Source organism: Protopterus annectens, chromosome 2.part1 (assembly GCF_019279795.1).
Source record: "Protopterus annectens isolate FY-2018-M chromosome 2.part1, PAN1.0, whole genome shotgun sequence".
Classification (NCBI taxonomy): Eukaryota; Metazoa; Chordata; order Ceratodontiformes; family Protopteridae; genus Protopterus; species Protopterus annectens.
This window is the reverse complement of record NC_056729.1, coordinates 1,679,291,893-1,679,431,057: the sequence shown is the minus strand read 5'-3', so window position 1 is coordinate 1,679,431,057 and position 139,165 is coordinate 1,679,291,893. Positions and strand designations below refer to the sequence as shown.

The window sequence follows — 139,165 nt, the reverse complement described above, 5'->3', positions numbered from 1 at the left end:
TTATAAATATAGGTTCTAGCAGAGATAAATCCACGATGGTTTAAAGTTACCAATGCTTTAAAATTAGTTGAAAGTTTTAGAATCTTAAACTAAAATTAGTTTAAGATTTTTTTCCAAACAATTTCCAGTTATGCAAAGTTATAAATAGTGGCCACTTTGGGAATCAGGAATGGAAATAATTACATTCACAGAGAGACTTTTCATTAAATGACAGTTTTCCAATTGTGTGGGGCATCATACTTGACTGAACATAACTTTCAAATTTCTAGTTACAACCTCAATGCCTTGTCTACTCAGACACTGAGCACCTTCTCCACAAAGTCGAATATGCCCAAAGTTTCCTAGACATAAGAAATCCTAAATCCCTCATACAAATAATTAACAAATCCAACTGAGGTCAAAATCTTCCTAACTTCTCCCTCAACAACATTGTACTTTCTTGCAATACTCGTGCAGTATCCTCATTGTATCCTCGTTTCTGGTCATATCTGATCACAAAACAATGATCTCCACATTTAGGGCATCCAAACACACAACAATGAACATCTCTGAATTAAAGGAGTTTAAAGACAAACACATTAAAACTATATTGGGGTTTTGCATAATGGTTAAGGTATTTACCTCAGAGACTCAAGGTACAGGATTTGATTCTCACATTTGAGGAAAATGGGTAGGCTTAAAATGGTCCACAAGGGCAGGTAGCCTAGTTCTTACCTATGATGAGCTATCAAAATTCAATTACAAGATTTCCAAATCTCGTGTAGCCTCAGCTGTCACTTATGCAGATGGAATTTTACTCCCATCAAACAAATAGTATAAGCCAAGTAGCCCCAAACAGAGCCAATTATATTGGGGAACATAAAAATAAATGATGTTCATGGAATGCTAGCTTTAATGGACTCTATATCACCAGAGGAAAAAAAGCTAAATAAGGCCTATAATTAATCAAAATCTACTCATATTAAAGACTAATAAAACTCAACAAAGATCAAGGCAAAACACAAATTAAAATTAGCATCCAAAGCCAAGGATAATCTTAAATCTTTCTTTAACAACATCAGATGTTTAAGAAATAACACACAGCAATGTTGTCATAATGGTAATACCCACTCTGACCCTAAATATATAGGTAATATTAGTTGATCTCAGAGATTTTGAAAGTGTATACTCAAATGTGTATATAACTAGGCATATCATGGTCCATATGAGTATTTACCTTGTATTACTCCTATGTTCCTAATATACTTCCAGATAAATTTACAGCTAACTTCACACCAGAAACACTGACTGAAGTTCTACAAATTCCTGAGTCTCTTTCTACTCCTAAAATTATTAGGGATCATATCCTAAATGCACTAAAACTGAAACGATCACTTCTATAGGCCCCAGCAATATACCGGGTTGTTTAGTAAACCATTGTGCTCTTTCTGAATCTCTTCTAAAACTGTTTAACTTAAGCATAGCCAAGGGATTATAGGTTCATAGGTTGGTACTAGGCTATCAGCCCTAGGGCCTATACAAGCCAAGCCATAACAATTCCCTGGCTATTTCTTCCCACATTATTTACTTTCCTGGACCCCTGTCTAGCAGGGCGACTGACGTGATCCCTGGGGTGAATTTCCTTTCTCCCATCCAATCGTCAAGGTTCCTCTTGAAGAGGTCCAAAGAGGCACTCTGCCATGTATGAGCAATCTATTCCAGAGTCTGGGGAGTCTCTGGGTCAGGAACCTATCCCTCCAGCATGTTTTGTTTATTGTGATGACAAGGTTTAGATCCCTGGAGCGTGTAGCTCTGAGGGATTGGGATTTCTTTAAGTGTAGCATGTCCAACAGCTCTGGGTTTGACATGGCCTTGTATGTTAAGCAGAGATCGCCTCTGAGTAGACGATATGCGACAGAGTATAGCTGGAGTTTTTTAAGGCGGTCAGCGAAGGGCATCTGCTTTAGGCCTGTGATTCTTTTAGTGAGGTATTTCTGAGGCCTTTCCAGTTGTTGCAGATGTCTTGAGAGGTACATACCAAATGGGGCGTTGTATTCTATAATGGGTCTAATGACGGATGAGTACAGTGGGACAATGACCTCCTTTTTTCTGGATGAAAAGCCCTTCGTGATGAGGTGTGCCACATAGAAGGATTTCCTGACTGTTGTGGCGATGTGGTTATCGAAGGTGAGACCACTGTCCACCTGTGTCCCTAAGTCTCTTATCACACTTTCTGTGTTTAGTGTACTGCCACCTATATGGTAATTCATGGATACATGTTTTTTTCCAAAGGGGATAACAATACATTTCTTGGCATTGAGCTTGAGCCCATGGCTCTGGCACCAAGCATCTGTTTCTGTAAGGCCCTTTTGTAGAGTATCCACATCATTTGGGGATTCAATAATGGCTCCCAGTTTGCAGTCATCTGCAAACTTTGTTAGCCAGAGTCCCTTAATGTTGACCTGTACTTCAGAGAAGTAGATGCCAAACAAGAGCGGCCCCAGGACTGAACCTTGAGGTACTCCACTTGTCTGGAGCTGGATTTGGAGTCGGCTACTTTTACAGTGTGGGTTCTATCAGTAAGCCATTTAGCAACCCATTGGGTGACATAGTGATTAATGCCCAACTTAGTAAGTTTATCTATGATTCCAGAGTGGGGGATGGTGTCAAACGCCTTGGCAAGGTCTAGATAGGCTGTGTGGACCACCTTACCCTTGTCCATGGCTCTGGAGACTGATTCAAAGAAGTCAATCAGGTTCAGGAGACAAGATCGGCCCTTCACAAACCCAAACTGGGTGGGGTCCAGTGTTTGAAGGTTGCCAATGTCTTTGTTTATATGTTCCATGATAATACGCTCCATGGCCTTGCAGATAAGGCTTGTCAGACTGATGGGACGGTAGTTTTCGGGATCCAAGGTGGATCCCCCCTTGTGGATTGGGATAACTGTAGCTCTGCGCCACTCATTAGGCACGAAACCTGAGGTGAGGCTATGATTAAACATGCCACTTAGGTGAGGTGCCAGTTCATATTCAGGATAGATTCCTGAGGCATGAGAAATGGCTATTCTTACACTATTCCATAAAGGCAGACCCATATCAGATCTTAGGAACTATAGACCCATCTGCTTAACAAGCCTAGTTTTCAAAGCCATGGAACATTTTATTCCTGATTTATAAACTCTGATACAAAAATATGTTACAGCCCTAGACCTGCAACAATAAGTTTTTGTCACAGGGAGATTGTTTATTTTATTTATTTATTGGCATTTGTTTGCCGGGAAAGTCCACTGGGCCAAGATAGCACATTTTTAGTGGAGGCCCGGGGAGGAAAGCTCCAGCACAGAAATCGGTACATATTAGAACAAATTTTAAGAAAATCACACTAAATAATACAAAAATTGGGTTAATGCTTAAACCAGTAAATAATATAATATAAATTCTTACTAGAAAGAGTCTACATAGCAAAAATAAAAATACATGGAATACATGTGAATTATATTAAAATCAGGAAATATAAAGAGTCAGGAGAGGGCAGGATTAAGGAATGGAGTAATAGAAATACCAGGAAGGAGCTAGTCATAGACAGACATGGAAAGAGAAACTGAGAAGACTTGGTGGATAGTGTAGAATAGGGAATGGAGGAAAGAGGGGGAAGAAGTATTAGAGAAGAAAGGGAGATAGGAGATTAATGGGACCAGTGACAAGAGGGGGGGGTGAGATGGTGAGGAAAGAAGGGGGAGGATGGTTTGGCAGTTAGAGAAGTAGACAGAAGAAAGGGAGATAAGGGAAGGGAAATGGAGATGGGGGAGAAGAGAAGGAAGTTTAGGTCTAGGGTGGGAAGAGGTTAGGTGATGGCAGTCTCTGTAACACCACAGTTACATAACCACTTGGAGAGAAGGTGGTTATGTAAAGTGCTTTTAAAGTTGGTGGGGGACTGCTGTAGCTGTACAGAGGGAAGAAGGTTGTTCCAGGTTTTGACAACATTCCATGAGTACAAGAATTTGCCTGCTGATAGTTTTGGTTTATCAGTTTGGAGAAGCAACTGGTGTTCAGATTGTAGAGTTCTAAGTGGGTTGTATAGGGTGAGGAGAGAGCGCTAAGGGCAGTCTTGGGGCTTGTAAATCAGTTTATGTGTGATAGTGAGCTGTAGGAGAAGTAGATAGTGAGGGAGTTCTAGTCACTCTAGTTCTTTTAGGGCTAGACAGTGGTGAGAAGAGTGACGGCTGTTAGTTGCGAATTTAGCAATTTTGTTATAGCAAGACTCTAGTTTTGATAACAGAGATGAATGTAGGTTGGTTAGGATAGGAGCACTGTAAATGAGAGATGGCAAGAGGTAGGCGAGAGCTAGGGTACATTTGGAGGAGACAGAGGGGACCTTGTTATGCCTGTAGAGAACCCCAACTTTTTTATGTATTTCGTTGATATTGTTTTGAATGTGAAGGTCGAATTTGAGGTTTTCACTGATTATTATGGCCAACAGTCTGGTATTTGTAACTAACTCAGTCCTGATTGAGTTGAGAGATAAAATATCAAAGGTGTCTTTATTAATTGGTGAATTTTTATTGGGGGTAAATATCATGAGTTTAGTTTTGGGGGGATTTAAGGAGAGGTGATTTTCAGGAAGCCATTTTTCCACAATGAGAAAGGCTGTTTGGGAGGAATGCCTGAGAGCATTTGTGTTTGGGGCTTAACAGACAATAGTAGAGTCCTCTGCGTACTGGACAAGTGAGCCCTGTTTTATTCCTTGGTGGACGTTATTAATAAAAATATTGAATACAACAGGGCCTAAAATAGAGCCTTGTGGCACACCTGTGGGGTTATGTATAAAGGCTGAAATTGAATTTTGCCATCTAACGGCATGCTCCCTTTTGGAAAAATAGCTTTTGAACCAGTTAATGGAGTGGGGAGATAGACCTATTTTAGAGAGCTGAGACAGGAGTAATGGGTGAGAGATAGTATCAAAAGCTTTTGATACGTCCAAATAAAGGGCAGAGACAAAATGTCATGAGTCGCGGGCCTTATTTACTGTGCCTAGGAAGGAAAGTAATGCAGAAATAGTACTATGACCAGGGTGGAACCCATGCTGTGTAGGAGAAAGAATGTTGTGTTGAAGCGGGTAGTCTAATAGTTGTTTTTGCACACATTTTTCAAGAATTTTGGAGATAGAGAAAAGTATAGCAACAGGATGGAAACTAGAGATATCATTAGAGGAGCCACCTTTGTGAAGTGGTAGAATGATAGCTTTTTTCCAAAGGTCCGGGACATGAGATTCTTGTATAGATCTGTTAATAAGGATGATAATAGGATATGCCACTGAGTCTGATCATGCCTACTTAATTCAGCGAAACAAAAAAAGTTCCAAATGACAAGAAGAGGAATGCCAGCAAGTAGACCTGAACGCTTACTTTTAATAAAAAACACAAGTACAATCAGCGTTTTCGCCACCATCAACAGGAAGCTTCATCAGAGGTACAAAAAAGCGCGAGAATGCGCTTTAAATAACAGCTTTGAAATCAATTAAGATAATGGATCATTATAAAACATGCTAAGCCATAATTTAAACATATAATAGAAACAAATAGTTATACAGTAGAAATTACATCTGTACAAATAACAGGCAATACATTAACAAGGCAAAGAAACACATTCATTTAAGAATTCTTCAGATGTTAAAGGTATAAACACAACAAACCGCTGGAAATTCCAAGAAAGCGGTTTGGACCTTTTATAACACACAACTGAAAAAGGTAACCTCTTATATAGTTAAAATTGTGTTTCTTAACTATATGTTTATTAATTGTGTACACTTACATAGGTGTTTTTACTATAAATATATTAAGGTAAGCTCCCAGCTTACGTATACATTCGATTTAAGTTCTGTTCTTATTAGGTCTATTTTAGTTTAGGTAGCTTTTTACTAATTTTATTGTGACTGCCTAATTAGGTAGATAAATTACACCAACCTTTTTCAGTTGTGTGTTATAAAAGGTCCAAACCGCTTTCTTGGAATTTCCAGCGGTTTGTTGTGTTTATACCTTTAACATCTGAAGAATTCTTAAATGAATGTGTTTCTTTGCCTTGTTAATGTATTGCCTGTTATTTGTACAGATGTAATTTCTACTGTATAACTATTTGTTTCTATTATATGTTTAAATTATGTACGTTTAGCACATGTTTTATAATGATCCATTATCTTAATTGATTTCAAAGCTGTTATTTAAAGCGCATTCTCGCGCTTTTTTGTACCTCTGATGAAGCTTCCTGTTTATGGTGGCGAAAACGCTGATTGTACTTGTGTCTTTTATTAAAAGTAAGCGTTCAGGTCTATTTGCTGGCATTCCTCTTCTTGTCATTTGGAACTTTTTTTGTTTCGCTGGTTTGTCTTTCGCATTACTGTACGAGTGATGCCTACTTAATTCAATAAACTTCTTTGGGAAAGTCAAAGTAAGTTATAAATAGTGACCATGCAGTTCAGAGACGACATGTGGATCTGGCCAAGGCATTTGGCACCACTCTCCATTCTGAAACTGTAAATAAGCTTAAATGTGTAAATGTAGACCCTTACATGTTACAATAAATAAAGTGCCAGTGACACAATCGGTAGCACACTCACCTTTGGTACAGAAGGCTGTGGGTTCTATTCACACACCAGATAGATGGACGGATTTCTGACACTGCATTGCACTGCACTGCAAAATAAGAGGGTGCTGCACTCCTGAGTGTGTCAACTTTAGGATGAGATGTTAAATCAAGTTTCCATCAACTTATGTTGGTGGCAGCACAGGTGGATGCAAAAGATCCCATGCCACTGATCAAAAAGAATAGGGAACAGTTCTACAGTGCTTTGGCCAAATTTCTCCTAGTAGTATAAATTCTACCTTGCGTCTCTCCTGGAAAGAGGCTACTAGCCTAGTGAAACTAATCTGATCAACAAAGGATAAATAAATAAGTAGACAGCAAAATGGCTGACATATAGAACTCATGCAGTTAAAGTAGGAGGTGCCACCTCCAAACCAAAATGGTGACTAATTGCATCCCTCAGGGCTCAGTGCTAGGACCACTTCTGTTAGGTATCTACTTCTCAGCTCTTCAAATGACTAATCCAGATAGATGGCTTACTAAATTTGTTGATGACTGCAAGCTGGGTATTGTCATTCACAAGGCATCTGATACCATGTTGCTACAGAGAAGGCTAAACCATACAGATTAATGGTATATTAGAAACAGAGTCAAATTAAATGCAAAAAAGTGTGGTATTGTCACCTTTGGTAAAACAAATCTTTATAGCACCTTATAGTATAGCAAAAGCCTCACTGCAGACTGAAACGGTTATGAGAGAGATCAGCACCTTCACAGACAGCTCCCTATACTTTTATTTATAGCACAACAGTAATCAGGAAATCCTTTCATTAGCACAATTAATAACTAAGAGTATTTCATCCAAGTCAAAAGACATTATCATTCCTCTAGACCATGCCCTGATCAGACCACTTAGAGAGTATAATTCCCCTTTTAGTATGTAATTACATCCAAACACATCACATAGCTAAGAAGACGGGTTCCTATCAGCATCTCGAACGTTGACAATATCGAATGCGATATTGTCGATGCGAGAATGCCGATAGTGCAGAACATCGAACGGGTAAACGGAAATCTCCATAAGGGGAGATTTCCATTTACTACAATGTAGTGCGGTCTCGGAGTTGGTATATTTAAGTAGCGGGGGGTCCCCCTGCCTACACCCTTTAGGATTTTTTTTGTTTTTTGTTTTTTTTATATCGGCATTCAAAAATGTAATAGTTCGATCATTTCAGTTCAATATTTTGTGATTCGAACTATTAAATTTTCAAAATGCTGATATAGACCCTAGGAAGACCCCCCCCCCCAAAAAAAAATTAATAACTAAAAGATAGCTGTGAGTCTTCAGTCCAGTTATCAAGTTTGAAATAGTGGCTACACACTATGCTGATTGCAAGACTAAAAACTTATATTTTGCCTTTTGTACAGCATGCAATGCCTACTATGTAGGCAAGACGAATCGCATGCTTAAGGAGCGCATTCAAGAACACTATAGAGATATTAATAATTGTAAAACTACTAGTGCTCTTTATAAGCATATAGTTTACACATTTTTGAATTTTTTGTTTTAGATATCTTGTTAGAAGGGAAGAGGGGTGGTGATATTAAGAATTGCACTGAAGCTTTGGAACAAAAGTGGATCCTTAAATTAAATGCATATACACCACCTGGCATTAATGAAATGGTTTCTTTGAAGCTGTTTCTTAAAGCAAGAAGTTTAAAACACTAATGAGATATATATATATATATATATATATATATATATATATATATATATATATATATATATATGTATTTATATATATTTATATATATATATATATATATATATATATATATATATATATATATATATATATATATATATATATATATATATATATATATATATATATATATATATATATATATATATATATATACATGTATATACGATATATTTGAAGGCAGCTATTAGCTATTTAATATGTTTTATACATTTTTATATAATGGTATTTCTATATATGGTTTATTATATATTGTTTTTATGTACTGTCTTTTTAATGACTTGATTAATATATATGGTGTTAACTGACACATGCATTTAAGCAGAGAAATTGTTGGTTTTGATGCAGTCTGATGAAGTGATCACAGAGGTCGTGAAAGAGCTTACTTTGAGCTCTTCATTAAAGATTCTTTCTATTTTACTGGAGTACTATTGTGGTCATCCTGCATAGTCGTGGTGGTCTGGCTCTGCTTCTTTGTTGCTGTACTGTTGTTTGCTTTGAGCCTTTCCTTTGCAGTTTGTTGGTATATACTTTTTTGTCTTTGGATTCACAGCTATCAAGACAGGCTTTAAAATGTATCCACATTCCCAGTCTCTTAAAGACTTCTGCGTAGTGATTTATATATTACATTCCATATTAAGGACCCAAACACCCTTGATCTTAGACACCTCCATAGAACAAATGGCTTTGCAAACACGCAAAGTAAGGGCTCGAGTCTCCATCAACAAATAAATAGGACATACTGGAGGGATAGATTTATTACTCATCTCTTCTCCCATTCCTGGAATAATCTTCAGTTACATATAAAACAGGGTGATACTTTCTTCCTTTAAGGCAGACCCTAATGATAGGATGGCTACCTGTAAATTAATCTTGGGCCTGATGTGTTTTATCCTCCTGGAGGCAGGAGGTACCCTGTGAGGAGGGATACATGCAAGATAATTCTGGTCCTTCGACTGACTCTGCCTTGTAAACTCTATGAATCTAAGAATTTATGAATTCATTTCAATAGTTTTTTGTTTGTTTGTTTTAATTTATAACTTTATCCTTTAGGGTCCTGCCTTTCTCCAAACTTGCCACTCTTTACACCTCCTAACCAGCTTGCATTATCAGATGAGGGACTAATTCTGTTACTAGTCTGAAGTAATTTATTTGAATACCTAGTACTTGTACCTGTCCTGTGGCAGCAACTACCTTGCTTGATACAAATTATAGGTTCATTGGTTATTACTTGGTTGTTGATTGGATAGATCATATGTTGCCTAAAACTGTTGCCTAGCCAAAAAGGATTAGAGGGCCAGTCCTAAGGTGAATTTACAGTTACCTATTCACTCATAGAGGTTGTGTCTGAAAAGAGCCAGCAAGCTATTTTGCTTAATATAAAGGGGAAACTATGTTCCAGAGAAGAGGAATTCTTTGAGAGAAGTATCTATATTGCCAGCAGGTTCTGTTTATGTTATTATGGAGGTTTAGATCTTCTGAGTGGGTATTCATGAAGCTTCTGGTTTTAAAAATGTGCAAGAGTAGGATTGAGTTACACAATATCCTGCAAGCAAGACAGAAGTCACACTTTACGAATCTGTACAAGATGAAGAAAACAGATGATACATTAAGGTGCTCTGTACAGGTCATGGAAAGCATACCCTTGATTCTGTTTCTGAGGAAGTATTGGATTTTGTTAAACTAGATCATTTGGTTGGACAGATAAATATCAAAGAGAGCATTATATTCTATTGGTATCTAGATTTCTTAAGAACTAGCTGTGTAACGTATCTTGCAAAAAATTTTTCTTGTCATAATTATCTTAAATATATCTGTTGGAGCTTTTCTTCTCATGCCTCAGATGAAATGGGCTTATTTTTTCAGACTTTCCAGGTCAACAAATACAAATAAATAAATAGATATTTTGCTATGGGTCTAGTAATGGAGGAGTATAGAGACAGACAATAAGTTTCTTGCCCTAGAACATATACCACTGGAGATCAGTTGGGCTAGGTGGAAGTACTTTCTAACAATAGAAGATATATGGTAGTCAAAGGAAAGGTCATTGTCTGCAGGAGTGCCCAGGTCCCTAATGACTGCATCAGTCTTGGGGGGGGGGGGGCATTTATGTGGTATGCACATAAGTGCCCATATTTCCCAAAGGACACAGTTCTACACTTTTTTAGCCTTTGCTTTAGACTGTGGTCCTGGCACCATAGCTTTGTATGTGTTAGACCATCTTGTTGTGGTGATTGTATAAATTTGATATAGGGTGATACTGGAGAAGGTTGTGTCATGCCGATGTTGAACATTAAACGTGTAGCTGAACTTCTCCCTAGAATGGAGGAAATGGGACTAATTTTCACTTCCTTCCATCCCATACCTGTCCCTGGGCTGCTGTTCTATATGGATTAGTGCGGACATTTTCAAGTTGTCATTCCTGTATGCCACAAAACTGGATTGCATTTTCAAGCATGTAATTTACATAGGTTCCACTAGAACATATATGGAGACCTTTGACTTGAGATGAGACATCTTATTGGCAACATAAGATGTTCAATAGTTGATTAAAATTCTAGGCAGCACAAGTTTATAGACAGTTGGTAGGCATGAGGTTCAGATGACCATTTTTGGAGCCTAGCTCAATTTCTCAATTGTCTCAGATCACCCTCAGGTTAAGCGACTGGCACAAACTCACTCAGTAGGTAAATGAAGGTTAATGGAATCAAACTCTGTACCACAGGAAGCAACTTGTTAACAGCTCATAGCCTTAATACTCTGCACTACTGCCAAACTACTCAAATTCTTGCAGAGGTGAATAGTTGATTTTAAATTACAGAAATATCCACTGAGTGGAACTCTGTTTTCTGTTAGAGGTTGCTGACCAATAGAATATATACTGACCTATTTTGTAGAAGCCTATTCTACCAGATGCTAGCATATCACTTTCTCTGCAGTAACTTTCAGCCCACTCTCCTTTTGGTCTTGGCACCTAAAACATCCAACAGTGTAGTGTGATACCTAAAACATCCATCGGCGTAATGTGATGCATAAAACTTCCATCAGTGTAATGCTACTGACTGCAGTGGGTCAATGGGATCCATATCTAAATTGCCTTCTTAGGGGAGTGTTAGTGCTAATATAAGGTCAGGCAAGTGGTCAGAGGATGTGCATAAGTATTGCATTTCGTATCTTAGACATCCAGCAGTAAGGGCTGCAGAGTGGTTACTGGGATCCAGTTTTATAGCTCCCCACTGGGTCAAAGTACTCACATAAGGTCAGTTTTCGCATCTTGGCTAGAGTTATTGGACTGTACCATTGATAAATGATAAACATTAGGACCAGTTCCAAAGATATCTTAAATAGCATCCCTGCCTGCAGGGGTACTTCCAAATCTTCAGAATGTAAGCATTATTGTCTCACTTGATGCCTGAATTTTAGAAAATTGTTTTTTAACCATTTTTCTATTTTAATCTGTTTTTATTGCTCTTTCCATTAAATATTAATTGAATATTGTGGTCTCTCTGTCTCTCTGCAGTTTGCTTGCTAGAATTATAGCCACCTGGTTTCATTTGACATTCGGTGTTTAACTCTTAGCCTAGAGGGTTTCTCTTTGCCTTATAAGTGTTAGTCACATATCTGTGTATTCATTTCTGCTCAATATTGGAGATGTTTGGCTGGCTGCTATCTACCTGCAATCAATTGAAGTGCAAGCTGATTTAAGTATACTTTGTTCTGCACTTGCATTGTTACAGATAGTACTGAATTTTATTTATTTGTTTCATTGAATATTAATTGATTATTGTGGTCTCTCTGCAGTTAGTTTCCCACCCTCCCTTCCTGTTCTTGTTATGGTATTAATCTTGGTGGCTTTGGAATTGCCCACCCCTCCTGTAAATTTGTGTTTGGACACTCCTCTTGGGCTCATCTTATTTGCTCACTCAGCTTATTTACAGTGAGATCATATTTTAATTTTAGACACTCCTACTAGTCCCATCTCTTCAGCTCTATGCCTCTATCCACTGTGCACAGACAGAACATTTACAAAGACAACCCCTGTAGTCTCTTAATCTTGCTCTATTCCATCCCTCTCCTCTAACAAAAAAATGTATTTATACTTTATTCAGCTGCTCTTACTGTAACTGTCTTCTACCTTCTTTATTACCTTAGTTTGCTGCCCTGTGTTCTCTTAAGTATTCAAGTGCTCCTATTCTTCACTTATTACTGCTTGTTAGTAGCGAATAAATTATCATGCTATTCTAAGCATATTAGGTTTTCTTTTAGCACTTGTGCTTCAGGCCAGTTATTTTACATTCATGTTTTTTGCGGACAAACCCTCTTCAAACGCTGCTCTCCCTAAGTCCACCAAGTATTCAGAGCACTATGTCTGGACAATTCCCATTAGTTTCCCCTGCCAGTCTGGCTGACATGGGCATACTGAGACAGTGAAGCAACTGCCTCATATTCACAGACAATCCCATTCTCCTAGCACATAATTCTTCTACTTGCAAGTGATGCATCTACATCAGTAAGCTAGACTCCATGCTCTCTCACACTACAGTCAGTACTCCTGACAAAGAGGAGATTGCCAGCACAAACACCACACCACCCATATCACAGAGTCACACACCCACCTATGCAGGGGTTCTCAACAAAAACTTACCTAAACAACAGAGACCCCCAAAACACAGTCAAACATTCCACACACAATGCCAATCACATCGCACACAGTAGTCAACATACCAGTGTCTCACAAACACAGCCCATTAGGCATAACAATAAACCAAATATGCTAGTCATTGGCGACTCAATTGTGAGACACACTGATGTCCCCCTCACCAGGCTCAACAAGGAGAAGGTCATGGTCAGCTGTTTTTCAGGCTCTAGAATCCGCCACATCATGCACGCACTTAAGTCTCTCCACACCAGGTACAAGTATGGCTCTGTCATTGTCCATGTTGGTGTGAATGACTTGAGATGTACCTCTCTGGACTATATGAAGAGAGACATGATTGAGCTCTCAGAGTATGTGCTCCAGGCAGGTGTGACCCTAGCTCTGAGCAGCATCCTACTTTCACCAAGAATGATACCGCAATACCAACAAAAAATTATTGACTTCAACAATTGGCTTAGTTTCTGGTGTCTCTCCAAGGAGATCCAGTATCTGTCTGCCTGGGAAGACATGGTTGACAGGCCTAAATGCTTTGCCAGAGATAGCCTCCACCTGTCACCCCCCTAGGGTTCTGAATATTGGTGAAGGCTCTTGCCTCCCCCATTGTGCCTTTTTTAGGCTATGTCCTAAAGACAAATCTTCCAACATGAAGTATCTGTCAGAAAGCAAATAGAAGGTCATGCTGCTCAATCCTAGGAGTCTTAATCTGAAAATGCACTCACTGGAGGCTCTCCTCACACTGGAAGATGCCGATGTCTGGGCAGTCACAGAAACTTGGTTCAGGGCTGCAGAGAGCACCCCTGCATTACCAGGCTATACCTCATTCCACACTTTCTGACCCCAAAATGAGATCAGAAAGACTAAGTGTGGTAGAGTCTCTATCTTTATTAAAGACAGGCACACCTCCAGACTGGTTTACCAGCATAATGCACTCGAATTACTCCAGGTGCAACTGACAGTTGACAAGACACCCATCCAAGTTATAGCCAGCTATAATCCCCCCTCCATGTCTCAGTACACCCACTCCTCCTACCTGGACCTACTTGACTCCATCAAGGTACCCCCCAACACCCTGATCCTTGGTGACTTCAACTACCCCACCATAGACTGTGTGACTATTACTGCACTAATCTACTCACCCAATGATTCCTTGACTTCATCAACTCTAACTCACTAGACCAGCTGGTCTCATCCCCCACAAGGAGAGATAACAAACCGGACTTGGTTCTCACCAACATGGGTGGCCGGTGCACCACTCCCACAGTATGTTCTTTCCTGGTGATATCAGATCATCAATCTGTTTCATTCAAAGTTTCTAGCCCACCTAACCCCTCCCAGCCATAACCAGGCTAAACAACTTCTCAAATGCTGACTACACCCTCCTAAGGAAGGGTATTAGCAGCTTCACCCCCCCCCCAGAGGATGCAGACAACTATGCTGAACAGTGCGCCAGTGCAGTATACAAGAACCTGTACAACTGCATGGACTCAGCCATACCCAACAGAACTAAAACCTGCTCCTCAAGGAAACACAAACCAGTCTGGTGGACATCCTCCATCAACAGGCTTTACAACAAAAGAAAGAAACTGTTGTCCAAGGGTAAAAAGGAACAAATTTCAAATCGGAAAATCTCTCTTCTCTGCCTCAACAAGCAAATTAGAACCCTAGTAAAAAAGTCCATAGCCAATTATGAGTTGAAACTAGCCTCCAAAACAAAGGGAAACCACAAGTCCTTCTTCAGTTACCTTAGGAACTTCCATGGCAAAGCCAAAGTTTGTTCTGAATTAGTACTTAATGATACCACTTACACTGATCTTACCAACTTAGCCAACCTGCTAGCTGATAGGTTCAGTGCAAACTTCACCCCCTTATTGCCCCCAAAGGCCCAGTCAACATCCCAGATACTTGTCCCACACATCACATCTCTGTAGCTCAAGTGTTAAAAGCCCTCTCCAAGGCAAAGAACACAGCTTCCATGGGACCTGATAATATCCCAGGCTGTATTCTCCACCATCTCTGGCAAGAATTAGCTTCACCATTGAGCACCCTATTCAACCACAGCCTAATTGCAGGCTTCATTCCAGCAGAGTGAAGAACCGCCATTGTCATCCCCTTGCACAAAGGTGGTGCCACTACTGACTCAGGAAACTATCGCCCCATTAGCTTGATAAGTCTGATCTGTAAAGCCATGGATGGTATTACTATGGATCTCAAATAGGGACATAGGCAATCTCCAAACACTTGACCCCAACCAATTCGGATTAGTGAGGGGCAGATCTTTCCTACTGAACCTAGCTGACTAATTTGAGACTGTCACCAAGGCCCTAGATGAGGGAAAGTCAGTACATACAGCTTACCTTGACCTGGCCAAGGCCTTTGACACAATCCCCAACTCGGGCATCATCAAAAAGCTAACACAACTTGGTGTCAATCCCTATCTCGTTAGATGGGTGGCCAACTGGCTCACAGATAGGACACACAAGGTCAAAATAGGTGCCACCACCTCCGACAGCAGACCTGTCACTAGTGGTGTTCCCCAGGGATCTGTCCTGGGACCCCTACTGTTTGGCATCTACTTCTCAGAGGTCCAGGCAAAGACAAAGGGCCTGTGGCTGACCAAGTTTGCAGATGACTGTAAGTTGAGTGCTGTCATTGACTCCCCAAATGATGTTAACATACTGCAAGAGGGTCTCACAGCTAAAAATAACTGATGCCAATGTCATGGCCTTAAGTTAAACTCAAAAAAATGTATTATCATATCATTCGGCAAAAACACGGCCCCTACAGATTACCACATCAACGGCAACCCTCTAACCACACAACCCATGGTGAGAGACCTGGGTACTCAGGTTGACAACAATCTCACAATCAACCATCATGTGGCGGCAGTGGTCAGAAAAGCCTTTTGCTTGGTTCATCTCATAAGTAAAGGGATTGCATCCAGAAAAAAGGAGGTTATTACCTCTCTCTACATCTCCCTCATTAGACCTACAATTGTGTACAACACCCTGTTTGGCATGTACCTCTCCAAACACCTGCACCAAGTGGAAAGGCCACAGAAATACCTCACAAATAAAATCCATGGCCTCCAACATCTGCCCTATGTGGACAGACTCAAATCACTATCACTTTACTCGGTATCATACAGATTGCTCAGAGGTGATCTATGTCTCGCCTACAAGGCAATATTGGACCCTGCCCTACTAGAGATGCTCCATATCTGTAAGTCTAACTCCTTGGGCATTACCCTCTCGATAGGCCTAAATCTAATATGCGACATCAACAAAACCTGCTGGAGAGACAGGTTTGTCTCCCAGAGGCTGCTGCATCTCTGGAATAGACTTCCCATATGTGTCAAACAGAGTGCCTTGCTGACCCTCTTCAAGCTCAACCTTGATGAGTGGATGGGAAACCACAAATTTGTCCCAGGGGTTCCACCTTTATCCCTCATTGACAGGGGCAACGGGTGTTGACTGTTTTTTTGGGGGGATAAACTCTTGGCTAGGCTTGTAAGGGTCCCAGGGCCAATAGCCTAGTAACCTCCTATGATCCTATGATCACCTGGCCAGATTAAAGATTACCTTTCTCTGTTACTGTGGAATCAGACTATTGTTATCTCCTCCCACCCCACATTTTCCTGTATGGGCCCCACCACCAAAACATTACAAAATTTAAAAGGAGTAAAAATTTTACACTAAAGATGTTTTTTTGCTGAATATTCAGAAGATTTACATTTGACAGCAAAACCATGCAACCTTAGGCTATCAGGATGCAGCAACTCTACCCACAGCAACTATCACTGCTAGAATAAGGACCAGCCTTTGGTCAACTGGTGCCCTATGCAAAAGGACTCCACAGCACCCCCACCCCCACACACACCACCTGGTGCCCCATCCTGGTCTACCTACACCATCCAGATTACTGGAAAAGCACCAGTGGTAGACCAGTGCCCTAAGCAGCTGCCTAGTTGGTCTATGCCTAAGGCTGGCTATGGCAAGAATAATGCTCAACTGTCTGTATTTTGGAGGAATGTTCCTATTTTCAGGCCTGATTTAGCCCTGCATGTGGTGTTTTTATTTCTGGGGGGGGGTCCCCATTTTTCAAATTTGATTTACCCCTTCACACAATTTTCTGACCCCCACCTCCATACCTCTCAACTTCTTAGCACCAAAAATTTGGACAAAGCCTAAACTAATGGGTAGACAAAGGTCCAAAAATAGGGACAGATTTTAAATATTGCTCTTTTAAACTTAAAGTTACTAGAATAACAGGATTTGTGTTAGCATGCATTTTCTGAAGTATATGAAGTCTGAAACCCAAGTGTATGTTAGTAATTATTATACGACTCCCTATTACTATCGGAAAATGTGCATGCTGATTGGCCCAGCCCAACCAGCATGCCCGTTGTAAATCCCACAAAATAACAATGGATAAAGGTACAGTCGCCTGGACTTTTTCCTGTTGGTATAAAGTGCCCCAAAACCTTTTTTTTACAATTAAAAAAAAAAGAGAGAAAACTGAGCAACGGAGACTTTCTTTTCTCCATTGCTTCCGTTTCAAAGCATTGATGTACTGGGTATGCATGGGAACGCAAGTCCCATACGCATGTGCAGTACATGAAAACGAACAAGCAGTATACCACAACTGGCGGAAGAACAGTAATCCGCCATTATACAAAGACATTATTTAAGAAAAGTAAGTATCATTTTTTCTTAAATAATGCCATTGTATAATAGCAATAACCAGGCTTCACCCTTGTGATTAAACCACACTAACCGTGGGTAAATCTTCAATATACCACACCACGTCGTCGGTTATTGCTTTAATAACTTTAGTATTACGTGATTCGCCAAAAAATACAAAAGTATTAGGTAAAAATCTGGATATTCTGCAATAATCTGGACAGTTGACAGGTATGCCCCATCCCAAATTACACATGGTTTTCGAAGGCTCCTAGTGCACAGAAAACCATACATCAATAGAACACAACAGTGGCGAAAATAATTTAAAGAAAGGGGGCATACACTTTACATCTTTTCTTCAGAAACAAAAAATAAATTACTTGGGGGGTTGCAAAGCACTTCATTGAAGTCTTCAAATTTTATACTGCCTCTTTCATAAAATGTTTTTATTTTTGTCCATAATATTTATTGCTCCCTGCTTTTAAACGTGTTTCTGGTAGTATATCATACTAGAAGAATGCTGAATTAAGCATCATTTGGTATTCAAGAATGATTTTAACTATATAGTCGGATTTCAGGCATGATGCACGTAGTTATTTCAATTACGTTTCTTCCTATTTTCAATGTGTGTAGGTTGATAAATATTAAATGCAAATAAGGTACCGAAGCGAACATCTATAAAACCCCCCGGGAATACTTCCATTACGAGAACACTTTGACCACTCCCACGGCCAGTAAATTGATTCTTCTCACAGACCTTGTCCCAGCCTTCATCTCTCTACAGTATATGACGTAACAACTGCTGAACTTGGGAAATCCCATCAGGTGAGGAACCCAACCCACCCTACCACGCCTCCACATACCACTTCCTGGATACAAAGCATCAGAGCCTTGCTCTCTGCTCTTGACCTTGAATATTATAAAGGACAAAGTATCCATCTTCTACAAGCAACATGTTAACAATAATCACAATTAAATGGTTAAAAATGACCATTTAGTATCTTAACTCTAAGTAATAAACCCACTACCAACGAATTTACCATGTTTATAATATAAAGATGACAAGAAGAGAAAAGTGAGATACAACTCTCCTATGTGCTGCTGAGCACGTTCCTGCACACTGTGGACTCTGATTCATCTCGCGAGCACACGACTCATACAAGGAAGTTTATGGCTGGCCAATCAAAGCGTTACTTCTCTCCACCAAGCTTCCTGATAATAGACAGTACTGTAACTATTCTCTTCTTTCCTGCAGCACCTTCACCAGGGGAAGAGATTGTGTTGTCATCTCATCATTTTACAGTAGGAGCATCTAATAAGGTTAGCGGCACGTTGTAGTGTTTTTAGTACTTGCTTAGACGTTGCTAATGATTGTATTATACGCTTGTTTAGAAATGGTTAAAATTGTAGTTGTAAGCTAGTGATTTGTATTAACTTTATTTTTGTGGAAACTGTTTCTGTCAGCCTGTATTAAAAAGGAGAGTGGGGGCGGTGTGTTTTAAAGAGCGTATCTTGGAAATTTATGGTCGACTTGTTAATAAGAGGAAACCAAAATATAACTACTTTAGTAATTATGCACTCGAATTTGTTTAAAGCTACTTTCTATCCCGATCTCTGTCCTCAAATACACACCATTTGTATGTCTATATGTAAAACATTCTTCTGTTGCGCCCCCCACCCCCCTGTCTTTTAGGGCGTCTTCCTAATTTTGTGGTGTTTGCTTGTTTATACGTGTGTAAGCTTTATTTAATCCACTTAAATAGTGCCCAGTAAAGTCGCATTGATTTTTTAATGGGAGTGCTTTGCACGACACTAAGCTTTAATGGAACGCTTTGGGGTTGAATGAGTCATTTGTGCCTGTCTGGGTGGTGAGTCATTCGTGGGCACGGAAGTTGGCATTAAAGCGGTTAAGGCTAACAAACATTAGCATTCACTGTAGTGATGCCTTTCTAAGGAGCTTTAAATTGATATCAATATAACAGCCTTTTAGCTTGCGGAGTATCTAGTGATGGATGTGGAGCTTGACTTGGTGTGTGGGTGTGTACCTTTTTAAAGCGCGTCACGGGTGGCAACTATTCAGTGTCACCCTTCGGTACCTTTAAGGGTAAAGCAAAGGGACGATATTGAAGATCGCAAACCCACCAGATGCGCAGTAGCAAATGTTCAAAGGCGCAGCCCTCTAATAAATGTGTCAAAATTCTGTTGCATAAGCTGATCGGTAACTGAGTCAATGTGACTCCCGTTATGCAGTGTGAACATCCTGCCTTCCCAATTTGGGAGAGGTTTCATGCTTCAGGCACTTCCCATAATAGTTCACGTTTCTTGCATTGTAGTTAGCACCGCTTTACTGTCACTTATAGCTTACTGTTGGTAGTGCCTGTTCATAAAACGCTATCAAAAGGCCCACTTCCCAGTTTGTCTTTGAGCTGTGCTGGGCTTGCTAAGTTATAATTAATTTATGTGGGCTTATTAACTTGTTAATAACTTGGTACGTGCTCTAAACAAACTCGTAAATGGACGTTGCACCACGTGTTTGGTCTCTGATTAATGTAATTAAATAATGGCTTAACGGTGCAAGATGTGGAGCTTGTACGGGTGGCCAACTTTTTGGGTGCCTAAAATGTGCCGTTTTTATTAAGACATAGTTTTGCAAATGTATGAAAACCGTACCCGCAGGAAGTGCAGAGGAGTGGACTTTTTTTTTTTTTAATAAAATTTCAGTAGTTCTTGTCTTATTTCGTACTACGGTGTTTCTCGCACGCACAATAACAGCAGATAACTGCTTTATGCGGCAATAGTTAGAAACCACTTAAATAGTGCCCAGTAAAGTCGCCTTCATTTGTGCCAGGGCATTTTTAGCAGCACACAGTTGGCCAAAATGGGACTCTCCTATGGAAGGAGAGAGGTGGTACTCTAATACCTGTCTGAATGTTGTGTGGGGTAGTAACTTGGGAAATTGTATATTTTGAAATAAGATTTATTAATTGTATAAGTGTTTGTTTAGTGTTGTAGAAACATTCAGTCATTGAGCAAGGAAACAGTTCTATTATGCAGGAGAAATGTGTGATACAGTCATGGGGGCAGTGTCTAGTTGTATGTGCTAGGCCGGCTGAAAAGCATGGAGTCCTCCTAACTGCAAGGGATTAGCAACTCTGCAAAATACTTAACCTTTAGTATGCTCTATTTTCATTTAGTCCTAGATTTGAAGGTGGTGACTTGGAGCATTTCCAGGGTGCACTCAAGATAACCGTGCTCCTCAAGCTTTGAAAATGCAAGGCAAGAACGGTCACTTAAATATTGATAGTGAAAGTTGCTAGGGAAGCTAGATGGTGTTAAATGGAAGTGGTTAAGAATAGGGAGTAGTAAATTTAATGAGTGGGTAAAGTTTTTAGAGGAGTGCTGTGCAAACCCAGTCCTGCAGTTAAGTGAATTATTGAAATTGTAGTTATTATAAGGGGCTACTGGGTACAGAAGTGGGTGGCAGCTTGAGGGTGGGCAGATCTCAGTAGTAGGTGGTGTTACATACTTTAGGTGGCTTTGTTACAATGCTGTGCAAAGCTAAGTTCAAGTTAATAATGTAACTTCAGGGTTCATAACTTTGGGAATGCTGATGCCATCCAATTTCATAAAACATTCTCTGTCCTGTATGTATCTGGAGTACTGGTTAGTTGTGGTAGTCTGAAATCCAGGCTTAAAGAACCATTGTCAGATTCATGAGAAACAAACTGGAGTGGAAGGGCTTTGTATAGGCCTCACTCTGTATTAACATTTGTTTACCAGGAAAGTTGGACTTGAAAAAAAGCCAATTTTCAGTGGAGGCCCAGGAAGAAATGCTCCAGATGTAGTTTTGTAATGGAGGAAACAAGAGCACCTGGGGAAAACCCACACAAATGCAGGGGAGATGTGGAGACTCTCCATAGAAGGTACTCCAGCCGAGAAGCAAACCAGAGAACTTCTTGCTGAAAACAGTAATGGAGTATTAAGTAGTTTAGAGATGGCTTGCTGCTAGTGCATGGTGGGTGATGGACTTTCTAGTGGAGTGTGTGGCATAGATGAAATTATGGGCTTTCAGCATGTGAAAGACTGTTACAGGAAGGGCAGCTGCTTAGGTGGATGAGCTGTCAACACTTGGGTGTAGTACCTTGTGTGCTGTCTTGTATGTAAAAATCCTTCCAGTGAAATGGGGTTAAACTTTAATTTCCATTTTGGACAGTATGAAATAGGAATATTCAGGCATCCTGTAAAGCTACCTTTATAGTCTTCAATCTGTGGTATTGAAATGGGGCAGTGAGTTTCTGCATAGACTAGCTTTTTGATCCTGCAGTGAAAATACTTTCAGTAAAACCCTCCAAATAGGGATGTGTACAAAGACCAAAATATTGCAAGTAAGAGGTGTGTGCAAAGACCAAAATGTTGCAAGTAATGCAGGACTTCAATTCAAACTGACTTGCCACTTTTCTACTCGAGGTGGACTGGAGAGTTTCACTAAGTTGTTCAGGTTGAGTATTACTTGGGTGTTTATCAGTTGTGTATTCCTTCATGTGGTGTTTGACTAAGTCAAGTCAAACTGTCATTTAGAACTACACAGCAGTATAGCTGAATGAAATTACAACACTTCATTCTCAATGCAGGAAACAGTGGCACATATAGAAAAATTAATAAATCTCAGTAGAAATTTAATACTTAGCAATTTGTAAGACAGCAGTGACCCACATCCATCCAGAACAGGAGACTAGGAACAATATGAAGGTAATATTGTCATTGTAAAATTGAAACAATAGCAGCATATCTATGATTTAGACTGAATTACTGCACAGTTTGTTTATTGCACTTTATAGTCTTTTAGTGTGTAGGTGAGCCACCTTAGTATTGCACTTTATTTCACATAGGTTCATACTAGGCTATCTGCCCTGAGGCAATTATAAGCCTAGCCCGATTCTGCATGGCTTACGCCACCCCTTGATTTGAGTATACTGTGCCCTTTTTAAGGTTTAGTTTACTGTGTCTCTGTCTAATAGTGACACGGGAGTAATCCCTGGGACAAACCTACGATCCCCCATCCACCTATTGAGATTCTTCTTGAAGAGATTCAGTGAGGTGCTCTGCCTCACATGAACTGGAATTCTGTTCCAGAGCGAAGGGAGCCTCTGGGTTATGAACCTGTCCCTCCAGCAAGTTATTTATTTCTGTGCTGAGGTTCAAGTCCCTCGAGCGTGTGGCTCTTAAGGGATTTAGATTTACTGAGGTGGAGCATGTCAATTTTGGATTTGACATTGCTTTGTAGGTCAGGCATAGATCGTCTCGAAGTAGGCGGTATGCAACTGAGTAGAGCTGGAGTTTTTTTTTTTTAACCGAGCAGCATATGGCATCTGTTTGAGACCCTTGATCCTCTTGGTGAGATACTTTTGGGGTCTTTCTAATTGCTGCAGGTGTTTGGTAAGGTACATCCAAAAGGGGCATTGTATTCTATGATGGGCCTGATGAGGGATGAATAAAGGGGCACTATTACCTCTTGATCTAGATGTGAAACCCTTCGTGATGAGGTGGGCTATGTAGAAGGTCTTTCTAACCACTTTGGCAGTGTGGTTTTCAAAGGAGAGATTGCTATCAACTTTGGTCCCCAGGTCCCTAATAAATTTCTCTGTACTTAATGGGTTTCCGCCTGTGTGGTAATTTGTGGGTACATTGTTTTTGCCAAAGGGTATGGCTATACATTTTTTGGCATTTAGCCAAAGGGTATGACTATACATTTTTTGGCATTTAGCTTTAAACCATGGTGCTGGCACCAGTTATCTGTCTGAGACCTTTTTGAAGGATGTTTGTGTCAGCTGGAGAGTTGATTATGGCACCCAGTTTGCAGTAGTCTGCGAACTTGGTGAGCCATAGTCCTCCCACGTTTGCCTGCACCTTGGAAAATTATATACCGAACAAGAGTGGTCCCAGGACAGAACCCAGTGGGGTGCCACTTGTGACTGGTTTCGAGTCTAACATGGCTCCAGCAACTCTCACTCTGTGGGTTCTGTCTTTGTGCCAGTTTGCAACCCATCTTGTGACATAGGGGTTTATATAGCTTATCTATGATGTCAGAGTGGGGTATTGTCAAATGCCTTTGCAAGGTCCAGATTGGCTGTGTGGACTACCTTCCTTTCATCTATGGCTTTGGTGACTGTTTCGAAGAAGTCAACCAGGTTCAAAAGGCAGATCTGCCCTTGACAAAGCTGAACTGGGTAGGATCTAGTGTCTGTAGGTCCCCAATGTCTTTGTTTATGAGCTCCATGATGATCCTCTCCATAGCCTTGCATACTAAGCTAGTCAGGCTTATGGGCTGATATTTCCAGGGTCTGTAGAGGCTCCACCTTTGTGGAGTGGGACCACTGTTGCTGTACGCCATTCTGTGGGCACATATCCTGTAGTGAGGCTGAGATTGTATAGCTGTTTTATTTGAGGGAAAATAAGCCCCTTGATAGGCTAGTTATGTAACAGACATCATGGTTAGTTTTTCCAGAGTTCAGCAGTCTAAAGGAGAACAGAAATAAACTGGTGATCTTGCAATGCAGGCTTCTGTATCTCTTGCCAGAGGATAGGCGAGTGTACAGACCATGGCAGATGTGTTGGATCGCTGGAAAGCTTTGGCCCTGTCTGTGCACCCGCATTTGTGTAGATCTTCCAGAGGAGTAACTAAGAACTGGTATCCTCACTAAAGGTGTTGCAGCAGACCAGACTAAATTTATTATAATGGGGAAACGCTTCTCATTATGGAGAATGGTGTGATGCCCTCATGTGGAAGGGAATGGCTGCATATTAAAATGGAAAGACTCTGTTCCTTTGAAGTTAAGGAACTTCTAACATACTGAGGAAGTGGGCATTGATGTATGATTCAGCTTGTCATTTAATTCAGTTCCCTAGTCTTGGGGACGCTAGAGCCTTTCCTGTCACTCATAAGACAAAACTGCATTTGGATGAATTGCCAGCTCATTACGGTACATGCATGCTAACTACCCAAAAACCCAGCAGGTGGACATCCATACTGGAAAGAAGTGCTGTGAGTAGGCAGTGCTAATAGCTGCACCATTGTTGGACCCAAGGTCAGTGCAGTATTTGATTCTAAAATTCTTGAAAGCATAAACTATTTGACCTTTAGTTTTACTAGTTAAGTTATGCACAAGACAAGGTTGTGCTTAAGTGGAGGAAGTGTAATGCATCTGATCTGGCAAGCAAAATGGAGATTTGGATCTGGCACCGATCTCCTGTCTGTGGTTGGATACTTCCACAGTGGGTAAAGTGGAAGAACTCTTTAAATGTATGGAGATCTCCACTAGTAGGTGGACTGATCTCTAGGGGGTGTATATAGTCTGCAGGTCCAAGTGACTACATTTGATCTTTTGTCCATCCTGGACACTGGTCTTGCAGAAATCTGTAGTTTGCGTCACATGGGGTCATGGTCTGGAGGCTGAGGTCCTATAGGAAGCCTTTTGTTCTGTCCAAGCTGTGATCTCATCAAGCCTCCGTTATCTATCTGGTTGAGGGTCTGGTGTACAAGATATTCTGTCTTGAGTCTGTTCTTGGGGTGGTAAGACTCTATTCTTATGGCCTCTATGGTGGCAGTAGCCACAAGAGCACCATTAGTCCAGATACCCATTCTGTAGATAATTCATGGGCAGTAAATTCTTCTAGGGACTAGTATTTGTTTTTTTGCCAGCAGGGCACTAAACTACCTGGCACATGAGATGTACTTTGCTACATGGTAACTTCAGTGAGCATTTACTCTACAGATTGTATCTGTGCATAGCATGTCTTCACTGCCTACAAGGGTTTTGCGTAATGCAACTAATGGAACAGTGACTGTGGCCTGAGGCATACATTGCAATGATAGCAAGCCTGGCTAAAATTTTCCTGGAGAACCAAGTCTATCCATGTTTTAGTTTTGGACCCAAGGTGGCAGAACTACTTCCACCCTCACCTTTGGCCCCAAAACCTTTTTAGGACTTCAGAAGCAATGGCTGTTTACTAGTAGTTGCCTTGACAAAGGCTGCCGCTTAAACTACAACACAGGCTGTCCCCTAATGGAAAATCTGTGATCCAGCACATACTGACGTTTATTGCAAGTGGTGATGCACCTGCAAAGTTATGTTTTTATAAAGTCTTCCCAGTAGTGGCCATACAGTGTTTCAGCCCTTTTTTCAGCAGAGGGCCTGGGAGAAAAGCTCTAAAGTACACAATATAATGAATTTATTTTACATGCAATTCATGTTAATTACAGACCTACCTAGTTGAAGTCATAAGGTGCAGGTTTCTTTAATGTATGAAGACTACAATCACTGTTGGCATAGAAGGTCACAGGGGTGAATGAGGAAATATAAATGGGCAGGGAAAGGGTAGGGACTTTTCCCAATACCCAAAGGGAGCTTGTTTAATTCTTAATCTGAAACTCAGCAGCTGTCTGTAGACCAATATACCCAAAGGGAGCTTGTTTAATTCTTAATCTGAAACTCAAACTTGCCAATGGTTCCCCATGAATCAATGGTGAACTTGCCAGAGGCTTATTGGAAATTTTGTGCAAACTGATTGTGTACACAGGATTTATTTAAATCCAGGTCCTATTTCTAATCACATCACCACTAAATCCCCCTGCTTCCACCTCGCACATATAAAAAAATGAAAGGTTTCCATTAATATGCACAGCATCTGCAGTAAATTTGCAGAACGTTATGCTTGGATAGCCTGTTAACACAGCAAATACTCTACCAACACTTCAACATAGCCTAAAAGATGGATAACGTCCTATTAATAGGGTTGATCAGCCACTGAAAAAGCCGGAAGAATAAACATTCTGTGTACACATTTTTATGAACACTATTTCCTTGACAGCACAACTCCACAGTGAAGAAATGCTTTTATTAAGCGGTGTAATGTAAACTGTATCCACTGATGTGCTTACATTCACCACTGCAGTATCCCATTACAAATGGGATTCCCTGCCGTGAAGCCCACTGTCCAGCCAGTTTACCAAAGTCTGCCATTGCTTTAAGGTATGCTGAACATCACACTCCCTGCGTAGTGTAGGACATAAAGGTGACATTCAGGCTTACCATCCTCAGAACTTTGCCACAAGTCCGAATGCTGTTTTTAGTAGGTCTGTTACCTCTGTCTATTGTTTTTGGGCTTTCCAGTGATTACTCCTGTTTGCTGAAGCCCTTACCATTGCAGAAGTACCGAGTTGGGTTTTTGTTCTTTTGATTGTTTTGTGCTGTTTGGGGTTAATGTCATCCAGGAAGGGTAAATGCCAGTGTGGGAGACTTCTTGATTCCCCATAAAGACTGCCATGATTTGCCTACGGTGTTGCTCATGACCATACATCTTGCCTAGGTGCTGCTCACGACCATACATGTTAAGTTTGTCAGGTTTGTGTCCCCAAAACCCTTTGCTGTAGACTTTCTTCCCTTTCATTGTATCTTGAGAACCAGCATCTTAAGCTTCTTGCTAAAGATACTATGTATGGAACGTCTGCCCCAAGGGTCAGCCATTGGGTGAAGTAGGTGCATAAGGTAAAGACTGGAATCCTCTGCTGGAGTTTCTCCCGAGGTTAACTAACCTGAAAGTTTGCTCCGTTTTCAGGTTCATCTACTGCATCTGGGTTGGTAGCCAGTGAGGATCTGGTGGGCAGCACTGCTGATGACGCTTTGTCTGTTTGGGCATTCAGGGGGAACTACAGTTGACTTTTCAAGGGGTCTACAGGGAACTTTGCTTCTCTTTAGGGAAGATGTCACTACTACAGTTGTGAAATGCCATCCATCCTAGAAACCTGAAAAGGCCAAGACTCGGGATGTCCCACTTAAAAAGTAAATCTTGTTCTGCTTCTAGGGTATCCCCAGTGAGCAGCAGCCCTTTACTTAAGGGTTGTTTAGTGCTTTACTGTCATTAAGGCCTTAAAGGGCTTCAGTTCCTGCTTCTCTTTGGTCCTCTTTCCCCTAAAAGGCCCAGAGTATCAAATTCTTTTGAGGAAGAGGAGGATTCTGATCCCTTGCTTAATCTACTCAGATGCCTTCTTTAGACTACAGGTTGGAGGAGGAGCCTCTTACTCTGAGGAAATGTGCCCAGGTTTTGGATATCCATAAGATTGAGTTACTGTAGGTGGAATCTCCTAAACCTGTGGCCATTCCTCCTGTCTTGGCTGCTTTATTGGATGTTGTGTAGAATGTTACCATTACAGTAAACTTCCTTGCTTTCACTGCTGCCATATTCGCTCCTCCCATCCCCCTACTTTTGTTTTCCTTCCTGGATGTACAGGTACTCCTTGGTTTTCCTTGGACTGCTGTTTACTGGGGCAATCTGTTCTGAGGATGGTATGCTTGACTTTCTCCTTTATGCCCTACTCTATGCAAGGAGTGTATAGGTGATGTTCAGTGTACCTTAGTAATGGAAATGTTTTGACTAGCAAAAGTATTACCTTTAACTGCTTTAGTCTCACTTGGTCTGTCACAAAAACATTTGTGGTGTTGGGTATTCAAAATAAGCTATGCACTCCTGGAGTAAAATCCAACCATGCCCCCCTTGACTATAGAATAGCATTCTTTTTGCCATTCACTTTCTGTTTGTAATTGTAACTGAAGAGAGTGTGCCAAGCAGCACCAGAGAGACGGACAACCACACAGCATAGATACAATCCCAAGAAATTCTTGTCCTCTTAAACAAATTCTGATATTGGGAACAATCCTGTTTACTAAGACTAACAGCTGTGTTTCCTGCTTGCGGTATAGCAGTGATCACCAAGGACCCCTCTACTGTGACCCATAGGTTAGGTTCATACTAGGCTATCTGCCCTAGGGCATTTATAAGCCTAGCCAGAGTGTGTGTGGCTTTCACCACCCCTTAGGATGAGAATACTATACCCATTAGTTAGCTGTGCCTCTGTCCAACAGTGACACAGATGATTCCCGGGGTAAACCTACGATCTCCCATCCACTCGTCAAGATTTCTCTAACAAGAGTCAGTGAGGGGCTCTGTCTCACATGGACTGGGATTCTGTTCCATAGTGTAGGGAGTCTCTGGGTGATGAATCTGTCCCTCCAGCACGTCCTATTTATATCCGTGTTGAGGTTTAAGTCTCTTGCTCTCGTGGCTCTGGTGGATTTGGATTTTTTGAGGTGGAGCATGTCCATTAATTCCGGGTTGGACATGGCCTTGTATGTCGGGCACAGATCACCTCTGAGCAGACTGTATGCGACTGAATAGAGCTGGAGTTTCTTCAGTCGGGCAGCATATGACACATGTTTGAGCCCCTTTATCCTTTTGGTGAGGAACTTTTGGGGTCTTTCCAACTGCTGCAGATGTCGGGTAAGGTACATTCCGAATGGGGCATTGTACTCGATCGTTGGTCTGATAAGTGAAGAGTGCAGGGGTACAATGACCTCTCCTGATCTGGATGTGAATCCCTTCATGATCAGGTGGGCAATGTAGAAGGTCTTCCTAACCACTTTGGCAATGTGAGTGTCAAGAGAGGTTACTGTCAACTTGGGTCCCCAGGTCCCTGATAACTTCTTCCGTGTTTAATGGATTACCACCTATGTGGTAATTGGGGGTTGCCTTGTTTTTCCCAAAGGGTATGACTATACATTTTTTGGCATTTAGCTTAAGGCCATGGCTCTGACACCAGTTATCCATTTCTATGAGACCTCTCTGGAGAATGTCTGTGTCTGATGGAGTGTCAATTATGGTGCCCAGCTTGCATTCATCTGCAAATTTTGTCAGCCACAATCCCCCTATGTTTGCATGCACTTCAGAAAATAAATTCCGAACAAGAGGGGGCCCAGGACTGAGCCCTGTGGGACACTGCTCATGACCGGCTTAGTCTGACATGGCACCAGCAACTCTAACCCTGTGTGTTCTGTCCTTGAGCCAGTTTGCAACCCATCTTGTGACATATGGGTTTACATCTAAGCTGGTGAGCTTTTCTATGATGCCTGAGTGGGGTATTGTGTCTAATGCTTTTGCTAGGTCAAGGTAGGCTGTGTGAACTGCCTTACCCTCATCAGTGGCCTTAGTGACTGTTTCGAAAAAGTCGACCAAGTTCAAGAGGCATGATCTGCCCTTGACAAAGCCAAATTGGGTAGGATCCAGTGTCTGTAGGTCCCCGATGTCTTTGAGTTCCATTATGATCCTCTCCATAGCTTTGCAGACGAGGCTCGTCAAGCTTATGGGGTGGTAATTTCCAGGGTCTGTAGAAGCACCGCCTTTGTGGAGTGGGACCACAGTTGCCATACGCCATTCTTTGGGTACATAGCCTGTAGTAAGGCTAAGATTAAACCACAGCCTTATGTGTGGGTTTAGTTCCTCATTGAGTTTGTGTAGCACACAGCCGGGGACATGTCTGGTCCCATTGATGCTGTGTTGAGCAGCTCTCACCTGGGCATCTGAGATGTTTGGGTGGCTAGACTCTGGTGGGATAGATATTTCTCCTTTTGGGGGGGGGGGGAGAAATTTGCACTGAACCTGTCTGCCAGTATGTTGGCAATGTCTGTGGGTTCAGTGATTATTTTTTTTTTGTATCATTTTGGACCAATTCTGAGCATATCTGGGAGTTTCCACCCAGGTTTCTAATATAGCTAAAGAAGGCCTTATGATGGTCTTTTGTGTCATTAGCGACTTTTCTCTCAAAGTTGGCCTTGGATGATTTTGAGTGATCATAGTTTTTTGCTAGTATTGATCAGAGATGCCTTCCCTTTTAGGGATTTTGCTCTGTCATGTAGTAGCTTTCTCCTCTTGTTGTAGAGTTTGTTTGTGGCTGGGGTCCACCAGACCGGGCGCCTGCCTTTGGTGGAAAGGGTCTTGATTTTATTAGAGATTGCTTGATCCATACATTCCTGGAGGTGCTCGTAGAAGGCATTTGTAAGGGTTTCAGCAGCGTGGGTTGTGGTTTCCACTGGCTCGGGGGCCTTGAAGGATACCACTCCAGTCTTAAGTGTGAAGTTTGCTTTTGAGAAGTTCTTCACTGTGGTCTTTTTTGCTGGGGTTGGGGGAGGGATGTGGATCTCCAGTGAGATTAATTTATGGTCTGATCTCACCAATGAGGGATATACTTCCGGTGTGGAGCATTTTGTCCCCATGTTTGTGATCAGGTCTAGTATATTTTCTCCTCTTGTGGGAATGGTGACTAGTTCCATAGCATTTGAGTTTATGAACTCCAGGAACCTTTGGGCTAGGGTGTTGGGGCTTGAGTAATGTTCCCAGTCTATGTTTGGGTAGTTGAAGTCACCCAATATGATGGTGTTTGGAGAGACATTCATACTCTCCAGTGTCTTCAGGAAGACTGTGGGTTTCCAGAGTTTGAGAGGGTGGTTTGTAGCATGCTACAAACTGTAGGGCAGTTTTACCTATGGTTAATTGCACCTGGATGGTCTTCGATGCTTCGTGCATTGCCACTAACCTGGAGGTGTGGGTATCCTTTATGAATATGGATACTCCTTTTGTGGTTCGGTCTGGATTTTGGGGCCAGAACGCATGATATGAGGTATAACCTGATAGTGCTGGGGTGCGCTCAGGAGCCCTGAACTAGGTTCAGTCTACCTTACTCCTGCCTTTCCTTTACCTTAACTGTCACTGCTTCCTACATAACTTTTACTTTGCAAATTTAAACCATGCTTACCCCTTCTGATAAATTAAGGGATTCTGTTGGAAGTTATTCTGTTGAAGTTATTTGCCAATGCTGTAGACTACAAAGTCTTCGTACAAGTAAATGTCTGTCCAAGAATTTGACTTTATCCCATTCCACAGACTGCAACTTGACAGAATTATCTAGCTGTACCACATTGCTATGCAGTCTTTCAAAAAATACTGTGTGTTTTCAAAGGCAGCTTTAGTACCTCTTGCATGAACTCTTGACCCCTATACAACCAGTGTCTCAGATGTACCTAGAGATTCTCTTCCTAGTCCTAAGTTTCTCTAACAATCTTCATGACTCCCAACAAGCTTCCCTCCTACAATAGGCAGATTCTTCTCTTATGCTGTTCTACCTACTTAATACAGCTCTACACAGTTTTTAACCCTTACAAAAAAGCTCCAAAGTCTCAGTTTGCAATAAAGTTGCAAGATTTGCAGCCAGCAAACTTTGAGCCCTCCACTGTTCTGCACTCTGACAGGTAGATGGCTTGCATATCAGGAGATGAGTACTAAACTACTTCCTAAATGCAGCTCTGTGGCAAAACTTATCTGCTGGGCCCTACCTGTTACTGTGGCCAAAACCAGAAACTTGGTCCCAATAACAGAACACTTGGTATGTATAAGCCTCTGTCTAATTCTTGGAGACTGATCCTGCTCCACTTAAGACCTCTCCTTGTACAGTAAATGGGTTTAGTCCTATTCCTTACACCCTAGACTTCATAACATTTCTCCCCCATATTCCTGTCCATGTACCTCTATTTGCTCCCCCCACACTTTTACACCCTGTTGCTTGTTGCCTGTAGTACCTTGTTGCCTGTAGTACCTTGTTCTAATCTGCTTTCGTGCATTTCTTTTTATCACTACCACTGTTTTTTTTTTTCAAGCTGCCCAAACTGTACCTCCAACTTCTTGATGCATGAAATCTGGGCAAAGCCCATAGTTTGTGGGGGGGTAGTTTTGGAAACTTAATGTTTCATTTTATGAATTCTGTCTTCAAATTGCCAGCAAACTACAAATTTTATTAGGAACAGATAAAAAAATGAGGCGAAAGCCTAGACATTCTGTGAACCTCTGATCTCTTGAGAGGTAGGTACAAACAGAGGAGCATAACGCGTATAAGGGTAATTCATACTTTCAATTTCTTTTTATTGCACTTCAGTAAATTGACTTGCTCAACTGTTGAGGTAATATGAACAAAATGTTTACTCATGTAAATGGCTTTCTCATTGAGCCAGTGACTTTTTTCCAGTAAATGTCAAAGCTGTTAAGCTTGTCACTCCAAATGTCCTTTGTAAGGAACAGCATACTAAGCATGCAGTCGGTCGTGAGGGACTTGGTCACCCAGGTTGATAGCAACCTTACCATGTTGCTTCTGTACTGAAGGCTTTCTACATGGCCCACCTCATAAGGGTATTTCATCCAGGAGCAACAAGGAGCTCATAAACATTCCTGTACTCCCTTATCAGACCCATTATAGAGTACAATGTACCCTGACAAGCACATGTAGCAGTTGGAGACCACAGAGGTTCCTGACCAGGGTCACAAAGATCTGAATAGCCTTGTCCCCTCTTTTCAGTCTCATGCAGACTGCTCAGTGACCTGTCTGGCATACAAGGCCATTTCACACCTAGCCTTGATGGAGTTGCTGCATATCTGACCACTCGCTCAACCAGCACACAAGGCCTTAAGCTGGTCTGACATTAATAGAAACTTTTTGGTGGGATAGATTAGTGTCCCACAGACCCCCCTCCCTCTCCATGTCAGAGTACCTCGCTTGCCCTCTGAAGAGGAACCTGGACAACTGGATGGGAAACGGAAAATACACCCCTCGGATCCCACCTGTGTCCCTGCTGGATAGGGGGAACAGGTGCTAACTTTGAGGGACCATGGGTGAGATTCTTGGCTAGGCTTAAAAGGGCCTCCTGGCCTATAGCCTAGTATCCTATGAACAAATCTGAGCATGACATGAGGTCCACCAGTTCCCAGAGTCAACCTTGGAAGCAGTGTTGTGATGACACTCATGGCTGTGGGGGTTTCTCCTGAATAACACTGCCCTAGGGGCAGAGGAACCACCAAATGCAGTGGGCCCATCCCCTTCCCTGGGAAAGCAGCAGCACCCCTAAGGGGTTTTATAGCACTTCCCCATTGCAATTAAAAATGCGTCCAAAGTTCATAAGCTATTTTAATGGTAGGGTGCTTTTTCTCCCAGTATAGTGGGTATGGTACAGTTGTGTATCTACTTACCATGACAGTAGATGTACTCCCTGTCACTGTTGCAGTATTCATTAAAGAAGGGAGGGCTCAGCCAGTACAGTTGAGCTTGAGATCATGTTTGCACTGTTTGTCACATTTATGCTGCAGCTAAACTGACTTGCCAAACTGCTTATGCAGCATCAAAGATGCATCTGAGTAGAAGAGGCCATGAATCCCAGGGCCTGAAAAACCCTGGTTGGTACAGCAGTTGGGGGGGAGGGGGATTGAAATGCTGTCCATGACTACCTTTGAGGCCAACATTGGCACTGTCTGACTCCTGCAACCCAGATGCACATTATCCTGAGAGGGAGTCGGGATGTACGTTTTGAACTTTATCGTAAACTCTAGACTTTGAAGAAGAGATGGTGAATTGTAGATCCTGCAACAATCTATTGGGAGGAGGTGCCCTAAGCAACAAGTCATCTAGAGAAGAAATATCTGAATACCTTTAAGCCTACAGAAGGCAATCACTGAAGTTAGGCATTTTTCCAATATACTTGGGGGTGGTAGAGAGGCCAAAGGGCAAAGCAGAGAACAAAGTGCGAGGAAGATATAAACTTCCTGAAGAGAGGGTGAATGGTCTCTAGGTTCAGCAGGGAGCCTAGAACCTCCTCTGGGAAAAGGGTAAGTGGCACTGGAGGAGGTTGGGGATTCCCAGGAGGAGAGCAAGGTTTCCATACCATGAAGTAACCCTGACTAATGGAAAGAACCCACGTCTGAGGAATCACCAGAATCATAGCTACACTAGGCGAGCCGCATAGAACCTAAAAGATAACGCAGAGGATTTGTAATCGGAATCGTGGAAGGCCAGAACATAACTGGTCATGTGGGTTTGGTAATGGCCCTAAAGGCCAAAGTAGCAGTGTAAACATGTCAGTCCTCTCCATTGCCCTGATAGACTTATCATAGGGGTAAAAGTTTCAGACTGACACCACCAGGATCCGCAGGATGACATAAAATTTTATTTTAATAGAGGAAAATGTCATGTTGCTTAGAAGTAGGAGGTTGAGAATCTGGAGGCTTGGAAGCATCAGTGAAACTAGCTAAGGAAGCCAGCACAAGAGGAACAGCATGCTGGTGGTTGGGAGTGTCCGCCTGAAGCGACAATTATCTTCTCTGAATGTCTGACATTTGAAGAATCCCACTCCATCCTAGCAGTCCCCCCCAGTGGACAATTCTTTGAAAGACTCTGGGGTTCTGATTCCTCAGAACCATAGACATCCTATGAAGAATAAAGACCCCTCAACAGACAGCTGTCTGAGAAATATGGTTCCCTAAAGCATTCAGAAGAGGTAAAACTCCAAGGAACAGCAGGTACTGACAACTCTTAAGGAGGCTTTAGGGCCATTAAGGCAGAGAAGCCTTCAGTAAACCAGTGCCATTCCATTGAGGATTCATTTTTCTTGGAGGGGACATGAGCCCTAAAGAGTACCAGAGGTTCCAACCCTTGGTGAGAAGAGAACCTGGAACTTCCTCTGAGCAGTATGTGCAGAGTCCCTCTAGGACCCTCAGCTAATCAATTGAGGTTCCCCCTCTGTTGGGAGCAGATGGTTGCAAAGCCTATGAGGACATGTGAAGGTTGTCTATGCTGGCTTCTGGAGTTGTGGCAGAGGAATCTAAACACTGACTTGGAGAACATTACCTTCTTCTAGAGGAACATTGGTGGAGACGTATTGGCCAGCTAAAGAATCCAGCTGAGATGTATTGGCCACCTTACCTAGTGGGAGTGTCTTGGTTAAATGAATTCCGCCATGGTTCTCTGGCTAACTGTCTTATAGGTTCATAGCCTAGTACCAACCTGTACAAGCCTAGCCATAATAATTCCCTGGCTATTTCTTCCCACACTACTTCCCTGGACCCCTGTCTAGCAGGGTGACTTGACTTGATCCTCTGTCTAGCAGGGTGACTGACTTGATCCTCCGGGTGAATTTCCTTTCTCCCATCCAATCAAGGTCTCTTTTGAAGAGGTTTAAAAAGGCACTCTGACATATCTGGGGAGTCTCTGGGTCAGGAACCTATCCCTTCAGCATGTTTTGTTTGTTATGATGACAAGACTTAGATCCCTGGAGCATGTGGCTCTGAGGGATTGGGATTTCAAGTGTAGCATGTCCAACAGCTCTAGGCTTGACATGGCCTTGTATGTTGAGCAGAGATTGCCTCTGAGTAGACTATGACAAGAGTATAGCTGGAGTTTTTAAGGTGGTCAGCATAGGGCATCTGCTTTAGGCCTGTGATTCTTTTAGTGAGGTATTTCTACGGCCTTTCCAGTTGCAGATGTCTTGAGAGGTACATACCAAATGGGGCATTGTACTCTGGGTCTGAGGGATGAGTACAGTGGGACAATGACCTCCTCCTCTCTTATGGATGAAGCCCTTGAGGTGTGCCACATAGGATTTACTGACTGTAGTGATGTGGTTATTGAAGGTGACTACTGTCCACCTGTGTCCCCAAGTCTTAGTACACTTTCGGTGTTTAGTGTACTGCCGCCTATGTGATAAGTTCCGTAATATGTTCCATGGCCTTGCAGATGATGCTAGTCAGACTGATGGGGCAGTAGTTCTGGGATCCAAGGTGGATCCCCCCCTTGTGGAGTGGGCCAATTGTAGCTGTGTGCCACTCGGGCACAAAGCCTGAGGTGAGGGTATGATTAAACATGGCACTTAGGTGAGGTGCCAGTTCATTTTGTAGTTCATGTAGTACACAGCCCGGGATGTCATCTGGTCCCATGGATGCTGTATTCTTGGCTTTGGGGAGTGTGTTTTTTACCTGTGTGGCCGTTGCTGGAATGTGGCAGTCTTCCAGTATTTTGATTGGCCATTTAGGAGGTGAGGGGGATGAAGTTGGCACTGAATCTATGGCCATATCCGTGGGATCAGTATATTTAATGCCATTCTGTTGTAGCTCAGAGCAGATCTGAGCGTTGCCATTTAGATTCTTGACATAGTTATAGAATGCCTTGTGGTTGTCTTTGGAATCTTTGGCAATTTTTTATTTTTGTGACTAGTTTTGGAGGATTTTGAGGGATCTCTGCTTCTTACTAAGGCTGGTAAGGGAGTTTTCTGCATCCTGGGATTTTCCTCTTTTCTGCAACAGTTTGTTGCCAAGTTTATGGCAGGGGGCCACCAGATTGGCTTCATTTTTTTGAAGGAGAGCATCTTGGTTCTGTTTGGGATGGCACGATTCATGCATGAGTGGATGTGCTCGTACAGTGCCTTAGTGTAGGACTCTACAGTTGAACTTTCAGTTCCCGTCTGCATGGGTATCATGAAGTTTGTAACTTCTGACTTGAGTAGCATGAAGTTGGCTTTGGAGAAGTTTTCTATGGAGGTTTCCTTACTGGGGGGTGAGGGTGGGTTGTGGATGTTAAGGGTGATTAGCTTATGGTCTGACCTGACCAATGGGGGGGTGACCATAGGTGTGGAGCATCAGTTTCCCATGTTGGTAATGACCAGGTCTAAGATATTGGAGCCCCTGGTGGGGCTATGGATTAGTTTATCCAGGGCATTGGAATTTATGAATTCCAAGAACCATTTGGGCAAAGGTGTTGGTGCGTGAGTAGTTTTCCCAGCTAATGGCAGGGTAGTTGAAATCACCAGTATTAGGGTGTTTGGCTGTATATTAATATTTTCCAGTATGTTTAGGAAGGTGTAGTGAGAATCTTGGGGCATGGTGGGGGATCTGTAGCAAGCTAAAATTTGGATTTCAGTCTTACCTAGTGTTTGCACCTGGAGAATTTCGGATGCATTTTGTTGGGCAACTAACAACCTGGTGGTGTGAATATGGACACTCCCACATTTAGTGTTTAGATCCTGGTTTGGTAGCCGAAAAGTGTGGTAAGAGTTGTAGGCTGGTGTTGCAGGGGTTGCTCTCTGGAGGCCTGAACCAGGTTTCTGTTACTGCACAGATATCTATGCTCTCCATTTTTAGGAGTGTCTCTAGTGCATTTTGAGGTTGACTTCTAGCATGGAGTAGCATTACCTTCAGATTTTGCATGCTTGTACCTGTTAAGGTAAATGGCCATGGAAGAACTGCTGAGTGTCTTGATCAGATACCTTACAGATGTTACAAGATGTATGGTCGTGAAGTGCCTAAAAGACTTTTTTTTTTTTTTTTTTTTCGTGACTATATCCTTATGAGGAATCTACCTCCCACAAACTTTAGGTAGTAATAAAGAATATAAGACCAATTTAAAAAGGGGGCACTTATCTGTTGCTAAATGGTCAGTACAGCAACAATGTTCAAACCAACTGGCATTGGGTGGGGCATTTTAATAATACTGCATATGTCCTATATAACTGAAGTTATGCCTGTTCTGCTTGCTGTTTCACCTGAATGGGTCCCTGTTGAGGCTTGTCTTGATCCTATTGGAGTGGGAGGTTGGCATATAAAAGGTGCAGGGTTTGATTCTCATATGGGGTAATTGGTTAGGCTGAAAATGTCCCACTAGCAGTTGGCCTAATACTAATGTATGAACCTATTGTCTCTTACCTTTCACTTGAATATAGTTGTGTTTACATTGTTTGGGAATGTGGCATGTTCTGGTTACTTGTGATCTGTTGCTGACACTAGAAAACACACCTACCCACTACAAAATTTCTTTCTCTGCTGCATTACGAGAAGGTGGTGCTGGATGACCTGGAATTGCTGAGCATATAATAAACTGCAGTTTATTGGACACCAGCCCACTAGGGATACCATTGTAACAAGTCTGTGTATGTACAGTGAATAAGTGTACACATCCCTTTTAAAATGCCATTTTTTTGTGACGAGACCACTAAATCATTACAAAACTTTTCCCACCTTTAATGTGTCCTATAACCTGTACAATTCAATTGAGAAACAAATCTGTTGGAAAAAAAATACAATATGCTGGTTGCATAAATGTGCCTCCTTAAACTAGTACTTTGTTGAAGCACCTTCTGATTTAATTACAGCATTCAGTCTCCTTGGATAGGGGTCTATTAGCACGGCACATCTTGACTTGGCAGTCCAAATCTGACATTGTGAGGGCATCTCTTGTTCACAGCCAGGTCACCCCCACAGATTTTCTATTGGATTTAGGTCTGGGCTGTGGCTGGGCCATTCCAAAACTTTTCTGGTGAAGCTATTCTTGATTTGGATGTATGCTTGGGGTCATTGTCATGGTGAAATTCCTAATCTTCTGCTTTCCAGCAGATGCCTAAAGGTTTGGGGCCAAAAGTGACTATTTGGAATGGTTCATAATTCCCTCCACCTTGACTAGGCCCCAGTTCCAGCTGAAGAAAAGCAACCCCAAAGCATGATACTTGCTCCACCATGCTTTACTGTGGGGATGGTGTAAATTTGCTGAAGTGTTTTGCGCCAAATGTACCTTTTGGAATTGTGGCTGAAAAGTTCAACTTTGGTCTCCTCAGACCACAACAAAGTTTCCCACATGCTTTTGGAAGACTATTGCTTTTGCAAATTTAGCTGGGGTCTGGATGCTTTTCTGTGTAAGAAAAGGCTTCATTCTTGCAACCGTACCCCATAGTCCAGACATATGGAGAATGCGAGTGTCACATGTAGTACACAACCAGCACTTGCTAGAAATTCCTGCAGCTCCTTCAGTGTTGCTGTAAGTCTCTTGGCAGCCTCCCTGACTAGTTTTCATCTTGTCTTTTTATCAATTTGAGGGGCGTCCAGTTCTTTGCAACATCACTGTCCCATATTTTCTCCGACTTCACTGTGTTCCATGGTATATCAATTGCTGCGGAAATTCTTTTTGTACCCTTCTCCTGACTTCAACAATGAAATACCTTTTGCTTTGTAAGCTCTGTGAACCATGGCTTCAGCTGTAGCAGTCAGCTGAGTAAAGCTTACTAGGACAGCTGAAGTTTTGGGGGGGTTAATCCTAATGGCAGTGGGTACCCAGGAAGACTGCTTTAATTGAAGTACCTTTTGATTTAAAGTATTAAGGGTGTGCACACTTGATTATTGCAAGTCTTATTTTTTTATATTTTTTCTGTAACATTTGAATTGTACAGGCTATAGGCCACATTGAAAGTGGGGAAAATAGGACTAGTGTCAGAAAGGGAACTGTAATGCACAATGTTTTATATTTTCCTAGTGTCTCGCATACCTGGCATTTTCAGGAAAACTTCTAAAGAATATAATCTATGAACATATGTATAACGTTAGGAAGACTACAAATAGTGCCTTTTATAGGCACCTGATGAACAAAAAAAATTGTCACTTACTTTCTAGAAAAGCTAATTTATGTTAATCCTAGGGGTGATGACACTAGGCTTTTTTTTTTTTTTTTTTTAAGAGCAGTGGTCTGGCAGTTGAAGCTTAATGCCAGTAACTCCCCAGGTATTAACCATTATATCCCCCTCAAACTTAAAGCATACAGCACTTTTTTTGTACATATATTTTTAATGCACCTTTTTAAACTTGTGTACATATTTTTAATACACACCACATTTCAATGTGTATTTTAACATGCAATTGCAGGTTTCACTTTTATTGAAATATTATACTACTTTGAGGTTGTTCATGTTCCACTGTACCTATTTAAGTAGAGTTCATAATAAATTGAATCTGAAGTCCTGTTAAGCCAGATGAAAGCACTTATTACTTTTGTAGTACAAATAAGATTTTACTTTATTCTTTGTGGTATTTTAGGAGCCTTGATGGCCTAGGGACATCTGAGCCAGTTTTGCAGTGGTAGTGTGTGTATAAGGTAGGTATTTGAGAAGAGTAGTCTGGCCTTATTCAGCCTTCAAATGACTGAGGGTTTAAAAAGATACTTAATTGCAAGAATCTTCATGCACTGAAGTTCAGAAATACATTTCCTGTGGTGAATGTGATTGTACTTTCCTCTGGCAGCATTTTCTGTTCTGGGTGACCCCCTCCCCAGTATTATTCATACAGGCTTGTAAGGAATCCCCCCCCCTTGAGTAATTACCCAGTTCTGCATATGTAGCTTCACATCTTACAGTACCTTTTTTTTCTCTATAGCAGTAATCTGTGTTTGAGAAGTAAAACCTTGTGTGGTGTAATTCTGTTAGTCACCTATTTTATGCAGTACTTTGATGCTTCGTAGTACATTTTGCAATATTTTGACTTTGCATGTTACGTCAAAATAAGTCTTGCATAACTTTTACTTTTCAGTGGAAACATGTCCCAAATCCTAGACATCCGTTGCCGTGAAATCCTAGATTCTCGTGGGAACCCCACTGTTGAAGTAGACGTTGTTACAGCAAAAGGTGTGTAGACCTGCATTCATTGTTATACTTGCTTTGTATTTCTCTGCATTAGCTGATTCTGTTAAGTCTTGTAGGTAAGAGTTTTGTGAATGTCCTTTTATAGTGCCCTTGTACAACGTTGGCTAGAATGCTTAACACCCAGGTAGATTACTGCCAGGCTACCTTTAGAATGTGGTTGGTTTAACGTTTTGTTTAAACTTGATTCCCCCTTTAAATCATTAAGCTGTACCACTACTTTCTGTACAGCAAAACATAACAGGGCCACAGCTGGAAATTGGCGTTCTACTACAATATTGTATTTGGTGCTTAGTCTACATTTGTTTAATGCTAAAGCATGCCTGTGACCCTGCTCTGATCCTGGCCAGGAGTCTGTAGCCTGCTCCTTGATAGCAGTGAAATGACAAGACAATTGCCATCCTGTATAGTAAAATATTTGTGCACTAGGTGTTGCACCTTTAGCAGGTTCTCTTACTGGATAGTTAAATGTGTGCTTGACTAATACAGAACACAGATGTCTACAAAAGTGTCTTGGTATATTGGACTGATTGCAAGGATGGAAATGGGTCAGACTTGTGCAAGGGTATTGTATGAATGCATGCCTGAGGACCAAATAAAATAAGCCAGTGCAAGTGTCTGTATAGCCAGACAGCTTTGCTCAATCCTATGGGTGATGGGGGCTTGGCAGTTGGGTTGGGAAAACTACTCATTTTTGTGAGTAGGAGTACTGCTAAAGGGGTGCTTTCTTTAGGCTTGCGATGCTCTTTTGAGACCTTGTCACTATGAGCTGTTAAATAGTACAGCTGTAGGGAGTCACTACAATTTGTAGCAATAGATCCACAAGTCTAAATCATGGGGGTTGAGGGCTGGGAACAGTGGCCTTCTTAGTATCTTTCACAGTGTGGGGTGTAATCTGCGTCGTGTGCTTGGATCTCAAGTCTTCTGAAGTACTCTACATTCTAATGCCCTGCTTTCAGTTCCTCGTCTGAGCTGTGTAGTTTTTTTTTAAATCAAAGATGAGACACTCACCTTGGAATATTCCCTTTGAATTTTTATCCCTGGGACGATCTGTCCTTTATTGCTTAATTGCAAAGTGGTCTGCCACTGTTTCATGGTCACTGTAATGCATTTGATCAGTGTAGGGTGTGTCTTGTACATTTTTAAGTACTCTTTTAATCCATGAATGTGAGATACTATCAAATGCTTTTTTGTAGTCTGTCCATGCCATACTTGGGTTCTTCCCCCCCCCCTTTTTTTTTTTATATACAGTTCTCCACTAACCTTTTAACAAATAATCCTTTGTTTCATGTGACTCTTATTGCCCTTTTGTTCTGCCAAATGACTAAACTCAGTCTGTGCCAATTCTATAGTTTATACGTCTGCACAAGGCAAGTTATTGGTATAATTTTTAGGGTAGCTTGCAGGTGTTTTAAGAGCATTGTTTTGCCTGCTGGCTAGTGTGGTATCAGGGGGACCCATATAAATAGTTCTTACTTATGGCTAAATCCTTGTGCAAAAGATGTTTATGCTTTTAACCAAAAGTTAGGTACTGCATCTGGGCCTGGGGTTTTCCAGTTGGTCTTCTTTATTAACTTGGTTTCAATCTCTCTGGCTGTTTCATAGCTGTAAACATCTACTTCTGTCCACTTAGCATCTTTGTGTTCCACAGGATCCTCATAGATACTTGTCCAAAATGTGTCTACTTCCTCTTGGCATTCTTTCAATTCCTTTCTTATTTCTCAATTCTCAAACTTTTTTTGGGCCATCAATAAATTGCTTATTTTGTACTTTTCCCTTGTATTTATTTATACCTAATTACTGCAGTCATTTATCAGACTTCTTACTTTCGGGTTTTATTGACCTTCTGCAGTCTTTCATTAAGCTTAATATATCTTATCAATGCCCATTAAATCAAGCAACTCGTCTCTTAGCTCATTTCCTTCCAAACTTGAGGGCACATCCCTCTCCCTGTGAGCGTTCTATAGAAAGTTCTGTAGCATCTGTGGCACATTCTCTAGTTTCATCTTGTCATATGGGAACTCACTGGCCTGTCACTTCTCAACATTGATTGGATCGGAGTTTGTTCCTTTCCTTGCTGTCTAGCTTCCTGTGAAAGTTCCTACTGGTTTCCTGTGGAAGGCTCCAAAATATCTTTGATATGGCACCTGACAAATTGCTTCCTGTTCCAGTAGTTTCCCATTAATTTGGATATCCATTGCTCTATCCTGTTGTGCTTTCTGCATTAGATTTTCCATAGCGAATCCTCTTGCAGCTGCTCCATAACCTCAGTTTTATATTTTTTTTTACCATTACTAATCTTTTTCTACTTTTCCTCCTTAGTCTTTGTATTGTATTCCTTTGCCTGTATTTCTGCAAATATCTTTGCTGCTCTTTTTGTATTGGTTGGTTTTGCTTTCTTTGCATAAATAAATATTGCACCATTTTAAATCTCTTCCTTTCCATATTTCTTCATTCTGGGGACTCACTCCATGCTGTGATGTAGTCTTAGACCTTCTACCTTAAATGCTGTGATGTAGTCTTAGACCTTCTACCTTAAATCCTTCACAGGCACTACTTCAGCTTCTATGTGTAACTTCTGCTTTACTATATTTCCGTATTATATCCACATCTTTGTGGTATGCCTTTGCCTGTATTTCTCTTCGAATGTCTTTTGAGACTGCTTTCTCTATTTTGGTTAACTTGGCGTTCTTTGCATAGATATTGCACCATATCAAATCTTCATATTTGTTTTTCAAATCTCTAGGTTTTGTTTAGTTTTGGCACAAAATGCTGCTTTTTCCAAACAGATCTTTATCTAAAACTGTTCAAAAATCTGTATTAACGAATGCAAACTATTTGAACTTTCTGACTGTTCTTGCAGAAGTATTTTCTAACTTCTCCATATCTTTTGTGTTTCTAATACCATGACTGGAATGGACCCATTCCTAAGTAAAGTAGGATTAAAGTTAATGGACTTAGTAGGATTAATGGACTTAGTAGGATTAATGGACTTAGTAGGGTTAATGGACTTAGTAGGGTTAAAGTGCACGGACTTAGTAGGGTTAATGGACTTAGTAGGGTTAAAGTGCACGGACTTAGTAGGGTTAATGGACTCGGACTTAGTAGGGTTAAAGTGCACGGACTTAGTAGGGTTAAAGTGCACGGACTTAGTAGGGTTAAAGTGCACGGACTTAGTAGGGTTAATGGACTTAGTAGGGTTAAAGTGCACGGACTTAGTAGGGTTAATGGACTTAGTAGGGTTAAAGTGCACGGACTTAGTAGGGTTAATGGACTTAGTAGGGTTAAAGTGCACGGACTTAGTAGGGTTAATGGACTTAGTAGGGTTAAAGTGCACGGACTTAGTAGGGTTAAAGTGCACGGACTTAGTAGGGTTAAAGTGCACGGACTTAGTAGGGTTAAAGTGCACGGACTTAGTAGGGTTAATGGACTTAGTAGGGTTAAAGTGCACGGACTTAGTAGTAGGGTTAAAGTGCACGGACTTAGTAGTAGGGTTAAAGTGCACGGACTTAGTAGTAGGGTTAAAGTGCACGGACTTAGTAGTAGGGTTAAAGTGCACGGACTTAGTAGTAGGGTTAAAGTGCAATCTGTCACCCAGTAGTGCTCTTAGGAGAACCCACAATGTGCCCAGTAATGACTCCTGCAGTTTGTATGGGGTTACATGGATTGGTAACTTATCTAAATAAGATTTTTAACCCGTTGCTCCTAATATATATATATATCACTGGGTATGTAGACTTCATCAGTGCTACTCTTATTTTCTTGGACCACTATATCCAGTTTTCTAGCATTTATCTTTGGAACTGTTGGTAATTGGTGATCCCATGTGATATAAACATTTTCTATGATGCATTGTGGCTCATGTTTCCAGTGCTTCAGCCACTTTGATACCATAATGTTTGCACAATCCCCAGTGCAATAGTCTTGTCCTTCTGCCATTCGCAACCAGCAACATGTGACTGTTTCCAATTAGGTTTTACAAAACCTACATTTCTCTCCCACATGTTCAATGGACTTTGTAAACCAGTGTGTACATAGCCCATTTTTTGCTGCCAATATTAACCTTTAATTTCTTGGTTTGAATTTGCCTCATTGACCATTCCTGTTTCTTGACATGAGGCTAAGTTTTCTAGACTTGCAACTACTTTTCCACATTTCTTGCCTCCTCATCTGGTCCTTCACCTTGTTTTGTTTTTGGCACATTCAGTTGCTGCCTGGCTTATCTACTTCAGTTTGATTTCATTTCTGCTTTGTCAATATGCTTCTGCTAAATTAAGCAGAGAAGTCCCCTTAGATTTTTCTCATTTCTGTTGGGAGAAAGTTTGTGGGCTTTCTTAATATGCTTTTTTCTAGGGGGAATAAATTTAGGGGTGGGGATGTTTACAACTCTGCAGCAGATTAAGCTTGTGTGGGGTCATGGGTGCTGTTCACCATGTTTGTAGTACATTAGTGCTTTTGGGTTTTGTCTTCAAAATTTTATTCTGGCCCCGGCTGAAGGGTGTAGAAGCAAAACTAAGTTAAAATTTGTAAATATAAATTACTATAATGCATATTTGCGGAACTCTTGTAAGATGGACCCTAATCATTAACCCAAAAATTGGGATTTAAGGGACAGGACTGAAGCAATACCACAACACTTTGAAACATCACTCGCTTGGTTTGCCTGCCCCTTTGCAGTGCCTAATGTGTCTTGCATAAGTTCAGTCTTCCCTAGGCAGAGTTGGGTTATCCCCAAATGTGTGTGCATATTGTCCCTAAGAGCACTGTATGCTGGCTGAACATTGGGTGACTAACTTGTCTTTTTGTTTAGGTGTCTTTAGAGCAGCTGTGCCCAGTGGTGCTTCCACAGGTGTTTATGAAGCATTGGAACTGCGGGACAAGGACAACACACGCTATTTGGGAAAAGGTGGGTGTAATTTTTTAGTACATGTTTGTTTAAAATGAGTTTTGTGGACTTGTAGGGAAACTGTCAAGCTTCACTAGTTGTATTAGGTTCTTGCCAATACTTTCAGTATGGCTAGAATGAAATACTAGCTATTCTCCATTCTGTAAGTGCTTCTGCAGCCCCATTCTGGTCATCTTGGTAATGCAGTAAGAACTTTGACCACTCTCTCTAGAGCTGTGCAAACGTTGGCACATGTAGAACAAAAGAATCTTGTAAAATATAGGAAATCTTTGCTTCTGTGAAACACTGGTCATTGGACCCATGTCCTGGTTGTAAAAGGTCCATACTTTGTGTGGCAAGTTTCCACTAAGGATTTCTCCTGGCAGCTGTGAATATTGCTGGTCTAACAGTTTGTAGCTGTTGGACAGATGTTTGTTCAAATGCATTGGGTTTTTTTTTTTTCTTCTGCCCGTGGCAGTTGTATCTTTGGGCAGCACTTTGTCTGCTTTTAGTATTAAGCTGAAGGTGGAGGGTAGACTTTCCTTCCCATCTGGATTTTTCAAATTAAGCCTGTGTAGTACATTGTTACTGTTAACTCCCCATTATGCAGTGCAATGGAAAATAATTCCTCTGCATAGCTGCGCATGTTAAATTATGCTTTATGTGAATGAATATAATGTTGACTTGCTAGTAGGTGCACTGCTACAGTTAATACCAACTTGCATCGTTGGCTATAAGTCAGCAATTTAACCACAGTCAAAGTAAAACCCATCTTGTATAAATATAATTCATTTTCCATTTGAATGGTCCTGTTGTGCAGCAGTTTTATTTTTCTCTTCATTGCATGTTTCTCAGCTTACTGTCTTCACACTTTCTGCTTTTCACTTCTGTTAGGTGTTACCAGAGCTGTTAAGTATGTTAAGGAGTTCTTGGGACCTGCCTTGTGCAACCAGGTAACTTGGTGTCCAGCATGGATTTCATACCAGCATGTGCTTGCCCACTAACTGTTCATGCGGGCATTTTTAGACGAAATCTCATTTTAACCTTCCTGCCCATCCATGCACAATGGTTTTGTTTCCTCTGAATCGGTTTGTGATGGTTTGAACTGACAGCATAAGAATCGTCTAGTAATGCCTGCAAAGCATGAGAAATTTCAGTGATGAATTTGCTTGTTCCTTCTAGGTGTCACTCAGGCTGTTGGCCACGTCATTAACACAATTGCCCCTGCACTCATTAGTAAGGTAGGAGTATTTTTGTTACTAAGTGTCTTGGTGGGAGTAATGTTATGCATGAGTTTGGTAGTAAATTCTGTATTAGAAATGAAAGTTGTATTAATTTCTGCTGTTACTACTGTGTGTATAGGTGCTGTGATGAACAGTCACCTGTAATAGCTGCATGACTAGGGAACGAATAGTGGAATGCTGCAAGTCTAGCAGGAAGGCCTTTATGACTAATGGGAGTCTTAACTTACCTTGGTCAATATCCCACACTTTTTGTGTAGTGATGTGGTTAGGTTACTTAAACCATGAATACAACAGATGGCTGGAAATTTTTTTTCTGAGCGATCAGTAAATGGTTTCTATTTCAATAGCATATTTAAATTGCCCTTTGGCCTATGCTTTGACTGCATTGTTCCACATGTAAAGGCTGCAGATACAACTGACAAAGGCTGTCCTATGCATGCATGTGCTGAATAGTAATTGGCTGAAAAATAAACTTATTGTGGACTTAATCCCTGCATCTCTTGTATGCTAAAGTATGTAACTGAAGGGTTCCTTTCCATGGGAAACGTTTGGGGTTGTCCACTGCCACTCTTTTACAACATATTGCTAGAGTGGTGTTCCATTGGATATGAGTGAAAATAGTTTTGTGGCTTTTAAGGAGAGGGAGAATTATTAGGATAGAGCTTGTGTTACAGATTAGCAGACTTAAAATCTCCAACTTTTGCTTTCACAGAATGTAAATGTCCTGGAGCAGGCAAAAATTGACAAACTGATGCTGGAAATGGATGGCACAAAGAACAAGTGTAAGTTACCGTAATGTATTGCTTGTGAAATCCAATGCTGAATCGTACACTAAAGTGAATTGTCTAGTATAATTGTTTCACCAGTATCTTGGCTTGTTATGGCAAGGTGGCCATAAATGGGTATGGAGGTCTCTGTCCCTTTTTAAAGTATTAACTAGAAGAGAAACTAGTGTGAGCAGATTGGAAACTTGGGCTTCTAACAGAATACAAAGTGCTGAAGTTGTCTTTGAGAGATTTGAACAGAGTTAATATCCCTAAACATACAGTGCAGTCTTAAAGGAAGACCTATATATCTGATTAGTCCTTGTCAGATTTACAAAGCAGCTTTGTGGCATGGTTCCGCCCTTAATTTCCCCAAGTCTTTTGAGTTTCTAGTACCATGACAAGAATATGTACCCCATTCCCAAGTAAGTTCATTAATATTGACTCTTGGCCAGAAGTGCTCTTTGCAGCTTCCACAATGTGCCCAAGAATGCCTCCTGCAATTTGTACAATTGCATGAATCATGATTATCAAAAGTATGACTAAAATTTTTGCAAGACCTGTTCCTACTACTGAAACTGTTGGGCTATTTTCCACATTGCCCTAGTTTTGGACTGCAAATTGTGGTATAGTATGACTGAGCTCTATGCAACACTAGTCACTGGATGTGTATCCATTTTTAGCCCCCCCCCCCGAGGAACCTGGACGACTGGATGGGAAACGGAAAATACACCCCCTGGGATCCCACCTCTGTCCCTACCGGACAGGGGAAGACAGGTGCTTAATACTGAAAACATGGGCAAAATTCTTGGCTGGGCTAATAAGGGCATCTGGGCCAATAGCCTAGCATCGGCCTATAAAGTTCTAAGTGATCAGTGTTTCTTTTCTTAAACTGTCTGGTTTTCTAGCCTGTTTTTAAACTGTTGGTAATGGATGATCCCATGTGATAACATTTTGTGATGCTTTGTGGCTCTCTATTTTCAGCTGCTTCAATATTGTTTGCACAATCCCAATGCAATAGTCTTGCCACATGCCTTTCAGAATACAATCCTCCTGCCATTAGTATTGCAACCAGCAAAGATCTGGAACGGAATACAATCCTGCCATTAGTATTGCAACCAGCAAAGATCTGGAACAGAATACAATCCTCCTGGCATTAGTATTGCAACCTGCAAAGATCTGGAACAGAATACAATCCTGCCATTAGTATTGCAACCAGCAAAGATCTGTGACTCGTTTTACAAAACTTACATTTGTTTCCCCCACATGTTCAGTGGACTTGGTAAACGTGGACGTAGCCCGTTATCTTAAGCCGCTAATATTAACCTTTGTGTTGGTTTAAATTCACCTCTCCTTAACCATTCTTACTTTTTTCCACTTTTTTTGCCTTGTCTGTTCCTTCATCTTATTCAGTTGCTGCCTTATTTTATCTACTTCGAATTTGGTTTCCAGTCCTGCTTGTGCTATATTAAGCAGGGAAGTTATCTTAGAACTGTTCTCGTGTTTCAAAACTCCACTAAGTTTGGGTCTTGAGGTCAGCAGATGTGTGCAGTCCCACAGTTGCAGAGCTATACATATAATCAATTTTGAGGCCCATACCTCCTTCAGAAAAGGGAATATATAATCTTTGTATGCAGTGATTTTTTTTTTTTTTTTTAAAAACAAATCATTTGAGCATGAAGCACTCTCTCGTTTTCCTGTCAAAACACCTTTTACAGTCATTCAATCACTCCTTTAAGTTAGGACGAGCACAAATTGGTTTATAGCTTGGACTTGGCTCCTAGATGTCATTTACCAAGCTTTATTCACATTTGTTCATGTTTTTATTGCTTCAATTCCCAGATATTTATACACTCCCTCTTACTAAAGATCTTTTATATCCCATTCCTGTCTCTGGTTTCTTAAATCCCCTCCCCTCATCTGAGCTATACAGACTTAAATCTACAGAAAGAGGAGTCTTTATACTTTGCTTTCTGGCAGCCAAATTAAGTAGACTGCTTAAGCGAGCAGTGCCAAGTCGCCCTGAAATTTTTTTTTTTTTTTTTTTAAATCCCTGGAATTTAACTGCAAAGAAGTTTGCCACTGCTACATGGTCCCTGTAATCAGTTGTACATGTGTGTTTTTAAAGCAGTCTTATCCATGGATGTGGGATACTGTCAAATGCTGTTTTTTTTTTTTTTTTTTTCTGTCCATGCCATACATGGATTCTTCCCCTTTTAGTTCTCCATTATGACTTGTCCTTTGTTCAATTTGACATTACCCTTCTGTTCTATTGCTGTTTGAGTTTTCTTAACTTTAAAACTGCCTTCCAACAACACAAACTATGCACTGGAACTGATGCCAAGATAGCTTGCATGCTTTTTTTCATAGATCTTAAATGTCTGTCCATTTCTTGTAAAGACTGGTAAAACACAACAAAGGCTCCTCAGTAGTTCACTCGTAATAAATTTATTCACAATACACCGAGAAAATGACTTGCATAAAATAAAAGTACTTGGCGCTTTCACCCTGAAAAACATAAGGGCATCTTCAAAGTACTGAATAAATTATCCACTCAACCACAGTTAAATACATTATCCTAAAATACACAACACCTGTCATTGGTTGGTTAATTTTTAAAAATCATTTATACCTTAAATATAATACAATAGATTAAAAATAAAACACAATGTGATTTAACATCAAAGTGTACTTGATATATTACCTATATAAAATTAAATTGTCAAACACTAGTGGATACTGTAAATAGTTAATGTAAACATAATTTGATATTTATGAACTAATTTGTACTAAAAAGCACTAGTGTATCAAATACAATATGATCTTTGTTTTAAAATGCTTGAAATAGAAATATGTCCACTGCCAGGCATTGAGTCTTAACTGCCACAAACATTCTTTGGCTTCTAACATTGTCATAATCCCCTCCTTTCTCCCAATAATTGGGAATTCTATCAATTGCAAAGAATATAAATCTCTTAATTCTCACATTTACTACTATGTGCATATAGGACATTCATCATCTTTTTATTTTTGATGTCCCTATTGTGTTCAAGAATACGTTCCCTCAGTTTCCTGGTGGTTTTCCCTACATAGTATGCGGGACAAACACATGTAGCCAAATAAACCACCATTTTAGTGTTACAATTAGTGTTCTGGGCATTTTATAGATCTCCCATATCCTTGCACCATAGTGTATGGTCCATCATTCACAAATTTACAGCATTTACAAAACACACTTACTCATTTTTGACATGGTGTATATATCCAGCTCTTGTTCCATAATTTCTTTTAGATTGGTGCCCTGACTATACGTAACCTTGGGAAAATGCCCTATTTCGTTGTATTCTATTGGCAAAAACACAACCAAGTATTTAATATTTGGACTATAGTGTCAGAATTTTCATTAAATGGTAAAATAAACTTTTGTTAATGTTAGTCTTCTCTATAGACATAATATTTAGTCCATATTTTAATATTGTTTGTATAAAGTTTTTCATCAAAACTTCTTCCTTTGTTTGATATACTAAAATTTGATGGATAACCCCTATCTAAAAACATGTTGCATATTACTTAGTTCATAAATAAAATTGATATCTTCACTAATACGTGATGGTCTAACCATCTGCCCTTTTACAAGATTTCTTTTTTTGAAAATGTGGATGGCAGCTATCATAATGAAGGTAGGAATTTGAGTTTTTTTCCGAAAAATATTAGATTCAACCGTATCACTGTTAAAATGCATAGTAATACCCAAATATTCACACTTCTCCATGTACTTTGGTTGTAAAATTCAAAAAAGTCTAAGATTAATCTAAATGGCATACAAATTCACTTAATCTTCTTTGTCGCCCTTCCAAAAAATTAAAATGTCGTCCAGGTATCTGACGTTGATATTTTTGTCCAGAACCTGGATGAAAAGATACTTCTGGTCTCCCCCTGAGCTAACACTAAATTTGCGTAAATGGGAGCACATCTGGCCCCCATTGCTACCCCTGTACGCTGTCTAAAAATACTCTTTCCATATACATAAAATTATTATGCAGGACTATTTCCCATCATCTACTAATAACTTGCACTTAGGCAGTGCCTATCTGTCTATCTAATTGTCTCAAACATTTCCAGACCCAGCTTATGTGGTATAACAGAAAATAGATTTATCACATCTATAGTGACCATAATGTCATTAATATTGTTATCCATGTTGTATATTTATCTAGGCAATACCAAGAATCTTTAATAATGTGGGGGAATTGATTGAGTATCTTCACAATAATCAATGTACCTAGCTATAGCTTCTAATTTTGAGCCTTTGGCTGAAACAGTCGGCCTGAGGGGTGGATTGTTCACACATGTATGTGTTTTTGGAACTCCAAAAATTGAGTAACAGGATGCTCCACAATAAAATATTAATTTTCTTGTCTATCATTCCTTCTATCAGATATTCATACAGTAACCAGTCTATCTTTGTGTATGCCCTATTCATCTCAAATTTAGATACTTTTTCATAGGTTTCATCATCTTCTAACAGTCATTTTATTTAGTCTTTTAGTCATAATTACCACCCCACCACCTTTGTCAGGCTTCATGACTTTTTGTCCTTGGTTGTTAGTTCTTTTAAAACAGAATCTCTCTGTACTAGTAAGATTGTCTTCTTTAATCAAAGATGTTTTAACCACTCTACGCAGTTGTGATTCACATAGTGTCTCAAATATATAATAGGATTTTGTGGTGGTGTAAACATACTAGATCTTTTTAGGGCCAACCTATCTATCAGGTTCTATAGCTTTGTTCTGGTTGGCAAAAAACACTTAAATTTAACCATCTCGTGTATGTTTTTAAATTAATCTACCTATGTCATGTTTAAAGTAAAACCTTAAAGTGCAACAAATTCTGAACCAAGACTGGTACCAGTATAATTATACATACTGAAACCTCCATCTAAAATTGTACACGAAGGTTTTTCTTCTAAATCTCAATCACCACCCTGTGTACAATTTTCATCTTTGTCCCCATTTCCACACAGCCCACTGCTCTCTGAAACAACATTATTAAATAACAGTTCACAACCTTCACTTAGTACAGAATTGTTCGATAAAGTGGTTACTAAGGTGTTTCACATTCTTAGTAATTGTTTTTTCTGTAGGATGAAACTTCCCTGTATTGCATTTGTTGTGCAAGTAAAGACTTGTCTTGTGTTGACTTGTGTTGTCTTGTAAAGACTTCATGAACCACAAACACTAGCTGTAAAAAGAGAACACTCAACTGATTAAGTAATTAAGGAAATGGGGTGTGTACATTGGATATAAATAATGTGTTACAAATTCTGAAGAAATCTTACATTTGTAGACTAACGAGTGTTCGTTTTTACAGCTTGTGTTTTTGTTTATCCATTTCTGTCACATCAAGCAACTCTCCTAAGCTGAGGGCACATCATTTCCTGCAGGCATTCTATAGAAAGTTCGAGAATCTTCTGTGCCACATTCTGTTCAGGTTCATCCGGTCATCCATTGCTGTTTCATGTGGGAGCTTACTGGCCTATCAACTCCAACATGGACTCCGTTGCCACAGCTTCCTGTTCCTTTTCTTGCTGTGCAACTACTGAACATTTTTGTATTAGCCTATGAAAGGCTCGCTCCACTCTCCTTAATTTGGGGATCCATTGCTCTATCCTGCTGTGATATCAGAGTTAGATTTTTTACACTAAAGCCTTCACTTTGTGGATAAATCTGTTGGTTCTCCATTACTAATCCTGTTTTCTACTTTGCTTTCTTGTTTTTTGTATTGTAAACATTTTCCATGTCTGGATGCCTTTGCCTGTATTTCAGTCTTTGTTGCTCTTTTTTGCATTTATTAGCTTTGCTTTCTCCATTTCTAAATAGTCTAATATAAAATCTTTCATATGTCTGTATAGCTTCTTACTTTGGGGGACTCATTTCATCACTTTCTGCACCAAAGCCTTCAGTATTCTATAATTTCACTTTCTATAAATTCTGCGTATGTAATCTTCTGTTCTACATTCCCCCTTAAATCTTTTTTTTTTATTTTTCTATATCTGGATGCCTTTGCTTATATCTTTGAGACTGCCTTTATTTTTTTGCTTTCTCCTTTGCATAAATATTGTAAGATTTCAGATCTGTTCCACATCCACTTTTATACCTTTAAGTTTATATTTTCACTTAAGTCACTACTTTTTCCAAAACGGCCCAAGGTTCCTTGGTCTGTATAGTGTTTTGAATCTGCATTAACTAACACATTTATTCGAAGCTTCTGACATTTTTATTCAATTTTTGTATATATTCTACCTGGAAATGCTTATTGCATAATGGTAACGGTACATAATTTCTTGGTCCACACTTGTCTTTTATGGCCCTTCATCAGTTTGTGGTGCTCCTTTGTGTTTTTTTTTACGGGGGGGGGGGGTGATGGGCCATCCTCCCCTGGGCCTCTCCTAGCCCCATTGTAGAAGTGTTTTGTTTCGGCATCAGTGTGCCTAGTGGGATTGGGTGGTTTTTATCCTGGGTCTTGTGCACCCAGCTGTTTTAACCACCTGTTCATATGTGCTATGTAATGATTTTGAGATGCAGGATAACCCTTGTGAAGGTACTCGCCAAGACTTTAGGCTGAGTTCAGTTTTAGCAATACTCTCCTTTGCTTGCTTCCTGGTTTTCCAGGTAATGCCAATGCTATGCAACATGCAGCTCTAGTTTGAATGATCTAGTAGAGCAGGATGGTTGCCAGCACATTAGACTGACCACTTGGACTGGTTAGTGTGATCTGGAGCACATCTTACTAAAAGTAAACTGGCCATGCTGATTAGGAATGGCACTGATTTTTGCCATAGATCTGAAGTCTTGGCCCTGGCTGTAAGCTGATATTTGAAGACTTTTGCCACCTGACTCCACAGGCCCTGAAGATTTGGCAAGATTCCTTGTGTGCTGTACATAATTTATGAGCAGTGTTTAGCAGTAGCACAAGATTAAGGCTGAGACACTTCCTGTAGTGCAGGGTTAGTCTGTTTACTTCAGCCATGCAGTAAGTTGAATTTTCTGGGCAAAATCTGAGGAGCATGTGAATCAGTGCTGTACAGATGCGCACAAGCTGCAGAGTTGTCAGAATTCATGCAGTTTGGTGTCATAGGTGAGGTAGCTTGTACTTGTCAGCTTGTGATGTCTGCTAAATCAGCTGGAACAGCCAATGCAAGTTCAGGATGAAATGCTTCATTTGGTAATCCTCAGCGTCACCAAAGGGAAGCTTGTGGACACTAAGCTTTACTATGGAAGTGGGCTTAGTTGTACCACATGCGTTTTATTTGCTACCAAGGAATTTTGCCTAGTAAGGGGAACCCTTGAGTCTCATTACTTGGATGAGATTGTCTTGACACCTTTCCCTATACTCAGTGGGAAGATGTGCAGTCATCTGGGTCACTGCATCTAAGTGACCAAGCTTGCTTGCCAGTGCAGTGACAAAGCAAATGCATCCCGAAACTGTTTTGTATGCATCGCCTAAGTAAGGTAGGAAAGTGATGCCTTTTCTAGTTATTGGAATAAATGGACTAGTCTAACTCCACAAAGCATTTTGGAGATGACAAAATGTAGGTTTGTGTGGTGTCACTGTTTTGATACTGGAGATAATCTCAGTGTGCATGAAACCTAGGTATAACAAGTGTTTGTAAAGGCACTTTGAACATTTAAGTTAATGGTCATGAGTTTGCGTGTATGCAGTTGATTGGTAGCCATTAAATTGCACCTTTGCATTTGGGTTCTGCTTTAAAGATTTGAAATCTGGTTGAGTGGTTAGTGTGATCACAAGGGGGGGGGTGGCTGGGCTGACCTTCCTAGCCCTTTTGTTTGGAAGGGGTGTCTTCTACTTGGTCATAGTTCCCAGGGCAACAATAACTTGTAGCTGTGGCGCATCTTTTGGTCCATACTGGTTCATGCTCATTCCAGGAATGGGAAAGTAAGATGACAAGTTGAAAGGAGTCTTCCTAAAGGCACTACAGATTTTTTGGGAGGCTCCTGTATTCTGCATGTCCCCTATGAGATACTGAAGGTTCTGTTTCGTGCACTGAATGGGCTGCTGCATCTGGGTTTACTAGATTGCATCCTGGCAAAAGCTAATTTGCTAGTCTCAAAACAAAGAAATCAACTGTAAAGGTGGTAACTTTGACTGCTGTGCAGGTATCTACTTTAACATTTGTTGACCGGGAAAGTCCAAGTAGGTTTCACATATCCTGTTTTCAGCAGAGGCCCGGGGAGAAACACTCCAGAAGCATGTTTTTAGAATGTGTAGTGTGTAGAATCTACTTGTGTAGATGTTCAAACTTTAATGTAGTTTGCTGCAGAACCTGAAGTAGGGAGTGGTGGCAGATTTTGAGGTAATATAAAGGGATTAGATTATGGGTGGGGATGTCATACAGTGGCTTGGAGTAAGGCAGTTTTTAGGGTTGGTGAGAATGGGTTGCTTGGTGAGAACACAGTGACCACTATGCCAATTTGTAACTGCTATACTCTAGAATCTATAATTGCTGCATGACCAGTATTTGCAAGGTAGAGCATGGATGCAAAGCGTGACCTGTAATGTAGTTGCAGTGAACATGCTGTTGGAAATACCACTGCACAAAATGAATGGTGGTATTGACTTGGGTTTTTAATGCATAAAGTTAAAATTGCATGCTGAATTTTAGTGGAATATATTTAGGAGCCTGTACTTTGTTTTGTTCCCCCCAGCAAAATTTGGTGCCAATGCTCTTCTTGGAGTATCCCTAGCTGTTTGCAAAGCTGGTGCTGCAGAGAAAGGTGTACCTCTCTACCGTCATATTGCCGATCTGGCTGGAAACAAGGATGTCCTCCTGCCTGTACCTGTAAGTAACTGTAAAAATGAATTTCATTGTCTGCTTCATGGGCTAGTCACTTATCTCCCCAACTTGAGTATTCAGGAGCATAAATGTGTTCCTAGTGGCAGGGTTGAAGCATCTGTTCAGTTTTGTTACAGCTGGTCTGTTTGTGGTAAAAACTTGTGTAGCAGTATCTTTGCTGACTGACTTAGTTTGGCAGCTGCCTTCTGATTAGCTGTGTTTAGAGCCCATTTATTTTGACTCCTGGTAATAGTATCTGGTAATGGAATAAGAATGTTTGTTTTTGGTAATCTGTCCAGAAGCTTTGCTTTTAACAGGCAGGTAGCACATTTTAACTTGGCTGCAGGGAAGTGTATGTAAAACCAGGCAGTTTGAGATTTGTGTAGTCCTGAGTAAATTTACTAATTTCCATATGTCTGTTCACTTGGTACTGTGCATGTCTAGGTTTTGTATGAGCAGTGATTTGCGTGTTTGCTGCTCAAGTGTGTTTTTTTTTTTTTTTTTTTTTGCTTGGTTCAGGTGCCCCAGACTTTCAACTGCTGAACTGTCACTAGAACTTTAACACAATTATGGTCATTCTGTTTGGCTCCTATGTGAAATCCAGAGGAAGGCAACTAATGTGTAACTTCTGACGGGGGCGCCCTGTGGCTCCAAGGATTTCATTTGGCTCCTTTATTTTACCTTCAAATAGTGCCATTGTGTGCATCAGTCAGTGGGGTAACTTTTACCTTCAAATAGTGCCATTGTGTGCATCAGTCAGTGGGGTAACTTGTACCTTCAAATAGTGCCATTGTGTGCATCAGTCAGTGGGGTAACTTGTACCTTCAAATAGTGCCATTGTGTGCATCAGTCAGTGGGGTAACTTTTACCTTCAAATAGTGCCACTGTGTGCATCAGTCAGTGGGGTAACTTGTACCTTCAAATAGTGCCATTGTGTGCATCAGTCAGTGGGGTAACTTGCTGCTGCTATAAGCTTGGCCAGCATATATCCTTTTCTCAGAATTTAACCAGTTTAGTTCAGTGCTCCTGTCTCCTGAGATTTTATTTTGGTCTGGCATGATCGTATAGGGGTTAACCAAGGTACAGGTGATGGCTCTGCGTTCATCCAGAGTATACAGCTTCTGGTGTGACCGCAGTCCTGACATCTGTCCAGTGTATCCTAGTACATGTGGTCAGTTAATTGCACAGATTGAATCACTGGATTTCTAATGTCTTCCCAGATTGATCAGGGGGTTATTTTCCCAATCATACACTTTGGGTTTATCCATTGCACACATGACAATTAGAAGTCAAATCTGTAGAAGGCCCCTTCATTTTAAGGCTGAATATTGCCCAGCTGAGTAAGTTACAAAAATATTAACTATTCATATTTGTACGTCTTACTGGGGCTCCTGGTGTCTTCCAGAGTTGTTAGAATGAAACCCGTTCCAGGATTCTGCTGGCTGTACTTGTTGCAGAAGTAACTATGTAGGAGTCTCCCTTTCAGGGTGACCCCTCCCTTATCTGCTCATGTCCATCTCTTGATAGCACAATCTCCCCCCCCCCCCCTTTAAGTTCACTTTTTGCCATGTAAAACTGCCACAAAGTATGTTTGTAATAGTTAACTGTACTGTGCTTTGATGCACTGACTTCTGCATAGGATCTTGGTTACTTGGTGGTCTGATCTGTGAGGATATTAAGCCTAGCATTGCATTCCCATGGTAGCTTTAGAACCCTTTTATCTGTTATACAAGTAACACTGGTGGGCAGAACAAGGACATGTTGAAACATTCACTTTTTGCTGATGTCAGAGGGCTGAGTGCAATAAACCAGGGGTGAATTTGCAGTTTCCCTTTCATTTGTCTAAAGCATGTCCCTTATGTACAGTGGATTGGACTTGCAAATGTTTAAAGGCCATGAACCGTATAGGGTCTGAGGCTGTATACATGAGGAGGTTACTGCTTAATGGCCTATATAGTAAAGGCACAGGGCTTTGAAATTACCTGTATAGTTTTTTTTTAGACATTTAAGCATTGTGGTAACTCCTCCTACAAATGAGATGGGTATATACCAAATAGGGCTTTATTTTCAGTGATTTGCTGATGGGAGCAGAGTGGAACAATTGCATCTTCTGACCTGGATGCTACCTTTTATAAGGTGCATGTGTGCTTGCTTGATGGAAAAGGGACTTCTCACAATAGTGGATATGTGGTAATCAAAGGACAGTCCATTGTCACATTCCAGACTATGGGATCAACTTTCAGGAGTGTATAGTATATGACATGGTTAATAATGGAGGTCATGCTTTACAAGGGATAGTCGATGGTTTTAGCACAGTTGCTTGGAAAAAGCCCTCTTAAAAGTAGCTCTAGAGGACACTGACTTGTGATATGTGCTTATAGGGTGACTATTTTACATTTTGACTTTAATACAAGACTCTGGCAAATGGAAGCCCAAAAGTGGTACACATTCAAGTGGACATGTGAAGAAAGGTATTTTTCCTCTCAAACATTGGGTAAGAAGGCAGGGGTAAATGGTTCCCTCACTCTTATCTGCCCTTTTTAAAATTCTTGTACATCTTTCTCTCCCTGTGGCTGGCTAAAGGAACATGGTGTTTGGTAAAAACATTTCCAAGTCCTTTCATTTCCTTAATCTAATTCTGATATTGAAATATAAATAAGGGTAAATTACCATTTGTCCAAGTAATGATCCTACCTTTTCCTGCTGAGCTTTAACTTGTAATCAAATGAATGTAGTCTGTCTTGTACGTTGGTTATAAGTTATGCATACATTTTCTACTTGGATTTTGTGTTCTATGTAGTCTGTCAGGTTTTTCAATGAAATATGTTTATATTCTGTTACTTGCTGGAGCTTTTATCCCATGGGATTCAACTAAAATGGGTATTCTGGACCTAGTCTGACTTTCCCAGTAAGTAAATGTCAAGTTGGGAGGGTGGCCTAATGGTTAAGGTGTTTGCCTTACAAACACAAGGTGCAGGGTTTGAGTCTCAAATGGGATAATTGGCTAGGCTTAAAATGGCTCACAAGGGCAGTTAGCTTAGTACTAATCTATGAACCTAAGTAGCAAAATAAAAACTTTAGTTTTTCAGAAGTTGTGTGTTCTACCCTGATGGCCCTTAAATACACATTTGAGCTCTGGATTGTGTGTTCTACCCTGATGGCCTTAAATACACATTTGATCTCTTGGATAACTTGGATTTGCATTTGATTCTCCAGTTCATAGGACCTTTACAAGACTCCCCCAAGTTCTACCCTTATTTCATGATCAGCACCTACTGCATCTTTCCAAGAGGGGACACTGGTGGAACCCCTGGGGTGAGTTACCCATCCAATCATCCAGATTGTGTTTTTTGAAGAGGGCCAATGAGGTTCTCTGCATGACATGAAGTTGGAGTCTGTTCCAAAGGTGTGGCAACCTGTGGGAGACAAATTTGTTCCTTCAGCAAGCTGTCATACCAGGTAAAGGTCTTGAGTGAGTAATCAATGTCCCATTTAACTTGCAAAGTTGCAGCATTTGCTTTTAAAGCAGGGTCCGAGACTGCCTTGTATGCAAGGTAGAGCTCACCTCTGAGATCCACAAAGATGCTGAATACCTAGAATTTTCCTGCCTTTCTGGTCTCCAGTTGCTGCAGGTGCTTGGAAAGGTACATGCCAAAAGGGGAGTTTTACTACATTATTGGTCTGAGTACAAGGAGGCTAACTTTTTTTTTTTTTCCCTTGAGGCAATGCCCTTAAATGAGCGATATAGAATGCTCTTGCCACTTGGGTGCACTGGTTGGTTGACAGCAACCTTATTTGGACAACCATGTCTCCAAGTCTCACCACTGAGTGCATACTTCAGGTGTTGCTATTTATGTGGTAATTGGCATGACCATTGCCCGTATGAAAGGGGCGATGCATTTTTTGCATTGAGTTTAAGGCCTTTACTTTGGCAGCATTCATTCATTCAAAGGTCATACTGCTAAATGCTAGGAGTCTTAGCATGAAACTGCACTCATTGCAGGCATTCCTCCTGGAGGATCCTGACATTGTGCAGTCACTGAAACCTGGCTCGGGGCTGCAGAGAGCACCCCAGCCTTCCCAGATTACTCCTTCATTCTACTATACCTTTAGACACCAAATGGAGGGCTACAAAAGCCAAAGGAGATGGAGCTGAGCCACTGTAGCCACCCCTACAGTGTCATCCTCCATGGCAAGATCTGGCCATAAAGCAATCTCCCCTGACCCGGCCTTCACATGTCTTCAATCTCAAAGGTAACACCCAAAGCTGCTCTGAACTTGTGGTCAAGAACACCACATACACAAACACAGTCTAACTGCCAAACCTGCTGGCAGGCAGGTTCAGTAAACTTCCCACCTCCCCTCATCCCCGGGGAGCAGGTCTTTAATGCCATCTCAAAGGCAAAAAATAGCTTCCATGGGACCCAACATCCCTGGCTGCATCCTACATGCTCTCTGCTCTTAGGCACCCTGTTCAACCATAGTTGATCACTGGCTTCATCCCAGCAGAATGTAGGACTGCCACAGTCCACCCTCTACACAAAGGTGGAGCGTCCACTGACCCAGGCATTTATATGCCCATCAGCTTATGGAATGCAATACCATGGACCTTGATCAAACGCTTGCCCAGTTTGTCAAAGGGAGATCATGCCTATTAAACTTGGTCAACTTCTAAACTGTCACCAAAGCCATGGATGAGGGGGAAGACTGCACACTGCCTACCCTGACCTAGCCAAAGCCTTTGACATTTTCCCCCCACTTGGGCATAATCTCTCCCAGCTAGGCATCAAGCTGTATGTTACTAGTGAGTAGCTAACTGGCTCAGTTTGAACCCAGTCAGTCAAAATGGAGGAAGCCATCTCTAGTAGTAAACGCATAATGAGCAGTGTATCCCAAGGATTGGTCTTGGGCCTCTGTTTGGGATATACTTTGAGGTGCCAGCCAAGAGCAGTGGTCTGTGGTTGACTATGACTGCAAGCTGGGTGCTGTCTTAAATTCCCCTAGTGATGTGAACCTCCAAGAGGGCCTTACCCAAACAAATGACTGGTGTTGGGAGCATGGCCTCAAAGTGAATGCCAAGAAATGCATAATTATCCCCTTTGGGGAAAATGTCACCCCTCACTAATCACATTAACAAGTGTACTAAACAAGCAGCTGTGAGGGACTTGGGCACCCAGGTTGATGGCAACCTGACTGACCACCATGTTGACTCCGCTGTACAGAAGGTTTTCTACATTTTTTTTCTAGTGAACAAGGTCATAACAACCCTGCACTAATCTGTTTTCTGACCATTTAAAGTGCAGTGCCCCCTTTGGCATGTACCTTGCAAAGCACATGCAGCAGCTGGAGAGACCAGAGTTTCTTGACCAGTGAAATCCAGGGTCTCTACACTGGTCTTGTACAGCTATCGGCCCAAGGGCCTAAGTAAGCCTTGCCAACAAGGTTCCCCTGGCTTACTCAATCCAAGAAGGTTATTTTCCTGTGCCCCTGTCTAGCAGAGCCACAGAAGTGATCCCCAGGGTGTTATGTCCCTCAGTCTCATAGACTGCTCAGGTGACCTGTGCCTGGCATACAATGTCTTCTCAAACCCAGCCTTGGTGTTGCTGCATATCCACAAGTCAGTCCACTCTGGCAACCTGCACACAAGGCCTCTACCTGGTCTGTGACATTAATAGAACTTGGAATAGAATTGTGTCCCAGAGACCCCCCCCCCCCCCTGGTCTGGAATGTTTAGCAGAATACCTCTAGCCCCAAGACTAACCTGGACGACTGGATGAGAAATGGAAAATACATCCCTGCTGGCTTTGTGGGAACATGGGTGAAATTCTTAGCTAGGCTTGTAAGGGCCAATAGCCTAATATCCTATGAACCTATTTGACCTTGTAGGATGTTGGGAGATTGACAGCTCCCAGTCTGCAGTCATCGGCAGACTTGTCAGCCACAGGCCTTTAGTTTTGTTTGGAATCTGTCTCTGAAGGACAAACAGTAGAGGTTCTAGGACTGATCCCTGTGGAACACCACTGGTTACAGGTCTGCTGTTGGAGATGGCTTCCCTTATTTTGATTACACTGGTTCTATGAGACGGTTAATGACCCATGTAATAAGAATTGATACCTAAAGTGGTGCACCAAATAAGATTTCCAGTTGTAGGAGGTTTCTTGCTATTTTGGTGGGTATTGCACTTGATCCAGCATTTTGTTGCAAGTCTAATTGTGCACCAGGTTTGCTGTAATATGGAGATGGCTACCTGGGTTTAGAACGTGGGGTTGCCTTTTTGCTAAACTGGTGTTGACCGATAATTGCTACCATGGCAGCAGTAGTGGCAGTCTAGAATCTGATTTATTTGTGGTAATAAAGGCATATGTATTTCCATAATTAAAATTGCTTTTTTTTTTTTTTCCAGGCTTTTAATGTAATAAATGGTGGTTCTCATGCTGGTAACAAGTTGGCAATGCAAGAATTTATGATCCTGCCAGTAGGAGCACCAAACTTCAAGGAAGCGTTGCGTATGGGTGCAGAGGTGTACCATAACCTGAAGAGTGTGGTTAAGCAGAAGTATGGACAGGATGCCACCAATGTTGGAGATGAGGGAGGGTTTGCTCCAAACATCCTGGACAACAAAGAAGGTACATCTTTTGTCAAGGGATCTGAAGTATAGCTTTATGGATTTCATTTTTAATTGGTACCATTGATACTCCTGTACTGTAAGCGTAACTTTCAAGCATTTAGTAATGCTTTCTCAAATTGAGCAGGGGAGTAATTTTATGTATACCCCATCCTTGCACTTTCCGTTTTGGATTTTGAGACTCTAAGTTGAAAGTACATGGAACAGCACTTCTGTTTCAAGGTAAGGCGGCTGGCAGTTGTATAAAAGGCCCAGTATTTCCATGCCTGTATTGCTCCTAGGCCATGGCTCGTGTCCTAAAAAGTAATTCAAGGCACTGAAGCTACCATACTAATCTTCCAAATACTTGGGTTTACTCAGAAGTAGCAGCATGCAGGCAGTATTGCTATGTAGCCCCACAGTAGCATTGTGTACAAATTATTTTCAGGTATAATGCAGTCAGTTTCCAAAACTAGTTGCAGTTAATGAATATACCTTGTGGAAAACTTCCATTGGCCCAGTTCAAGCCATCATAATTCATTTAGCCCATGTGTGCTGCTTAATGAAGCTTTAGTACCTGCAATTGAAGTTGCACTAATTCCACTGCAAGCCCATTATGCTGTGGTGGCCCCATTCATTTGCTGAGTCTTGTAGCATGATATCCCTGTTAACATGAACTGCCAGTTCATTTTAAGGGCTTTTAACAGTTGCATTGTGGCCAGTGGAGGCTGAGGTAGCTCTTTATACAGGATGAAGCTCGCTAGCGGCTCTTGCCTTTAATTCTCAACACCACTTCACAGGACTGAAGTGCCTCCCCTGTTGTAACCATTGTGGGGTAACTTGAAATGATTCCAGGACCTTGCAAATGTGCCTTTATTGGGGGGGGTAATCATTTTTTCTTTGTTTTGGTAGTGGCAGCACTTGGACTGTTCATTTTCCAACTTTACAAGTGCCAGCCTAACTAACCTAGTGCCAGACTGCATGCAACCAAAGTTTATGGGTAGGTAGTAGGTTCATAGATTACCAAGCCTGTTTAAGCGTAGCCATGCTTCCACAAGTATCAGACCTGATTTGATACTGGTTTAACTTTGGGTACAGGCTTGGACAAAGTGTAGCTAAGCATTTACAGGTTCTATCCATTAGGTGTAGATGCCAGAGCAGGGGCAGATTCCCCATCCCCAGGTAAGTTTCACTTTGGTTACAGACTAACTCTGCTTCCCATGGATGAGAAGCCAGTTCAGATGGGGTAGTCAGACATGTACCTGTTCTCCAACATGTATTTAAGTGATTACATCTGATATTTCTGATGCTGTTGTGGGTGTGCAGCAGGTCCATCGGAGCATTCATTGTGTCCCAAACAGATTTTCCACCCTAGTTTTATAGGAGACTGATTTGAGGTCTGCGTAGGACATGTTTACTGTCCTTTTTTTGAGGAACTTTCATGTGCTCCAGTTTTAATACCTGGTCGGATATATAACAAAGGAGCCATTGTACGGTCAGATGAGTGGTCAGATGAGGTTGGAGTACAGTGAAGTCCATACCTGGACCTAGATACTGTACCCTTGCTTAGAATTTGTGAAAACGTAAAGATTCCCACCGCCTTTGACATATGGTCAAAAGCCAGGTTACTGTCTACATGCATTCCTAAATAACTAACCACTGGGTCTATTCTTGGGTGTATTATCAATGCGGTAACTTCTAGTGGTGGCAGCCTTTCCAAAGGATGCTGTTGTGCATCTCTGACTCCAGTACCAAATATCAGGCCACCTTGAGAGGTGTATTGTCTTTGGGGATACGACTGCCTAGTTTGTGGTTTTCTGCAGACTTGGTTGGCCAGTCCCTTAATGTTGGCCTCTCCTTTTTGGCTTCTAATTTGAAGTAGAGGTCCTACCACTGAGCCCTGAGGAACTCTGGTTGTGATTAGTCTCCTATGGAGGTAGCTTCCCTTATTCTAACTTTAGATAGCTAGCTGACTTGCAGGATTTATTTGCTGATGTGGGTTTATGCTCAACTGGAGTGCTCACAAAGCTAGAGTGAGGTATTGTCAAATGCTTTGGCCAGGTTGTGCTAGACTTGTGACTGTTCACCAGCTTGAAGAGGCATGACCTGTGCTTTAAAAAAAAAAAAAAAAAAAACTGGGTTGGATCCAGTGTCTGTAGGTTTCTATCATTTCCATGTTTCTATGTATATGAACTTGGAGTTTTGTTACCTGGGTCCATAAATGACCTGCCCTGTGCAGAGGGATAACCGTTGCAGTACTTCATTCGCTTGGCATGAAACCTGTCTTGCAGCTATGGTTGCTAGAAGTCACTGGTAAGGGGTGATAAGGCCAATCAATGCAGTGTTTTGGCCTATAAGTGCATTGAGTGCCTCTTCATTAGTAGTAATTGGAGTTGATTGTGCAAATGTCCTAAGGGGGTGATTGGGGGGGGGGGGTTTAAACTGGAGCCAGATTTGTCAACCAGTAGATTTGCCATGTCCTCCAGCTTCAGTTGTCTCGACACTTTGCATAGTCTGCCTTTGGGCTTGTGGGTATAGCTGAAAGCCTTATGGTCCTTTGCCCAAGATGTTTCACCTCATTTGGCACTGAACTTGAGGTACTTGGATTGAGGGAGCTTCTCCTTGCTGGGTGTAGCCCCCTACATTTGGCAGTTTTGTTGCCCAGCCTATTAAAGTTGGGACTTCACCAGGGTGGGTTAAGGTTGTCCTTTGCTCTTTTTGGGAAGGTGAAGCACTCCCTAGCTGTTTATCTTTGTGGGTAGCAGTGTTCCTCAGGGTTTGGTTGCAAATGGAAAGTTAACCCAGGATTAAAATTCCAGGGTTAGCTGATGTCCCAGGGTTCCTTTTATTTTAACAGGTGGCTTTATGGTCTGATCTGACCAGACCATTGAGGACATTACTCTGGGGTGCAATGTTCCCCATGTTTTAGGTCTGAGGAAAATGTTGGCACTGCTAGTGGCTGTATGGACCAGCTGGTCAGGAATGGTAAGTCCAGGAATCTCTGGACCTGCATGTGGGTTATTGTAGGATTCCTAGTTTATAGTGGGGTAGTTTTAGTATTGGCTTGAATGGTGTGAGGGTCTCTGGTTAAAGTACATGGTATGGTCTTGGGTCAGAGTGGGATCTATAGCTTGCCAGGATATGGTACAGGGCTTTGCCAATGGTAAGGTGTGATGTGCAGAAGCTTAGCTGCACCTTGGAGGCCAACCTTAAGTATTTTTTGATGTAAATAGACTCCAACTTTTGTCTCTTCCTCTACAGTAGATCTAAATGTGTGGAAATTGGTGTAGCCCTGTGCTTAAAGGGTGCCCACCATAGCTTTAAATCATGTTTCAGTAACTGCACAATTCTGCATTTTTTCAGGGTGAAGAGCTTGGGGGGGGGGGGGGTAAGTTTGCAAATCCTTAAAGGCACAGTCGGGGGTGAAAACATTTTAGTAAATATGTAAAAGCCTAGAGGGGGACAGGTGCAGACCCTCTGGCAAAGCATGATCAGTCAGCCTTATCCTCCCTGGGCAGACCAGTGTATTCAAATGACACCAGAATTTAAGCCAGTTGAAGGTCATGCTGTGGAATCCTCTTTAGAGCACTGACTTGTGCTCTGTGGTAGGCTAATACTGGCCTGGGCTACGTGGAGCTTCGTCAATCCAAGGTAGTTGTCTGGTCATTTACATGTCCTACTGCTACCTGTGGCTGAGTATCTTCAGTGCTTGTTACCTGGTGTTTCCTGGCCCCTGATGGGCAACTGACCATGACTTGGAGTCATAGATTATCATATGGCGAAAGTAATGGATTTTGTAACAGCCTAGTATAGATTATCCTATGCCGAAAGTAATGGATTTTGTAACAGCCTAGTACCAACCTATGAACTTATCAGCCCTAGGGCCTATACAAGCCTAGCCATAACAATTCCCTGGCTATTTCTTCCCACATTATTTACTTTCCTGGACCCCTGTCTAGCAGGGCGACTGATGTGATCCCTGGGGTGAATTTCCTTTCTCCCATCCAATCGTCAAGGTTCCTCTAGGTCCAGAGGCAGTCTGCTTGACATGTATGGGCAATCTATTCCAGAGTCTGGGGAGTCTCTGGGTCAGGAACCTGGTATGCCTTGGAGGGTAAGACACTTTATGATGTGGCTGTAGTTTCTGGGGATTGCATATGTGGCTTCTGAGTATCCATAAAGTGCAGCGTCCGGGAGGCCTTTTGATAGCCTCTGTGTTTGTAGGTCAGTCTCCCACATAATGCAGTGGGTATTGTGCATTACTGGCAATGTCTAGTAGTTTCAGTGCTGGTGAGACTTGCTTTCAGTGACATTGCTACATCTCACTAACTGCTTTAGAATTGGTTAGTTGGTAATAAATGAGGCAATTCCTACATTCTTAAAACACCCTAATCCATCTTGCTTCCTACAGCGGAAGCAAGGAAGGGCACGTGCATGTTTACAAGGGGATAGTACAATGTTACAGTTGAGATTCTATTGTAGACTAAACTTAAGTGCCTAACACTCCTACCAGTTGCTGTATGCTTAACTAAGTAGTAGGGAGGTTTATAAAGCAAAGCATTCAAGATGCCTGTATCTGTACAGGGCCCAGGAAATCATGCTGAGTAATGAGCCCAGTCTCTACATGTATGTAGTGTATAAACATACAGTGGATATAGAATCTTACACATCCCTGTTATAATGAGCACAGTCTCTACATGTATGTAGTGTATATACATACAGTGGATATAGTTTTACACATCCCTGTTAAAATGCCAGGTTTTTGTGATAAGACCACAATAAATCATTTTGAAGCTTTTCCCACCTTTAATGTGACCTATAACCTGTAAAATTGAATTGAAATCTGTTAGGGAGAAAATATATAAAAACACACTTAAAACTAATGCTGTGTGCGTGGTGCACGCACCCTTAAAAACTAATGCAATGTGTGTGCTTGCCTTTTTATTTAATTACAGCATTTGGTGGTCTTGGGTACACCTGCCATCAGACCCTGATTAACCCCAAATAAAGTTCAGCTGTCCTAGTAAGATTTTCCTGACATTTACTCAGTTGCCTGCTACAGCAAAAGCCATTGTTTGCAGAGAGCTTACAAAGCATCAAAGGAATCTCATTGCTGCTAGGTTTCAGTCAGAGGGTACAAAAATTTCACAGCATTGGATATACCATGGAACACAGTGAAGGCAGTCATCAGTGGATAAACTATGACAACAGTGATGTTGCAAAGAACTGGATGTCCCTCCAATTGGGGGGGGGGGGGGGGACTAAAACTGGTCAGGGAGGCTGCCAAGAGACCTACAGCAACACTGAAGTAGCTGCAGGAACTTCTGGGAAAGTACTGATTGTATACTGCATATGACAACAATCTCCCATATTCTCCATATGTCTAGACTATTGGGTAGGCTTGCAAGACAGAAGCCTTTTCTTACAGAAACATCCGGCTTGGCTTACATTTGCAAAACAAGTCTCCCAAAAGCTGTGGGGGAATAATGTGTTGTGGTCTGAGACCAAGGTTGAACTTTTTGGCCCCAATTCCAAAAGTACAACACTTTTCACCAAAAGAACACCATCCCCATGGTGAAGCATGGTGGTGGCAGTATTGTACTTGGGGGGGGGGGGGGTGTTGCTTTTCAGCTGAGGCTTTAGTCGAGGTGGAGGGAATTATGAACCATTCAAATACTAGTTGCTTTTGGCCCAAAACCTTCAGGCATCTGCTAGAAAGCTGAAGATAAAGGGCAGTTTCACCTTTCAATACAATGACCCCAAGTATACATCCAAAAGAATGGCTTCACCAGAAGAAAATTAGTTTTGGAATGGCTCGGCCAGAGCCCAGACCTAAATCCAATAGAAAATCTGTGGGGTTACGCAAAGAAGGCTGTGTACAAGAGATGCTGTCACAATCTGACAGATTTGGAGTGCGTTTGCAAGTGTGTGGGCAAATATTGCCAAGTCAAAGACTGAATGCTGTAATTAAATCAAAAGGTGTTTCAACAAAGTTTAAGTATGCACAAGTTTAGAAACGATTTATTGTAGTTTCATTTTTTTATCCCAGAAACCTGGCATTTTAACAGGGATGTGTAAACTTTTTTATATCCACTGTAGATGTGTATGTAGTGTATAGATTGCATACATAGTGTAAGTCGTGTAGTATATATTGTATGTAATATACACATTGTGTATGCATGTGTGTATTGTGTATGTGTGTAGATGAAAACCACCTTGAGGCAGCAAGAACAGACGTTTTGAGTAGACATCAAGTTTGAGATTGAGTTGCATTTAGCTTTCATTGTTTAAAGAATGAACTGGCCTTGAGCCTTTTGTATTGCACATTGGTGGCTTTAAAGAGCTAGCAGTGAACTCTTCACTGCAGGTGGCATAGTTGTCAATGCAATCTTTGGGGCCTGAGGTTAGCCTAGTCCCCCCTCAGCAAGAGGTTCTCTGGTTCGATTCTCAGCTGGGATGCCTTCTGCAGGTGCTCAGGTTTCCTCCCACAATTCAGACATGCAGTAGGTGGATTGGGCTGTAGGTGAGTGAGCGGTACAGATGAACTGTACCAGGGCTAGCCACCTGGCAGTGTAAGCTTTGGCTTGAGATTCACTAAAGGGACCCCAACCCCATCTGAAAAATGGGGGGGGTTAGGATAGATGGGTGGAATAAGTTACATGGATCACTTATTTCTAAAATGTATTCCAGATTGACTTTAGGTCTTACTGGTGCTAAAGTCATGGTCTTAATGCAAAAAAAATCAATTATCCTCTTCAGCAAGGGTGGTGATATGCAAACTACCACATCAATAGCAATACCCCAAGCACACTGATCTGGTCAGAGGATTACTGCAACATTAACTTCAATCACCATGTCTCTACAGTGGTAAGAAGGGCATTCTATATTGCTCATCTCATAAGTAAAGGTATTGCCTCCAGAAAGAGGTTATAACACCCCTGTTTTTCTTCCTAATTGGGCCAGTGCAGTACATTGCTCCCTTTGGTATGTTCCTTTCCAAACACCTGCAGCAATTGGGCAGACCACAAAGGTTCCGTACGAAGAAAATTTCAGGGTCTAATGTCTTGTGCATGCAGACTAATTGTCACTTCTCTCTGATTGCTCAGAAGTGATCTGTGCTTTGCATGTAGAGCAATCCTGAACCAGATTTAATGGAAATGCTGCACATTCACAAGTCCAATGGCATATAGGTCACTTGCTTAAAGGACCTTGGTGTGTGAAATCAACAACTTGCTAGAGACTCGTCTTGACAGGATGCCTACCTTTGGAACTAATTTCCCTTTCCTTATTGGCCCGATTTACATTTGGATATTTAGATGGGTAGTCACCCCCAGGAGTTCCACTGGTGTCCCTCATGGACGGGGGCAGTAGGTGCTGATTTTAGTGTCTGTTTGAACCACGCCCTCTAACTCTGGTTGAACTTGGTTAGGCTTGTAAGGGCCCTGGGGCCATTGGCCTAGTAACTGCTATGATTAATCTGGTTAAACTCTATGGCCTTCAGGTTCTGGCTTTAACTTGTTTCGTTTTTCAAGCTTGCCATTTTGTTTCATCATAATGGGGAGACAGATTCAGTGCACCAGAATCTGGAGAAATGCACCATGACTTGACCAGGATATGTTGTATCCTTGAATAGCAACTACTTCAAAACCAGTTATTTACAGCTGGATTACCAAGATTTTATGGCATGTATCCCAAGTAAGATGATCAGCCCTCTATTTTTCCCAGTCTGATCAGTCCCTGTTCTGCAGGGCCATGATCACATTAGTTTTGCACGGTCTTTTCAAAACTCCAGGTTAGCAGCAGAAATGTGAGGTGTGGTTAGGAATTGTTCCAACAGTTCCTAGTGAGTCTTAAATGTATAATGGATGCTAAGCCCTGTAAGTGGAATGTTCTCACTATACTGGAATACACTGCTCTGGAACAAAGTTCAGTAACTGAACAGGATCCGAATTGGAAATCCCTCATTCTGACTTTCCAGGCATCTAGCTTTTTATTTGAAAGGGTTGGAACTGGTTACTTCAGAATGGAGTCAGCTAAAGACCAAATCGAAACATTTGAGGGAGAGGCAATGGGCAGTGTCTTATCAAAACTTGTGCCAGTCTTTTACTTTGTCTCTAGGTCAGTGATAAGAGTACTGCATAGTACCTGGGCCGCCTTGTTACCTAGATTACCATTATGCTCACATCTCCAAAATAGAGTACCTTCAATTTATTCATACCTACATGAGCTCGGTTCAGTTTGTGCTTAGTTCACCTTCTGCCCCTTTTGATTGCCCTGTCCTTGTCCCCCTTCTAATCCAGTGTCTTTCTATTTAAATAGCTTGGTGTAGTCCACTTTATGGGATTTTTCTTTTGCTAGCTTTCCTTGGTCACTTTAATTTCTAAAACATTATTGGTATAAACTGAGAAATTGGAAAATTGAGCAAGTATGGGACCGTTTGTCCAAAACGGCATGCGGTTGTAGTTGGATACAAGAGATTAATTTGGTGGCTATAAACTTAAAGTAGTATAATGATTCATTGATTCATGTGCAAAGAGTCTGCTTAGGTTAAGTTGAAGTCTCCTAGGATTCAGAAGCACTGATTTCTACAGTTGAGTCCTTATGAAGTTTTGAGGTAGAGGTGGGGGTGGGGCCTAGAGTTTTATAACTCCATGTAACAAACTAAATGGCAGAGCCAAAAATGCTGCATGTTTTATTGGCAAGACAGTTTGATTACAATGAGGGTGAAGGCTTATAAATGTACATACCTGTTGTATGGGAGTTTGGAACCCTTTTTAGAACGGAGAATGAGTCACGGAAAATGCATAAACAAAGCAGCTGGGGTATATGTAAAAAAATGTTAATCGGTAAGCACTTCCCAGAGTGCAAAGTTCACTTCAGACTAGAAAGCACTTTCACGAGTGCGAAGCTCACTTCAGACCAAATCTTAATTACAAAGACTACTTTAAATTAAAAAATCCTGCAACCAACTGCAATCTGTCAAACAACTTAAAGGTGCTTCCCATATAATGGTATGAAACATGCCACACAAACTTGATCTGTAGGGTCTGTATAACCTGATCCCTGTCTAGATTTGCTGTACTCCATCCACAGCTTCCTCATCTGGCTTTCTCCCATTGCTGCTTTTATGGCCACCCCAGAAAGGAATTTGACACCTGATTTGTTTTATACTTTGAACACTAGGTTAGCAGGCCCCTTTCAGGGAGACCCAAAGTGTTATTTACAGTGGATATAACATGTACACACCCCTGTCAAAATGCCAGGCTTTTGTGATGCAAAAAGAGACCAATATTTCAACTCTTCCCCCCTTTAATGTGACCTATAACCTGTACAATTCAAACCTGTTGAGGCTAAAATATATAACAAAGTAAAATATGGTTGCATAAGTGTGCACACCCTTAAAACGAATATTACAGCATTCAGTCTTAGATACACACTTGCAATCAAGACTCCGAGTTCAGCTGTCCTAGTAGGATTTTTCTTACACTTACTCTGTTGCCTGCTACAGGAAAAGCCATGGTTTACAGAGAGCTTACAAAGCATTAAAGGGATCTCCTTGTTGAAAGGTATTGGTCAGGAGAAGGTTACAAAAATTTCCACGGCATTGATATACCATCTAACAGATGGTCATCAAAAAGTGGAGAAAATGTGGGGGACAGCAGTGACCTTGCAAAACTGGGTGTCCCACCAAAATCTATGAAAAGACCAGATTAAAACTGGTCAGGGAGGCTGCCAAGAGACCTACAGCAACCCTAAAGGAGCTGCAGGAATAACATCCAGGCCTGGCTAGAATTTGTAAAATGTTGCATAGTTGTCTAGGCATGTGGGAAAATGTGTTATGGTTTGAGACCAAGGTTGAAATTTTTCACCACCGTTCCAAAAGGTAAGTTTGACGCAAAAATTCTTTGCATCACCAAAAGAATTCCATCCCCAGGGTGAAGCACTGTGGTGACAGTATCCTGCTTTGGGGTTGCTATTCTTCAGCTGGAACTTTGACTTTAGTCAAGGTGGGAGTTGTGAACAGTTCCAAATACCAGTCGCACTTGGCCCAAAACCTTCAGGCGTCTGCTAGAAAGCTGGAGTATTTCACCTTTCAGCACAATGACCCCAAGCATACATCCAAATAACCAAAAGAAAGGGTTCACCAGAAGAAAATTAAGGATGTTCTTCGTCTCCCATTGCTGCAGTCCTTACATATGGGGTAGTCCGCTGTCCACAATCGGCCCGAATACCAAAGGGCTAGAACTGGCGTCTGTCATCGGCACCCGAGACTGACGTCCGTACGTGTCAGTACAAATGTGCATGACCGACGCCATATCCTCATTCTTTCTTGCCGCGTGGTCCTAAGCAGAAGCAGCATTTGCAAGTGCCGTTTGGCGTTCTGGAATTGTCGGTTTTCGAGTTTCAGACCGGAGACCAAGTTGGGCTAAGTACCCCGTTGGGGACACTTGTCTTTTTCTTGCCTCAGTATTGATGGATGTCAGAAAGTTAATAACTGTATTTCTTGTGGGAAACAGATTCCTCATAGGGATTACCATTCACTCTGTATTCCTTGTTTAGGGCCTGAGCACGACGTTTGTTGGGTGTCGCTTTTGTGCTACTTTTAACAAGCGTACTATTAAACGTCGGTTGGACTGTGCTAGGCTTGTGTTTGGTAAACGTAATTACAACATGCCGTCGGATTCTCCGCCTGGTTCTAAAACGCAAAGGGAAGCCTTTGCGGTCCAAACAGGATGAGTCGTCCACTCCGGACGCCGGTTCTGTAAAACCACCGACTACTTCAGCAGCTCCTTCTGAAAGTTTACCTGAGTCTCAAGGGGAGCCTTTGTTACTACAGGAAGTGGCTTCTCCTGTGTTAGGCCAGGCTGAGGGTGCTTCTCAGATGTCGGTGGTTCCCTCCCCTCATAGGGTAGTTAGGCCTCCTCCTTCTCAAAGCAAAAGCCATTCTAAGTCTAAGTCTGCCCCTGCTGGTGCTAGTCCCCAGGGTCCAGCTCCTAGGAAGCACATGTTAAAGATGGCTGAAGATTTGATTACTTTAATTAGGGGTTCTATGCCCCCCTGAACCCCCCCTGAGAAGAGGCCCAGGGTAAAGACAGAGTTGGAGGGTTTGGTTCAGTCTTCCAATGAGTCAGATTCCTCTGTGGAAGAACTTCAGGATTTCCCTCCCTATTCTGATTCTGAGGCTGAGGACATTACTCCCTCTGCGTCCCCTCCAGAAGATTTTTCTTTCCCTGAGACTTTGCATTCCATGAGGGAACATTTCAAATGGGAAGGCCAGGATTATTCGGATTCTCGTAAAAGGCTAAGAGAATTCTTGTTTTTGCCTCAGCATAGGCCCTTGGCTATTCCCCCTGTACTGGATGTTGTTCAGGATGTATTTTCTGAGGCTACCCTTAACCCAGATTCTCTGCCTCCTGCCCCGGTTAAACCAGATAGATACTACAGGGTTCCGGAAGCTCACAAGTACTTATAAGAGTCCTAGGGCTGATCCAGAAACTATTACTCAAGGCCCCAAAGGTGTTAGGGCTTCTGTGGTTAAGAATCCAGTTCCTCTGGACAAGGATGCTAGGGCCCTGGATAGGTGGGGTAAAAAACTGTATACCTCTTCTACTTTGGCTATGAGAGCTTTAAATTGTCAGTTTCATATGCTTGGGTATCAAAATTATTTGCTGGGCCAATTGAAATGTAAAGTAGATGCTTTAGCTGAAGGTATTGAATGTAAGGAGCTTCAGGATTTAGTGCATGCTTCAGACCAAGTTGGTAAGCATTCTTTGCAGTGTGGTTTTGATGCTTTACAGGCTTCTTCCAGGGTGGCTGCTACTAGTTCAGTTGTTCGCAGGCATGCTTGGCTTAAAGATCAGACCTTGTCAGAGCATGTTAAGGCTCTAATTATGGATGCTCCTCTGCAATCTGATGTTCTTTTTGGCCCTCCTGTGGAATCAGTTTTGAAAAAAATGGAGGAAAAAGCTAAGTCTATGCAGACAGTTAAGGACTTTTTACAGGTTCAGCCCCCTAAGTTCAGTAGGAATTGGCCTGCTAAGAGATGGTCTTCCCCTCTTCAGATTATCAATCTAGGGGCAGGTCGAGGCGAGGTAGGGCTTCCTCTGAGCCCTGTTACTTCTAGGACTTTGAGTTCTTCTACCCCTTCTGCTGAGGAGGGCAGGGGTCAGTCCTTTCGGAAACAGACCCAATGACCTGTGTCTTCAGCTGCCGGACTCTGCCTTGCTGGCAGCTCCTCTAGGAGGAAAACTGGGACTTTTCAAAAGGAATTGGCATTTGGTTACCCAAGACAAATGGGTATTGGACATAATAAATAGAGGCTAAAAATTTTATTTTCACACATTCTCTCCTTTCAAAGGTATGCCGGATGTGCCTCATCAGCAAAGGCTGGAAGCACAGGCACAAATTTCTTCTCTGCTTCAGTTGGGAGCAATACAGGAAGTACCTTCTGCAGAAAGAGGCACAGGGTTTTATTCCCGTCTTTTCTTAGTGCCAAAGAAAGGAAATACTTGGAGACCAATTCTGGATTTGTCCATTCTAAACACTTTTCTGGAAATTCCAAAATTCAAGATGTTAACACTGCAACAGCTGTTACCTATGCTGGGCAAAGATCACTGGATGGTGACTCTGTATCTCAGAGGCCTATCTTCACATTCCTATCTGGCCCAGTTGCAGGAAATTCCTGGGAATTTGCATTATCAGTTCTCTGCATTGCCTTTTGGCTTGTCTACTGCGCCCAGGGTATTCACAAAAGTCCTGGCTCCAGTAATAGCTTTTCTCAGACTAAAAGGAATTAAAATTTATCCTTATCTGGACGACTGTTTGATTCTGGCTCAAGGCAAGCACGAACTTCTTCAACATCTGCAGTATGTAATGACAGTTTTTAAGATGCCTAGGGTATTCTGTGAACGAAATAAAGTCCAGTCTAGTACCCTCACAAGAGATCAGTTTTCTGGGTGTAAGACTGAATACAGCTGCTCAGATGGCATTTCTTACCCCGGACAAACAAAGAAATCTTCACCTATACTTCAACAGCTATCAGTAATGTCCAGGCTGACTGCAAGGACAGTCCTTCAAGCCTTGGGGTTCATGGCATCTTGCATTCTAGTACTTCCCAATGCCAAACTGCATATGAGGAAGCTACAATGGTATCTCAAAAGTGTTTGGACTCAACACAGCCACGATTTGGACACTGTCATTCGGATTCTACCTTGCATTCAGAAAGAATTTGTGTGGTGGGCTCAGGAATGTCACTTAAACAAGGGACTCTCTGTGACCCAACCAGAGGCAAGTCGGATATTAACGACAGACGCCTCTGAGTCGGCTTGGGGAGCTCATTTCAAAGGAAAATGGATTCAAGACCTTTGGCCCCCAGAGCTACTTCACTTGCATATCAACATGAAAGAGATGCTGGCAGTTCAATTTGCTTTGGAAGCATTCAAGGGCCTACTTCAACCAGGACTGGTATTGATTCGAACAGACAACACAACTGTCATGTGGTACATCAACAAGCAGGGGGGGGGGGGACGACTCATTCTTACCCTCTTTGCAGACAAGCAATGCTGTTATGGGAAACTGCTTTAAATCTGCACATCACTCTTCGAGCACAGTTTCTGCCAGGAGCACAAAATTCTTTAGCAGATGTTCTGAGCAGACAGATTGTGGATCCTCACGAATGGAAGTTGGACCCTCAGGTATTTCTTCAGTTGACCATGGCTTGGAACTCCAGACATGGAAATTCAGAGAAGCGAACAAATCTAACTGCCACTGTTTTGCACAAGGCTGTTTCATCCAAAAGCCTGGAAAATAGATGCACTATCCTTCAGTTGGAGCAACCTTCACGTGTATGCTTTTCCTCCTTTGCCTCTTACAAAGGTACTGTTGAAAGTCAGGAGGGACAAACCTTGCATGATCCTTATAGCACCGGATTGGCCTCGTCAGCATTGGTACCCTCTGAGGAGCTTAATTCATGGGACACCTTGGCCATTACCACAGATTCCTCACTTATTGTCTCAGGAAAACAATCATTTTCTCAATGTCAGGGTGCAATCCCTACACCTGACAGCCTGGCGCATTCTGTTTTAAAGGAGGGCCTTCAGCTCCCTCAAGTTTTGGATGTTATTTTGGAAGCCAGGCGACCTAGTACTCAAAAGGTTTATGCTGATAAATGGAAGAGATTTTTTCTTTGGAGTTCAGCTAAAGGCTTTGATGTCAAATTGCCTAATGAGTTGTACATTGCAATATTTGACTGTTTTATTGGACAAGGGTTTGTCCTTTTCTGTAAAAGTGCATGCTGCAGCTATTTCTGCTCACTATGATTGTGACCCTCCTTTGTTTTCACATCCATTGGTTAAACAGTTTCTTAGAGGGGCAAAGAATATAAGACCCCCACGAAGAGCTCCTACTCCTGCCTGGGATCTTAATTTTGTTTTGGAAAAGCTGACTCTGCCTCCTTTTGAACCTGCAGCTACAGCTGAATTGAAGTTGTTGTCTTGGAAGACTGCTTTTTTGTTGGCTGTTACTTCTGCTAGAAGGGTATCTGAATTACAGGCCCTCATGGCAGTGGAACCTTTTCTGATTTTTCATGGCAGTGGAACCTTTTCTGATTTTTCACAAGGACAGAGTTTCCGTACGTACTAATCCTACTTTTATGCCTAAAGTGATTTCTAATGTGGCATTGAACCAATCTATACATTTGCCTACTTTTTATGCTAACCCCCAAAATAAAGGGGAAAAAGTTTTGCATTCTTTGGATGTACATAAGCAGTTAAGGTATTTGAGCAGAACCAAAGAGTTCAGAAGATCTCAACAATTATTTGTTTCTTTTGCTTTGACTTCACAAGGGAAAGCTATCTCGAAACAAACTATTTCCAAGTGGATTGGCCATTGTATTGCTTTTTGTTACTCTCATCATGGGAAAGGATGTTCCAGTTGGGATCAGGCCTCATTCTACTAGGGCTACGGCCACCTCTACTGCTTTTTTTGAGAGGGGTAGCTACTAAAGACATTCTAGAGGCAGCTACTTGGAGTTCTGTACATACCTTTACAAAGCATTATCATTTACCTCTTTATTCTAGGTCTAGGGCTGGGTTTGCCACTGTAATCTTACAGGGCATGTTAGCAGCTCCTAATGCTATTTAGTTAGCCAGCCTCCCTTTTTTCTGTTGCTCTGGGATTCTACCCATATGTAAGGACTGCAGCAATGGAAGACTAAGAACATGGTACAGTTTTGTACCTACCATAAATGTAGATGTTCGAGGATCTCCATTGCTGCAGTCCAATTTTCCCTCCCTCCTTCCCCCTGTTTTTAGGTTGGGTTTTGGGTGGTGTTTTTTGCATTCTGGCGTCTGAGGCAAAGACTGAGGATATGGCGTCGGTCATGCGCATTTGTACTGACACGTACTGACGTCAGTCTCGGGTGCTGATGACCAACGCCAGTTCTAGCCCTTTGTATTCGGGCCGATTGTGGACAGCGGACTACCCCATATGTAAGGACTGCAGCAATGGAGATCCTCTAACATCTACATTTATGGTAGGTACAAAACTGTACTTTTTGGAATGGCCCAGCCAGAGCCCAGACCTAAATCCAGTAGAAAATCTGTGGGGTGACCTGAAGAGGACTGTGCACAAGATGCTCACAATCTGACAGATTTGGAGCGCTTTTGCAAGGAAGAGTGGGCAAATATATTGCTATGTCAAAATGTGCCATTCTGATAAACTCCTACCCAAGAAGACTGACTAATATAAATCAAAAGGTGCTTCAACAAAGCAATAGTTTAAGGGTGTGCACACTTGTGCGACCAGATAATTGTAAGTTTTAATTTTTCCCCTAGCAGATTTGTTTTCAGTTGAATTGTACAGGTTATAGGTCCCATTAAATAATTTCAAAAACATTTCCTACCTTTATTCTGGCCCTTCCCCAGGGTGGACATGGTGGTGCAGTGGTTAGCGTTGCCGCCTCACAGCAAGAGGTTCTCCGGTTCGATTCTTGGCTGGGGTGCCTTCTGTGCGGAGTCTGCATGTCCTCCCTGTGGTCACGTGGGTTTCCTCCGGGTGTCTGGTTTCCTCCCACATCCCAAGATGTGCTGTAGGTGGATTGGACACTCTAAATTGGCCCTAGGCATGAGTGTGTGCCTTCTGTGGAAGGTTGGGTGCCGGGCTTGCAACTCAACACCATATAACTCCACTGCCAATCATGAGCGGACGGGTGATCCACTGTGGCGACCCCTAACCGGGAAAAGCCAAAAGAAGATTGTGGCCCCCCTCAGAAAACCTGGCATTACAGCAGGCTTAAATTTGGCGAGGGCATCAGGTTTCCAGCTGTAGGTGTCATGGGATAGTTTACTTCACCTGAGCTAGCACCAGCTCAAGTAGAAGGGACTTCAGTTTTGTCATCTTATTGAAGGATGGAAGGATGGCACACTACCAAAGTACATTATTTGAGCCGCTACTCCACTGTTCTCGCTTTTCCTCATCCATTGAGGGCTTTGCTTTGATGTACCACAGTTATTTTTTGCTGGTTTGGGCATGTTTATTCCCCTGCTGTTTTTAGCAAGGTATGTTTTACTTTGTGCTATTGAGTAGAAGTGAAAACGAACTGAATTTTAAGTGGGTAAAATTGTGAAAGTAACAAGCAACCTGTTCTGACACCACCCATTAATGCAAATCTTCAATAGCTGTGGGCAAAAAGTGTAACCATGAAATCAGTCCATGGGTATCCTGACAGTATCGTTTGAGTTAGAATACGTAAATGTCCATGTACGGGCATACTAAATTGTGATCATGGCCTACAGCCGCTTTGTGCAGATAGGAACGGAACTCTGTACTGTATTTTCCCTCTTGAGTAGACTGACCTTAGGGTGTGCATTACTTTGACAAGCCATCTGCAGGAACAGCTGATGGCTAACTTTAGCTGTGGAATGCAGTGCTGTAAACAAGCTGGTTTGGAGAGCTCTTGACATAAGATGCTGATGAAGCTGTTTAGCAAGTGAGCTTCAGCACATTTGCATCTTGCTAGACATCAGTCCACCATATTTTAGATGGTGCCCGTGGGCAAGTATGTCCTCTGGCTAAGATGGGCTACCTTTTGCTGGCTTGTATTTACAGCTGTACTTCAGTGAGCTACATCCATCCCTGGAGTAGCATCGGCTACAAGAAAATGTGTGCAACTTTAAACAGATTCATTGTGCTGTTTATATCTGCATTATACAGCCAGGCATGCATGCTGTGGCCAACTAAGCTGCTTTACAGCTGTAGCTTGTGCTTTGCTTTGAATTCTGGTTCATTTACCAAGATCTGCCTGATGTAGTAAATGCCTGCAAGTGCTTGGTTTCCCTGTGGTGCTTTATTGATGTCTGCATGAGTTTGATATCTGCAACATTTTTTTTGCTGCAAAACATTGTTTGCTAAACATTACTTTAATATCCTTTGGGGTAGAGCAGGATTGTAATGGCTGGAAACTGGAGACGTGGCTTCCTCATGTGATACATGGTTGGAGAATTTTCTGCTGTTATAATGGTAAGCATGCTGATTATAGAATTTTCTGGGTACTGACTTGCAGCAGCACAAGATGATGTAATACTGCCATTTTGTATTTGATTCTGGAAGAATTTAAAACCCCGACATCCACACACACACACACACCCCCAGTAAGGAAACCTCTATAAACTTCTCAAAGGCCAGCTTCATGCTACTGTCAGAAGTTACAAACTTCATGACACCCATGCAGACTGGAACTGGAAGTTTTTGAGTCCTACACTAAGGCACTGTACAAGCACATCCACTCACATGAATTGTGCTATCCCAGATAGAACCAAGATGCTCTCTTCCAAAAAAGGAAGCCGATCTGGTGGTCCCTGCCATAAACAGACTTTACAACAAAAGGAAAAAACTGTTGGAGAATCCTCCCAGGATGCAAAACTCCCTTCAGTAAGAAGCTGAGATCCCTCCTAATCCTCCAAAGTTAATTATGAAAATAAAATTGCCAAAGTTTCCAAAGACCACCACAAGGCATTTTATAACTGTCAAGTCTAAATGGCACTGCTCAGATCTGCTCCTGAGCTACAACAGAATGGCATTAAATATATTGATCCCAAGGATATTGCCAATATCCTGGCAGATTCAGTGCCAACTTTACCCCCTCTCAACCCCTAAATGGCCCATCTCAATACTGGAAGATTACCACACTGGTAAAAAACTCACTCCAAAGCTAAGAATACAGCATCCATGGTACCAGATGATATCCTGGGCTGTGTACTAAATGAACTGGCACCTCACCCAAGTGCCAGGTTTGTTTAATCATACCCTCACATCAGGCTTTGTGCCCACTGAGTGGCACACAGTGGGGATCCACCTTGGATCCTGGGAACTACTGCCCCATCAGTCTGACAAGCCTGATCTGCAAGGCTATGGAACTTATAAAGACATTGGCCCTTCACGAACCCAAACAGGGTGGGGTCCAGTGTTTCAAGGTTGCCAATCTTGTCTCCTGAACCTTTACTTCGATTCAGTCTCCAGAGCAGTGGACAAGGGTATGGCAGTCCACAGCCTATCTGGACCTCGCCAAGGCCTTTGACACCATCCCCCAATCTGGAATCCTAGATAAACTTACTAATCCCTAAGTTACTCAATGGGTTGCCAACTGGCTTACTGACAGAACCCACACTGTAAAAGTAGCCGACTCCAAATCCAGCTCCAGACAAGTGGAGTACCTCAGTTCAGTCCTGGGACCTCTTGTTTGGCATCTACTTCCCTGACGTACAGGCCAACACTAAGGGACTCTGGCTAACAGTTTGCAGATGACTGCGAACTGGGGCCCATAGAGTCCCCAAATTATGTGGATACTCTACAAAATGGCCTTAGAGAAACAGATGCTTGGTGCCAGAGCCATGGGCTAAAGCTCAATGCCAAGAAATGGATAGTTATCCCCTTTGGGGAAAAAACATGTACCCGTGAATTCATAGGTGGCAGTACACAACACCAAAAGTGTGAGACTTTGGGACAGGTTGACAGTGGTCTCTCCTTCAATAACCACATTGGCACACCTCCTCACTAAGGGCTTTTCATCCAGAAAAAAAGGAGGTAATTGTCCCACTGTACTCATCCCTCATTAGACCAATTATAGAATACAATGCCCCATTTGATATGTACCCAAGACATCTGAAAACTGGAAAGACCACAGAAATACCTCGCAAAGAATCACAGGCCAAAAGCAGATGCTCTATGCTAACTGCCTTAAACTCCAGCTATGTTGCATATAGTCTACTCTGAGGCGATCTCTGCTTAACATACAAGGCCATGGCAAACCCAGATCTGTTGGGACATGCTACACTTAAATCCCAATCCTTCAGAGCCACACACTCCAGGGATCTAAATTTCATCACAATAAACAAAACCTGCTGGAGGGATAGGTTCCTGACCCAGAGACTCCCCAGACACTAGACTGCACATACATGTCAAGCAGAGCGCTTCTTTGGCCCTCTTCAAAAGGAACCTTGATTGGATGGAAGAAAGGAAATTCATCTGGGATCACATAAGTCGCCCTGCTAGACAGGGGTCCAGAGAAGTAAATAGTGTGGGAAGAAATAGCCAGGGAATTGTTATGGCTAGGCTTGTATCAGCCCTAGGGCTGATAATCTAGTACCAACCTATGAATCAAATTGCTGTCAAGTTCATTAAAAATCATAAAACCAAACCTGCAGCTGTAATCATGCCTTGTGCACTTGTAGTGTGAAACTGACGTGCCCACCTTTTAACCACTCCCTTTGTTGCATTCTGGTCATTCACAACTTCAATGTACATGCATACAAATGCACTGAGTACTATTACATTAGTTTGAGTAAGGTAAAAACTCATGCCTTGTGTAAGGCCATAGTAAGTTTTTGGGTGTGGGTAGTGTACAGTTAAAGACTAATTCTGCTTGTTAAATCCAGCACAGCATGCCAGGATAAAGGACCAGCACAGCATGCCAGGATAAAGGTCTACTCCAAGGCGGTCTGTTAATTGCTTGATTCTGTTTGGGAAGGTGTCAGTGGTCCGCATGGGGAAGTGATTGGGATATTGTCTTTGAGGCAGGCACCATGACCACTGGAAAATGTGAGTAATCTACAGTAAGCTTGTGGTGGGTACCATAATGGCTGACTTGAAGTAGCACTACATGTGGTATATGGCCACAGGGCATGTGCAGCTGTTGAGTATTTACTGATCTGAAGTAGTTAACTTCATTTATCTGCAACCTGTGGGGATATCTGATCCGAACCAGCAGGGATATCTGATCCGAACCAGCAACATTTTATCAAGCATCTGCTCCAAGCTTCTCCCCTTACCCATAATCCTTCACATCTACATTGATCTAGTTTGCCGCTTCATGCGCACGCATCGTGGTTGCTATAGCTCCAAGTTGGGTGTAGTAAGTGGAACTTTTGGTGTATATATAGTGAGAGTAGTTTGTGAGCAACCCATCGTTTTAGTCTTTTTGTTTTTAAAAAAAGTTGTGGTTTTGAGGTAGAGTAGGCCTAACCAAACCTTGTGTGCTTTTTGGTTTAGTGTTTGGCTGAGTGTTTATGGCTGGCCAGCCAAAACCAACATTTAAATGCAGAGTGGCCACAAGCTTTGCCTGAGCGCTCCCCACCTTAGTCTGCCTTGTAGTGTGTGTGCAGGGTTCAACCCCAGGGCCTTAAGAGGAATTGGTAGCCAAGGGCCTGCTACAGTTTCTGCTTCAGACAGGACTGCCTCGACATTGGCTCCAGGGGATTCCTTAGCTTCCGGCTGGGAGCTGATCATTTCCATTTCAGAACCCTACTCTTTGGTCTCACCACAGTCCCCATGGTGTTTACCAAGGTTATGGCAGTCGTAGCAGCTCACCTGAGGCTTCAGGGAAGGGTGTTTCCTTGCCTAGACTATTGGTGCCTCACTGCTGCCACCAAGCATCTACTTTGCATGACCAGACACTCCTTCCTGCATCTTGCAGTCAATCTAGGAATTGCCAGCAACACCTCCAAGTCCCGCATGAACACTACACATGCCTTGGAATTCATAGGGGCATGGTTGGACACTACTATTGCAAATTTTTCACTCTGGACAGGGTCCAAAACCTATGGGCCGATGTGCCAGTGATCCTCTGCCCTGGGACAGGGTCCAGAACCTATGGGCCCATGTCAGTGATCCTCTGCCCCAAGATGCTGATGGCGAGCGTTCTGAGCCCTAGGCTCAATGGCCATGGCAATTTCAATTCCATTTGTGCACCTTCACACGAGGGTGCTTCAGTGGACCCTGGCAGTTCAGTGGGGTCTTGGTTAGACTTCCCTGCAAGGATCAACAGAGCCTGCAAGATTTCTCTTTTGGTGGCTCTAATCGCCAGAAATCTTGGCAGGTCGTCCATTCTTAACCCCAGCCTGAGACTGTGACCAAAGATGCCTCCCAGCTGTGGTTGGGGTGGGGGGTACTTTTTGGGAAGGATGGTCCAAGGCACATTGTCCCAGACCAGATTGTCCAGCGTTCTGGAGAGGAGGGCAGTGCTTTTAGCATTGCAAGCCTTTTATGCTGTTCTTCCACCTGGACACTATTGCAGTTCAGTCTGCCATGTCTGTCTTGGACATCAACAAGGAGGGACCAGATCTTGGCCTCTGCCGCAAGGCCATGACTGTGGGAGTGGGCGTTTTTTTTTTTTTTTTTTTTTTCCCACCAGTTTCTGATTGCAGTGCACATCCTGGGACACATTTTGGCAGACTGACTTGAGTCTGGCTATTCTAATGCCATACGAGTGGTCTCAAAACGGTCAGTAGTGGAGATCTTCCTTGCGTGGGGTCACCCTTGCTGTGATCTCTTCGCATCTCCTTCCAACGCAAAGTGCAGAGTTTTTCGCTCTGATCTTCTCACCAGGGGACTCCCCCAGAGACTCACTTTTCCATGCTTGGCCTCCTGGGTTACTGTGCCTATCCCTCACTACCTCTCATTCAGAGCTTTCTTCAGAAAGCTTACAGACTGGGGTGCAAAGTAATCCTCATTGCCCCGTTTTGGCCTCTTAAAGTGAGGTTCCCATTTCCCTGGTCTCTAACTCCTCCACGGATTCTGGATCCCTGCCCAGATCTGATCTCTCATCCCTCTGGCATCAGTCTGCCTGATCTGGGCAGCCTCAAGCTGACTGCTTGGTTGCTCCAGTTCCATTAATCGCTAGGACTCTCATTTTCAGTAAAAGAATATTCTGGCATCCCACAAAGCTTCCACTAGGAAAGTTTATTGCTGCAAATGGAAATGCTTCTCAGAGAAACCTAGATCATTTACAGCCCCAGTTCCTGTAGTGTTGGGAGTTTTATCCTGCATTTCCCAACAAGGGGCTAGTTCCTCTGTAGTGAAAGTACAACTGGCAGCCATGTTTAATTTTCATGTTGGTGTAAATCTGAATGTTATGGCTGACTACAGAATATGTATTTGAGCATTAGCTTGGATTGTTGGAGGTTACTGAACACCTATTTTTGCCTTTACAGTATCTAACAACCATCACGTGTGTTACTGTTCTAGATTAACAGTTATTTGTTTGACCAGCTGTGTCTAACTGCTTTTGTATGAAACGCTCAATTCAGTCGTGCTTCTCCTCACCAGTTCTTACTCTTCTGCATTAATTTTCAACCTAGCTTTCATCTTAAGTTTTAGTCTTACTTTTTCTCTTTTTCAGATTTTAGCCTTGTGCCTGTGATGCAGGCTGTCCACCTTACCCCAACATAAGGCAGAAGGAAATCTTTCAGGAACAGAAGGGCTTGCCCAATAAGAATCCCTACATGTATTTAAGGCTCTGCTCGCCTAGTCTCACAGTATGAGAAGCTACTGCTCCTATAGGTATTAAACTAAACTTTGTGATTGTTAAAGTAGAACCTATTGTAGGGGCCAGCACACCCAAGGACCTACCCCAGGCCTTCACCTACTTTCTCACCTGTTTTCTTCTTTGAACCTCCTATCTTTAGATTGTGACTCCCTTCCTCCACTAGAGGTCAGCAGAACTCTAAGCATGTAAAGTTGCTTCTTACCTGCCAGTCAAACTCCTGTAACCCTTTGGTGCAGCCTTCCTCTGTCTACCCTTGCAAATACCCTTACTGGAAGTAATTACCCCACAGTCGGATAAGCCACCAACCTTTATTTACTGTTTAGTATAACTGAACCACTGGAAAAGATAGGAAAGCGGTAACATCCACAGTGTTTAATATACATACACAAACCCTTATTTGTCTTTACTACTCCTGTCCTTATTTCACTTTGAAATCCAGTTACTTTTTTGAGTTAGAACTGTTACCTTTCCTTCCCCTTTTACATCCTTTAAGCATACCACTCTACTGCCTTTTTTACTACATAACTCTAGAAAATATCCTTACCTTCCCTAAGCTTGTAGAACATAGTTGCACTGTAACTGATTGCCTCCAGCTGTAACCCACTCTGTTTGCCCTGTGGGCTCACTGCTCCCCTACCCTACCCCCAATTTCCACCCACCCCCAGTGCCCATAACCTTATACCTCACTTACCACACCCCCTCCCTCCCACAAATCTTACTCAACAATCAGTTTACTTGTACATCCACACCCATCCTGTTTTTCCATTGCCTCCATAAACCATCTCTCTAGTAACTCACCACACCCTCTCTTCCTTAGCCACTTTCTTTTGTCACCTTCCCCTTTACTCTATTCTTTATTCACCTTGCTTCCTACATTTCTACTCCAAATTTCCTAGAACCTCTTGCGAATAATCTCCAAAAATGACTACTGTAAAATCAAAAATTACTAAAACCCTACCCTTATGCATAATTTAAACTATCCTGACCTATGCTTACGTACTCGCCTCATTTGAAAAACCATACTATAACCACTCTACTCCCATAAACAGACTATTCACAATTCTGTCCCCCCTAAAATTAATATTACCTCAGCTTCCAGCTACCTACTACCTAAATACCATACACTCCCACATTAAATACCATACAGCCACAATAAGGAGAGAAATATCTAACAAACATTATTAATAACCCTACATCAAGACTCTGTAAACCTAGCTTAAAAGATGGTGACATCCACCCCAACCCTGGCCCTACAAATCCACTTACCCTGATAACCCAGCCCAAACTCCCCAACTCTTTGCTAATAGAACATCTAAATATCCGAAGTGTTAATAACAAAGTAACCTGTCTACATGCCCTTCTAGATACCCATAGACCGAGGATGTCAGAGCTAACAAACATGGTCAAAACAAAAGACAATGAAATCATTCCCCAAGGATACAATATACTAAGACTAGACCTCATAAAAGTAAGGGTGGTGGAGTAGCAGTCGGGACTTCAAATCTCCACTTTACCATTTGACCCACCACAAGATAGTACAGCTGAAGTACTGATCACTAAATTTCAAAGGAACCAAAACAAATCTCTCATCTGCACGTACCTTCCACCTGGTAAGAATACTAGCACCATAGCAAATATTCTAAGCTGGGTGTCCTCTACTTACCACCCAAGAAACTATACTTGGTGATTTTTAATACTGATTGGAAAACTGTCAAAGCTGATGATCCCTCCTCCTATATCAACCTTCATGGATTCAGTCAAACTATTGCATCTTCTACCAGAATCAACAAACCAAACAAAAGAGCATCCTAGACTGGATTCTTTTTAAATAGACAAACTTACAATGTAGGAACTCTACCAGATGATAGTGATCATACTTTAACCTATATCCTTTCAGATAAAAATGATATCTGAAATCCCCCTTTTAACATACGTACCAATAAACGCTTCAACCCAACATTCCATAATGAACTAAGTGCTTGTGACTGGAATCCTCTCAACTCTACCACTTCAAGAAGCTGTTGACTAAATTCCAGATTCCTATCTATCCTTGACAGGCATGCACCCAAAAGGACCATTAGAATGAAAGCCAAACCAGCCCCCTGGCTTACCAAAGAAACCAAACAAAAGATCGATCTTGGCTCTTCACTTTGCCCAGGTTTTATTTCTAACAAAAATATTTCTGATCAACTTTTTAAGCAACTGAGAAGTACTACAAAAAAGGAAATATTCAGACAAATATCTACTGTAAAATGCAGCAAAATCACCAAAATAACCCCCAGAAGTTTTGGTGTAGTGTATATAAACTTTCCCCAGGGTACTCTCGTACACCTATCCCATTTCAGGCAGACCCAAACACCCCACACCAAACTGCCAATGCCTTCAATTCCTTTACAGAAACCATACAAACACTAGCAAGCCAACTTACTCCAGACAGCTCAAACCTTGCCACGTCCAGACCTAGAACTCTACCAGTATTCTCTATGCAACCAATATCTACCACTCTAATCTACAAATTCATCCAAAAACTTAAGCCTTGTACCCCTTCTGCTGACCAGTTACCTTCTGAATACCTCCAAAAAGCAGCCAGAGTAATTTCCTATCCTAGATCCATCCTCATAAACAGAGCCATTAAGGAAGGTTACATTTCCAAACATCTGGAAAATCTCCCATATCATTCCCCTTCACAAAGGCGGCAACTCAAATGACTACTCTATCTGCCAATAGCACTCCCCTTAGCAAAAATCATGGAAAAATGCATTCATCAACTTTTAAACCACTTGACACAATAACATAATAGCTAAATGCCAGCATGGTTTTAGGCCATCTCATAGTACCACAACCACTCTGTTATTTACAGATGTTATAAATAGAAAGCTTCATAACCTCTCATCTGCACTCTTTATTGACCTCTCCAAAGCTTTCGACATGGTAAACCATGCACTTCTGATCAACATTCTTAAATCCTTCTCTCGACTCTTTAGCTATTAAATGGTTCAGGTCCTACCTAATCAATAGACAGCAAGCAGTTCTCTGGGCAAATATATCATCCCTTCTACCTGTCACCCTGGGAGTCCCTCAGGGCTCCATTCTAGGCCCACTTCTTTTTTTCTCAACGACCTGCATGTAGCAATCCTAAATGCCACCTGCATTCAATATGCAGATACAACATTAATTTGCTCAGCAAGCTCACCATCTGCACTACATTCCCTGACTCGGAATGTATTCAACACAGTTGAAACATGTTCACGAAACGTAGTCTCCTTAATGCTAAGAAAACCAAGCTCCTTCTCTTTACACCCTCCAATACATCTACCCCAATTGATTTCTGTCATTTCCAATAATCACACAATCGTACACCCTAACTCTACAACCAAACTGTTGGGTATTACTATTGATAACCTTACATTTGATAGTCACAACACCATTAAAAATGTCAACAGGAAAATTGGCTCCTTGTATCAAATCAAAGCTTTCTTAACTCCAACAGTTAAAACCAAAATTGCTCATTCCCATTTAATTTCTACTCTTTATGCCTCTCCCATATACACTAACCTCAAAAATAACCTTGTCAGACTAGAGCATGCCTACATCAGCATCGCCAGATTTGCCACTGGTAATCCCTTTTGAACTCACCACTGTCTAAATCTAAAGCAGCTGGGCTGGCTTGAACTTCAAAACCTTCTGAAAATCTCCCAACTAACCATGGCCCACAAGATATTTTGTCAACCTAATAGCACTCCTATACTATCCAATCTTATAATCCCCTATAAAAACCTAAACTCGCTACACTCTTCTAACAAGCTTCTAGCTAGCATAACCAACAACTTGGCTGGAGATTCCATGTTTTCTAACAGTGGGAGAAGACTGGAACCTCCTTCCCAAGTAACTAACATCACTTTCTTCCTTGCCTCTCTCTAAACAGACTTAAAACCCACTTTAAAACACTGGTTATGTCCATGCAGTAAACCTGACTAACCTTTCCCTCTGCTAATATTATTTCTTCACCCTACCAATTTTATACATTTGTATAATTTCTATGATTAACTGAACTGGTGACCACAATGAAACAATTTGGTAGATTCTATCCTGCTTATTAGTACAATCTAGTACATAACACCGTCACTTTTTTATTAGTGTAAATAATTCATCTCGCCATTCTTTATGATTTCTATACTTGTGTAAACTTTTATATCACTATTTTTATTATTGATTCTCGTATATCTTGTTGAACTACTTTCATTTACCATGTTTAAACTAGGAGTACCATCCTTGTTTTATATTTCAAGTTATGATCTAATTATTAATGCTGGAGCTTTTCTCCCTGGGCCTCTACTGAAAAAGGAAATATACCCAGCTAGACTAGCCCAGTCAACAAATGTAAAATAAAAAAAAATCTGGCCTCTCTGAAAGGCCTTTCTGAAAGGTACTTTTCTTTTGCGTCCCCCAGTTAATTTGGTGGGACTTTACCCTGGTTCTACAGGTGTTGGTGACACCCCATTTGAACCAGCAGCGTCAGATTTGAAATTCCTGTCCTGGAAGAGACTGCTTTTCTAGTGGCAATTACTCTGTTAGAAGGGTTTGAGATCCAAGCTTTGTCTGCTGTGCCCCCTTGCTTGATCTTTCATAAAGACAAGATTTCGATTCTGACCAATTATTAGTGTCCTTTTTCAGACCCTTTTTGGGCAAGGCCATTTCCAAGGTCTCCTTAGCTAGATGGATTACATTATTTCTCATAAGTTGGATTTGATCTCTAGGGTGAGCATCCTTTGGCTCTGCGGTGATCCCTTCATTTATGTACTCACCATAACATTCCATCTGAGTAGTTTTACTTCATTTTCTGCAACTGTCCCTCCCTCCTTCCCACAAACCTGTTCTAGGTTAGTGTTGAGTTGCTATGTGAGGGATTATGGGTAAGGGGAGGAGCTTGGAGCAGATGCTTGACAAATGTTGCCAGTTCTGATCTGATATCCCCACAGGTTGCAGAAAATGAAGTATAACTACTCTGATGGAACGTTATGGAGAGTACATAACTTTTTACAAAATATATATTGAACCCGTGGCAGAGTACTGATCCAAAAATACAAGAGTTCTGCATTTTAATTGGATGTTTAAGTCCTGATAAGTCCCCAGTAATGACTAGACTCTGGCAGCTGACTGGCCAGATCTTTCCACTTCAGCTGGTCCCAAGTTCCCATTTAAATGTAACCCTATGTAGTGCATTGACTGTAGGAAGTTGCTACTTGGCTACTGTCTGAACAATGCTAACCAAATCCAAGCAGTTAAGGTGTTCGCCTCCCATGCACAAGGTACTAGGTTTGGTCCTGACCTCTGGCCAATGCATTGTTGGGAGGGTGGCCTAATGGTTAAGGTGCTCAAACACGAGGTGCTTGGTTTGAGTCTCGCAAGGGATAATTGGCTAGGCTTAAAATGGCTTTCAAGGGCAGTTAGCTTAGTACTAATCAATGAACCTGAATCTGCAGTATAGATCTGTCATAAGGGAGTCTTGAATTGTGGTCACTCTCCCTCCTAATTTAGCATGCAAAATCCTGTCCATCTCACTTGGCAGTAGAAGTGAAACTAACAAGTATTCATTGCTTTGCAGCTCTGGACCTGGTGAAGAATGCCATCGATAAAGCTGGATACACTGACCAGATAGTCATTGGAATGGACGTAGCAGCCTCTGAGTTCTACAAGGATGGAAAGTACGATTTGGACTTCAAGTCCCCAGATAATCCAGCAAGATACATTACTGGTAAACAACTTGGTGACATCTACCAGGTATTCATCGAAAAGTACCCAGGTAAAATTCTTAGTGGTACTGTCCTAAATGTCATGCTTTGTATCTTGAAGCATCATATTGGTAATGTATGCTGTTGCTCCTACAGAATTTGCTAGTAAATACAAACACCCGCACCCATTTTGTAACATGCATTTCATTATTTGCGTAATGCATTTCTAGGTCGGGGGGGGGGGGTGAGCTTCTTGAATACAGAAGCACCAAGTGTAGCTTGGCAAAGATCAGTTTTGCTGCCTCATTCTGGTCTGCCACTAGTCCTGAATTGACTAATTGACACTTGCAGGACCTTGTGGGTGGTCTCTTGAAATGGTATCTGCACACTTTATCAATACATACACTTTATCAATACATAATTTGGTGGTGTGAAACTGCTACATTGGCACGCTGTTATGCTCTGCCTAACTTTACAAGAATACAGATGCATCAATTACTGCCTTCTTACCATTGACTCTGTTTCACTTATTTTGAACATGGGTGCATACAAATGCTGAGTACACTTGGACAAACGTGTACAGATCTGTCCACGAGGTCTGTGTAGTCTACTTTTATATGTCCATTTATACTTGCACTAACTTGTAATTCTGCTGTGGTTTCGTCAAACTTGGTTTGCCACTCAGACTGGCACTAGGACAGTTTTTAGTAAGATGTGACATCTAGAAAATTCTCATTCTCTAGTGTTAAGCTGGAGTATAATTTTGTTCATAGTTGATGCAGTATCTTAGAAGGAATAGGTTTTCTTTTAGCTATTCATATGGTTTTGGTATCTGATTTTGTTACCAAGTGGTGGCTGATTAATTTGATCCAAAAGGCAGTTTTTTAGGGAGTACAGACTGGTAGGATTTGTCTTGTACCAGTTTCCTACCTGCAATTCTCAGACTATGCTGTTGCATGTCTCCAAATGTGGTATCGAGATTTGTGTAAATTCTGAACTCCAGCTGTTGCCTACATGATCATCGTGTTACACTGCTGCATTACACTTGGGTTATCCTGCCGTCAGGCGGTCCCGCAGTTGGCCAGAGTTCCAAAGTCTTGGTCTGGCGTCTGTTGCTGTCTTCCGTGACATCAGTGCGCCAGGGGTATAGAAGATGCATCCAACACAATTTTCTTCAGTCTGTCTTGCCATGCGGTGCCAGAAGCAGTTCGCAAGTGCCTGTTCGACTCCTGAGATTTTCTAAATCTAATTTCAGATCCTAGGTCTTCAATAAAGCTAAGTATCCCGTTGGAAATTTTTTTTTTTTTTTTTTTTTTTTTTTTTTTGCCTCAGACCGATGTCAGAAAAAGTTAATTGTATTTTATTTCTTGTGGGAAGCAAATACCTCCTAAGGACTTCCACTCTTACTATATTCCATGCCTAGGCCCTGATCGACTTCACTAGTCTGTTTTGTGCTAGATTTAACAAACGCCCTCAAAAGACATTTTGATTTTGCTTTGCACTACTTTGGCCGAAGGTTCAATTATACTATGCCATCAGATCAACTGACCGCAATTCCAAAAACGCAAAGACAAGGATAAAGACAGGCATCCAAGGTCCAAAACAGACCAAACCTCTTAGGCCAGTCGCTGGTTCTCAGTGAGGTGCTTTCGCAGCCCCTGACACCCGCTGCCTCACACGTGGAGACAACTAGGCCTCTGGAAACTAGGTATTGGGCCTACGGAAACTAATCCCTCAGATGGTTCCAGAGCCGCTGAGCAGGCATCTGCTTCTGAGGGTGTTTTCAGACCTTCACAACTTGCCATTAAAGCAACAGCCAAGACAAAAGTACCATTAAAGACAAAGAAGCAAGTACAGCATTCTCCTGGACAGTCCTCCATGCCTAAGAAAACAGATGCTTAAAATGGCTGAAGACCTCATTATTCTAATCAGGGGTTCCCATCCCCCTCCTGAGAAAAGGCCTAGGCAGGATACAGTCTGATTCCTCTGATCAGGTTTCCATTTCCTCTGCTTCCTCTTCAGACCAGGGATAATCTCTACCCCCCCTATGAGGACTCTGATGCTGAAGAATCTATCCCTTCAGCCTCTCCTGAGGATTATTCTTGGGAAACTTTACATACCATGAGGGAGCATTTCCATTGGGAAGTCAGGATTATTCAGAATCCAAGAAAAGGCTCCGATTTCCTTTTATTGCCTCAGCACAGGCCCCTGGCTATTCCGCTTGTGGTAGATATATTGTGGATGATGTGTTCTCTGAATCCAGCTTATCTCCTGATTTCTTTGCCCCCTGCACCAGCCAAGCCAGATGGGTATTAGTCCCTGACTCTCAAGTTTCTTTATAAAAACCCTTCTGCTGAACTATTTCCCAGGGTCCAAAAGGGGTTAAGGCTTCCATTGCAAAAAATCCAGTACCCTCTGACAGATTCCAGAGTTTTGGATATATCTGGGAAGAAAGTTTACACTTCTGCAACTTTAGCAGTAAGGGCTTTAAATTGCCAATTTCACATGCTTAAGTACAAACAATATTTAATGGCTCAGTTAAAACAGAAAATGCTTTCAAGCTCCTGACTAAAGAAATGCAGGATTTATTGCATGCAGTTGAACAGGTGGGAAAACATGCTCTGCAATGTGGTCTTGTAGAGCCGCAGTTACAGGTTCTGTGATTAGAAGACGTGCTTGGTTAAAGAACAGAGTTTACCTGATCATGTTGAGGCAAGAAATTCTGCAGGCCCTGGGATTCATGGCATCCTGCATACTACTAAAATCATATGCCAGACTGCATATGAGGAAATTACAATGGTACCTAAAGTTTGGACTCACTAAACTGAGTTTAATACCAGTGATTCCCTGCCTACAACAGGAGTTTCGATGGTGGGCACAGGCATGTCACCTAAAAAAGGGTCAGCCTTTTACCCTACCCACAGCCAGGCAGACTAACAGATGCTTCGGATTACACCTGGGGAGCACACGTGGCAGGAAAATGCATTCAGGGCAAGTGGACCACAGACCAGATGCATCTTCACATCAAATCAAAAAAGATGTTGGCTGTTAAAAATGCCCTGACAGCTTTCAAGGACCTTCTGCATCCAGGTCAATTATTAAAGACAGAACACCACAATAATGTGGTACATAAGCAAGGGGGCACTCATTCTTATCCCATATGCAGGCAAGCGGGCACTCATTCTTATCCCCTATGCAGGCAAGCATTACCACTTGCCTCTTTACTCTACTCTAAATCCAGAGCAGGATTTGCCACTGCAGTTCTGCAGGGCCTCATAGTCAATCCTAACTCTTTATAGACCAGCCACCCAACCTTAGCTTTGGGATTCTACCCAAGTGTAATGACTGCAGCAGTGTAACAGTTTTGTACCTACCATAAATGTAGAAGTTGGTGTTCACACTGCTGCAGTCCCCTCCATCCCCTCTGAACTAGCTGGACCTTTCCATCCTATACAACCTTTGTGGTGCATTTGCTTGTAACTGAAGGTATTTTTATTTATGTATTGCCTACCTACTTGGGGCACCTGACATTTGGGGCAAGAAACTGAAGAAAATGGCGTTGGATGCATCTTGTATACCCCTGGCGCACTGACGTCTGGGAAGAAGCAACAGCAACCAGCACCGGACCAAGACTTTGGAACTCTGACTGCGGGGACCGCCTGACGGCCGGATAACCCAAGTGTAATGACTGCAGCAGTGTGAACACTCTAACATCTACATCTATGGTAGGTACAAAACTGTACTTTCACGAACATTTTGGCCCCTGAAAATGAATCCCTTGTGCATCTGTTCAGCTGTACTACGTGTAACACCTTCATTTGCACCCTTAAAACGCTAGTTGCATGTGCAGTAATTCTGACTAGAAGCCTTGCATGTAGAGTGAATCTCCTTTGGATACCAGTACTAGTGGCCACCAAATTGGACAAGTTATTTGGTATAGGAATGATGGTGGCTCGGAGAGACTAGGGTACAGTCCTTCGGGTGTCAGCAACCTCGTGACTTGTAGGGTTGTCAGCATGTAATGTTTGTAGTGTGGTGGGTGACATTTTGTCTAACCCCATGTACATTGCCTTGGTGCACTGCTTGCTGTCGTGTAGTTTCTGTAGTCCTTTATGCCTTCATAAGTTCATAGGTTGATAGCCTAGTGCCAACCGGCTATCTGCCCTAGGGCATTTATAAGCCTAGCAAGTGTGTTTGGCTTTCGCCACCCTTTTAGATTAGTTGACTGTGCCTCTGTCTAGTAGGGACACAGAGATCCCAGGGGATCTCCTATCAACTCTTCAAGATTTCTCTTAGTGTCATTGAGGGGCTGTGCCTAACATGGATTGGGATTTTGTTCCAGAGAGGGGAGTCTCTGGGATATGACTGTCCCTCTGGCATGTTATTGTTGTGCTGAGGTTTAAGTCCTTGGAGTGTGTAGCTCTAAGGGATTTGGATTTCCTGAGGTAGAGCATGTTCATTAATTCTGGGTCTGACATGGCTTTATACGTTGGGCACAGATCGCCTGAGTAGAGCTGGAGTTTCTTTAGCCTAACTGCGTAGGGTATCTGAGTCCCTTGATCCCCTTGGTGAGGTACTTTTTGGGGTCTTTCCAGTTGCTGCAGGTGTCTGGTAAGGTACATCCCAAATGGGGCATTGTATTCAATTATGGGCCTGATGAGTAGAGGGGGTACAATGACCTCTCTTGATCTAGATGTGAACCCTTTCATGATAAGGTGGGCTATTTAGAAGGTCTTTCTAACCACTTTGGCAACGTGATTGTCAAAGGAGAGATTGATATCTATGCCAGAGCACTTCAGGGACAGCTGATCAAATATTTAGGACCAATTTTGTTGTAATCTGATATTTGGAAGGCTCAAGTGCTTAATGTAGTGCAACTTGTTTTTAGTTTTTTTTTTTTTTTTTTTTTTTTTTATGGAGCAATAGAAACATTTTGGTTAAATGTGCGTTCTAGTACTATAACTAGGTAAAATATTAGGCTAGCTACTGTAAGTCTTGATGTGCTTTGCAGGAGTATTGGTCTTGGGGTATAAACTTTGCCATGAGTGCTCTAGCATTTACAAGCTACTCCTATAATACATAGGTGCCAGATAGAGATTAAATTTGATTCCCTATCCATAGGTGCCAGAGCAAATTTGATTCCCCATCCACTTATCCAAGTTGAGCCCTGAGTGTTAAACTGCTCAACATGGATGGGACCCTTGTTCCAGAGAAGGTGATGTCTCGGACTCTTACTGACCCCCCCCCAGCATGTCTTATGTTGCAGGCAAGGTCAGGATTTTCCACTGTTTTGTGGATGTGCAATGGGTCCATTATGACTGGATCACTACTAAAAACTCCTGTCCACCACGGCAGTAAAACTTAATAGTAAAATCAAAACTTTAATGAAAAGAATATAACATAAAATAAGCAGTCCCTCAGGCTTCCGATGAGCACTTTTTGGCAAATAAGCCTTCCTCAGATCGTAGGAAAGTTTGTTTTGATTTTACTATAAGTTTTACTACCGTGGTGGACATCAGGAGTTAGTAGTGTTTGCCTTCTTTCTCATTGGTGTCCTTTTTACCCATTATGACTGGATCAGGGGGCAACTTTGTAGGACACCTCTTGGCCTATAAAAGTACAAGGTTTTGAGGTGGTCCACATTGGATTTCATGTTCTCTTTCTCAGAGGGACCTCTGGGCAGTCTAGTACTAGATATTTGATTAGAACTAGCTACAGTCCCTGATCAGTGTTTGCCATAATTGTAAAGTACTTGCTGCAACCTGGAAGGTTTTGCTGAAGATTCACATTTATGAAGCTGCAGAATGGTACTATACTTGCAAGAGTTACTTTGTGCATTCTCCAAGAGCAAGTGTAAGGCAAACTGCTTCTGAAGCAGTCAGCTTTTGTAGTTTTCTGTTTGTCTATCTTAATGTGAATGATCTGATTGAACAATCACGTCACGGGAGTGTATCTCCCATTAGTGTGTCTGCTTAATAGAAAGCAAGTGTAACCACACAAGCTGTGCCAAGAAACAATATGCCACTTCTGAGGTGAAAATGTACGCAAGAGATTCACGTCTGTAGTAAAGTAAATTTTAGTGTTTTGGTTCTTTGGGATGAGGGTTTTGGAATTAAGTTTTACTTAATTCTTGCACTAACCTATGGGGACAGTTCCACAGTGAAAGTTTTCAAAATTGAGTCTCTTGTGCAAGTATTTTCCTCCGGAAAACTGCAAGCCAATTTTAAAGCCTGTATAACTTGACATGCACAATTTTAACAATTTCAAACCTGGTGTAAAATTGGGTTTGCTGTTTCCCTTCATTGCTGACTTGCATTTAAAAAAAGTCATTGGCAGAATAATTACTGGACTATATATTACTGCCCATCCCTAAGGTAAAAACTGGTCTATTTGTTCCTTCAGACTGTGCAATGACTGCTTGGACTGGCTCATTTTAAGGTATCCTCTATCTTGGCATTTTATCTCGTAGAATCGCTTTGGACAGAGGGGACTTAAAAGGAAGTGTGTGTGCTTCAGGAGCTGTAGCTAAAATCTCATTTCTCAAACAAGTTTTACTGTATCTTTTGGATATCCAATGCAACATTTGTATTGCTTTTGTGTACTGTCTGTGATCATGTCTACATTACTCATTATTTTGTCTGACTGCCTTTTTTTTAATATAAAAGCAGTTTTTAATCCTATGCATACCTAAGTGGTGATTGTGTTGTAATCACTGCAGTAGTGGTGATTAGAGGCCAAGCTCTCTGGAAAGAGTGAGTTGATTTGGTGCATTTTGATGGGATAACTGCTAATATGGGATGACTAGTAATTTATTGACCTTTACTGGGAATGTCCACTGGGCAATGCTAGCCCATCAGTGGAGGCCCAGGGAAAAAAGCTCCACAAGAACAGGTAGAATGACTACCTTATTCGCAATAAAAAGTCAGACAGAAGTAGAACTTGCCAATATACAAAGACTCAAATTGTACAAAAAAGTACTTGAAGGCTTCAACTTTAGAATTTGTTAGTTATTATATAGTATAAAGTGACAATGTACTTTCATTTTGTTACTTTCAATCTGCCACTATAATATAAACAAAGTTGCACCAAACTAACAAATTTCCTAATCCATTTACATAGAATAGTGATCAGAGAAGGCTACATAAACCTAGGGGTACAAGTTACATTAGCAAAATAAGGTGAATTTGATCACAGATTCTAACTTTTGTAGGTTAGAATTTAGGTAACTGAAGGAGTTGAGCAGTTGCATATCCATGAAAAGGTGGCTGCTGGAAGGTTCAAGATTTTAGATGGTCCACTAGTATTGGCCTGCAGGGAGTTTTGGCTGTTGTATTTGGAGCAGAAATCTGTCCTCAGAGTGAAGAGGATGGGCAGGATTATACAAGGAGAGAATGGAGCTGAGTTGGGACAGCCCTAGGCTTTATAGCTTAGTTTTAGTGGAAAGCTGGAGAAGGGAGTGGGGGAGCTAAAGCAGTTTCTGTTGCTTAAGGCAGTACAGTGGTGTAGCAATTTTTATTTGTGGCAAATTTAGCAGTTTTGTTATAGCAAGTGTCTATGTGGCAAAGAAGGAAGACTGCAAATTGGTTAAGGGGGCACCATAAGTTAAGAGTAAGATTCTGAGTGCTTGTTTGAAAGGGACAGAAATTTTGTCTAGCCACCCTAGTGTTTTGTGGGTCTTGCTGATATTTTGGATGTGGTGAAATAATTCTAGCAGTTTAGTGTCTAGCTAAATTTGAGTGGTTTTGTGGGAGAACTTCAAGGTCAGCTTTATTGATGGGCAAGTTTCTTTTGGGAGTGAAGATTAGAAGTTTTTTTGGGATTGAGGGAGGTGATTTTTGTGCAGCCAGAATTCTATTGAAAAAGCGTGGGTAAGTTTTGTTTTTAGTGCTAACATTCTTAGCTGTGCAGACTGTAGTGGAGTAGTTTGCATACTGGATTAGGGAGCCCTGTGAAATAACCTGTTGCAGATTACTGATAAATGTTAGAGGGTCAACAATAGAACCTTGAAGCACCCCTGTAGGATTATGAATGAAGGGGAAGATGGAGTTTTGCCATTTGCAGCATGCTCTTAGAGAAGTAGCTGTTGAACCAGTTAAGGGAAAGCTGAGAGGCCTATACTAGAGAGCTGAGAAAGGATGTTGGAGTTGGACATGGTGTCAGATGCTTTTGACTGGTCTAGAAAAAGGGCTGGATACAGTATTTCCTGTCTCTAGCTTTGACCGTATCCAAGAAGGAAATGAGACCAGTGGAGGTACTCTCCTGGCCGGAACCCATGCTGTGTGGGGGAGAGAATGTGTTGAAGGAAATCTTCTGAATACATTTTCCAAAGATTTTGGAGATGGGGCTAGCAAAGGGACAGAAGTTGGGAGATGGCAGAGGGGGGCCACCTTTATGGAGGGAATGTAGCTTTTTTGCCATATAGTAGAGACATGGATTCCTGGATAGATCTGTTAACGAGTGCTTATGGGATATGCCACAGTCTGCAGTTAAGAAATTTTGCAGGAATGTTAGCAGAATGTGTGCAGGGCTTTTATAGTTCATAGTTTATTACTAAGCTAACTGCCCTTGTGAGCCATTTCAAGCTTAGCCAATTATCCCTCGTGAGACTCAAACCTTACACCTTGTGTTTGTAAGGCAAACACCTTAGCCATTAAGCTACCTTCCCACCCCAATTTGTAGAAGCAGTTTTTTGACATAGCGGAGAGGTGGATAGGTAGTTGGAGAGGTGGATGGGTAGTTGTATAGGTGCTGCTTGGTTGGAGATCTTGAGTAGAACAAGGAGTTTGGGATATTTTAAGGTGGACTATGAGAGGAAGTGGTAGTGGAGTTGAGGAGAGGACAGGAGAAGGTCAGAAGGTTATATTGTCAGTGGGATGAAAGTACGAGTTGGATACTAGTAATTTGTTCAAGAGGTTTGTCAGGGTGTGGGCAAGGATTGGGTTTTGTGCCGGAGGACAAGAGGTTGTTAGTGGAAGTCCAGAATCATTTTTGGTTACCATTTCTATAATTTTGTTAGTTCCAAAAGTAGTATTGCTAGTCTTTAGCATTGAGTTTTTTTGACTTGGTTACAGAGGTTTTTATATTGAAGTATGGATGTATTTTTTGATTTAAGCCATGCTTTTTGTCCCTGTTCATGATTTCTTTGGTAGTTTTGGATAGCCATGGGGTATTGTGTGTTTTAGTTTTGGCTCTTGAAGGAGCTAGTCTGTCTAGTAATTCTAGGAAAGAATTGAATGTGCTGCATCGTCCAGAGGGAGTTTTAAGGATGTTCCAGTTTGCTATTTAAGGTGCTGTTGAAAGTACTAGGGTTGAAATTTAGGTGTTTCATAGTTTTAATATGTTTTGGGAAGGCTGAGCATGCCCTGATTGTGAAAGAGGGGAGGTGATTGATCACTAGAAGTGCCAGAGGAAGTGAATTTGGATGGATTTGAAACTAGAATCCAAGGATTGATCCTACCTTGCTTTTGTTGTACCTAGTAGCATTAAGTCGAAGTGGAAAAGCTTTATACTGGCAGAAGACTGGTTAGAGGAGACAGAAGACCAATCAATGTATCTGAGGGCAATAGCTTAATTATGTTGTGGGAAAGCAGAGATTAATCTTCCACTGTTGGGAATGTTACCTGGTGGAATGTATAGCAAAGGAGTGGTTAATTTCAAGAAAGATTAGAATTTCGGCATTTTGGAATTTAGGGGTGTGATCACTATATGGGTCAATATTGAGGGAATCTAGGTAGATGAGGGCTACGCTACCCCCTCTCTTTGGGGAGGGGGAGATTTATTTTCTGGACTGTGGGCTTTAACCATGTTTCTGTAGCAGCTAAAAGGGTAAGCATTGCAGATGCTTTGGAAATTGGGAGTGGCAAGATCTAGAAATGTTAGGAGGGTAAAGGGGATGAGTACAGTAAAGCTAAAGCTCTTTAATGGGGTATTGGAGAGAAGGGGAAAGTAACTGGATATATGTGAAGAGGCAATGGGTGTGAAGGGGGTGGGGCTGTGGTTGAAGGGGAGTGGCTGGACAAGTATAAATGTAATGGGGTGGTGGGTGGGAATGGGGTAGCGGAGCAGTGAGCCTGAGCAGTAGTGAGGGTGAATGGAGCAGGTTGGGTCAAGAGAACCTAAAGCCAAAAACTCCAATGAGTCTAAGCAGAAAGTCTACACTATAAGCACCAGGTGTAGTAAATGTATGGTCTGCTTTTAGTTGGCAAAGTCTACGTTCAAAGTAGCCCATTAATTACAGAACGGACAAGCAGCTTTGCATTACAAGCCTTGAGAAAGTGAAGGACAACTTAAACAAAATGAGCAATTATGCTAGAGCCAAAATAACCAACATTACAGGAATGTTTTAAGTTTTTTTTAGGGAAGGAAACTTATCTAGCCAGAGTATCTGGTCACCAACAAGAGATGGAACCTATATATTCACTGGAGGATGAAATTGGGGGGACTAGGTCGTGGCCTGTGTGCAAACTAGAAAATAGCAGTGAACAGCACTATTACAAAAGGGAAGCAAGCCTACACTACATTAAATGATATGCTTGACCCATAGAAAATGGAATGCAGGAGGAAAGTTTCTGTGCTGACCATGGTTGCTAGAGTGCTGGAAATATGTTCAGAAACAGGACTGCTTTCATCTGCTGTTAAAGTAGAAAAGGCAAGCAGGAAGAGGGAAAGAAAAGGTTAGATATTCCCCTTACTCAGTGCAATGCAATACATTAAATCTACAGTTAGCAATGTACTGGAAAAACACACCCTTAAAACCATAACACATAAATCTACAGACTGGCTTCAGTAGTTTATCCTGTAGCTGTACAGTGGTCACCATTACGGCATTTCAGGTTAGGAGACTCTTGTCAATATCACCAGCCAATAAATAGTCGTAGTATGTGATGGAGGCAAAGTGACATGATCCAAAAATGTTATTACCTGCACTGTAACTTGGTCCTGTGTAATAGTGACTTGTATGTGTGATTGCCTCACATGAGAAGGTTCTGGGCACATTTGGTTTTGTGACCCAGTTAGGCGTATGGCTATTTGGAGCCGGCACCTGTAGTAGGCTTAAGACAAGATACCATTCTGTACGTCTAGACAGTGTTGGACCAATTGGTCCCATTCTTCATCTTCACTGTGCACACCTTCCCTTTCCAAGGTCTGAACCTGACTTTGTACGATACCTATGCTGCCCTGATGGACCCCCCCCCCCACACACAAGTTAAAAGTAATGTGTTTGCACTGTTAAGACTTGGAGCTGCTAAAAGGTTATTTGGAGCTGCTAAAAGGTTATCTGAAAAGTATCGAATGTAGCTTTACTGTTTTTGCTGCCAACTGTCTGCAGCTTTCCTGACCTGTAGTGCCAACTTCTGTATAATGTTTGTAACTTTATTCTTAAATATTTTGGTTTAAACTTCAAATGTTACCTGGGGAGATGATCATACCACCAAGATGGCAAGAGGTCACACATGGTAGTGTTTGGATCACTCAACACTGATATAACTGGTCTCTGCTTTTCCTCTGCAGTTAAGTTGGTTTACATATGCTTTCTCATTCCTTCCACTTTGTTAGAGCCGCTTTGGGACAGACTGCCAATCAGAAAATTCCAGTTTCACAAATTCAGTGACTGGCTAATACAGCTCTTGGGTTTCTATTTGTGGAGTGGAGAGTTGTGTAGATGTCTTCACTAACCTCCATGCCTCTGGCTAGATAGTCTGTTAGGTAGGGATTAACATTACCGCAAGAGTTGCCCTTCTGTATTGTACTGATTTTGTAACTGCGAGTAGTGTTCCCAGTAATGACTTGGCCAGAGCAAGATCTGTTCCTTTTGAATCTCTGCTCCATTTGGCTGCCCTGTAAAGTGGACAGATGAAGGTAATCCTCTAATGGAGGGAGGGGGGGTCTCTTCTGTTCCCACTGGAGTAGGGAAGATGTCTGATTTTAGTGGAAAATTCACAAGAGTAACCATTTGAACTGTGAACAAGTGATGCAGTGGCATTTTTTTTCCTTCTAGTTGTATCTATTGAGGACCCATTTGATCAGGATGACTGGAGTAACTGGGCCAGCTTCACAGGCAATACAACAATTCAGATTGTTGGTGATGATCTGACTGTAACCAACCCTGAGCGCATTCAGAAGGCAATCGAGAAAAAAGCATGCAACTGTCTTCTACTCAAAGTGAACCAAATTGGTACCGTAACGGAGTCCATAGAAGCGTAAGTTATTGCTTATGTAATGTGGCTAGTAAGTGTTCAAATGGCTGCTGTTAACTTTGCATAATCCTCGCAGGGTGTATAATACATATCCTCTAGTTTGTCTTGTTTTTACTTGTTTTTTTTTTCTGAATTTGGTACAAGTTTCAAGTGGGCTTGCCTAAAAATGTTAATGTGAAAAAATGGTACTCTTGCATCTTAGTTAATAGGTGGACAGCTTTTAGTCTTGGTTATACGCTGGTCACCAGCAAGGCAAACTGTATGTAGAGCACTCTCCCTCTTGTATGGTTCTGGAAGTGTACTGGATCATGACAAGATGACAGTTCTGTACCACTTACCCTTTGCAGACCATGGCACTCTAAACTGCAATTTAAAATGAAGACTGGGTAATCCATTGCAAGTATTCCTGATCCTTGATGCCATGAAGACCTATGCTTTGCCTTGTACCCTAGTCAGCTTCATTACATGATCAGAGCACAGATGTAGCAAATTATATGAAAGTTGCATCCTCTTACAGGTTGCAGCAATCTCCTTGAGTAACCCCAGGGACCCCCCACTTTTGTCTGCAAGCTTACAAGGCAAAGGGATGTTGAAGAAATCCAAAGCACCCAGAGATGACCCATGCAAATCTCTGCACAGACATTACCCCAGCTGAGTCAAACCCAGGGAAGAGCTCCAGAAATTGGCACGTGGAAGATGCACTTCTGTACATGGTTGATTTAGGTGGCACATGTAATGTACTCTGTGCACTCCCTTTCACATTCTCGCCAACTTGGCCTATGCTCTGTCTTCCCTCCAGAAGCCTGTTTTGAACTAGTTTGTGCTACTGGGTAGCTTCTCAATGTTGCTGCCACTAACCTCTCCATTGCCTACAGTTTGTGTAACTTGTCCCAGCTTCATTTACTGAGCTTTGCTTCTCTAATAGTGGGCTGATCTTGTTCATCCTGTACACTTATCTAGATTCCCAATGCATCTGGTTTGGCCTCGGAACAGGCGTTTATTAAATGTGTGACCTAGAAGACTTGTATCTACTATGCTGCCATTTGCTGTATAGCAGTATTCACTTTAACCCTTCCTGTTCTGTGGACATTTAGTTTTTTTGTCCTGTTTTATGTATTGGCCCCTTTGACACCCGGTAATCTGCCTGGTTTCACTCTGACATCTGCCTGCCCTGCTGACAATCCTTGTAGGATTCCTCTCCATGCCCAAAATCATCCTAGTCAAAGACACCACCCCCCACTGCAGTCTTTCTGAACTTGTTCAGGTGCTACTTATCCAAATGGCTTTACCTTTCACCTACAGTGTTGTATAGCTGGATTATTTATCTCTGTCTTTTGAACCCCATCTTGCTAGGTTATATTAGAGGATACTATCTGTCCTGTGGGGGCTGAGGTGAAACTCCATCAGTGCTGTCCCTTTAGCAAACCACTGGCATGAACTGTGCTTGCCCTACTGCCATAAGGTATACCTGGCCTCCCCATTTGTAGGCTTCACCTCTTCCTCCTTCTTGAACTGCCTGTATTTACGGTCTTGCCCAGTGTTGCACTAATGTAGTACAGTAGCATTACCTGGCTCTTTCCACTTTTCTACATGGTGGTACTGTTCGTGAATATAATTGTAGCTTTGCAAGCAAGTTGAGTTTCCATTCTCAAGAAGCTGTTGCTGATGGCTTAACAAGTAGTCCAAAGCCCATATAGCCTGTCTGTCACCAGAGTTGCAACGCTTGGCATTTTGTTTGCTGCCATGTGCAGCACTTCTAAGCATGCCCCTATTTCATCACCTTTGACCATCCCTCTGCCCTGCCACTTTTTCCACTGTAGGTGTTCACAGTATGTTGCATTTAATGAATGACTAGACTGCTCTGGCTGCAGGTGTTAAAATTGACATCAGCCTTTTAACTGTTCCCAAAGTCCATCTTGGAGGATCTCAAGTGGTAACTTCAAAGCTGCGGTTTATGGCCTTGTACATTCTTTAATATAGTGAATTGTCTGGTAAGTGGATGTGATGCTTCCTTTTTGAGGAAAGATCTGGCAGGCCTGTATATAGCACAGCTGCTATGTCTTTTGCCTTGGGTTTCTTATTGTGGTTCAGTCTGCTCTGATAGCTAGTATTTCAGTACCAGCTAGTATTTCAGTACCAACTAAGCTAAAACTTTCACAGCACTATTTTATCGAGATAGAAGTGGGGGGATGAATTTGTCTCAGACTTGCAAATGCATCCCTGCATATAGAGTATTGTAACCTCAGCTGGCTGTCTTCCATAACATTCAATGTATTGGAAGCTGAATAGTTGTTTCAGGGTAACAATACTACATTAGTCTTAGTTCCAGGTATGGTCTTTGGGATAATGCCCAGTTAAATTTCTGGGAAATTAGTGACTTGGTGGCCAGACCTAGTAGTGGTTGCTACTTACTAATAGCATGTGTACATACCAGTCTCCAAGAAAGTGTAAAAGGCTGTAGCCTTGCTAACTGAAGTAATTGACTAATTGGGCTGCAAACCCTTCCAATTCAAAAGGGTGACTGACCTTTTGAAGCCCCTATGAAAATGAGTAGCTGTTACTGCCTTCAGTGATCCCACCAGACTTTAGACTGAGTGTAATGCGCTAAAAGGAGGGTATGGTGGGCCTCTTTCTTAAAATGACCAGAAATTATTTCAACATTGACATGGCATTGGGTAATTGGATAATTTTGTAGAGTTGCTCGCTCACCGAGCGAATGCACTACTCATGCAGTTGCTGAACTTAGCATAGTTACTGGAATAGGAATGGAATAGGAAATTAAAAAAATGGATTGCTTGTAGAATAGTTTCACAGCTGCTTGTAGGTTGTGGCTAGGACTTGCACATATAATGCATTACTAATACTAGGGCATTTGTGTTTGTGTTGGCTGATTTTTGGTAAACTGGCAAGCATACCCCTCAACTGTCAAGATTTGTTTTCCTCACTTTTGCCAGAAAACAAACAATTACGACTAATCGAGGGTTGAAGTCCTACTTAATATCCTTTGGAAAATTCAAGCTAATGCAAAACCTGTTCTATTTTTGTAATAGCACTGTTTAGTGTCCGTTTTTGGGCCTTTGTCCAGATTTCTTGCTTTGAGGTATGTTGGCAAGGTTAAAGGATGTGATACCACATCTTCACAGGAGAGCATCTTGCCTCGTTTGTGTAAGGGGCATGTGAATCCTAAATATGATGGCACTGCTGCATGTAACAATTTATTATTGACTTGTGGAGCAGGGTGTGAAGTATGTAGTTTGCTTATTTTCTTTGTTTTTTTTATAGCTGTCAGCTTGCACAGAAGAATGGCTGGGGTGTGATGGTTAGCCATCGTTCTGGAGAAACTGAAGATACTTTCATTGCTGATCTGGTGGTTGGGCTGTGTGCTGGGCAGGTGAGTGCTAACCAGTAGTTTGTACAATGGTGACAGAAGCCAAAGTGTGCTGCAGGGCTTGTATTAGTGTCTGACGGGCTTAAACCTGTTTGTCTTCTGGCCATTTAATTTCTAGTTCTTGTTCCCCCATCTTCAACAGAAAAGTTGTTCTGCATCTGGTAAAATGTGCAGAGGTTTGCTTTTGTAATTTGAAAATGTAAGACTTATTGCACAGGGCAGGTCTTAGACACACTGGTGCTAGGAAGCTTTTGTGTGGTTACTGTTGACATCTTGAGGCAACATTAGAACTCTTAACCAATACAATATGCTGCTGTTCTGTACCTGGTTATCTCTTGTAGGAGTATTTGCCGTACCGTAAGTGTGTTAAGGGTGCAACGCTGATCCCCATGGGACTTTTTTGGGGTCTAGATGGAAGTTGCGAAAGCAACACTACTACATATGTAAAAAGGAACGTAATGCGAAGTGTTGGTAGTTGTCAAGTCTGGTTTCTGCTTAAAGCAGTTTTTCCATGCAATTAAACAATGAGCCTGAACAATTTTTAATAAGTAGTTCTGGTATGTTGAAACCTACAGGTTGTGTGATTGCTTGTGTAGCCACAAATGTGTAATTTTGTATTCAACCTCAAGCTATTGTCCTGACCATTCACTTGTTTAAATGTGTAGTTAACCATCAGAATGTCTGTATACACTTTAAAAGGGGATGCGTTCTTTTCAAATGTTGCCACTTGTGCTGAATTCCTGTCATTAAGCATGGCTTGCTATGTAGTGGCATTTACATTTTGCTTAAAGGCCATCTTTCTTCTGAATTTGGGGAAGGGCAGTCTTGTGATGCATTCCCAGTTCTGAGGGAAGAGGGAGTGTTCAGTGTGCTTTAAGAATGTAAACCTTGTGGCATGAAGGTGAGATGACGTGTTGTACAGAGGGTCACTTTGAAGGCCCTAGCAAAATAGGGTAAGGATTGAGTTTAAAGGTCATGGAGCCTAACTGGTTTGTTGTGGAATCTAGTAATTTTGCTTACAGTGGTGCAATGGTAGTTAAACCTGCAGATGAGAACATTTTGAATTGAGTGAAGTTGTGGGTGGAGGAGCCCCAATAGCAGGCCCACCTCTAGGGATAAGATGAGAAATTTGGCCATAAGTTCACTTGTAACTCTGTACTGAACATAAGGGTTACGTGTGACCAAATTCATAGGTAGCTATAGACCTGTACAGTTTCAAAAGGGTTTTTGTGGTGTGCATCAGGTGGAGGGTCTCTGAATCTGTGGTGATCTTAATAGTATGGCTTTGTTTACATAAATGGTTGGGGGGGTTAGAATTACCAGCTACTGAGATCCTTTCCTGCAGCAAGTCTAAACTAAGGGAGGTGAAGGGGATTTCTTCTGTAAACATATCCCCGGGATGCTTAGCCTGGGCAGATCAAAAGGTTTCTTTACAAGGAGAGGACTACAGAGGTCAAGGTTTGTCAGCCCAAACTATACTGCAAACATTAAATTTTGCAAGTTCTGGTTGACTGAGGGAGTGAGAAACTGCTGACAGTCTTGGGTCTATGGAAATGCTCCTATAAAGCTACTTTTGTGAATGGGATGGGGAATTGGGATCTTAACTGGAATCTGTGCCAGGGTGATGAGCTTTTTTCTGGTGCTTTCATAGGGTGTGGGAATATTCTGATGGATCTAAAATCACTAGCAAAGGGCTTTGAAGGATTTTAGTGTAGCCCTTTTTCTGTTAATGCTGGGGTGTACTGCTGTTGATGAGGCAGGTGTATGAAGAGGCTTGTGGGCCAAGGGTTTGGTCTTGGGAGTGTAATGAACCAAAGATATTGTTCCCTGGATGGGTATTTAAAAGGATATTTGTCTGTCAAATATGGTTTGTTTATAGGAGATGTGTTGCAGTTTGAGATTCTCAAATGCACAGTGTGCATTTTTCCAGACAAACTAAGCCTTTGCTAATGGGCCAAGATTCCCAGGAGCAGGGCAGATCTCTTGTGCCAGGAACACTAACTGCATCTACAAAACTGCAGTAAGTACTTTCAGCTGCTCCCTTTAAGGGTCACCACAGCGGATAATCTGTTTCCATTTCTTCCTGTCCTCTGCATCCTGCTCTCACACCAACCACCTGCATGTCCTGTCTCTCCACATCCATAAACCTTATCTTAGGCCTTCCTCTCTTCCAGTTACTGGCAGCGTCATCCTTAGCATGTTTTTCCAAATACTCTGCATCCCTCCTTAGCACATGTCCAAACAGACTTAATCTTGCCTCTCTGGCTTTGTCTCTAAACCTTCCAACCTGGGCTGACCCTCTAATATATTTATTCCTAATCTTGTCCACCTTCGTCACACCCAGTACAAATCGTAACATCTTTAACTCTGCCACATCCAACTCTGACTCCTGCCTTTTTGTCAATGCCACTCTCCAACCCTACCCTCTTGTAGACCTTCCCTTTCACTCTTACTGGTACTAGTCTGTCGCAAATCATTCCTGACTCTTCTCTACCCACTCCATCCTGCCTGTACACTCTCCTTCACCTCTTCCTCACTCACCTTTACTCTGAACTGTTGATCCCAAGTATTTAAAACTCCTCCACCTTTGCCACCTCTACTCCCTGCATCCTCACCATTTCTCTGTCCTCCCTCTCATTCACACACCTTCTTAATCCTGCTGGCCTTCATTCCTCATGAGCATATCTCCACCTCTCCAGGGTCTCCTCCACCTGATGTCCTTCATGGATGCATCTGCAGTCATAACAAATGGGTAGTCCTGTCGTCAGGCAGCCCTTCAGTCGGCCGGATTCCAAAGTCTGGGTCTGGCTTCGGCCGATGTCGCACTTCACCCGTCATCTCTGCTGGTCTTCGGGTATAAAAGCATCGGCCGACGCCATTTTCTTCAGTCTTTCTTGCCGCGGGCGCCCGAAGCAGAAGCTGTTCGCAAGTGCCGGTCGGTCAGATCCAGAGATTCCTTCTACCGAATACTACTTCGAAGACTTCTAAAAAGCTAAGTACCCCGTTGGGGACCTTTTCTTGCCTCAGCCGATGTCAGAAAAAGTAAACAATTGTTTAACCTGTGGGGAACAAATACCTCATAAGGATTTCCACTCTTACTGCCTACCTTGTTTAGGCCCAGACCACGACGTTGCTGCCTGTTTAGCTTGTTCTTCCTTCAACCGACGAACACTTAGACGTCGGTCGGAGTTTGCTGAACAGTTTTTCGGTTCAGACTTTGCATACATTATGCCGTCGGAGCAACCGACAACACAAATAATTAAAAAACGCAAAGAAAAGGACAGACACTCGCGGTCCGCGGTTTCGGCCAAAACCACGGATAAGCAAACCGCGAGTGTCTCTGTTTCGGCCGAAACCGAGAAAACCAGTCAACCGTCAGCCGAATCCATAATTTCCACCGAGGCTTCAGCTACTTTAACTGAAACGGCCTCTGACACCTTACCTACTACTGCGGCCTCCACTGATTATCGGACACCATCCCTTTGGATGTTTCCACCCCAGCACGTGGTGCTGCTAGGCCTCCTAAAGCCATGTCTATCAAGGCCTTTGCCAGGGCCAAAGCAGCCAAAACTGCTAAAACAGTTCCTGCTAAGGCCCCCACTCACAGACATCCTTCTAGTTCTCAAATGCTTACCCTGGCAGAGGATTTGATTTCCTTAATTAGGGGATCCCAATCACACCCAGACAGGGCCTCTCAGCCTTCAGAAAAGAGACCTAGAACAGAACCTCCACAGCAGGAGTACTCTGATTCTTCAGAGGACTCGGATACTACAGACCAGCCAGAGGCTCCCTTGTCCACTTATGAAGATTCAGATGCTGATGAATCTATTCCATCGGCCTCTCCTCCAGAAGAATTCTCTTTTGGGGAAACCTTACATGCCATGAGAGAACATTTCCAGTGGCAGGAACAGGATTTCTCATACTCAAGAAAAAGGCTTAGAACTTTTCTGCACCTACCACAACATAGGCCTTTAGCTATACCTCCAGTTTTGCCTGTTGTGGATGATGCATTTAATGATGTTTGCTCTGCTCCAGATTCTTTGCCTCCAGCCCCTGCCAAACCTGACAGATTTTACAGGGTACCCAACACCCACCACCACCTTTTCAGGGCCCCACTTGCAGATCCTGAGACTATATCCCAGGGCCCAAAGGCAGTAGCTTCTTCCAATACTAAAAACCCTCTTCCTTCTGAAAGGGAAGCCAGGTCCTTAGACAGATGGGGCAAAAAAGTCTACACCTCGGCCACTCTCGCTGCTAGAGCTTTAAACTGTCAGTTTCACATGATCCAATACCAAGAGTTTATGCTTGATCAGCTGTCTAAGAAAGTTTCCTCTGAGGAACCCTTAGATAAGAAATATATTGTAGAAATGGTAAATAACATACAGCAGGTTAGTAACCATTCTTTAAAATGTGGCTATGATGCACTGGAGGCTTCATTTAGATCAGCCATGACTGGCACAGTAATAAGAAGGCATGCATGGCTGAAAGAGCAGGTCCTACGGATCAGGTAAAAGCAAAGCTGTTGGATGCTCCTATGGATAAGGACAGTCTATTTGGTACTTCTGCTCAACAAGTAATGAAGAAAATGGAAGAGAAGGCAAAATCTGTACAAACAGTTAAAGATTTCTTACAGGTTCAGCCACCTCGGTTTAGCAGAAATTGGCCTGCCAAAAATTGGTCCTTTCCAGACTCATCAAAGACCCAAAGGGGCAGGTACAGACGCTCTAGAGGCAGAAACCAACCCAGAGGAAATGCCTACAGAGGAAGACAGTGGCAAGGTAATAACCAGCGAGGTACTGCAACTGGACAATCTCAATGACTTGGCCCTAACACCGCCTACCAGAGAGCAATTAGCAGCACCTTTAGGCGGAAAGCTAGCCTTATTTTCACAAAACTGGCATTGCATCACAAAAGACAAGTGGATTTTAAAGACCATAGACCAAGGCTACAGGTTCCACTTCAACACCTTACCAGTAAAAAGAGGAATGCCAAACTTACCTCCAACTCAAAGAACAGAAGCTCAAAACCAGGTAATTCAGTTAACCAACATGAGAGCTGTGGAAAGGGTGCCAGTAAATCAACAGGGCAAAGGATTTTACTCCAGACTCTTTCTAGTCCCAAGAAAAGAAAAAACCTGGAGACCCATTCTCGATCTGTCCGTCTTAAACACATACATCATCGTCCCAAAATTCAAAATGCTGACCTTACAACAACTTCTTCCCATGCTGGGCAAGGACTGTTGGCTGGTGACTCTAGATCTCAAGGAGGCATACCTGCACGTCCTCATACGACCAATTTGCAGAAGATACCTCAGATTCCTTGCAGGATCAGAGCATTATCAATTCTCAGCATTGCCTTTTGGCTTATCTACTGCGCCCAGAGTATTCACAAAATGCCTGGCATCAGTAATAGCTCATTGCAGGCTACAGGGAATTCAAATCTATCCATACCTGGACGACTGCCTGCTACAAGCGGACAACAGAGACAATCTGACAACAGATTTACAAAGGGTCATTTGCTTGCTACAAGCCCTGGGATACACAGTCAACTTAAAGTCAAGGCTGATACCATCCCAGACAAGAACCTTCTTGGGTGCAGAATTGGACACAGTAAAACAAATGGCATTCCTGACTGCAGAAAAACAAGAACTACCTCTTTACTTCTTGGCATTAACAAAACAGAACAAACTAACAGCAAGAAAGGTGCTGCAGGCCTTGGGATTCATGGCATCATGCATAATTTTGATTCCTCATGCCAGACTGCATATGAGAAAGTTACAGTGGTACCTAAAAAACCTATGGTCTCAACACAGGCACAGCTTAGAAACCGAAATACCACTAATCCCATGCCTGAAACAAGAATTCCTATGGTGGGCCCAAGCATGCCAGGCAAACCTAGGTTTGTCATTCCACAAAGGTCAAGCGAACCAGACCATCACAACGGACGCCTCAGACCTAGGCTGGGGGGCACACATGTTGGACAAATGCATACAAGGATTGTGGACCCCAGACCAGCTGTACCTGCACATAAACCAAAAAGAAATGCTGGCAGTACAACTAGCAATTCAGAAATTCAAACCTTTTCTCAGGGAAGGACATTTATTGATAAGGACAGACAACACCACAGTGATGTGGTACATCAACAAGCAAGGGGGCACGCATTCTTACCCCCTATGCAGAATGACTATGGACCTTTGGAACATGGCTCTGAGCTACAACATCCAGTTACAGGCAACCTTCGTGCCGGGGAAGAAAATACCCTAGCAGATATGTTAAGCAGAACCACCTCGGATGCTCACGAATGGATGCTGCACCCGGACATCTTCAAGACCATCACAAGAAAATGGGGAATGCCACAAATAGACCTATTCGCATCCCCACTCAACCACCAGCTCAGGAAATTCTGCACAAGGACTTTTCACCCGCTTGCATGGAAGGTGGACTCCCTTTCCTTCAGTTGGAAAGGACTGACAGCATATGCATTCCCACCTCTTCCTCTGATACACAAAGTACTACTGAAAATCAAAGAGGAACATCCAAGGATGATTCTAATAGCTCCGAATTGGCCAAGGCAACACTGGTATCCCCTACTGAGAAGCATGTCTCAGGGGAAAATGTGGTCAATCCCTCTGATGCCTTTGATGTTAACTCAGAACAACTACAACATCCTGCATCCAAACCTAAAGACCTTACATCTTACTGCCTGGAACATCACTTAAGAACAACTAACCCAGAACTATCTCAAAGGGTTAAAGACATTATACTGGAAGCCCGCAGACCTTCAACAAGAAGGAACTATGCAGGAAAATGGAAAAGGTTTGCCTCTTGGAGTGAGGAAAGAGGAAAAGAGGTGTCAAACAGACATTGCTAACATCCTGGAGTACTTGGCAGAGCTTCTACACACAGGCCTGTCATATTCCTCCAAGATACATGCTTCAGCTATTTCTGCAAAATACAGTTCTGATCCTCCGGTCTTCTCACACCCTTTGCTTAGGCAATTCCTCAGAGGAATCAAGAATGTAAAACCTCCTAGGAAACCACCACTACCAGCATGGGACTTGAATTTTGTACTAGAAAAATTGACACTTCCTCCTTTTGAACCAGCAGGAACAGCGGATCTGCAACATCTATCATGGAAAACTGCTTTTCTTCTGGCAATTACTTGCAAGAAGGGTTTCAGAACTCCAGGCCTTGATGGCAGTACAACCTTTCCTGATTTTCCATCGAGATAGAGTCTCCATGAGAACTAATCCTACATTTATGCCAAAGGTGGTATCCAGAGTGTCCTTAAACCAGGCAATCCACCTACCTACCTTTTTTCCAAACCCACAAAACAGGGGGGAAAGGCTCCTGCATACTTTGGATGTACATAGACAGTTACGCTACTACCTGGACAGAACCAAAGGCAACAGAAAAACTGACCAGCTGTTAGTGGCCTATGCACCAGGAAGGGAAGGAAAAGCAATTTCCAAACAGACAATCTCCAAATGGATAGGAAATTGCATCAGGTTCTGTTACTCCTACCATGGAAAACCAATGCCACAGAACATAAGACCTCATTCAACAAGAGCCACAGCCACTACCACAGCTTTCTTACGAGGAGTGGCAACCAAGGACATTATTGAGGCGGCTACTTGGACCTCCGTGCATACATTTGCCAAGCATTACAACCTACCTCTATATTCCAGATCCCGAGCAGGGTTTGCCACTGCTGTACTGCAAGGGATCCTAACTACACCATAATTATTCTACTTCCTCCACCCCTAGTTTAGCTATGGTATTCTACCCATTTGTTATGACTGCAGATGCATCCATGAAGGACATAGTACAGTTTTGTACCTACCATAAATGTAGATGTCCGAACTGGATAGCATCTGCAGTCAGGATTACCCACCCTCCTTCCCCTCTGTGGTACTCCTAGGGTATTTACACTCCTAATAGCTAGCTGGGGGGGAGTCTCTTATGGTGTATTTGTTTGTATATATGTACATACTTGCATACTTTTTGTATTTGCCTTCTACTTTATTTGTATACATTGGCATTTATCCAAATTTAGCCTTCCATAAGGGCGACTGGCATCTGGGGCAAGCAACACTGAAGAAAATGGCGTCGGCCGATGCTTTTATACCCGAAGACCAGCAGAGATGACGTCTGGTGAAGTGCGACATCGGCCGAAGCCAGACCCAGACTTTGGAATCCGGCCGACTGAAGGGCTGCCTGACGACAGGACTACCCATTTGTTATGACTGCAGATGCTATCCAGTTCGGACATCTACATTTATGGTAGGTACAAAACTGTACTTTCCCTACTCTCACTACAGATCACAATGTCATCTGCAGACTTCATGGTTCACTGACTCCTGTCTGATCTCCTCTGTTGGTTTGTCCACCATTGCAAATAAAAGTGCTCAGAGCTGATCCTTGATGTAATCCCACCTCAACCTTAAATCAGTCACTCCCACCACACCGCAGACCTCACTGCTGTCACACTACCCTTGTACATATCATGTACCACTCTTAATTCTCTGACACGCTCTACTTCCTCATACAGTGCACAATTCCTCTCTAGGCACCCTGTTGTATGCTTTCTCCAAGTCCACAAAGATGCAATGCAACTCCTTCTGACCTTCTCTACTTCAACAGTCTGAGCAAACATTGCATTTGCCAACTCATGTACGGACAGCAGTAAATACTTAATATGTGAACATTTTGAGATGTACTGGTAGGTTTTCTATTGCCATGCTGGAATTCCAGGGAGTGGGCAGACTTGTGTAAGTTTCTGATGCCCTGTTTTTTTTGTTGCACACTTGGCTAGCTAAAGTTTTAATTTGGATAGATGAGCAGTAAAAGTACTATAAAAATGGTGAATTTCGCACATGGCAGTAGGAAAGCTGTGCTGTTCCTGTACATAAAAAAAAACTGTATTGTGCTATAAATTAGCTTTGTAAAGAGCAGAATGAATTTAGTACTAGAATTGACCAAACTCTGATTACAACCAATGCATTTAGTTGCCTAGGTAAGTATTAGGCTAGCTGCCTTTGTGGGCCATTTTAAGCCTAGCTAATTTCCCTTTAGTGGTGAGTTGAACCCTTTACCTTGTTTGTGATGAACACCTTTGTCATTATGCTAACTCTCACCACCTGGTTGTATTCCATAGTATAGGCTGGATTGTTCTCTTGCTGTGCAGAGCACCAAGCCATTTGTACCACCATATGAAGGGAACCGACTCTTTTTAAAAGTGCACACATGAGCAAGCGAGCCAGTGATGCACTTGCTTGTCCCTTGAGTTGCATACTTAGCTGCATCTAGTGGCATGGCGTGCACATAGACTAATCTCCAGCTGCTGTATCAACACATTCCGAGAAACTGGTGGTTTTAATGGAGTTTGCGAGAACTGCTCCTTATGCAACAGACCCAAGGTCTGCAATTCCATTTGTTAAAATGGAATCATTTTTATAAAATGTGAATTAATCCTCTCTTTCAACCAGTTGAAATTTGTCTGAAATAACTGCTTGTAAACTAGCAAGTCTGTGGAAGTTGCTCCAGCAAGGCATTCATGTTAGGGTTTTATATGAGCTTTTGGAGAAATGTTTGTGGTGCCTGCTCATTCAGATGGTGACCGTAAAGGCCAACCCTGCTTAAATGAGTCTTTGCTTTAACTGGTCTTGGAATCCACGCAAGCCCAATAGCGTCTGTTAAGGTTGGGCTCCTGCTTCTCTGAGGTGTTCCAACTATCTACTTATTTACGGGAGAATGTCAAGGTTTAGTGGAAGATTGTATCAAGTGATACCCATCTGTAGCCTAACAAATTGGTACATTTTGCAAGGCAGTAGAATTTTAATTGTACAACTACCACTAAGCTAATGAATGCATTCTGTAGGCTAGCAACTACTTTTCCTTAAGTGCATACCCCAAAAAGTGTTCATACTGATTTTAAAAATTCCCTGGAGCCAAAGTGCAATATTCCATAGCTGGTGGTAAAACTGGTTGTTGCCACCTCAATCTCTGGGTGATCAATTCTTTGGAATTTAAGGGTAGAAACAGCTACGCTTGCATTTATATTACAAAAAAAAAAAATCCTAAGCCTGGTGTCTTGACAAAAAACGTGGAGTTGATTGGTTAGGCTACTAACTTGCTTTGTAGGGATTAGGCCATTGCAATAGGCTACTAACTTTTGTAGGGATTGAGCCATTGCAAATGGAGGGCATTGCTAACCCTTCAGAAGGCTTGTGAAATTGCATAGCTTTCCAGGACTTGAAGCTTGGGTGACCATCCCTTTTTATTTGTTTTCAGTGGGAATCTGTTCTGCTTTGCCTTTGCGATATGTTCATTTAATCTTTGGGCCGAGTTTTGGTTTGTACATGTGTAGCTGGTTTGCCATACAGTTGAGTTCAGTTTACATCGTGCTATATAGAACAGACTTTCAGAGGCCCAGTTGCTTTTCATTAACCTAGATTTATTGTTGAATGCCAAGTAACTTGTTTTTAATAGGATACATTGCCTTCTGTAATTACAATCAGATTGTACCAAAAAGGCTTCCCTTAAGACTGGAAACTGCTACAGCACAGTTAAGTAAGGCATCTGCATTTTTGGGTGGGTTGAGTACTGTTAAGACACAGCATGTGTAAAGCAGTCTCCTTACCTAGTTAAGCTTGACAAGACCACCGTTTTTTGGAAATGGCACAACTGTTCAAGAGTGGTTTAAGGGAAACAAATGAAATAATGTTGGACTGCATTGTTAAAGCATGTAAACTGCATGAAGTTAGTTTCTCTTTTTTAAATAAGGTTTTAAAGGTCACCCCTATTTTGAGTAGACCATTTTACATTTTGTACTTTGTAATTAAATTTTTACTGCCAACAGGTGTTGGCTGTGCCTTTATCTGTCCTAAGTCTCCTTGGCTTGATTTCTTATCTTAGTAATTGGATTTTAATCTAAGTAGAACTTTTGTAGTCGTTGGAACCTGTTTTTATTCAGACAATGCAGCCTTTTAGCTAGCACTACAGTGTCTTAACTTTTATAACATTTTGTGTTTTAGATCAAGACTGGTGCTCCATGTAGGTCTGAACGTTTGGCAAAGTATAACCAGCTGCTGCGGTAAGTGGAATTTATTTTTTTGACTGTTGCAGTGTAGAGCTAATCCAACTTAGATTAGGGACTAGAAAGTATCTTGTCGCTGCCAGACTAGTCAAGTTTGGGGAAAGTTTGTCTTCATTTTTTCCCAGTTAGGGGTCGCCACAGAGGAACTCTGGCAGATGGTTATGGTGCAGAGTTGCCTGATGCCCAACCTTCAGTAAAGGCATGCCCATTCACGCATATCTTTACGGAGGCCACTCTACTGCGGGGAGGACATGCAGACTCCACAGAAGGCACTCCAGCTGAGAATCTAACAGGAGAACTTCTTGCTGTGAGGTAACTACGCTAGCACTGTGTAACCTAGCTTGGGGAATCTTCAGAATCATGCTGTGGAAGGCCAAGTCCTAGACTAGAATTCGAGGAGCTATACAGTGGAGGCAGTTTTATTTGTAGTGCCAGTGATGCTTGTGGAAAATGAGGAATTCCGTTAATATCAGCAATATCTAGTCCTGAGAACCTGTGCTTTGCAGCAGGCTCATCCTGCCATTGTATTGAATAGTCTTGCCTGCGGACAGAGGGTACAGTGCAGATAGCATGCATTGGCGGGGCACAACCTGTTGTGGGTGACTGCACTTAAAAAAAAAAAAAAAAAAAAACTACTGACAGGGTGATCCCTTACAGCAGTGCTTAAGGGACCAGTCGCCAGTCTCAGCTTAGTAAATGTCATGCAATAAAAACTTATCTAATTGGGTGCATGTAGCTCAGCACCAAGTTTAAGCTAAGATTAATGCATAGCGCTGCTCAGTTTTGCGATGAGTGCTATTAACTTGAAAAGAGGTCTGCTTAAAGGTGACTGTGGATAGCAACTTGTGTTCCCCTTGATTGCTTGCCTAGTGTTTTCATATACAAGTAACATTTTTACTCTGCAGGGAGGCTTGTTCAGTTGAAATCAGTGGGAGTAAACTATTGCAACAGCAGATGGAACAGAATAACATCCCACTTTTTTTTCATTGTACAGCAAGCATGTTAATTGCTCTACCTTTTTATCTCAACAGGATCGAAGAGGAGCTGGGATCAGAAGCCCGATTTGCAGGCAGGAACTTCAGACATCCTAAATGCAATTAAATTCAACGGTTCTGGTTAACAGACTGATATTTCACCAGAGACAACTGAAAGGAGCAAGTGTCACAGGGCTAATGTACGTGGGCAGCTTTTAGGATTCTGATTTACTAGTCACTTGTATGAGACTGTGACCTTGTAACTTGTGGATTTGTTTTCTAAATTTTCTAATACTTGTGCAATTCTAATTACCTGCAAAACGTGCTCTTGTGTGCAATAAAATAAAGCACTTATGAAGACCTGAACACATGCTTCCTCTTGGTATTTGCAACTACAATTTTCCAAGATGCCTTTTTTGTTTGTGTTTTTTGGTTGGGGTGTGTCTTGGTGTGGGGGGGGTGACCTTCAGCTTCAGAATGTTTCATCCCAACTGTACATTTGATTCACCAGCTCCCCTATGAACCTGACTTGTTTTGGCCATTAAACTTGTAACCTAGTAAACTTTTAAAGCTGATTACAAAGCAGGCTTGCCCATAGTTGAGTGGGGGGGTGCAACACTGACCAGCTATTTTGGGTTTAATGGTTACTGCTGTTGGAGCATGCTGTCCTAGGTGGGGATGGAGAATTGATGGAACAAGCTGAGTGCGAGATGCACACCATCCGCTTCCAGTGGAAACTAAAGGCAGTGGGCAAGGATTTGAAGATAGTTGGAACAGTTTCTCACAACCCATCCTGACCACCCTAGCATGTCTGGGGGGGGGGTGCTGTAGCCATCCAAAATAACAGCAGATATCTTGCACTGATTACTGAGTGGTACGTGCATAATAGCCACAAGACTATCCTTGAAGGAGGTATGCCAGAGTGGTAGGGTAGTGTTAGGGTATCAAGTCAGGAGTGGATGACCCCCCCCCCCCCAGTACGAACAGTTTAGGCCATGTGTATGCTGTTGCTGGCAAGTAATTCTGGGCTTGACTTTCTGGATTGATAGTGCATAAACAGTTGTCGTGGAATGCAGTGTGGGTAGTTAGGAGAAATATCTGTAGTCGTCCACATTGCTCAGGTGTCCATTTTTCAATCTAACTAGAGTGTTAACAGTTGGTGGCACCTGGGTTTGTGCAGAAGGCATTTGTTTAATCTTCAGTGGCTTTCATTTTAAAGGTCCTGGCTACGTCTACTGAGGAGACATACAGTTGAAGGAGGTGCTAAAATCCTTTAATGGTACATTTCAGCAAGTTTTTGTGGCATTCTGCTAATTTACCACTTGCAGTAGTCAATGAAATGGTTCAGGGATAGTCTTTGTCCCTTAAGTGAACTTAACAGTTTATACATCTGTTAATTGGTAAACATGAGGCAGTCTTTCAGGAGTGACCCAAGGAGAACTATCTTGGTATTTGACTCTGGTAATTGGCCAACTATTTACTGTAGTTCAACCCTTTAACACCCTGTCCTCATTTGATATACTCTGGTCATAATGGTGCCAGTTCAGTAAAGGGGAATCCACATTAGGCCAAATTCAATTGGCATGACCTGTGTTCCATCAAATCTGGTGCCATAGTGAAGCGAACTGCTTTGCACTCTTATTGCTTGGATAAGACCAAACTGGGTTTAAGGAAATAATTGGTTTTTGCTGTTTTGAAGAGCAACAGCACTTGGACAAATACTGCATGATTCTCCTCTCTCGAAATGGATTAACAACTGTAAGGGAATAGCTGAGCAATCCATTCCATGCTTGAATGAAAATGGGTCTTTGGATCTGACCTCCGCTTCATCTTCAGCCACTCTACCTTGGGATCCAAAGATCAGGCTCCTCCCCCTTGCATCTAATACCTGCCTGTACTATCCATTACCTCTGATCACATTTGCCAATCTTTGGGGGCAAGATGTGGTCCATTGCTCAGGCGACTTGAGTAATTTTATTTCTAGGTGGTTCCCCTAGGTTGCCAGTTTTTTACCTTGCATTTTTTCCAGGCTTTACAAATCTTACCTTGCAAAAGTCACCCTTACATTAATACTATTCAATGTATTGCAGGGGCTATTTTGGTTCATGTTGCGTATTTTCTTCACACTATAGCAGAGCACTCCGTCCAGCCAGTCTCCCAAATTTGGATGCGCATTTGGAAGTGTCTTGATGCAGTTGTGTAACGGGACTGTTCCCTTTGTAGTGCTTGTGGCCAGAGGACCACTATACAGTGTTGTAATAAGTTTGGTCCTGAAGGGACCTCTCCCAGTCCCTGCCTCTGCCTTTTGACTTTGGAGCTTCCCAGTCTGCAAGAAAGTCTTCAAGTATATTGGGGGGGGGCAGCAAAAAAATCCAGGAAAGTAAGTGCTCCCTTGACTGCAAGTCTACTGTGCCCTCATCTCAGGCTTCCAAGATGCTTAGGTCATCTGATTTTTAAATATCCCTCTTGGCTCAATTGGTCATTGGATCTTTTACTTCTCACATGGAGCCAAGGTTCTCGAGCTGGCTTCCCCAGGATTTTTCTGTCCCTTCCAAAAAGGATGTACCATTCCAGAATGACCTGATGGATGAAGTTGATGGTGCCCTTGTCTGCCAGGAGTTATGGATAGGGTGAAATTTCTCTGGACCCAAATTCAATTGATTCTGTTGCTTCTCTAGCCCTATTTGACTAGTTTCAGTCCCTGTCTACTAGTAGTTATTCCTACTCTGATCTGCTCTTGGTGCAGGGATTCTGGATCTCTTTCTTCCAGGGCTAGTCCTAGCTGGATCTGAAGGCCTGCTCTCTACTTGGGTGACTCCTCTGATCTGGAAGGATCTCTGAGCTAAAGCATCTGTGCTGGATGTGTTGATACAGTATCAACTCAAGGTGCCAGACCTCTTCCCCTTGGAGCTTCAGTACTAGATGGCTCAGTTTCAGTGCCTGACCAGCATGGGCTGGATGTCTGCTTCTTAGAAGGGATGTGCATTCTCCCTTGGCTGTGGCACTTGAGGCTGTAGAGTACTCTCCCTTCCTGTTGAGCAGACTTCAGTGTGGCTCCACTGAAAGCCCTTGGGTCCTAATCCAGCTCTTCCTACCCCATCAGAACGGTCTGGTCCATTGCTACTCTAAGTAGCCCATTCCCAGGGCTGAGTTCTCACTGGAGCTCCTGAAGTATACGTGCACGTGGACTTCAGAAATCTCTAACTGAAGACACAGATTATGATGAAAGGGTCCCCAGGTCACCCCTGGATATTGTCCCCAAATGATACAAAGGCAGATGGCCCTCAAAAGCCCCTTCCTGTCTGTTCCTTGAAGCCACTTCTAGCTCTGCTACATCTTGGATGGTCCTCCAGCAGATGACCTGGTCCAAGATCATGGAAGGAATTGGACGTGGCTGAACCAATACCATGAAAACCTCCAACGATTCTCCTCCCTTGAGCAAGGGTCCAGCAGTTACTATGGTAGTGGTGGCAGCCGCAAAAAAGAGCTGGATGAGAAGACCAGTTTGGGAAGCTGGCTTATGCTTAGCCTTGAGAATTCTTAATTATCTAGCACACCAAAATTTTGGAGACTTTCTTGGGGAATCTCTTCAGATGCTGAGAACTGTCAAACTTGCAGGTGGCCACCTTTTTTCCAGTGCTTTGAGCACTTTATTTGCAAGGTGCCTTACTGTAAGGGACATGCTTGGATACACTTGCATGACTTTGCAGAACAACTTCTAAAGATGTCCTTAATGCCCCTCTTGATGGTTTGACTCTTCTGACCAGAAGTAAAGGACACGTTGTAGGGGTGAGAACTGAGACCAACTCTTTACGTCCCGGAGGTCCACTTCAAAGAACAAGAAGGGTGGCAAACTGGATTTGGAATTTGAGGATTTTCCTCTGGTACTGCTGGAGATTAACATTACCCCTGTGGCAAAGGGGAACCAACTGTGGCTGTTGCCTGCTCCCCAATCACAGGAGGCATTTGGGGGTACTTATTTCCACACCCTGAGCATAATCTCCAGATGCTGTTAGTTCCTTTCCCCCCCCCATCCTTCGGCACTCAAGAATATTCCAGCCTCCAAGAGCAGCTGCTATAGAACAAAAGCTGCTGGACAAACAAATTGGAGGTCCCACTGGATCGATGTGGATCTGGAAATTGAGATTCTCTTTTTTGGGTGCCAAAAACTAGAGATCACTGCCTTGTCTGGGGGGACCCCAAATGCACCTGTACCATTCCTTTTGCTCTGCTTATCCCCAGGTTCCTGCAGAAAATCAGTCATCCACATTGCCCCTTTCTGGTCAAGTGCAGTTTGTCTCCTGTGGTCTCAGTTGGTACACCCTTCTTGGTTGCTCATCCCCAGTCCAGATTTTCTCACTTGTCTGGAATGCCTTGCCTAGATATTCAGGCCCTCAAACTACTTGGTCTTTCCAGTTCCAGTGAGGGCTAGTCTGTAGCCCAGGCAGTCTTCAGTTATCCACATTCTTTTAAACAGTCCATCAGAAAAATCTAGAAAAGCAAGTTGAAAAATTTCCTGTCTTGAGCTGGTCAGTGGAATCTGGACTCTCTTGGCTACTGTTCATGCTGTTTTGGACTCTTCCCTTTTTCATGATGAAGCTAGATATTCAGTCACAACAGTTGGAATCCACAGCAATCCACAAAGGAGCATGTGCTATTACCACACCACGTAGACTACTGCCACTGTCCTGCAATACGGGGGGGGGTGCTGCACTATCCGATTTTAAACAGAGGCCTTATCTGGGAGTTGCTGGTAGCTCAGGTGAATGTAATTACAACTACGGAGTAAGGTGTTTTTGCAATGTAGTACATATTTAAACATTTGTATCTGTTTACAAATCTCCGTACTATAAACTTCAATTTAGGCATTCTCCCCACTTGTCCATAACCAAACATTTTCTCCAGAATCTTTCCATTTATATTTGATTTGTTTCTTGTTCCATGTAGTCTATGAATATTACTGTCCAATTTCTGCTTCCTGTTTTCATGTACCATGATTAAATTCTAATGTCCATATTTGCTCATATTTTAAAAACTTTTCACCCTATTATGTTTACATATCTTTCCACAAGTTATCTTCCACACTTCAAAAATACATGCTCAGTCTCAAAACTCTCCACTTATTACATATCCACTTATTACATATCCACTTATTACATATCCACTCTTGCTTTTTCTTCTATGGCATATTTGCCTTAATTGGTAAATGTACAGATGTTCATGTTTCACTGTTGCAGTCATTACGTTTAGGTTATCCGCTTGTAGGTAGCCCTCAGTCAGCCTGATTATCAAAGTCTTGGGTCCTGCATCAGTTGCTGTCTCCTCTTCCATGATGTCAGTCAGGCATGCAGCCGATGCCATTACATCAGTCTTTCTTGCTGTGCAGTGCCCGAAGCAGTCAAGTGCCAGTCTGACTCCTGAAATTTTCGTTTTCGAGTTTCGGATCCAAAGTCTTCGGTTTAGAGCAAGAAAAAGGATCCTCAATGGGGATCTTAACTTATTTTGAAGTAATTGTATTTCTTGTGGAAAGCAAATACCTCAAAGATTTTCATTAGTACTGCATTCCCAGACCATAACATCCCTCTCCCTGTTTTGTGCCTTATTCAATTTTTGCATCTAACTATTTTTGGTACTCTGTTCAATTATCCAAAAATGGCTTTGGTAAGTCATCCTATCGACATTCCGAAAAAATGTAGGACCATAGGTCCAAAGCTGCCGACTATGCTTCCGTTAAGCTAGTCGCCAGTTTGCTGGTACTCTGAGGCGCTTTCGCATGCTACTTCAGATTTGAAGGCCTCTACGACCCATTCGTAGTCAGGTATGCCACAAGATGCTTTGACTATGAAACCTGCAGATGTCTCTACCTTGGATGGGTCCGGAACTGCTGTTCAGTCACCGGCTTCTGAAGGCGTATTCAGGCCTACTGACAATGCCTAGAAAACTGCCCAGACTGCATGGTCAGGCCCGTATGCCTAAAAAAACAATGGCTGAAGACCTTTGGGGAAGCCACTCTTCTCCCCAAAGACCTAGAACTAATGATCAGGATTCTGAAATTGTTTCTTCTGATGACCAGAGTTTGCCTCTATCTACCTATGAGGATTCTGATGCAGAGGACTCCATTCCCTCTGCTTCCCCTCCGGAAGATTTTGCTTTTGGTGAAACTTTATGTACTCTTAGGGAGCATTTCTGCTGGGAAAACCAGGATTACTGACGAGAGGCTTGGGGAATTCTTGCTCCTACCTCAACACAGGCCTTTAGCTATCCCTCCTGTACTGGACACTGCTAGCATGTTTTTAGGTGCACTTTAAAGTTTTGAAGTGGGTGCATGATGGTACGGAGGTAATTGTGGGTGGGAGGGAGTTCCATAATTTGGCTATGGCGCAAGAGAATGCTTCACCACCAGCAGAGTTATTGGCTTTGATCTGCAAGTGATTTTTGTTGCTGGATCTTGGTGGTCTGGTGGTGCGATAGGGTTGGAGTAGATTCTGGAGGGATGCAACATTTGGTGGATTTACTAGTTTGTGGGCGAGGGAGAGTTGATACCATTGAAGGAGATGAGGGAGTTCAAGCCAGCCCAGTGCAAGTGAGGCTGTGGTGACTACAGTAGGATGCCCCTGTGGCGAATTTGATTTTTGCTGTAGCAGGTCTCTAGCTTATTTAAATTGCATTGCTTTATGTTGGTATATATTGGAGAGGCATAAAGTAGGGTTGAGAAGGTGGGAATTTGCTATTGAAATATTTGCTGCTTTGGTGAGAAGTTGCTTATTTCTGTATAATGCTAGTTTTTTGTGGACTTTTATGGTCATGGATATGTGAATGTCAAATTTTAGTTTGTTTCCACTCCTAGCAATTTGGTGTGTTCAATTGGGTATATAGTGTTGTCTTTTGCTGTGATAGTGAGAGCTGAATATGTTTGGTGGGTTGGAAGATTGAGTAATTGGGCATCAGATAACCAAGTTTCAACAGAGGAAAAGGCATCCTGTGTGACTGTTTGCAGTTTTTGGTAGGAACTGGGCTGAGCAGATGTTGTTGTCAGCTGTGTATTGTATGTGCCATGTTTGGTGGCAGAGGCTAGATTATTGGTGAAAACGGAAGAGTAGGGGTCCAAGGATGGATCCTTGGGGAGCCCCCATGGAGATGAGTAGTTGGGGGAGATGTCATTCTGCCATACAACAGATTGTTGGCGGTCAGACAGGTAACTGACACCAGTTGGTGACAAAGGATAGGATGGTCTTCATCTCACATTGCTGCAGTCCTGACACTTGGGTAGTCCGCTGTCCCAGTCGGCCCGAATACCAAAGTATAAGGCTGACGTCGGTCAAGGCGCATTAGTCTGACGTCAGGACGTCAGGGTACAAATGCGCATGACCGACTTCATTTCCTCAGTCTTTTTTGCCGCATGGTCCGATGCAGAAGCAGTTTTGCAAGTGCAGGTTGGCGTTCTGAGATTTTCCGAAGTCGGAGGTTCAGACCGAATCCAAGTTGGCTAAGTACCCCGTTGGGGAATATTGTTTTTTTCTTGCCTCAGTATTTTACCGGATGTCAGAAAAAGTGAATAACTGTATTTCTTGTGGGAAACAGATACCTCCTAGGGATTACCATACCTTGTGTATACCTTGCTTAGGGCCTGAGCAAGACGTTGTTGGCTGTCGCTCTTGTGCTAGATTTAACAAATGCACTATAAAGAGAAGATTAGATTGTGCCGGGTTAGTTTTTGGGAAGCGGTGTAATTATAAAATGCCGTCGGATGCTCCGACGCCCGCTTCGTCAAAAAAGCGCAAGGACAAAACAGCAAAGTCTAGGCTGGAAGAACCGTCCGTACCGGACGTCGGTTCTTTATAGGGCTCGGTGGAGCCAGAGGTTCAGCCAGAAATTTCTTTGGAATCAGGGAGAGACTTTATTACTGCAAGATGTGACCTCTCAGGAGGTAGGCCAGGCGGTAGGGGCTTCTCAGGTAGCTGTTCTTCCCTCCCTTCCTAAGGTGGTTAGGCCCTCCCCTGCTGTTTCCAAGGCTTCTCCCAGGGGCAGGCCAGGTTTTGTTTCAGGTGTTACCCCTAGTTCTTCAGGGTCTGTACCTAAGAAGCATATGCTTAAGATGGCAGAAGATTTGATTACAATGATTAGAGGTTCTATGCCCCCTCCTGATAAGAGGCCTAGGGTGGAACCTGAGCTTGGGAGTTTTGAGCAGTGTTCGGATGCTTCTGAGTCTTCGGCTGAAGACTTGCAGGAGTATTCCCCTTACTCCGATTCTGATGTAGATGATTCTACTTCTGCTTCTCCTCCTGAGGATTTTTCATTTTCAGAGACTCTCCATTCCATGAGGGAGCATTTTAAATGGGAAGGTCAGGATTTCTCTGATTCCAGGAAAAGGCTTAGGGAATTTTTGTTTCTACCCCAGCATAGGCCTTTAGCTATACCTCCTGTTCTAGATGTGGTGGAGGATGTTTTTGCAGAGGCTTCTCTGAACCCTGATTCTTTGCCTCCTGCTCCAGTTAAACCGGATAGATATTATAGGGTGCCTGAAGCTCATAAGTATCTTTTTAAGAGTCCTAGGGCAGACCCAGAAACTGTTTCACAGGGGCCTAAAGGTGTTAAGGCTTCTGTTAAAAATCCTGTTCCTCCAGATAAAGAGGCGAGGGCTTTGGATAGATGGGGAAAAAGTGTATACTTCTTCCACTTTGGCCATGAGAGCTTTGAATTGCCAGTTTCACATGTTGAAATACCAAAATTATCTCCTTTCACAATTAAAGTCTAAGGTAGATGCTTTGGCGGAAGGTATTGAGTGTAAAGAGTTGCAGGATTTAGTTCATGTTTCTGAACAGGTGGGTAAGCATTCTTTGCAATGTGGTTTTGATGCTGTGCAGGCCTCTTCAAGGGTGGCTGCCACTGGTTCGGTTCTTCGCAGGCACGCCTGGTTGAGGGATCAGAATTTAGCTGAGCATGTGAAGACAAGGATTTTAGATGCTCTTTTACAATCTGATGTGTTTGGTTCACCTGTGGAAGCAGTTCTAAAGAAAATGGAAGACAAGGCTAAGTCTATGCAGACTGTTAAAGATTTTTTGCAGGTTCAGCCTCCGAAGTTTAGTAGAAATTGGCCTACCAAGGGGTGGACATATCCTGCTTATGATTCCCAGTCTAGGGGTAGGTCTAGACGTGGTAGGGGCAGAGCTCAAGGTTCTTTTAGGCCTAGAACAGGGAGTTCACCTGCTCAGTCTTCTGGTGAGGGCAGGGGTCAGTCCTTTCATAAACAGACCCAATGACCTGCCTTTTCAGCTGCCAGAATCTTCTCGTCTGGCAGCACCTTTGGGAGGAAGGTTGGCACTTTTCAAAGAAAACTGGAGTTTAATTACCCAAGACAGATGGGTATTGGATATCATTCACCACGGTTACAGGTTTTATTTCCATACCTTGCCTCCTTTCAAAGGCATGCCAGACATTCCTCCTCAACAAAGGAAAGAGGCTCACAAGCAAATTTCTCTGTTACTCCAAATAGGGGCCATTCAGCCGGTTCCTGTGCCAGAAAGGGGCCTAGGATTTTATTCACGCCTGTTCCTAGTACCAAAAAGGGGAACACGTGGAGACCAATTTTGGATTTATCTATCCTCAACACTTATCTGGACATTCCCAAGTTCAAAATGTTGACGTTACAACAGCTTTTACCTCTGCTGGGCAAAGATCACTGGATGGTAACTTTGGATCTCAAGGAAGCTTACCTTCATGTTCCTATCAGACTGATTTGCAGGAAGTATCTGCGTTTTCGAGCTGGGAATTCTCATCATCAGTTCTCTGCATTGCCCTTTGGCTTATCTACTGCGCCCAGAGTATTCACAAAGGTTCTGGCTCCAGTGATAGCTTTCTTCAGGCTAAAAGGAATACAAATCTATCCCTATTTGGACGATTGCCTGATTCTGGCTCAAGGAAGGGACGTGCTTCTTCAGCATTTGGAATATGTGATAGCAGTGCTAAGATGCCTAGGGTATTTGTGAACGAAATAAAGTCCAGTCTAGTACTCTCTCAAGACATGTGCTTTCTGGGTGTGAGACTGAATACAGCAGCCCAGATGGCCTTTTTAACCCCGGACAAACAGAATCTTTCTCTTTACTTCCATCAACTATCTCATCAGTCCGGGCTGACTGCAAGGACAGTCCTTCAAGCCTTAGGGTTCATGGCATCTTGTATTCTGGTGCTTCCCAATGCCAAACTGCATATGAGGAAGCTGCAATGGTATCTCAAAAATGTTTGGACACAGCACTGCCAGGATTTGGACACTGTCATTCAAATAATACCTTGCATTCAAAAGGAATTTTTGTGGTGGGCTCAGGAATGTCACCTAAACAAGGGACTCTGTGACCCGGCCAGAGGCGAGTCAGATTCTAACGACAGATGCCTCAGACACAGCTTGGGGAGCTCATCTGAATGGAAAGTGGATACAAGACAAGTGGCCTGCCAGACTGCAACATCTACATATCAACATGAAGGAGATGTTAGCAGTCCAGTTTGCATTACTGGCTTTCAAGGATTTACTTCTTCCAGGGCAGGTGTTGATTCTAACAGACAACACAACTGTCATGTGGTACATCAACAAGCAAGGGGGAACACATTCTTATCCTCTATGCAGGCAAGCAATGATTTTGTGGGAGACTGCGTTAAGCTTGCAACTGAATCTTCAAGCAAGGTTTCTGCCAGGAGCACAGAACTCCTTAGCAGATGTGTTAAGCAGGCAAATCATGGATCCCCACGAGTGGAAACTGGATCTTCATGTATTTCTGAAATTGACAGTGTCATGGGGAACTCCAGACATAGATCTGTTCGCTTCTCCACTAAACCACCAGCTGCCAAAGTTTTGCACGAAAAGGTTTCATCACACAGCCTGGAAAGTGGATGCTCTTTCTTTCAGTTGGAAAAATCTTCATGTGTATGCCTTTCCACCTCTGCCTCTCCTCCCAAAGGTACTCCTAAAGGTCAGACAAGACAAGCCAAGGATGATTTTAATAGCTCCAGATTGGCCTCGGCAGCACTGGTACCCATTGCTGAGGAGTCTGGTAAGGAAGCCTCCATGGCCCTTACCTTTGATTCCACACCTATTGTCTCAGAAGGACGGGCATCTACTCAATGTCAAGCTTCACTCTCTTCATCTAACAGCCTGGCATATTCTGTTTTGAGCCATAGCAGGTCTCAGCTTCCTCAACAAGTTTTGAATGTGATTATGGAAGCCAGAAGACCTAGTACAAGGAAAGTGTACGCAGAAAAATGGAAGAGATTTTTATTTTGGAGTGCAGCAAAGGATTTGGATGTTTCTGAGCCAAATTTGAGTGTGGCTCTTCAATATCTTACTGAGTTGTTGGACAAAGGTTTGTCTTTCTCTTCCATTAAGATTCATGCTGCCGCAATTTCAGCTCACTATGATTGTGACCCACCATTGTTTTCTCATCCTTTGTTCAAGCAATTTCTTAGAGGGGCAAAGAATATGACCCCCACGTAGAGCTCCTACTCCTGCTTGGGACCTCAATTTTGTGTTGGAGAAACTCACTCTACAACCTTTTGAGCCTGCAGCTACTGCTGAATTGAAATACTTGTCATGGAAGACTGCTTTTTTGTTAGCCATTACCTCTGCAAGAAGGGTGTCTGAATTGCAGGCCCTTATGGCGGTTGAGCCTTTCCTGATTTTTCATAAGGATAGGGTATCTTTACGTACTAATCCTTCCTTTATGCCTAAAGTGGTTTCTAGTGTGGCTCTAAACCAAACTATTCATTTGCCTACCTTTTATGCAAATCCCCAAAATAAGGGGGAAAAATTTTGCACACTTTAGATGTACACAGGCAATTACGTTATTATTTAAGCAGGACTAAGGATTTTAGGCAGTCTCAGCAGTTTGTTTCTTTTGCTTTGAGTTCTCAGGGTAAGCCTGTGTCAAAACAAACTATTTCTAAGTGGATTGGGTTTTGCATTACTTTCTGTTACTCCCATCATGGCAAAGAGATTCCAGCTGGGATTAGGCTGCATTCCACTAGGGCTACTGCCACTTCAACAGCATTTCTAAGGGGGGTGGCAACTAAGGATATTTTGGAGGCTGCTACTTGGAGTTCAGTGCATACTTTCTCTAAGCATTACCACCTTCCTCTCTACTCTAAATCTAGGGCTGGTTTTGCCACTGCTATTTTACAGGGCATGTTGTCAGCTCCTGCTTCTTTGTGATTTGCCATCCTCCCTTACCTCTGCTTTGGGATTCTACCCAAGTGTCAGGACTGCAGCAATGTGAGATGAAGAACATAGTACAGTTTTGTACCTACCATAAATGTAGATGTTCGAAGATCCACATTGCTGCAGTCCAATTTACCCTCCCTCCTTCCCCTCTGTGTTTAGGGGTGGTTGTGTGGGTGGGATTGTACCTTTCTGATTTTGTATATATTGTACATATATTTGGTACAGGGGTGTTTGGTGTGTTGTTGTTTTTTGGTTTGGCCTTATCTTTTTAGGGTCTTCTGACATCTGGGGCAAGAAAAGACTAAGGAAATGACGTCGGTCATGCGCATTTGTACCCTGACGTCCTGACGTCAGACTAATGCGCCTTGACCGACGTCAGCCTTATACTTTGGTATTCGGGCCGACTGGGACAGCGGACTACCCAAGTGTCAGGACTGCAGCAATGTGGATCTTCGAACATCTACATTTATGGTAGGTACAAAACTGTACTTTATTGAGGACGGAGATGCGTTTGTGTGGGACCATTTCAAATGCTTTAGATAGGTCTAGGAAAGTAGCAGAGAAGAGATGGCCATTGTTTTTATGCTGAAGGATAGTGTTAGCATAGTTTCAGACCAGTCCATAGCACCATCACTGCCTTACTCTCCTTTACTGAGTATTGGAAAGGAGGTTTTTGAGACTAGAGTGTATGCATCTCTAGTATTTTGGAGAGAGAATAGCTATGGGCCAGTAATTGATTAGTTCTATGGAGGGGCCACATTTGGAGGGGAATTATGTGATACTTTCCACAGTGTGGGAACGCAACTTTGACAGAGCGGTTAATCAAGATGGATACTGGGTAGGCCAGAGCATCAGCTACGTTTTGTAGGTATTCACCTGGGAGGTTGTCTGCTGCTAATTTGGTGGGCTTTTTAGTTGAGTATTTTTATGTTGTAGGTAGGTACAGGAGAAAGAAGGTAACTAGTTGAAATTGTTTGTTGGGGGGGGTTGTTTAGTGATATGTTTTTTGTGGTGTGTGTTGAATGAGGTAGCAATATTTTCAGAGGAGTGAGGGATGTTAGGAGTACTGACTTTACCTGGGTGGAGGATCATAATTGTTTGGGGCTGTACTGGGAGAAAGATCATAATTGTTTGGGGCTGTACTGGGAGGAGTCTAGGGCAGACTGTGGTAGTATTGGAATTTGTCCTGTTTTATTAGCGCTTTGACTTGCGTAGTTCTAGGAATTTCTGTCTAGTTGAGGGGGTTTTGGTTTTGCACCAGTGCTGATGAACAACAAAAAAAGATGAAACTGTTGGATAAATATTAGGTGAACCAGGAATCCAGGACGCCAATTAAATCTTCCAAAAACACTCCATCTTAAACCAGTTTTAGCGCTTTCATCTCTCCATAAGAGACTTCATCAGAAACAAATAGCTATAATTAAATGTTTAAATACTGTTTCTAATGACATCACAATCAGTTAAACATTTAAAACAAATACTCTCAAAACCTTTGTTAAAACCTCAATTTGACATGCCTAGTTATACTGTTGGCACAATGGGTCTCAACATAACCATATTATGAAAATATATTATAAAAAATATAAATAAATACAAATAAAAATACATATTTGTATGTGGGATAATATTGTATTTTTCATCCAATAGTTTACAAATTATTTGACCTTTCTATAAGCAAAGGCACCAAGGACACAGATTCATTAAGCCCCGGGGGATACATGGAAGCCAACCTAAACTGCCACTGGCTTTTTTCTTTTTCAAAAGATTTTTCCAGTCACCACCTCTATCTATTTTAACTGTGTCCAAGATACCAAGCAAAAATTTTACAAAACCATCACAAACTATACTATGTTTATAAAGGGCATTTGTATTTTTACAATTTTTTATTTCATACAGATGTTAAATTCTGTTTTTAAGCAGACTTTGTCTTGCCTACGTAAAAATGTTTGCAGGTATAACATGTAGCCAAATAAATTACACCCCTAGTGTTGCAATTACCTTTTAATAGATGTACCCTACTCTTCATAATATCCAACACTAAGGTGGGTTCAATATTGATAAAAGAACAGTAATGGCACATACCACATCTTTTGGTACCCTCTTTGTCAAAACCTTGTATTCTAACAATTGTTTCATGTTTTTACCCACCCTATTCACTAATCTAGGCTTGTTGCCCACCTTACTATGTTATAACATCATTAGTTCTAAAGATGTTCCAATTCCTTTCAAAAATATTCTTGATAGCAGGTGTTCTGTTGTGTCAGAACACATGCTGTATTGAAATTACAAGTGGGAATAAATGCATTGTTACCCATATTCTCTCCTGAAATTCCAAATGTAGTACCTGAACCTAGTAAAGGCAAGTACCTATGCCCCATTGGTTATAAATATCATGTAAAATAGAATTAATCAAATCCATGGGGTATCCTCTTTCTGAAAACCTTTCTCTTAGTAGATTAAATTCATTATCTAAGTCATCTTGATTCAAAGTCATCCTGGCAATCCTTATTGCTTGCCCTTTAATGATACTAATTTTTTGTACTAAAGGATGATTACTTTCGAAATGTAAATAGGCATTACAGAATGTCTTTTTTCTAAATATTTTGGATTTAAACAGTTTGATCTTGATTGTCCTTAATTACAAAAGTATTCAGATAACTAATACTTGTTATACTCTACTGGAAAGTAAAGGACAAAAAATCTGTACTAGAATTGATATAATCTATAAAACTAGAAATGTCCTCTTCCAAACCCCCCCCCACAGAATAAAAATGTCATCCAGGTAACGGAGATGCAATTTAATATTGGACCAAAATGGGCCGTCAAAGACATGCTGAATCTCCCAACCTAATAAAACTAAATTAGAGTAAACTGGTGAACAAGCTGCGCCCATAGGAACTCCAGTGATTTGCTGATAAAATTCCCCCTCAAACCACAAGTAATTATTCTCAAACTATGTTCATGACTTCACAAATTAACTTCACCCTATTGTTGTCCAAATCCGAGAATTTGAACAGTACTTCCTCAAATAAGGACATCCCTTGATCTTTGGGAATGCATGTAAACAGATCTTTAACATCTATAGTTAAAAATATTATGTTATCTTGAAATAAATCTTTAACACTTTTTAAAAATTCCCAGGAATCCTTCAGTAAATGAGGTATCTTGTGGACAACGTGTTGTACATTTAAGTCTTAACACAGTTAATGGGTGTATCTGACCCCTTAGCTGCCACTATAGGTCTAAAAGGGGGTCTTAAAATATCCTTGTGTACTTTAGGTATACCAAAGAATACTGGTATTTTAAGAAATTTTCTAAATAAAAATTCATATTCACTAGGATTAATTTTCCCTTCTAACAAATATTCATCTAAATAGCTATCTATTCTTGAATAGGAGATATTAATCTGATTTTTAGATGTATGCCTAAGTATTCTCATCGAACAATAAATCCAACATGGCATTAGAATAATCCATACTATGAAAAATTACAATCCCCCCACCTTTATCAGGAATCATAATACGGATGCTGTTGTCATTTCTCAAATCACATAAATTATATTCATCCTTGGTTAGATTCCACTCAATTGACCTATTTTTAAATTCTTTATATCTTCCATCACTAGTCTTTCGTATGTTTCCAGTAGGGGATGTAGGGGGGGATTGTATACACTCCTCTCTTTTAATTTATTATGAATAATAGTAGTACTGCCACTATTACTATCCAAGGGTTTCAGTAAAATTTTGAAGTTTAATTTTCTCGTATAGAGTTTTAAAGCTTCAATATTGTCTACCAAATCACCTTTGCTGGTCGGAATAAACTTAATACCCTTGGAAAAAAAGTTTAAAATAATCATTTGTAATTGTCCTATCTGAATAATTATAAATGGTAAAACCTTCTTTCCGAAATACTACCTTATTCTGGACTAGAGGGGGAATGGGTGAATTTTCTTTTTCTAATAACCATTCCTGTGGTCGGGGGTCTGATTTCTCCTCTGTGGTTAATAAGTTCTGTTGTATTCTCCCTCCTTGGTGTAATACTGTTCCAGTCTCTTTGAGCACCTGAGAGTGGGAAAATCCTCCTCATCCTGATGTGCCATACCCACATCCTCATTCAACCACTCCATGTCTTGCCCCACATTTGTGTATGAATTTGATAAAATGTGCCCTTGCTGTAATTCACCACTATCTTGTCTATAATTTTGATTGTATAAAGGCTTCCTTTTATTAAACTTATTGTGGTGAGTACTTTGATTTTTATTCATATAAACTTGATTTTTATTAATATAAACCATATTGTCCTGATAATTCTTTTGATCCCTGTTTTTGTGTTTTTTCTTGTGAAAAATATTGAAACATCTGATGTTCATAGTGTTTCACTGTTGCAGTCATAACTGTAGGGTACTCCTGCCAGCAGGCAGCCCGAGGTCGGCCAGAATATCAAAGTCTGGGTCCGGCGTCGGCTGTATCAGCTAGTACCCTGATGTCAGAGCGCATGGGTATAAAGCTGACAGCCGATGCCATCTTCAGTCTTTCTTGCCGTGCGGTGCAAAGCAGTTTGCAAGTTGTTGGTTGGCGTTTTCAAGACAACGTGGTGTGATTGTCGTCAGTCCGAAGTTTTCTACTTCTTTTCTCAAAGCTAAGTACCCCGTTGGGGAAACTTTTTTCTTGCTCCTCCGATGTCAGAAAAAGTTAATTGTGTATCGTGTGGAAAACAAATACCTCATAAAGATTTCCACTCTTACTGTCTACCTTGCTTAGGCCCTGACCACGACATTTCTTGCTGTCTGTTCTGTGCCAGGTTTAATTCTCGCACTATCAAGCGTAGGTACGATTGGGCCTTGAATTACTTTGGTAGACTATTTAATTATAGGATGTTGTCTGATACTTTACCGATTACCGACTACCGGATTACAGAAGAAACGCAAAGACAAGGACAGGCCTCCGAGGTCCAAACAGGATACTTTGCAGCCGGAGCCAGCTTCGGGTTCGGCGGTAGTCAGTGAGGTGCTTTTACAGCCCCTGTCGTCAGCCACTTCAGAACCTATGGCCGACACGGACTCACTTGGGGAGCCATCTAGGCCTAGTAATTTGTCTGCTGCAGGACCTTCGGACGTCGCTCCTTCAGATGGGTCCGGAACCGCTGTGCAGGTACCGGCTTCTGAGGGGGTCTTCAGGCCTTCACACATTACTATTTCCACAAAGACAAAAGCTAAGTCAAAGACTCCTGTTAAACCCAGACTTTCTGCTCAAGCTTCCTCGGATTCAGCTCCTAAGACTCAGAAGCAATTACTACGGATGGCTGAGGATTTATTAACTATGATTAGGGGTTCTCACCCTCCTGAGGAAAGGCCTAGACAGGATATCCCTTATGATTCCTCTGATCAGACTTCTGTATCTTCTGTTTCTTCCTCTGATCAGGATTGCTCTTTTCCTTCTCATGAGGATTCGGATGCAGAGGATTCTGTTCCCTCTGCCTCCCCACCTGAAGATTTCTCTTTTGGGGAAACATTGCATGAGATGAGGGAGCATTTTCATTGGGAAGGTCAGGATTACTCTGCTTCTAAAAAAGAGGCTTAGGGAATTTCTTCTTCTCCCTCAGCACAGGCCTTTGGCTATTCCTCCTGTACTTGACATTGTGGATGATGCCTTCTCTGAAGCTAACTTTAATCCTGATTCCATGCCACCTGCTCCTTCTAAGCCTGATAGATTTTACAGGGTCCCTGATTCCCATCGATTCTTATTTAAGAACCCTTCTGCTGATCCTGAAACTATTTCTCAGGGTTCCAAGGCTGCTAAGGCTGCCTCCTCTAAGAATCCTATCCCCTCTGAAAAGGATTCTCGTGCCTTGGACAGGTGGGGCAAAAAGGTTTATACTTCAGCTACCCTTTCTATTAGAGCTTTAAATTGACAGTTTCACATGTTTAAGTATCAACAGTTTCTTTTATCTGTTTTAAAAGAGGCTTTCTACCTTTCCTGCATGTGCTGAGGACAAGGAATTACAGGATGTGTTGCATGCAACTGATCAAGTTAGCAAACCTAGTTTACATTGTGGTTTTGATGCCTTAGAGGCTTCTTGCAGGGCGGCTGCCTCTGGTACTGTTATTAGGAGACATGCTTGGCTTCATGAGCAGAATTTACCTGAACAAGTTAAGGCTAAATTGCTTGATGCTCCTGTATAGCATGATGTCTTATTTGGATCTAAGGCTGAGGAGGTTATTAAAAAGATGGAAGAAAAAGCCAAGTCTATGCAGACTGTAAAAGATTTTTTGCAAGTGCAGCCTCCCAGATTTTCCAGAAATTGGCCTTCCAAAAATTGGTCTTTTCCCACTTCTGACAGGCCTCAAAGGGGAAGATATAGATGCTCCAGAGGTCGAGCGCAGGCTCAGGCCTCTTACAGATCTAGACAGTGGACTGCTTCACCCAGAAGGGGAGAAGACAAACCTCAAACCCAAAGAAAGCAGACTCAATGACTCCCTCTGGTGGGCTTCAGGTCCTTCTTTCCTGGATGCCCCTCTCGGAGGAAAACTTTCTCTCTTTTACCAAAATTGGACTCGCATAACCCAGGACAAATGGGTGTTAGACGTGATTTTGAAAGGCTACAAATTCCACTTTCTCACACTGCCAAGGCCTTCCAGCTGGCCTGATCTGCCAAAACATCAATGGACAGAGGCCTTAAATCAAGTGGACGCTTTATTAGCCTTAAGAGCCATAGAACCTGTTCCACCTCTAGAGGTGGGGAAAGGTTTTTACTAAAGACTTTTTCTGGTCCCAAGAAAACAAAATTCCTGGAGACCTATTCTGGACCTTTCAATATTAAACACTTTTTTGGAAATTCCAAAATTCAAGATGCTTACACTTCAACTTCTTCCAATGCTCTCACAGGATGCTTGGATGGTAACATTGGACTTAAGAGGCCTATTTACACGTCCCCATAAGGCAACAATGCACAAAGTACCTCAGATTCAAGGCAGGCTTGAGACACTTCCAATTCTCTGTACTGCCATTTGGCTTATCTACTGCGCCCAGAGTTTTTACCAAATGCCTGGCTCCAGTAGTAGCTTACTGCAGACTTCAGGGGATTCAGATTTACCCCTATCTGGACGACTGTTTAAGGCAGACAGCAAAGACCTAATTCAACACCTGCATTTTGTTCAACGTCTTCTACTACTGGGATTCTCAGTGAACATAAAGTCACATTTGATTCCTTCTCAACGAATGACCTCCTTGAGAGCTCTTTTAGACGAGTTTACAGATGGCCTTCCTTACTCCAGAAAAAGTTACAGCTGGCTTCAATCTTCAAGACCTTGGCGACATTGACTCTGCTCACTGCAAGGAAATTCCTGCAGGCTTTGGGCTACATGGCCTCTTGCATCCTGTTGATTCCAAATGCGAGGCTTCACATGAGGAAATTTCAATGGTACCTAAAGAGTGTATGGTCTCAGCATTGCCACAGTCTGGATACAATGATTCCACTGATTCCCTGCCTCCAGAAGGAATTCCTTTGGTGGTCCAGGGCGTGTGTTTTGAACGAAGGGAAGCCCTTTCGTCTTCCTCAACCTACTCAGATCATAACCAACGGACGCCTCGGATT

General features: G+C 42.2%; 1 protein-coding gene across 2 annotated transcripts; it reads left to right on the top strand.

Moving 5' to 3' along the window:
* Positions 1-18,844: 18,844 nt before the first annotated feature.
* Positions 18,845-119,733, top strand: ENO1 (enolase 1). 2 transcript variants are annotated; one of them, XM_044063111.1, is made up of 12 exons: positions 18,845-18,979; positions 40,700-40,794; positions 45,620-45,715; positions 46,877-46,935; positions 47,651-47,720; positions 56,429-56,562; positions 62,960-63,182; positions 91,585-91,782; positions 103,710-103,911; positions 107,191-107,299; positions 118,332-118,390; positions 119,425-119,733. In XM_044063111.1, exons 2-12 carry the CDS (start codon positions 40,707-40,709, stop codon positions 119,492-119,494), a joined length of 1,308 nt encoding a protein of 435 aa, XP_043919046.1. In that variant the 5' UTR covers positions 18,845-18,979; positions 40,700-40,706; the 3' UTR covers positions 119,495-119,733. The 2 variants fall into 2 exon arrangements, with proteins under 2 accessions (XP_043919046.1, XP_043919047.1); XM_044063112.1 differs by lacking the exon at positions 46,877-46,935 and adding an exon at positions 46,589-46,647.
* Positions 119,734-139,165: the final 19,432 nt, after the last annotated feature.

Bases quoted from the DNA above. Each gene is read 5' to 3' on its own strand.
- ENO1 (XM_044063111.1), top strand. From the start codon at position 40,707: ATGTCCCAAATCCTAGACATCCGTTGCCGTGAAATCCTAGATTCTCGT. The intron at 45,716-46,876 runs GTGGGTGTAATT...TGTTCCTTCTAG, and splicing joins CACACGCTATTTGGGAAAAG to GTGTCACTCAGGCTGTTGGC. The intron at 107,300-118,331 runs GTGAGTGCTAAC...TTTGTGTTTTAG, and splicing joins TTGGGCTGTGTGCTGGGCAG to ATCAAGACTGGTGCTCCATG.